General features: G+C 39.4%; 1 long non-coding RNA gene and 2 other non-coding genes across 4 annotated transcripts; 1 reads left to right on the top strand and 2 right to left on the bottom strand.

The window, feature by feature from the left end:
- Positions 1-5076: 5076 nt before the first annotated feature.
- On the bottom strand, positions 5077-5214 carry LOC114815811. The gene has a single exon (XR_003763612.1). It is a non-coding gene; the product is annotated as a small nucleolar RNA SNORA7 (small nucleolar RNA).
- A 44066-nt stretch (positions 5215-49280) lies between these two features.
- Positions 49281-143850, top strand: LOC103171443. 2 transcript variants are annotated; one of them, XR_005660655.1, is made up of 6 exons: positions 49281-49359; positions 68383-68433; positions 99430-99564; positions 105431-105549; positions 106209-106246; positions 142011-143850. It is a non-coding gene; the product is annotated as an uncharacterized LOC103171443 (long non-coding RNA). The 2 variants fall into 2 exon arrangements; XR_005660656.1 differs by lacking the exon at positions 106209-106246.
- Positions 82423-82562, bottom strand: LOC114815805. The gene has a single exon (XR_003763607.1). It is a non-coding gene; the product is annotated as a small nucleolar RNA SNORA7 (small nucleolar RNA).
- Positions 143851-144179: the final 329 nt, after the last annotated feature.

Genomic DNA, 144179 nt, shown 5'->3' with positions numbered 1-144179 from the left:
ATAGGCATTTATGTAAATAAATAGAATTATAGATAAATGCCTATATACACAAGTGCTGTGGGGTGGGGAGGGGTAGAGCAAAAGGAGTGAGTCGAGGCGGGGTGGGGGAACTGAGGAAAAGGGGGGCCTACTCTTGGAAGTCCTCCTGGAGTAGGTGAGCCTTCAGTAGGGATCATAGATGATTATAACCATACCAGTATTCTCACAGAATCAAAGAAAATGTGCAATAAGGCAGACAGTGAATACCGGTTAAATTCAATTTTCTCGTCCTAAGGTATTCGAGTCAGATTTCATTGCTCTAATCCTCAAGGAATAAGCTAGAAATTGAATGTGCACAGTGAGGCAAGCTGGCTTTAAAATTAGGATGCTTTGACTCACAATCCCCCAAATTGGCACGTCCCTTGGAAATGGTGTTCAAAGAATTCACAGTAGGAATGGGAAAACCAGTTTGTGCCGTTCTGGAAGAATGAATAACGGTACCTCTTGTCGGAGAGTTCATATGTACCACGTATTCTTGAGGTTTTGAAAACTTATAAATGTTTTAAAGCAAGTTCCAAGTCTTTGCCAGTGTCTATGCTAAAAAGCATTAGTGTCTTAAATTGTATAGCATTTCTGGAAAATAAGTAATTAATATGACACATATGAACCAGTCCATTTCAGCAGACGAGGAAACATTCTGCTATGCTATTGACCTTTTCTGGTTTCTCCTCTTCTCCTTCTCTACTACTTATGGGTCTTCCCCTGTGGCTCAATCCTCCATCCCAGTCTTGGTTTTTCAATTTACCCACACCCCCACTGATTTCTCATCTGCTTACAGATTTTGAATGGACACCTGTATTTGGATGTTTCTCAGGACAATAGCTCCTTCCTTGCCCTCTACCTCCACCCCAGGCCAGCATTGTTGGCTGTCTTTAAGGCATCTGCTTTTGGATACTTGTCACATGAAACAACTGGTTAAAACTGAGCTTATTATCATCGTCCTTAACTACTTTCAAACTTCCCTATTGCCATAAATGACCACAATTTTGTGCACCATGCTTTTAAACTTGTAAGCATGGCATCAACACTAACTTCTCTCCATAGCCAACCAGTCACTAAATGCTGTGGTTTGTTTCTCCCTTAATATTAGATTTCTCAATCTCTGATCTCCTCCGCCCTCTCTAATCTCAGTGTCATAGTGAGATACACAAGGGCAAAAGGGCACAGTTACACTCAATCCTACCCGACTTCCTTGGGTCCTCTGATGACTGGAAGAGTTGATGGCAGATGACCCTATTTATCTTTAGTCTCCTGTTCACTTTCTGCCAGCTCAGCATGGCTGCCACTGAGATTTTTTGAAGGGTGGAATAGCAATTTCTTAGCCAAGCAAGCCAACCGTAAAACAATTTAATGAGAAAAGTGCACCATGAATGTTAATGGTATTTAACACATTATTTCCCAGTCAATCGGGGATATTTACTGAGTGCTTACTATGTGCAGACTACTGTACTAAGTGGTTGAGAGACTATAATGTAAGAGAGTTAGCAGACATGACACCTGCCCACAGACGAGTTTACCGTCTAGAGCAAACACTATGTTAAACCTTGGGAAAGGTACAAGACAATCCATTGAGGCCCAGCTGTGTCACACAAAGGGGTAAAAGTCTAAGCAGGAGAGAAGACTGGTGTTTTATTGCTATTTTGCAGATGAGGAAACAGGCAAAGAGATCTAAGCGACTTGACCAAAACACCACGGCAGGGAGAACTATGCTTTTTCAAATGCCTCCCTTGGTTAGAACTATCAACAGAGCACACAGACCATGAGCAATAAATATATAATGGAGACTCCACTCCATATGTACTCTGGCCTGGGTATCTCTTCTTGGCCTAGAGATCATTTTGAAGACAATGGAACTTTCTCTTGCCCATATTTAGTCTAACTGGATAAGAACATGGCCAAGTCGAAAGAGCACAGGCCTGAGAGTCAAAGGACCTGGGTTCTAATCCCTGATCTGCCAACTGTCTGCTGTGTTACCCTGGGCAAGTCATTTAACTTCTTTGTGCCTCATTTTCTCAACTGTAAAATGGAGATTCAATACCTGTTCTCCCTCCTACTTAAACTCTGAGCCCCATATGGGACAGGGACTGTGTCTAACCTGATAAACTTTTAACTGTCCCATTGCTTCGAAGAGTGCTTGACTCATAGTGAGTCCTTAACAAACACCATAATAAATAAGTGAATTCTTTTATCTTAGAACAATGTGGTATACAAAGCATATGAGAAATATTCCCTGGTAATGACTTACTGGAATCATTATTCTTTCACATTCCAACTCCACGAGAGACTCTTTTACCTGGGATGGAATTTGGGCCTTTGCTCTGTGTTGGAAAATGCGTAAAATGAATTATCTATCTTAACTTTTTGGTAGTTCCTGAGAATGGGCATGCTTTCCTTGGACTCTGTTGTGGCAGCTACTATTATTTTAACATTTCACTGGCAGTGCTTTCAAAGAAGGAGACCCATATTATTTCAGTATCTTCCTTTGTTCTCTCCACTGGGAGCCTGATCTTTCTGTCTTTCTAATGGTAATAATAATAATGATGATGGTATTTCTTAGTGCTTACTCTGTGCCAAACACTGGCCTAAGCACTAGGGTAGATAGGTAATCATGTTGTCGCACATGGGGCTCACAGTCTTAATCTCCATTTTACAGATGAAGTAACTGAGGCACAGAAAAGTTAAATGACTTGCCCAAAGTCACACAGCAGACAAGTGGCGAAACCAGGATTTGATCCCACATCCTCTGACTCCCAAGCCTGTGCTCTTGCCACTAGGCCACACTGCTTCTCATCTCCCTTCCAATTCAGTGGCACTTGCTTTCATGAGAACTGCAAGTAATGATAATAATAACAATACTAATAATATTTGTCAAGCGCTTACTATGTGCCAAGCCTGTGAATTTATCATAAGCAGATTGCTCACTATAGTCCCTGTCCCACAGTCTAAGGAGGGGAAAAATAGTATTTCATATGAGGCAACAGGGAATTTAAATGACGTGCCCAAAGCCATGTCATTTCTCAAAAAACACATTATTTTAAAGGAATATCCTGACATTCTAAATATTGAGAATCTTCAAAATCTGTCATTAAACTTAATATTTAAGCAGAGAGCATGGTTGTCAGTCAGTGTCCCTAAACTCTTGCAGATAAGTAGCAGAGTTCTTAAGAAGGTGGCCCCAAGGCCAGAGATCACCTGATTCCTAAAGCAGCTCTCTTTCTGCCGAACCAATTTTTGTTTCAAAAATTATCCATGACATAGAGTTAAGCAGTCTTGACCAAGAGATCAATGAAAGATCAGGAAATAAGGTCATTCCCAAATCCAAGTTATGTTTTGCTCATCTCTGATTTCCTGAAGTATAATTCCTTTTCATACATGGCCGAAGACTTGGCTATACCATGAGATCAATTCTATTCCTGTGGGAACAGGAATAGAGAACTGGTGAAGAGAAGTGGTGAGAACTGGTTTTTTTTTAGCATAGGACAGAGCCTAATTTATAATTTGAGAAGTCATTTACATTTTTGTGACTAACGAAACAATTTAGTGCTAGATCTGATTGTTTGACAAATGATCTTTTGCCCCAAAGAAATTTAAAAAATGCAACTTGTAGGTAGAGGGTTAATACTTTAATATTTACACTTATATTATTAGACAATCCACACAATGGCCCCATGAGGTAAGACTCTTAGTCAAGCATGATTGCAGTCCATGAAAAAGGGTGTGCTGAGCAAAACTCAAGAGGAAAACAACTAGCTCACTGTTTGGGATGATTTTCAAACATGACCTTATTTTATTGGATTGTTTCAAAATTGTGTTATTTACTTAAAATGTAACTGAAAATATGTTCATATTAAATTCAAAGCAGCAGAATAAAGTGCTTTTTGTAGAAAATTGGGAATATTTAGTCAGTCATCTCTCTGTAAGTGCTCAGTAAGTCACATCGATGGATTGATTCTAAAGATATATTTATACTGCAGTATTCTATAAGAAGCTAAAGAAATGTCTTGGATAAAAATGAGCCAAATCTGCATGTTTGTCCAAAGTGCAAACATTCACATCCTCATTTTCTGTAAACTGAAAAGAAGATTTGCCATTATTGTGTTTGGGTCCTGGGTCTAGGAGATCATATAAGCAAGTTTTGAGGGCAGGGATGGGGAGGGGGGTTCTATGAGAATGTATCACAGGCATGGGTTCTAAGGTTCATGGTAGCATGAAGTCCTTTACTCTACGACTACGCCCAGATGATTTGTTCTCTCATTTCATGTCTTCCTGTCGGCCTCACCCCTCCGCCCCGGCTCTCAGCCATTGACTTCCATCTACACTATCATCTTCACATTTCTGTAAAGAGAAGATTATTCCCAGCTCATTAGGGTTCCCTCACAGTCTGCAACCCCAAACTCATTCTTGCCTTTGCCCCTGTACTTTCTGCATTAATAATGGATTCCCCTCTGGCTTTTGACTCTTAAGTTTAGTCACTACCAATTTGAACTGCCCTGCTCCCTTACCAACCCAAGGTGCCAACAGGAAATGGTGGGATCAGAGTAGAAAGAGGCCACCTCTGTTCCACTCCCTTAGTGCCCTCTCTGTAGAGGTAAGGGCCTCTGTTAGGCACATTGTCCCTCATTCTCACCTCATCTACCTTCCACTCCTTAAGTCATTCCTCTTGCCTGGAGCATCCCCCACTTAATATCTAACAACCATAACTTTCCCATTTTACGAGCCTTACTAAAATCATATTTCTTTAAGTAAGCCTTCCTAGACTAACTCTCATTTACTCACACTATTTTCCCTTCATACCTTGTCTTCTATGCACTAGTGTTGTCTTATGCTGGTAAGTCATCTCCGACCCATAGCAACACCATGGACACATCTCTCTCAGAACGCCCCACTTCTATCTAAAGTCATTCTGGTAGTTTATCCATAGAGTTTTTTGGGGAAAAAATACAGAGGTGGTTTAGCATTGCCTACTTCCACGCAGTAAACTTGTCTCCACCCTCAATTCTCTCCCATGCCATTGCTGCCCAACACAGGTGGGTTTTGATTTGTAGCAGATTGCCTTCCATTCACTAGCCACTGCCCAAGCTCAGAATGGAATGCGTAGGCCTCTGCTTGACTCTTCCTCCCACAGTCGAGACTGGTAGAGTACTGGAAGCTCTCCAGAAGTGACCATGAGAGGGACCTGAGTCATTATCCACTAAATATTTAAGTATTTATCCTATTCTCCCCCCACAGAATTTATGTACATTTCCTTATACTCTCTTTTGCCCCCTATACAAGTCATTTCTTTTAATATGTCTGGCTCTCTAGATTGTAAGATCTTTGAGGGTAGGGATCATGTCTACTTACTCTATTGATCTACTGATCTGCTATGTCTCAATTTTTCTCATATATAAAATGGATAGTAAATATATGTTCTCCCTCCTGCTTAGACTCTGAGCCTTGTATGGGACAGTAAGTCTCTCTGATCTGATTACCCTGTATCTATCTCAGTGCTTGTAGGGTCTAAAAACGCAGGCACTCAATATATACAATCAATTTATTGGATAAGTAGTTTAATGTCTGGTTTATATAAAGCATTAATGGAAAATATAAGTAAAATTGAATTTAAAATATTAAAAAGATCTATGCTCACATGCTTACATTTCATACTGGATAGCAACATTGTATGGAAGCAATGCAGTCCAACACCACCTAATGTGGAAAGGTTTAGAAATGAGTACATTTTTCTAAAAATAGTTCATCATAGAAAAAAGCACCTAAAATGACCCTAGTCAGAAAATGTAGCCATTTCCTCCTTAATGAGGAGTCTTGGGATTTGTCTTAGTCATTCTCCCTTAGAAAAGGAAAAATACACCTTCTATCTGAATTAGATCTTTCACTTTTCAGCATGGTATATTCTATGCAAAACCACTGTAAAATCTGCAAATAAATCATTATTATCAGAATTTACTTGTAAGTATTATGAAAATGAAAAATGGGCCTTTGAGATTCATTCTCATTCAAACTGATGGGGGTTTAAACAGGGCTAGAATATTAACCACTTTAGGATCTTCGATTGAAGCTAAAGGTTGTATCACACCAGCAAAAAGGATGGTGAAGCAATCAGTTTTTGGGAAAGAACAGGAGGTTTCTCAGATCACCTGAGAAATTTTTGAAACATTTGACATCACTTCCCCAGGAAGACATGGACCTTGAGAAGAGTGATGGTATTTTATTGACAACATCGAACAACAGTGTGTTTCTTCTTGTACATAATTTCCCAACATTAATGAATGAATAAGTGAATGAAGCATTGTTACACACAACATGCTACAAAACAGAAAACACGATGGATCATAAAAAGAGGAGAGAGTACGGGAAGTCAGGATGCATAAAGGAAGCAATTTTCTTCTACACTGTTTTCTACAGATCCAATCAAATACCTGTATAATTTTAATGCTTTCAGTTTTAATCTCTAGTAACATTTTAAACCTAGTGGAGAATTGTATTGCTCATCCATCTCCTTTATTACATATTGATTTCTATAGATTGCCCTCATTCTAATATAGGATTGATCCAGGGCTCAGGAAGATACCACTTATATCTCTAATTAAATAATACTGGGCAGCAACAGGAACATAGGTCATCAGTAATATTTTTTTTTAATCATGCCTCGATTTGAATAATGGAGTGCAAAATAATTTTGTTGAGCTGTCTCGTTCCACCTTGCGAAATCCTCTAGGTTCCTGAGCAAACGTAGTCCTTTTTTTTTTTTTTTGTGGGCTGTAAATAGCAGGGAGGAATGCAGGGGCATAGCAAGGATCCCTCTGTGGTTTTGTTTGCTAAGGAAGGGATGAGGCAAAGAGAATGTCTCTGCTCATACCTCATCACCACCCACTGAGGGACAGGGACCATGTCTAATTCCCCTCTTGTGTAGTCTTTCTTAGTGCCTACTTCAGTGCTCTGCACACGGTTTTCACCACTTCTACTGCACATAAACCGACAGTACTGTCATTCTAACCCAGCGTTGTCCAGCCCAAATGGAGCATGTAGCTAAGGTAGGTCAAATGGCAAGGTTATCATTGGTGTCCAAACTGTGACTTTGCTGCACACTTGAAACATTCCGAAACCACTTGAAATATTGTGTTAGACACAAGTGGGGATAGGGATCAGAAGCTTCAACCGACTATAAGAAGGGAGCCCTGAGTGTGCTTGCCCAGATACAGAGAGTAATAGAATTAGGTGAAAGAGTAAAAAAATGCACCTTGTAGCCATTGAATCCAGGGCGGTTCCTTAATTTTCTTCAGATTAGTTCTGCTGTATTGCTTCAAAAAAGTTCACACTTATTGGAGATGGAATTTTTTTCCATAATGCATACTAGTTTGAAAGTAAATTATTCTGTTGCCATCAGGTTTTGCATTTAGGAGGGAACAATGAGGAATTTGAAAGCTGGTGTGTTCATTTCAGTTCAAAGACTTTTTTTATGAATTGTGACTTAAAAAGGAAATGTTTGTTACTTTACCGAGAGCATATTGTGCTTTTTTTTTCCAATATTGATTTGAAAACTGCATTTTGCTTCTATAACCCATAAAACTGCCACCTCCCAAACAGAGATTTTTCTGGAGAGCAAAATTATTTCCCAGAATTTTCTTTGTTGCACACCCCAATTTTTAAATGTATAGCTAGAAATACTGATGTAATCCGTATGCCAGATTTCTGGTATATAGGCAAAGCTGGCCCGTTTCCATACTCCCAAAGCTTAGAATGTAATATATACCTACCCTGCCCTTTGTATTTATAAAGAATCCAGGCGTGTGTGGCAGAAAAGGAAGATCCAAACTAGCCTCCTAACTCCATCTGCTTCTTGACTCTGCCCCCTCTATCTCCTCATGCATGCTGTTTACCTGGCTTGGTATCTCCTCTCTCTGCAAATCTGACACACCACAGCCCTGCCACCCTTCAAAATTAAATAATGGTACTTACTGTGTGCAAAACACTTTACTAAGCACTGGATATGTACATAGGTGCTGTGGGACTGAGGGTGGGGTGAATAGTAAGTGCTTAAAGGGCACAAATAATAATAATATTGATAGTATTTGTTAAGTGCTTATTATGTGCCAAGCACCGGTCTAAGTGGGAGAGATACAAGGTAATCAGCATGTCCCACATAGAGCTCACAGTCTTAATTCCTATTTTACAGATGAGGTGACTGAAGTACAGAGAAGTTAAGTGACTTGCCAGAAGTCACATGGCTGACAAGTAATGGAGGCTGAGATTAGAACCCACAACCTCTGACTCCTAAGTCATGCTCTTTCCATTGAGCCACGTTGCTTCTCAATCCAACTGCAAGGGCAATACAGAGTAGGGGAAGTGATGCTGCCTTGCCGTTCAACATCGAGTATATCCCCTCACGCTGATGGAACTACTCTGGTAGTCAGAGTTGGGGTCCATGTCTCACCACCTTAGAGAAGGTTGGACAGGACTACAGCTCTGTAGACCTTCAGTTTCATCTAGAGTTCAGTACCATATTGTCCCCATTTTCTCTCAAAGATTTTAACATACACTCATTGTGCTCCCTTTTGGATTCAATTTTCTATTTCATTGTCTGTCATTTCATTGTTCATAAGTATACTGCCTAGGAAACAGAATTCTATGACTGTGTTTATCTTGGTCTTGCCAATAATTGCTGCTAGGATTGATCTCATAAGTCATTAAGCTGGGAAAACAATGTGCGTCTTGACATGGGCCATGCAAAGTTGAAAAGGTTTACTGCTGTGTGTAAGGATAAGGGGAGGAATCCACTTTCTCTGTAAATCCCTACCTGGAAGGAACTTGCTTCCACCCACCATGAAAAATATCTAAGATTCATCTACTGTCTTCTACATAGGTTTTGGTCTCCTTATCATTCAGAACCTGAAAGAACAGAAAATTATGTTTCCTCTCCTCTGGGAAAGCTAAGCTCTTTCAGGGGCACATACACTCCTTGAGGCCACTCTTCAGGAAGCTGGATTACCTTCAAATTAGGAAGGATCTAAGCCTGTTTCTGAACCTAGCAGGGAAGGTTTGTCTTAATAGAATGCAGGTCCTTTGCTCACCAAAAAACTTTTCCTATACTGAATATTTAGATCTTGCAGACATATTAATTTATCTTGATTCAGGTGTGCCTATTCCTACCTCAATTTGGGATTCTTCCCTCTATTTCTGCACACCCTGAAACTAAGAGCATAGGCTTAGGAGTCAGAGGTCATGGGTTCGAATCCTGGCTCTGCCACTTGTCCACTCTGTGACTGTGGGCAACTCACTTAACTTATCTGTGCCTCAGTTACCTCATCTGTAAAATGGGGATTAAGACTGTGAGCCTCACTTGGAACAACCTGATTGCCCTGTATCTACCCCAGCACTTAGAACAGTGCTCTGCACATAGTAAGCACTTAAACACTAACAGTATTATTATTATTTTTTTGAAAGTCTCCCTTTCCACCCTCTAATATTGAGAATTCATATTTCTTTCCTGTTCCTCCTTTATGCGACTCCCTCCTCTCTACGTCAGAAATCTTCCCTTCTTTCTTTTCTCCTTTCCCTCCTGGGGCAGGAATCTCCCTTCTCCCAGTGGCCAAGGCAAACCCTTCCCTTACTCCTCCATAAATATCCCTTCTTCTTATGAAAATCTCTCCTCTCATTTCCTCCTTCTGTTGATGTCCCCTAGGAAATAATTTTCCACATGAGAACATCTGTGTTTTTTGTTGGGAAGGCATGCATTGTCTCTGGTTGAATGTGTCAGTGAATATGTAGAGAGGAGTGTGAATGTCATTGTGAGTCAGTGCAGAGGGTGTTGTATGTGGCAGTGGTGTATGAACTCTTGCCCTTAACCACAAAAAAACTCAGTCTCTTTGCTAGTTCCTTATAAATTAATTGATCCAAAACTGTATGGGCTTCCATAAGAAACAGTCCTTAAGTGAGAAATGTGACTGGTAGTAATTCTTTGAAGACATTGTCAGTTTGGAACACGATCCCCAGAGAAGTAGCTGAGCAATTTCGAGGTGGTCCTCTTTAGAGGTAAAATGGTAAGTTACACATCTTGGTTTTTGTGTACCTTAAAATATACCCAGGCACTCTTCGTGTCTGCATTTAGCCCGCATCCCCCTCAGAGACAGCTTCAAGATGCCTTTTTTTACTGAAAGCAGGGTGGGGGACAAGGAAAATTTATTGAGAGAAACTTAGGGAAAAAGATTAGATACTGCAAGGCACTACAGCATTAAGTTAAATCTTCAAGATAATGATTTCATTTAGGAGGCCTTTTAGACTCGTCACTTTTAACATACACTCATTGTGCTTGGATTTAAAATTAGAATATAAGCCTCTTGAGGCAATTTGAAAGACAGAGTTAGGGCATATTTTAAAGTGATAGGTCTAAATTCAGTAAAAGTCCCATTTTTCAGAATCTGAACCTTATTTAGAGGGCTAAACTCTCCCTCTCCCTTCTAAATCACCTACGCACTTGAATCTGTGACCTTTAGACACTTGATATTCACTCCACCCTCAACCCCACAACACATATACATATCTTTACATTACATAGTATGAGTCATTTATTTTTATTAATGTCTGCCTCCCCCTCTAGACAGTATGCTTGCTGTGGGCAGGGAATGTGTTTGCCGTCTCTGTTGCACTGTACTCATCTAAGTGCTTAGTGCCGTATTCTGTACATAGTAAGCACTCAAGAAATACCATTGATTGAATTAAAAACAGACACGTTCTTATTCAGTTCTTTGGCAGTTAGTTTGAAGGCACAAATTCTATATAAACCCTCCATTGCCCTCTTCCCCACCCCTAGCTGCCCCCACTCTTGAGATGGTCTCTGAACTGTGCATGCTAGCCACCAAAACTTAGATTGTAAAACCTAAATCCTACCAGTTTTGGTTGTGTCTCCTAACTGAGTTTAAGCTGATGTCAGGGCACTTGCAGGACGTGGTCTTGATTTGACACAATCCCATTAGCAGTGGACAGAGACAACTTCAAAGTAGTTGTCGGGTCTGCTTTCTCTGTACCCCTGAGAGGTACCCCTGAGAGGTTGAATCCAATTCCCCTCTCTTGATTACTGTTCTCTCTTTTGGTACCTACCATTTGACTGAAACAGGACAGGCTTTCTCGGCCTGAATTGGACCCACCTCCCAAAACCTCCCCTTCTCATACTAGGACTGCTAATTTGGTCCAGGCTGATACTGGTGGTATATCACACTCATCACCGGTCAAATATAGTGCCTATATCAATCTTTATCTCCCTGTAGAGACTGTAAAGGATTGTGGGATGTCCCTAGTGACTTGCATAAATCTCAGTATCCTTCAACAGTCTGATCAGCAGTAATCTGTCCTGATAACACACTTGAATTTTCATTGGCATAACACTCAATGAGAATAAAAGACCAGCAAAAACATTTGTAAAAACATATAAGACTAGATGAGTAGGCTTTTATGCCCTTGAGGTAGACGAGGCCACCATAAGCGTGAATAATGATGCACCTTTTCCTGCAATGAATATGATGAAATCTACGTGGTTAAGGTGGCAAAGAGGATTTTCTTGTGCAATACTAAAGTGCTTAGTTAAGCACACATGCTGAGTTGGAAAAATAAACCTTAAACCTTATTCATATTTTAAAAATAGTATTTGGGTGGTGACTAGCATCCTGTGTCAATTTATGGGCAAGCTACAAGAAAAACCAACTCAATAGCCTGCAAATCACTAGTTCTTACAGACCAGTCTGCCAGAGCCTGAATTTCCTAAAGAATCAAAGCACTAACCCTAAATAAATAAGCCAAACAAGGGTGCAGTAATAACAAACTATGTTATGGTTGGAACAATTCCAAACTTCATAAAAAATCTCTCAATATGCAGAGAACCTTATGTAGTATTCATTTTGCATATGGACCATATCTATCCAACTCTAGTAGGAAAGCCGCAGCTTAGTCAATGACCCAGATAATTCAGGCAAGATTTATTCAGAAGACTCCCTGGGGACTGAGCCGAGTTTGGGGGTAAATCAGAACCTGTAGGCTTGTCGATTAGACTGTAAGCCCATGAAATGGCAGGGACTGTCTCTATCTGTTGCCGACTTGTTCATCCCAAGCGCTTAGTACAGTGCTCTGCACATAGTAAGCGCTCAATAAATACTATTGAATGAAAGGGCAGACAGCAGCAGGATCATAAAGCAGAGGCAAAATGGTGAATGGAGGATGCTGTGTTTAGATCAGAAAATAATCCCTCTGCTATCCCAGAATAGGTTTACCCTGAAAGGTACTTCTGAGTTTCCAAGACAAGTTCATATGTGACTGATGGCTGGTTGTATATAACGATAACAATAGTAATAGTGGTAATAATAACTGTGGTATCTATTAAGTGCTTATGACTTGTCAAACACTCAACTATGCACTGGTAGATACAAGATGATTAGATTAGACACAGTCCCTGCCCGATGAGGGGGTTAATAATCTAAGGGAGAGGGAGAACATGAATTTAATCCATTTTTTACAAATGCAGAAACTAAGGCAAAGAAAAATTGTAGCTTGCCCAAGGTCACACCTCAGACGGTGGCAGATCCAGGATTAAAACCCAGGTTCCCCGACTCCTCGTCCTGTAATGTCTCCACTAGGGTAGGCGGCTTCTCAAGAAAAATAGTTTTATAGTATCTGTTTTTTATCAAAGAAAGTGAAATCAGTTTCCCATTATTCCCAGCAGACCCTGCCCCCCTAACACCTGTAAAATGGGTATATGAGAAAGAGTTCTGGGGGAGAGGTCTGAGTACCCCCAAAATGCTGTCCATCAGTTAGGCAGATGGACTGACATTGGGGTTCCTGGAATGAAGTGAAAAGAGTATGGGCCTGAAGTCAGAGCACCTGATTTCTAATCTCAGCTGCTATTTGCTTATTATGTGACCTTGATCAAATCAGTTAACTTCTCTGTGCCTCAATTTCCTCATCTGTAAAATGGAGATCAAATTCCTCTTCTTCCCTGAGAGACTGTGAGTTCCATATAGTAATAATTCTACTACTAATGATAATTGTTGTATTTGTTGAGAGCTTACCGTGTACCAGGCAGGGATTGTGTCTGTCCTGATTATCTGATATATTAATGCAGTGCTTAGCACATAGTAAATGCTTAACAAACCATTATCATTATTAATATTATTTATTATTTAGAATAGTGTAGGAGTTTCTGGCTGGACAGTAGTGAGTGAAGAGGACTGTTATGGAAAATGGGGAGAGTTGGTGGACAGCCTTGAGGCCAATTATGAGCTTTTACTCAATGCAGAAGGAAATGGGAAGGTGCTGGAGGGTTTCTGTGGGCAGGGAGCTTTGAAAAATATGCTTCAATAAGATGATCTTTATAGTAGAGTGAATTGTAGATGGGAGTGGGGAGAGGCTGGAGGCAAGGAGACTAATGAGGAGATTGATATGTAGTCCATCTGTGTTATGAGATCTTGGGCCAAGGTGGTAGCCGTTTGGGTGGAGAAAAATCCATAAACATGGGAAATGCTGCATAGTGAGAACTTACTGGATTTAGTAGTAGCTTGAATGTGAAAGTTGAAAGATAATGAGAAGTCAAGGATAACCCTGAGATTTAAGGCTCCTGGCACTGGGAGGATGGTAGGGTCATTGACCGAGAGGGAAAAGTGGGAAGAGAGAATTTAATAGAGAAGAGTAGTTCGGATTTGGACATGTTACATGTGAGGTGTCTATGAGACAACCAAGTGGAAATATCCTGCAAGCAAGAAGAAATACAGAGAATTTTAAGTTAGAGAATGTAGATGATAAATGTAGTTATGTTTCACAGGCAAATTGTTTCATCAGGTAGAGCTTCTCCATTTTGGCTCTTGCTTACCTGGGATTGAATAAAAACTGCTGATGTCAGGATCTTGCATAACCTCCATTCCTAAATGGTTATTGTAGCCCACTGCAAAACAAATATCAAAATTAGAAGTCATAAAAATAACGGCCTCTGAATTTTCCATAAAAGGAAATGTCCCTTGGTTTCTTCAAGATAGTGTCTCCAGAGTAATATAACGATATCTAACCAGGAAATACTGAAATAGTAGGTGTTTTTGTCTCTAGCTGGATAAACATTAAATTGAGAAACTGCAGTGCTTTTGCTAATGACAGCAAGAAGGTTCAATTAAAAGAAAAATACATTGACTGAGGGGAAGAATGAAAAACAAAATATCTTGGTCAATGTTGAAAGATTTACTGTTTTTCCAAACCGTGAAAATTTAAATTCACTTAAAGGAATTTTTTTTGCCTGAATTATCTGAATGCCTCAATTCTTCATTTTGGCAGTTTATATTTGGCCAAAGTTTATAGTTTAAGTATAGTTGGCTAAGTTTAAAGGGTTTTCAAATATAATTCCATAAGTCTTTTAAATAAATGTTCTTAGAAGGGATGCAAAATCAGTTTATAAGAAAAGAAATTGGAGAATCAAAAGAAATTGGAGAATAAAGTTTGAGACTTGCCCAAAAACTTTGTGGTTAATTACTGAATGAAATATGCAAGAAATCAATCTTGCATTCTGCTTTTAATTACTTGTGACGATGATCCTCCCATGTAATGAGGGCTGCCACTGGACTCGTTAGATGAAAATGGGTATACCAGAATGCTTCTTTTTCTGGATATGAGCAAGTCTCAGTGGGGTTCATCCCAAAATTCATTATTTGATTCTTTCTGATTTCTCTTCATAGGGCTTTACTCAGAGATTCACTTGGTCTCTATCTTTTATTTATTTTTTTTGATGTCTGACATGTGCTCCTAGAAGAATTTTAAGGTCACCAACATTGATGGTAACTCAAGGTAAATTACTGGCTTAGAAATCTTGGCCAAAGACTTTTCCCTGCTTAGTGCGTAAAAGCATTTTTAGTCTTAATAAAACCAGAAACTGAAACCTCACCACCTCTGACCAAGGAAGCACTGGGAGATATATTCTGATTAACTCAATCACTATTCAGCTGTACGGCACTCAAAAACCTTCCCTGAATTTGCCTCTCATCATTTCTATCTGCTGAGCCCAGAATCGGCATGATGATCTCACCATCAATATGTGTAATATTTTAATATTTTAATATACACACACACACCTGTCTTTCATTGTCAAAGATGATACCAATGGTAAGTTCTTACACTTGCTGGAGAATATAGCTTAAAAGAATGGTTACACATCAGTGCTCCCTCCTCTATTGCTTACAAAGAAGGAGAGATCATTTTGCAGTGGTGGGTTTCTCACAAATTGGGCTGTCTTCTAGATCCTCTGTCCTTACATCCTGACTTTGATAAAGTATCTGCTCTCACTGAGCAACACCTCCCCCAAATTCTGTTCATGTGTACTGCAGGGGTCTTCCAGTAAAGTGCTATGTCACACTGTTTGAGATGGGATGGCATTAAAGAAAAGTAGCATGAGTGATTTATTTTGATTCATTCTCTGCCATCAGGCTGCCAGTGTGATCGACATGCCCTGTAACTGACTTTGCCTGGTTCTTAATCTTCTCCAAAGCCTTGGTGGTTTGCTTTGTTTACTGTTGTCATTGGCAATTGATTTATGCTGTCAAATGGACATTTCTGTATAGATTTACATAACTTTGAAGACTGTAAATTTATGATTCAAAATATAAACATAATAATAATTTTATGTTTAATATTTTATGTTTATGTATACATATTTATCTCTCTGCATACTTCTTAGAGAAAATTCACAAATTGACTAAGAGTGAAAAGCGATTAACTGAGCAATGAGGAACTGGGTTGAAGACTACTTACCAGAAAATCTCTGCAGTCTGTTTTCTCCATTTTCCCCTTCCTCTTGCTTCCTTCATCAATGACCTGAAGTCTATATCTCTACATCTGTCTCTTTCCCTCTGTATCCCTCACCTCCAAAGCTCCATGAGGAATCTAGAGCTTTAGTCAAAAGTTTCGGGTCATTGAATTTTGCCAAGTGCTTTAAATATGGTTCATCTCAAAAGAGAATTTTGAGGTGAGGGGAGTTGAGATAAAAATTTCAAGAAGAGAATGGAGCAGCAGTATATAGTATAGAATGGAGGAGGGAGTGGTTAATATTACTAATATGATATTCAAACATTATACTTCTATCTAGATGGGATGTGAGGAAATATTAAATTATTATTGTTATGGCATTTGTCCTTACTTTGTACAAAGCACTGTCCTAAGCACTGGGATAGATAGAAGTTAATCAGTTCAGACACAATCCCTGTCCAGTGTGAGGCTCACAGTCTGCACAGGCTCACAAGGAAAACAAGTATTGCAACCTTAAATCTATCTCAGCGCTTAGAACAGTGCTTGGCACATAGTAAGCACTTAACAAATACCAGTATTATTATTATTATCCCTATTTTATAGATGAGGGAAATGAGGCATAAAGAAGTTAAGTGACTTTCCCAAGGTCACACAGTGGGCAGGTGAAAGTCTCTACCATCTCTACGCAGATGACACGCAGATCTACATCTCCGCCCCTGTCCTCTCCCCATCCCTTCAGGCTTGCATCTTCTCCTGCCTCCAGGATGTCTCCACCTGGATGTTGGCCCGCCACCTAAAACTCAACATGAGCAAGACTGAGCTCCTCATCTTCCCTCCCAAACCCGGTCCTCTCCCAGACTTCCCTATCACCGTGGATGGCATGACCATCCTTCCCGTCTCTCAGGCCCTCAATCTTGGTGTCATTCTTGACTCGTCTCTCTCGTTCACCCCACACATCCTATCCGTTACCAAGACCTGCCGGTTTCACCTTTACAATATAGCCAAGATCCGCCCTTTCCTCTCCACCCAAACGGCTACCTTACTGCTACGGGCTCTCGTTATATCCCGGCTAGACTACTGTGTCAGCCTTCTCTCTGACCTCCCTTCCTCCTCTCTCGCCCCGCTCCAGTCTATTCTTCACTCCGCTGCCCGGCTCATCTTCCTGCAGAAACGATCTGGGCATGTCACTCCCCTTCTTAAACAACTCCAGTGGTTGCCTATCGACCTCCACTCCAAACAAAAACTCCTCACTCTAGGCTTCGAGGTTCTACATCACCTTGCCCCTCCTACCTCTCCTCCCTTCTCTCTTTCTACCGCCCACCCCGCACTCTCCGCTCCTCTGCCGCCCACCTCCTCACCTTCCCTCGGTCTCACCTATGCCACCGTCGACCCCTGGGCCACGTCCTCCCACGGTCCTGGAACGCCCTCCCTCCTCACCTCCGCCAAACTGATTCTCTTCCCCTCTTCAAAACCCTACTTAAAACTCACCTCCTCCAAGAGGCCTTCTCAGACTGAGCTCCTCTTCTCCCTCTAATCCCTCTACCACCCCCCCTTCACCTCTCCGCAGTTTAACCCTCTTTTCCCCCCATTTCCCTCTGCTCCTCCCCCTCTCCCTTCCCATCCCCTCAGCACTGTACTCGTCCGCTCAACTGTATATATTTTCATTACCCTATTTATTTAGTTAATGAAATGTACATCGCCTTGATTCTATTTAGTTGCCATTGTTTTTACAAGATGTTCTTCCCCTTGACTCTATTTATTGCCATTGTTCTTGTCTGTCCGTCTCCCCCGATTAGACTGTAAGCCCGTCAAACGGCAGGGACTGTCTCTATCTGTTGCCAACTTGTTCATTCCAAGCGCTTAGTACAGTGCTCTGCACATAGTAAGAGCTCAATAAATACTATTGAATGAATGAATGAATGAACCCAATTTCTTTGATTCTTAGGCCCATGCTCTTTCCTATAGGCCATGCTGCTCCTAGTAGTTAGTGGCAGGGGGTTTGGTGGATTGAATGTACCAGTATCAAAAGAGATTGGGAGGAGAATGAAGGTTAAAACTGAGTAGAGCCCATTTAACCTGGCTGTAAGGAAGTCAGATATTGCCTTTTAATGGAGTGAGGGGATTGAAAACCTGATTAAAGCAGGTCAAGAAGTGAGTTCATGAAAAGGAAATGAAGGAACCAAATGTATGCACCCCACTTCGAGAGTTTGGATAGGAATGGGACGAGGGTAGTGGGGTGATAGGCGCAGAGGGTACTGTGGTTTTCAGGAGGGAACTAAAGATTTGCAAACTTTGTTGGGAGTAGTGGGCATGGAAGGCAGGGAGGTGGAGGACTAGAAGAGTTACCTAGTGAGAAAGTGAGTTGAGTTATAGGACAGTGAATTTTAAATGAAAGGTCAGGCTACAATCTGAGTTTCTGCCAGCTGCAGAGCAGAGGAAATGGATTGTGCTGGTGATCAAGAGCTGGTGATTGATGTCAAAGAATCGGTGGGCAAAGGGAGCTGACACTTGTGGAGGGGATTGAGTTGTGGAAGAAGGAAAAGGAGGAGGAAGAATCCATAAGTCCTCTATAATGTAAACTTCTCTTAGGCAGGGAGCGGGTCCCACAACTCTGTTGCACTGTACTCTCCCAAGTGCTCATTACAGTGTCCTGCAATAGTAAGCACTCAACAAATGTCATTGATTGTTGGGGGGTATGGTTCAGACTGACCAATAAAGTAATTCAGCTAACTAAACTGCCACAGTCTTGACAGCATTCTAAACTTTGCTACGACTCTTTATCTCTTCTGCCTCTTTTTGTTTAATGGTATTTGTCAAATGCTTACTATGTGTCAAGCACTGTTCTAAGCAACGGGGAAGGTGCAAGTTAATCAGACTAGATAGAGTCTGTGTCCATATAGGGGCTCACAGTGAAATAGAAAGGAACAGATATTGAATCCTCATTTTACAGTTGAAGAAACTGGGGCACAGAAAAGTTGAGACTTGCCTAAATCATACAACACGCAAGTGAAAGCTGGGATTAGATCTCAGGTTCTCGGGCACCCAGGCCTGTGCTCTCTCTACTAGGCCGTACTGCTTCTACAGGGAATAAGGGGAGCTGCCAATTTATCTCAATGTGGTAAGGAGGACCTGCTTTGCCCACAACCCAGAGCTTAGTGTTTCTGGTCTTCAGGGTTGCTGGAATGAGCTGCAATCTCTGGTCAATATTAGTGGTATTCTTGACAGAGAGGAGAAAGTTTCGAGGAAGAGTAGGTTCAGGAAGGAAGACTTTAAGTTTTTAGGGAAATCCTTTTATCCCAGTGCGATTTGAACCAGTAAAAAAAAGAAATACCGCTTCTTGGACACAACAAGCTTCCAGAATGAAAGCTTTGTTCTCTCCTCTCTAAGCATCTTGATCTTTAAGAATGTCTTACAGCTGAAATATCCATGCCATTCCTTTAATAGGAGGTTCCTTTAAAAGCAGCTCAATTTCATGCAATGATACTACTTTTCTGAAAGATAGCAAGAGCCATTGCAAACTAAAATACTTCCAAAAATTTGTAAGGCTCAAAGGATTAAAAAGAAAAGCAGGTCCAAGCTCACTGCTTAGAAAATAAAAGGCAAGAAAAGAAAAGATAAGATATCAGATTTGAAAGCCTGCCCAAACTCAGCCCTTCTAAATCCTGGGAATCTGGATTGGAGTCCTGGAAGGAGGGAGTATACAGCCATAACAAGATTAGGCTGCATCATTTTAACTGCACTATTTTCACACTCCATCTCTGAGAAAGCAGTTTAGGGTAGTGGATGAAACATATACCCACAGCTGGTGCTGATAGATTGGTCCCTTGGTGATGATCTGAGCAACTCTTCTAAAGAAAGAAGCAGATTGAGAATTTAGAATTTGGATTGAACTGAATCTTTTTCATCTTTTGGAACATTCTTGGCGATATCACTTTTCTGAAATATAGAGGCACTTGATGATATAATATACTGGCATTCGAAATATGTTGCCTGCTACTGAGATTTATAACAGAAAGTAATAACTCTATGAATGATAGAATGATAAAAGGCCAGTTAATGTAATAGATGAGTTATGTTGTATTTTACGTTCAAATAATTTGTGACTTTAGTTCATCATCGATGGTATTTATGGGGTGTTTGCTGTGTGCGAGCACTGTACTAAAGTGCTTGAGAGAGAACAATACAACAGAGATGGTAGATGTGGATCCATTGAAATCTTGAAGTTATAGTCTTTGGGGGCTCTGAACTTCATTTTAAGCACATGGTTAAGAGATGTTTTATCCTCTCTAAGAAGTAGTTTTCACCACTATCTCGTGTGCTATAGAAAACAATGTCTGCTCTCAGTTATTTATATTAAACATTAAATCCATTTTATTTGGACCCCACGAAATAAGGTCATATATCTAAGGATTTTCATTCATTCATTCAGTAGTATTTATTGAGCACTTACTATGTGCAGAGCACTGTACTAAGCGCTTGGAATGTACGAATTGGCAACAGATATAGTCTCTGCCCATTGACGGGCTTACAGTCTAATCGAGGGAGACAGACAAAAACAGTAGCAATAAATAGAGTCAAAGGGATGTACATCTCATCAAAATAATAGCAATAAATAGAATCAAGGGCATATACATCTCATTAATAAAATAAATAGGGTAATAAAAATATATGTGTCTTCATTGACTTCATAAGCAGTTTTTCCTACAAGTGACATCCAGTCGACTACAAGTTTAGTAGTTTAATAGTTCTGAGGCACCTAAAGGCCACTAGTTTCAAGATGAGGCATAATGAATCCAACGCTAACACTACAATCCCATCTCTCTCTGCCCTCTTGTAATAAGTTATCCAGGATCAATTTCTAGGTTTAGCTAGCTCCAGGCCATAGACACAATTCTCTGTTGCCATAGGATAGCCTGTTAATGGTCAACACTTCCACTGATAGCTTCCATAACATAGAACCATCTTGTAGCATTTTTCTGAGGACAAAAGTTTTAAAGGTCAACACTTCCATTGATAGCTTCCAAAACACAGAACCATCTTATAGCATTTTTTCTGAGGACAAAAGTCCAAAACTGGTTACTTAGTAGTCCCTCTGTTTTGCAGGGGATTGGTTACAGAAATTTTCACAAATGAGGTGATGTCTCGATTGCCATCTGTCTGGCGGTGGCTCTTCACACTAGGCTTTTCAGTGGGGCTGCAAAGAAGGGAACTAAAGACAAGGGGCTGCAGCTGCTGGAGAACCAGGACTCAATAAGCACCCTCCCCCGCCCCTCAAAACAGTCAATAAATCATATTTATTAGGCGCTTACTGTGTGTAGAGCATTGTACTAAGCACTTGGGAGAGTACAATATGACTATAACTGATACCTTCCACAGCCACAACAAGCTTACACTCTAGAGTGGGGAAAAGACACAAACTATGGATATATACATTAGTGCTGTGGGGCTGGGCCGGGGCAGGGGGGAGGTGTATAAGGGGAGCAAGTCATGGAATTGCAGAAAGAGGTTGAAGGAAACAAAAAAAGGGCTTAGTCAGGGAAGGCCTGTTGGGGGAGATGTTTCTTCAATAAGGCTTTGAAGGAGGGGAGAGTAATTGTCTGTAGGTTATGAGGAGGGAGGGCATTTCAGACCAGAGGCAGGATGTGGGTAAAGAGGTTGGCAGTGAGATAGATGACATCAAGGAATAGTGAGAAGGTTAGTGTTAGGGGAATCAAGTGTGTGGGCTGGGTTGCAGTGGAGAGTAGTGAGGTGAAGTAGCAGGGGTCAAGGTGATTGAATGCTTTAAAGACTGTGTGAGCAGTTTCTGTTGTGATCAAAGATACAGAAAACTGTGAATAGGAAAAACTGTGGCCAAAAAAAATCCATGAATACCAAGAGACTCTGCATTTAATAAATCAGTAATGATGTGAAGAAACTCTGGCACTGAATGAATACTACTTCTACTGTGTCTCCTTAATCAAAAAAATGTATTAATAATAATAATGTCGGTATTTGTTAAGCACTTACTATGTGCCGAGCACTGTTCTAAGCGCTGGGGTAGACATAGGGGAATCAGGTTGTCCCACGTGGGGCTCACAGTCTTAATCCCCATTTTACAGATGAGGGAACTGAGGCACAGAGAAGTTAAGTGACTTGCCCACAGTCACACAGCCGACAATATGCTATATTATATACTATACTAATTACTATACTATACTAATTACTGAGAGAGTCTAGGAGACATTTACAGATAGAAGAAAAAGAAAATGAAAAGGCAAGTAATTCAACATGCATCTGTATACTAGAGTATGCAAATTAAGGTGTACGAAAGTGCTATAAGTGGCTGTGGGAGCAGAAGTGCTGAGGTGATAATTGGGAGGATATGATTTGAGGAGTAGAAATAATAATTGGGAAAGTCACTTGGAGGATGTGAAATTTCAGAAGGGATATGAAGAGGAGAACTGGAATCCGGTGGATTTGAAGAGGGAGGAAGTTATAAGTTGGAAAAAGGGGTTAGGAAAGGGTCATATTAGGAGAGTTGAGTATGAGGCCCAGTATTGTTACCTAGGGAGGAGTAATAACCATAACATGGGTTGTGTTGGGAAAAGAAAATGGGTAAGGAGAAGAGAGAGAGCTGGTATCATACCCTAAAATCAAGGATCAGGAGTTTCTGTTTGATGCAGAGAAGAATGGTTGCCCATTAGAGCTATTTGAAGTGTATGCAGAACACCATTTTGGAAGAATGATTCAGATTGTAAAGAACTATCTGAAAAGGGGAGATTCTGGAGGCAGGAAGACCAGTGAAGAGGACAAATCAGTTGTCCAGTGCCTGAGTCAGACTAGTAGTTGTTTGGGTGGAGAGGAATGGGCGGTTCCTGGAAATATTGTGGAGGAAAAATTGGCATAATGAGTGATATACTGAATGTTAGAGTTGAAAAAGAGTTTTCTCCTTGTTCGCAGAGCCTTTTCAGCAGTGATGGGATTCACTGTAAATAGTACACTTTGACACCTAACCACTAATGCTCTGCATATGCGTAGCCAAATGCTGAGAGCACATAGAAGCCAGCAGAATAAAAACAGAAAAAAAACCCACAGGTGAACAGATAGGGTAGAGGTAAGAGTAATAATAAGAAACAGAGCACACAGCAGAGAGAACTGCAAAGAACTAAGATTGGAAATAGCAATAACACTTTTAAGTGATTACTTTGTGCCAAGCACTGTGCTAGGCACTTGGGTAGACAGAATGTAGATCAGACACAAACCCTGTCCCATATGGGACTCACACTCTAAGTGGGAGGGAAAGGTTGAAAGTTAAGTGACTTGCTCAAAATCACACAGCAGAGAAGTGGCAGAACTGGAATTAGAACACCAGACTTCTGACTTCTGGGTCTGTGTTCTTTCCATTAGGCCCCGTTGCTTCCCTTGGGAAGGGCAACCTTTGCCCAGGGCATGTGCAGAGAAATGCTCTGGGAGGGAGTTGGCATAAAGCAATATGAGGTTTGGGCAGTTTTTTAATGGTGGTTCCTTGGGGAGATGGGGAGTTAGTAGTAGAGAATCACAAAACAGGGCAGGAAAAATGAAAAAACAGACTGTGGCAGAGTAGAATTCGAGTGGGAACCAGAATCAATCTGCCAATAGTGACAGCCAGAGGTCTGGCATATTAGCCCCATGCAGGGAGATGGGGTGACTAGGCTTAACTAAGAAATTGGGTGTGGACGGCCTTTGTTTAGGGCCAAGAAGAAAAAATGGGGGAGTCAATGTGGCTTAGAAAGGACGAAGAGGCTGAGATGGGTTGGGATTGATAGGAATCTCAAGGAAGGCGTTTTTTGGCTGATGGTTATACTGAGGGGTCATGGAGGTGGGAGAATAGAGTTTTAAAGAGTTTGCAATCTTTAGACAGAGCAGTATGACCTAGTGGCAAGAGCACGGGATTGGGAGTCAAGGATGTGGGTCCTAATTCTGGCTCTGCCACTTGTCTGCTGTGTGACCTTGGGCAAGTCGCTTAACTTCTCTGTGACTCAGTTTCCTCATCTGTAAAATGGGGATTAAGACTGTGAGCCCCACTTGGGACAACCTGATTACCTTGTATCTACCCCAGCTTTTACAACTGTGGTTAGCACAAAGTAAACGCTTAACAATTACCATAATAATTATTATTATTACGGATGGGGAGAAGAAAAGGTGCTGATCTGCGACTTCCAAGCCCCTTAGCAGAAATTCTCAGACAGGGACAGAGAGCTAATGACTTGAGATAAGGACACTTGAATTAAGACAAGAGAGAGACAGACTTAAGATTCAGTTGGTAAACAGATAACAGTTGGTAAACACGATCCCCTGTAGTAGACATTATCCTCGCCCTCTTCTCCCACTCCCTTCTGTGTCACCCTGCCTTGCTCCCTTTATTCATCCCTCCTCCCAGCCCCACAGCACTTATGTACATATCCTTAATTTATTTATATTAATATCTGCCTCCCCCTCTAGACTGTGAGTTCATTATGGACAGGGAATGTACCTGTTTATTGGCATATTGTACTTTCCCAAGCACTTAATACAATGTTCTGCATACAGTAAATGCTCAATAAATACGCTTGACTGACTGATAGACTGACTCAAGGTGATTCAAGAGAAAGAGAAAAGATACTGACCCATATAGAAATTGGGTGAGAAAGAGTCATGGAAATCAAAATATAAAAGATTATGAGAAAATAATAGAGATTGAAAGACCCAGAAAATGTATTTGAAAATACCACAAATATTTCCTAGGTTTTTGCTGGTTGTAGTTACTTTTGTTTATATAACAAGTATATTTTGGACTTGTCTAAAACAATTTCATCGTTGAAGAGATTAACTCTGAAATTTCTAGACTAGTAATGTTTTACTTTTCATATAAGTGAACACTTTTCATATAGTCTCTCCATGGATATTCGTTTGGGGAATATTCCATACAGGAAAACTCCATTTTATTTTAATAGAAGGGATATGATGTAAGAAAAAATGAGAGCGGAGTCTTAGAATGGTTGAACTACAAATTGAACTACATTACTTCAGAGAAAAGTACATAAAATGAGAAAATTACAATTTACAATCTCATGAAGGAATTAAAGAAAACTTTAGAATGACTCCTGTCTTTTCACCCGGTTATTTTTTCTTTGTGAAGTAATGTTGACATTGCAAATCTGTAACTCTCTCAACAAGTGCTGAAATTGGTGAATTCTATTCAATTTTTAAAGTCTTTCAAAAAACTCAGCATTGAGATTGCCATACTGTAATAAACATACTATTTAGAGATGCCCTTAGACAACTTCCTCCAAATGTAGTTATCTAAAGCAAAAAATGTTTGGGGGTGCTAAAGAACAGTAGAGAAATATATCTGTCACAAAGGATGAAAGTAATGAAGGTTTGTTTATTTGAAAAAATATATCTTTAGGGTAAATTAATTGCTAACTTGAAATGCAGATCGATAACTAATTTGTTCTGAGACTTAGCTTTTTTATGGAATTTGTTAAGTGCTTGCTTTTTCTAAGAAGGAAAAAGCCCTACCAATTGCATTTAGTGCTTGTTAGTATGCAACAAAGGCAGATGCTAGAGAAGAATTTTCAAGTGGAAAATACATATTTTGGCAAGTAACATCTCCTAGCAACATTTAACTATTTGGCCAAAAGTTCTGTTTCCAGGTGGAATCCAGCTGAAGGGTAGACCTAGCCTAAAATATAATTACTTATAAATTATAAAATAAAAATAGTCAGTGTTCTTGGTGGCAGCTGCCAATCAGATAGGCCCCAACCAATCAAGACAGACACCCCACCCCACCATCCACCCCCAAATTGGAATGATCCAGTGCTTTTCAATTTTTGCATATGCTGATCTGTGTCAAAGCCTCTTCTATTAGGTTGGAAAGATTGATCCTGGCACTAGTGGCCTAAAAAAGCATGTGGGTTCTGGCATTTTATTTCTTAAACTTTCAAACAGATCTGCCCTGTTCCTGTAAGACTGAACTCCTCATCTTCCCTCCTCTCTCCTCCACCTAATTTTTTCCATTACAGTTGGAGACACCACCAGTACCCGCTGTCTCAGAAGCCCACCACTTTGGCATTATCCTTGAGTCCAACCACTCTTTCCACCTCCTTGTTCAGTCTGTCGCCAGAATCTGTTGTTTTGCTTCCACAGCATTTCCAGGATCTTCCTCTTCCTCTCCAAGTAAACAACCACCCTGCTGGTCTAAGCATTAGTCATACTCCTGCTGAACTATCAGCCTCTCAATGATCTCCTTACCTCTAGTTTCTCCCCTTTCCAGTCCATACTTCTTCCCCGAACCTTTTCCTCAAACACTGTCTGTAAGTTTTCCCCACTCCTTAAATACTTGAAAGGTTGCCCATTCCTCTCCACATCAAGCAGAAACACCAGGCCATTGGCTTTAAAAGTCACTCAGTTGGCTCTCTCCCTTTTACATATCTACTCTCTTCTTCCAGTACACACTAGCTTGCACATTAAGAAGCTAACCTACTCTCCGTTTCTTGTTCTAGTCTCTCCTGCTGCCAATATCTTATTCACATCCTTTCGCCTGATTGGAACTCCCACACCCTCATATCCTCCAGCTCTCCCCATTTTCAAAGCCCTTCTGAAATTACATCTACCCCAGGTGGCCTTACCTGATTAATTTCTAATGTCCCGATTTCATATCCCCTAACTGCCTCTTCAACCCTTCAATCAATCAATTAATGGTATTTATTGAGTGCTTACTCTTTGCAGAGTACTGGGCTGTTTGTTAAGTATAGAAGAGTAGTCCCTCAAAGAGCTTACAATTCAGCTCCCACTCAACCTAAGCACTTAAGCAGCATGGAGTAGTAGAGAGAACATGGGCCTGGGATTCAGAAGGTCATGGGTTCTAATCGCCACTTTGCCATTTGTGTGCTGTGTGACCTTGGGCCAGTCACTTAACTTCTCTATGTCTCAGTTGCCTTATCTGTAAAATGGGGATTGAGATTGTGAGCCTTTAGGACAGGGACTGTGTCCAACACAATTAGCTTGTATCCACCGCCAAAGTATAGGACCTGCTATTACAGTAAGTGCTTAACAAATATCATTATTATTATTATTTATTAAGTTCTGTCAACCTCTCCATAGCATTTTGTGCATATTCCATTCTTTAAGCACTAACTCATATCCATGTCTTCCTTTTCTTTATTCTTTCTATCTATAATTTATTTCTGGGTCTGCATTCTCTGCCAGATTGTAAGCAGGTATCATATTTGCTTTTATCATACTCTCCCAAGAGCTTAGAAACAATGCCTTGACAATCAGTCATATTTATTGAACACTTACTGTGTGCAGAGCATTGTCGTAAGCACTTGGTTAGACTCCAGTATAACAAAATATAATGAATACTATTCATTTGAGTGTAAAATGCTATAAGGTATTTTCCTGGATAATTCAGGTATAAAAACCATAATACTGAAGAAAAAAAATGCACTTGGAAAATGTGGGGATCTAGAATGACCCAGGCTGCCAGCCTACATTGCTCAAATAATATACTAATGTCCAGTTCTCTTCATTTGGCCCAGATATATACTTGTTTGTCAATCCCACTTGTACTGCTGTCAAGAGGGCAGGTGACCTGGAAATACATATTTTTTTAAAAAAACAGACTATAACTACTCAGAAATATATGGACAGGATCACTATTTAGATCTTAGTTGGAATCACAGTTACACAGATAACACATTTGGCATTCCACAACAGAAAAATGCCTAGTTTAAAACACCCATGAAACCAAAATTTTCCTATCAGTCAACAAGCAGAAAGCTCACAACTCAGATTTAAGTTAATCAAAGAGCTGTACATGTCGGAATTACTACTAATAATAATGATGGTATTTAAGTGCTTACTGTGTGTCAGTGTTCTAAGTGCTGGGATAGATACAAGTTAATTAGGTTGGACACAGTCCTTGTCCCACATGGGGCTCACAGTCTTGATCCCCATTTTACAGATGAGGTAACAGGCACAGAGAAGTTAAGTGACTTGCCTGAGGTCACACAGTAGGCAACTGGCAGAAACAGAATTAAAACCATGACCTTCTGACTCCAAGGCCCCTGTTCTACACAGAGTCCCTGTAGTTCACACAGCTACCAACATTCACAGGATGCATACAGTTGTGGGGTGCTTTCCCATCATAATTTTGATTGGGAAGGAAAAGTAGAATATTCTTTTTAACTGTAGTTTCCCCATATTAAAAGAAAGAGAAAAGAAAAAACCTTTATTATGTAGAAATACCCACAGATATATTTGTGTTCTGAGGATAAAATTGCAATCTTCACTGGTTCACTCTCGTCATCTCTTCCTCTTTTATTTTGTGTCACTCATTCCACTGGAAATCATTTTCATTTATTTTTGCAAACCTTTTAATATTTTAGGATTAAGGAAGGGATTTGGCTCCTTGTGACGAGGCAAACCTCTGTTTAAACCAGAGGTGCAGTTGATAACATCATGGCTGTTAAGAGGAGTCATGCAGACTTTTCCAAAAAGAATGGCTGCTAAGGACTCAAGTTATTAAAAATAACAAAATGAGCCAAGTGGTAGAATATCAATTAGATCTTCTTTCTATGTTCTGTCTTCCACTAACTGGTTCGTAATATTCTCAATTCCAATGGGTTAGAATCTTGCAGGCTGAGATTTTCCAGCCCAAGGAACTTCAGTCACTATTTAGTAACATTAACAATAATTATGGTATTTAAGTGCTTACGATGTGCCAGACACTGTACTAAGCACTGGGGTGAATATAAGCAAATTGGGTTGGACACAGTCCCTGTCCCTCATGGAGATCACAGTCTCAATCCACATTTTACAGATGAGGTAAATGAACCCCAGGGAAGTAAAGTGACTTGCCCAAGATCACACAGCAGACAAGTGGCGGAGCAGGGAGTAGAACCCATTACCTTCCAACTCTCAGGCCTGTGCTGTATCCACTATACCAATGCTGCTTGGAAGGAACTTTTGAGTTAGCAGTTTGACAGCTATTCAGATGATTCATGCCCCCAACATGATTTCACCCCATTTAAATCCATTTAAATCGGTTCTACCAGAAAGCATGTTTTCACTAGGTTATTTGGTTAGAGCGCAAGGGAATTAGGAAACGTTTGCTCACAATTTGAGCCCGTTTGTAAATGAGTTGGAAGGGATGGTGTGGGTCAAGGATTGGATGTAGAAAACTCAAGAACAAAAGCAGAGAATAAATCTGTATATCTAAGAATGCTACTGTTGACCTGAAAGGGGAAGTGGTATAGTGAAGAGGCCGCATGCCAGACTCTTATAAATCTGAGTTCTGCTACCTTCTTCTATCTGTTGCCGAATTGTACATTCCAAGTGCTTAGTACAGTGTTCTGCACATAGTAAGCGCTCAATAAATACTATTGAATGAATGAATGAATGTTACCTTAGGCAAGTCATTTAGCTATTCTGTACCTCAATTTCCTCATCTGAAAAAGGGAGATAATCCCTGCCTTTTTCCTTGCCTTGCAGAATTATTGTAGGAGCAAAAATGAGGTAAGCAATTGAAAGGAGTTTTTGGAATAAAAAGGCTCTGCAAATACCATTTTCATTTTCATTGTTGCTATTAATAATAATAATAATAATAATAATGTTGGTATTTGTTAAGCGCTTACTATGTGCAGACCACTGTTCTAAGCACTGGGGTAGATATAGGGTAATCAGGTTGTCCCAAATGAGGCTCACAGTCTTAATCCCCATTTTACAGATGAGGTAACTGAGGCACAGAGAAATTAAGTGACCTGCCCACAGTCACACAGCTGACAAGTGGCAGAGCCGGAATTCGAACCCATGACCTCTGACTCCCAAGCCTGTGCTCTCTCCACTGAGCCACGCTATTATTGTTAAGGGACCTTGGGCAACTCTCTTAATTTCTCTGTATCCCCGTTTCCTCCTGCATAAATGTCAGGATTTAATAACTGTCCTCCCTCCTTCTAAAACTGAGTCCCGTATGTGACTGATTGCACTGTATTTATCACAGTGCTTAGCGTGTAGTAGGTGATTTACAAATACTGCGACATTATCACAATAATTAATATGACCTGAAGTTTTTAAGCTACAATTATTTAGATCACTTGTTAGTGTAAGCTCAGCTATGCAGAACAGTGACCACTTGGCCAAAGTCAACCACCACTCATCACTTACATTAGGGAGAACTGATTTGAAACTTTCCATTGCCTTTCCCTGCCACAGTTGAGTAAGAAGAAAATGTCTTTGGGCCTGATGGTTCAGTATGGTTGCAGTAAGAGGACAAACCTGTCAGTTCTTGGCTGGGGTCAGCACTATCATTGCATGACACTTGGAAAGATCTGGACTAACAGAAATGTAATACACTGGTAAATTAACATGCAAAGGCACTGTATGTTCTTGGTTGCTCTTGGAACAATATAGAATGTATAGGCTCACTTGGACTGTAGTCACTTTTCTTGGCTGCAAATAAAAAAGAGAAATAGTCACACACTGTACAGCATTTTATTACAGCGAAAGAAAGCTCTTTTAAAGGAAATGAAAAACCAGGGAAGCTGGCAGAGACATTGGGCAAATATTTACTGGTTTTTCAGGATAGATATTCTTTCAAAATGAATTCCAAGCAAAAGTTACCTAACTGAAACAAAACAGGAAACTGAACATAACAAGCTTCTCTTTTGCTGTTAAAAATAATTCAGGATTAAGGGGCTTGCCCTTTAAAATAATGTTTGTTTCTTTAGTAATCAGCTCTGAAGTGATTTATAATTACACTTCTTCCACCACTTTTTGTTTCTGACTGTTTAACAGCTATTGTATATGTTGATTATACTAAGGGAAAATAATTCTTATGGAATGAAAACCTGTCCCTCACTTTTAAATTCATGTTCCTGAGATATTCCAAAGTCAGGAAACAGCTTAGTAGTTATCCAACCTATCCAAACCATTGCTGAGAAATTCAGTGCTTAGGGATAGTCCCATGGTGGGAAACGTGGCCCTCATTTAAACTTCTACTTAGAGACATAAAGCATAATGGCACAAGTGGGTGGCATGATGAGGTATGTGATAACAGCCTTTTTCTTTGTTTAAAAATGAAATGGGTTACTGATGGTAAATATCAAATCCATAAACATATTCTGTATAAACTTTAACACTGCTTTTGTCTATGTGGGAGAGAACTTGAGGGTTGTGAGGTTCTCTGGATAATTACATTACTATAAATCACGGTTTGGGGAGGAGCTTTGTTCTTTCAAAGGCATGTGCCTCAATTTTCCATTACATTTTCCTTATGAAATATAAGACTTTAGAATTGGTGGTGAAATTGGTTCTATGATAATGACCAGTACAAATTCTGTTTTCAAGTGAAGAATTTTAGCCTTGGGGAAATAAATCAATGATATTTATTCAGTGTTACTCTGTGCATAGCACTGTACTAAAACCTAGAGACCTAGATCTGGAGACCTAGACTTGAGTAGTAGCCTGGTGTAGTGGATAGAACCAGTGTGGCTCAGTGGAAAGAGCATGGGCTTTGGAGTCAGGGCTCATGAGTTCGAATCCCAGCTCTGCCACTTGTCGGCTGTGTGACTGTGGGCAAGTCACTTAACTTCTCTGTGCCTCAGTTCCCTCATCTGTAGAATGGGGATTAAGACTTTGAGCCCCACGTGGGACAACCTGATTCCCCTGTGTCTACCCCAGCGCTTAGAACAGTGCTCGGCACATAGTAAGCGCTTAACAAATACCAACATTATTATTATTATTAACCCAGGCCTGGGAATCAGAAGGTCAAAGGTTCTCATCCCAGCTCTGCCGCTTATCTGCTGTGTGACCTTGGGCAAGTCACTTAACTTCTCCGTACCTCAATTACCTCATCTGTAAGATTGTGAGCCCCACGTGGGACAGGTATTGTGTCCGACCTGACTTGCTTGTGTTCTGGAACACTGTAAGCGCTTAACAAATACTGTAATAATAATAATAATAATGATAATCCTTGCTCCGTCATTTACCCTGGGAAAGTTCACTTGATCTCTCTGGGCCTAGATCCCTCATCTGTAAAATGGGGAAAAAATACCTGTTCTCCCTCCCCATTAGATAGTAAGGCCTGGGTGGGACAAAAATTGTATCTGCTCTGATTCTCTAGTATCTACCCTAGCACTTACTACAGATCCGAAGTTACATACCCTGAAAAATAGAAAACTCCACTATCACTGGCAATTTCTGGACTCCACAATGGGTGATATTCATTCACTCACTCATTGAATCATATTTATTGAGCGCTTACTGTTTGCAGAGCACTGTACTAATCGCCTGGAATTTACAATTGGGCAACAGATAGAGACAATTCTGCCCAACAACAGGCTCACAGTCTAAATGGTCCTCACCCCACTTCCTCGCTGTTTATACATCCCCTCTAGCTTGTTGTAGGAAGGGAATGTGTCTACCAAGTCTGTTAATATTGTACTCTCCCAAGAACTTAGTAGAGTGCTCTGCACACAGTAAATGCTCAATAAGTACAATTGATTTATTGATTGCCTGCTATGGTTGCTCCAGAGAGGAGGATCCGTGTATGTATGTGTATGTCTGTCTACTATATGCAAGCACAAAGGTGGATATTGGAGGCAATATATAACTATCCTGGAAACAAGTTAGAAAGTGAGAGTCATCTCTTTAATATGACTATATTGGTTTGAGTATAAGTATCACTTTATAAAACCTGTCCAAACTGGTTAAAGTAACTAAATTTTATCTCCAATCCCAGATTTGGAAGTTAATTACATCAGGTTCATGATTGGGAGGGAAGATCTCCAGGGGTGTACAAGCCACAGGTGTGAATTGTCTGTAGTTTTGATTGGATTATGGACACCCGAGCACCCATATCTGATGATCTTTCACCCAGTTGAAAGGGTTGATTTATGACTTGCAAATGAGCCAAGACCTCTGATTGGATCCTGCAGACAGGATCCAATTCATTGTAACATCTGACATCCACCAAAAAATTAATCTCCAATTGCTATGTGTCATAACAGCTGGTGGGAAGAATTTTCACACCAGCAATTTTCATTTCTTATAGAACCACTCCCATTAGCACTACAATGCTGTGTTCTAGCTCCTTGTGATGGGGCCGGATGTGGGGGAAGGGTTGGGAAAGGGTTATCCCCATTAGTCTTAATGATGGTAGTTGTTAAGCGCTTACTATGTGCAGAGCACTGTTCTAAGCGCTGGGGTAGACACAGGGGAATCAGGTTGTCCCACGTGGGGCTCACAGACTTCATCCCCATTTTACAGATGAGGTAACTGAGGCACAGAGAAGTGAAGCGACTTGCCCACAGTCACACAGCTGGCAAGTGGCAGAGCCGGGATTTGAACTCATGACCTCTGACTCCAAAGCCCGGGCTCTTTCCACTGAGCCACGCTGCTTCTCTAGTCTTGCTACACTGTGTCTTAGCCCCTCAGGGAAATTGCCTCCATAACCCCCAGTCCTCGTGACCCCCACCTCTCTGGAGAACAGGGAGGAGATGGGGAGAAGGAGACAGATGTAGGAGAGATAGATGCGGTGCTCAAGGAGTGCCCCACCTTCTTCCCTGGCTCTGCTTCCCCCTCAGTAGACCAGCAACTGTTGTGTAAACCATTTTGATGATGGAAGAAATGGCAAAATAAGAAGGCTGATTATTTGGTTGTCTTGAAGGACTTCACCTGATAAACTGGTCATAGTTCAAAATGACATGGGGATAATGATAATAATTGCGTTATTTGTTAAGCACTTACTATGTGCCAGGCACTGTACAAAGCACTGGGATGGACACAAGTAAATCGGGTTGGACACAGTCCCTGTCCCACATGGGGCTCACTGTCTCAATCCCCATTTTACAGATAAGGTAACTGAGGCCCAGGGAAGTGAAGTGACTTACCCAAGGTCACGTAGCAGAGAAGTGGCAGAGCCAGGATTAGAAACCATGACCTTCTAACTCCCAAGCCCTTGCTCTATCCACTATGCCATGATGCCCTTCTATGGGGTTGGGGCAGACATCTAAGTAGTCAAGAGTTCTCTTACCTAAAAATCAAAGTAGAAAATTCACACTGTTTTATTTTCGTCCTTGAATTAAAGATGGGGCAAATCCTAAATCTCAATTTGTTGAATGCGCTCTCCATTCCTTTTAGATAATTTATGAGGAAATGTGGAGTAATTAATTCATGTTGATCACTCCTCCTGGTAATCACAGATTACCTCACGTATAATTCACTTCAGTGACATTTACTGCTTTAACATCTACCTTTCTCATTGTTGACCATAGTTTATCTCTATGGAAGAGCCATGTTTAGGGATCTGGTGCCATCAAATATATGCTTTTCCTGGCAGACTAAATTATTCATAAGTTACAATAACATATGGAGACATTAAGGTTAAGTAGTTTTAAATCCAGTTTAGGATTCCCAATGTAAGGTCTATTTATGTACATATTCAACACTGAGTTCATGGGTTTCTCCATACAGAGAATCTCTTCTGGGATTTTCCTCCCTGATACAATGCTCTCCCTTCTGCTGGACTGAAATAAAGGTCTCTCCTGGAACTGAGCATGCCTCGAGCAGGAATCCCTTCAGGAGCTAATGAAGCAAGCCATGAAAACCTCTAGTCAAAGTAATAATAATGATAGCAAATACAATAATAATAATGAGTTTGATATGTGCCAACCATTGTAATAACCACTGAGGTAGATACAAGTTAGGCCAGTCTCCTCTTGGAGATTAATAACAATTTTCTGTGAAATAACAAAACGGAAGCTATCTAAATGGAAATCACATCTGTTCCATATGAAGTTGCAAACAAAAGACTAAAAAATTGCTCTAAATAAAAATGAAGAATAAAATACCAGCTAAAGAGGTGCCGGTGTTGATAAAATATTCACCAGGAAATAAGAGTGCTACCAAAGTGTGCCTTCTTTGATTATGGAGGACATCAACAAAACCCTCAAATTCGTTTCCTTTCTAAGTTGAAGAGTTGTGTGTTTTTTCCAAATACCTGAAATTTGTATTTCATAAACAAAAATAAAGTTAAGAGTAATTGGATGCTAGAATGGAATTTGAGTCGGGGTGCAGGGGCGGGGGGAATAAACCACTCAGAACCTTGCTCCTTCCTCTTGATTCTCCTCAAATAAGGTGGAGCCCCTTAAATAAGAGACAGCCCTAAACCTATCAGGAGTTGCACAATCTAATCAATTGAACAATAAATCAATTATATTCATTATACACTTACTGTATATATAGCACCGTATTAAATGCTTGGGAGAGTTCAGTATAACAAAGTGGGTAGACATATTCCCTGCCCAGAGTGAGTTTACAGTCTAGAGACAGAGAAAGGCATTAATATAAATAAATTACAGATATGTACATAAGTGCAATGGAGCTGAGGGAAGTATGAATAAAGAGTGCAAAACCAAGTACAAGAGTGATGCAGAAGGGAGTTGAAGAAGAGGAAATGAGAGCTTATTTGGGGAAAGCTTTGAGAAGGAGATGTGTTTTCAGTAAGGCTCTGAAGGTGCGGAGAGTGAACTTCTGTGGGATATGATGAGGGAAGTTGTTCCAGGCCAGAGGCAGAACATGGTTGAGAGGTCAGAGGTAAGACAGAAGAGATTGACCTGCAGTGAGTAGGTTGGTGTTAGAGGAGTATAATGTCTGGACTGGGTTGTAGTAGGAGGATAATGAGGTGAGGTATGAGGAGGCAAAATGATTGAGTGCCTTAAAGACAATAGTAAGGAGTTTCTGTTTGATGAGGAGGTGTTTGGGCAACCACTGAGATTTTTGGGGAGTGGGAAAACATGGAAGGAACATTTTTATAGAAAAATATCCTGAACAGCCAAATGAAGTGTGGATTGGAGTGGGGAGAGGCAGAAGGCAAGGAGGTCAGCAGGGAGGCTGATGCAGTAATCAAGGCAAGAAAGGATAAGGACTTGGATTAACATGGTAGTAATTTAGATGGAGAGGTATGGGAAGATTTTAACAATATTTAAAGGTTGAACTGATGATTTAGTGAGCTGGATTTAGGTCACTAGTAATTTAGGATTTAGCGATTTATTGAATATGTGGGTTGAATGAGAGGGATGAGTCGTGGTTAATGTCAAGGTTACAGGCTGTGAGACAGGGAGGATCGTGGTGCTCTTTATAGTGACAGGAAAGTGAAGGGGAGGGAAGTTTTTGGGTGGGAAAAATGAGAAGTTCTGTTTTGGACTTATTAAGATTGAGGTATCAGCAGGACATCCAAATATAGATGTCTTGAAGGCAGGAGAAAATATAACAGCAGAGAAGGAGAGAAATCAAGACTGGAGATGTATATTGGTGAGTAATCTGCATAGAGATGTTGGTTGAAGCCTTGGGAGCAAGTGAGATTCGTATCCAGTGCCCTCGGCAGAATTTAGAAAGACAAAAAATTTCTGACTGTGGTGGCCCCCCCTTCATCCAGCCCAGCTTCCTTGATCTTTGGTGCTTTTTTTTTTTTTTGAAATGGTATTTGTTTAGCACTTCCTCTGTGCCAGTAGTATTCATTCATTCATTCATTCAATAGTATTTATTGAGCGCTTACTATGTGCAGAGCACTGTACTAAGCGCTTGGAATGAACAAGTCGGCAACAGATAGAGACAGTCCCTGCCGTTTGACGGGCTTACAGTCTAATCGGGGGAGACGGACAGACAAGAACAATGTCAATAAATAGAGTCGAGGGGAAGAACATCTTGTAAAAACAATGGCAACTAAATAGAATCAAGGCGATGTACATTCCATTAACAAAATAAATAGGGTAATGAAAATATATACAGTTGAGTGGACGAGTACAGTGCTGAGGGGTTGGGAAGGGAGAGGGGGAGGAGCAGAGGGAAATGGGGGGAAAAGAGGGTTAAGCTGCGGAGAGGTGAGGGGGGGTGGTAGAGGGAGTAGAGGGAGAAGAGGAGCTCAGTCTGGGAAGGCCTCTTGGAGGAGGTGAGTTTTAAGTAGGGTTTTGAAGAGGGGAAGAGAATCAGTTTGGCGGAGGTGAGGAGGGAGGGCGTTCCAGGACCGCGGGAGGACGTGGCCCAGGGGTTGACGGCGGGATAGGCGAGACCAAGGGACGGCGAGGAGGTAGGTGGCAGAGGAGCGGAGCGTGCGCGGTGGGCGGTAGAAAGAGAGAAGGGAGGAGAGGTAGGAGGGGCAAGGTGATGTAGAGCCTTGAAGCCTAGAGTGAGGAGTTTTTGTTTGGAGCGGAGGTTGATAGGCAACCATTGGAGTTGGAGTACATTCAAGATAATCAGATTGGACACAGTTCATGTCCACATGGGCTTCATATTCTTAATTCTTATTTTATAGATGAGTTAACTGAGGCATAGAGAAGCTAAGTGACTCTTCCAAAGTCAACCATCAGACAGACGGTTAAGCCAGGATTAGAACCCAGGTCCTCGGGCTCCCAGGCCTGTGCTCTTTCCACTAGGCCAGACTACTTCTTGATTATTCTTCATTATTACAGTGTTTTCAGACTCAGTGACAGCATTAATAATAAAATAATAATTATGGCATTTGTAAAGCGCTTACCTTGAGCAAAGCACTGTTCTAAGAGCTGGAGGGGATGCAAGGTGATCAGGTTGTCCCATAATCAGGTTGTCCCATATGGGATTCACACACTTAATCCCCATTTTACAGATGAGGAAACTGAGGCCCAGAGAAGATAAGTGACTTGCCCAAAGTCACACAGCTGACAAGCAGCGGAGCTGGGATTAGAACCCATGACCTCTGACCCCCAAGCCCATGCTCTTTCCACTGAGCCATACTACTTCACTACATTACAGCATGCTCTTCCAGGCAGTCGATGGTACAGTGTTGCAGAATCAAAGATATTATTTCCAGAAGCATTCACCATGATCAAATTGATGTGCATTGAAACATGCTGCTATTTACGTAGAAAAACAAGAAAGGCTCAGGAATCTGGGCTCCTACTTGGTTATGTGGTGAATCATCACTAAATTAACCTTCTGAAGCCACATGGATTTTCCTTGACTTTGGTCTCTTCCTCCTCTGCCCAAGCTTTGGATACCATTAGGAGAGTCAGGTTCACCATTAAGAGTTAAAGTTTCAGTGCAGGCAAGAAGTGCTAGGATAGATAGCTGCAGTTACAGCAGCAAAAGCCGACCCGTAGCTAGGGTGACCTCCATTTAACTGATTCCATTAACTCCGAGTGGATGGCTTTTCTTTTGTATGGAGAGTGTACTAGAAATGGTGATGACTCCAGAGGATATATATTACCTTATATTATTATTATTTATAATAATATTATAATATATTATATTATAATAGAAGACTAGAGTGACCTTGGCCAAGGGTCTTCCATTTGAAGATATTGTGAAATTATTAAATGCCACTTGGAAAAATTGTTTAGTTATGATATTTTGCATTTTGTGTAAATCCATGCATAAGGCATATTCTCTTTTAAAAGCAGTAAGAACCTATTAGGAGGGTAGATTTAATAATGATGACATTTGTTAAGCGCTTACTATGTGCAAAGCACTGTTCTAAGTGCTGGGGGGAATACAGGGTGATCAGGTTGTCCCAGGTGGGACTCACAGTCTTAATCCTCATTTTACAGATGAGGTAATTGAGGCACAGAGAAGTTGAATGACTTGCCCCAAATCACACATTGACAAGTGGTGGAGCCGGGATTAGAACCCATGACCTCTGACTCCCAAGCCCATGCTCTTTCCACTGAGCCACACTGCTTCAATTTGGAAACATTCAACTCATTTGGTCATTATATTTTCTCTGAGTGATAGGTTTTTAGTCCATTCTCAGCCCATGTGCTGAACATATGTCAAAAATCCCCTGGGAAAACTGGACACAAGAGAGCGTAACACATAATTTAAGAATTGGTGTGAGTGTACACACAACAATTAAGTTCTCAAATCAGATGTATGAGGAGGTCTGTTACAAGGACAGAGTGTACTTTAGTGGACAATTTAGTTCCATTTTACAATATAATTAGCATTAATCAGAATTCTATAAACTATAACATTCCCTGCTTGCAGCCAAAGGGTAGTCAAGTAATGAGAACGCTTTATCTACTTTTAAAGTCTTCCAAGAGTAACCAAAGGGCAATGACAACATGAACCTTCGGTTCTCTTATACTCCAGAAACTGTATAAACAGGCACACAGCTGTTTATTCCAACACTGCAGTGCCTTCTATCCAGGCCGGCACAACTTATCGAACGAACGTGCCCTAATTTGTCAGTAGAGTTCTATTCTATTATGTGGTGCAAAGATTCATGATGGGAGATTTGACTTAATAAATACCCCAACCAATCAACCAAGACTCTCATTGTGGGCAGGGAATGAGTCTGTTTATGGCTGCCTTGTACTGGCCCAAGTGGTGAGTATAGTGCTTTGCACACAGTAAGCACTCAGTAAACATGATTTCAATTTTCTTCTCCTGTAATAAAGTAGTAGTCTGAAAAATGAAGATCAGGAATCTTGGGTACTCTCTGCTTTGTCTGTGACTTGGGCACATTTGAATTTCCCTTCCTATAACATGTAAATACTATAGTCTATTATACTTACATAGTTTGGGGAAGTATTATGCTTTACTGAAGGAGAAGCATCACCTTCAAACGCAAGCTATTTTTGCAGACATCCAAAAGTACGGACTATCTGATAACTACTTGCAAGCGCATCTGGGTGTCTGGGGCCACAATTAACCAGCTGTACTCCATCTTGGGGAACGGTGTCATTTTTCTTTTTTTCTTTTTTTCCAAACAGAGGTCAGAATGCATATACTTCTTGACCTCATGATATCTCTTTTAGCAGATGAATTTTTTGGAATGTTTTTTGTCAGTTGAGTCATTGATAAAACTGTTTCCTTCATGACTAATGTATCTCTGTGTTCAGTACATACTCCCAAAACATGTGTTTCTGGCCCAGATTCCATGCCATCCATCTTCCTTACATTAATTCTTTGAGCCAGGGGCCAATGACAAAGCCAGAGCTAGAGATGGGATATGATGTGATGACTGGCAGCCTAATCTATGAGGTAGTGAGGCACAATAGAGAAACATATAAGGAGGGACAGCGGTGAAGATATGAGAAGAAAAAAGGTTATTTAAAGGGAGTGGTATTTATAATGGAAATATGAAGGAGAAGCATGTCTGGAGATCCTGTTTCTGGAATAGATTCCTCATTCCATAGGAATCTGTCCCATAAATATAAATATACAACTTCCTTCATATTCAGAGATGGTGGTATGGCATCCATGTGTGAGGCTATGAGAAAGTCTCTTCCGCAATGAAGTCTCAAAGATATATGTAAGGTCTACTGCGGCTTAGACACCTTTGGTGCAGGGACTCTTGTTCTCTTGGAGTCTCTGAAGTGTTTTGCACAGGGTTCTGCACATGGTTGCTCAATACGAGGAGAGGAGAACATCTTTTCTATCTGCTCTACCACTGGGGGGTTCAGAGTTCCTTATTAGCAGACACTAAAGGTATTGCCATTTTGCAGTGCTTCTTCCTTTTTAAATAAGGGCTTACAACAGGCTCTGCACTCAATCATTTCAACAGAAGTGGGGATGGGTTCCACTAAGCCCACCCACATGCCCAGCTGGTAGTATCCTTGAAAACGTGGAATATTTTGCAATTCTGGAATGGAACTATTGTTTCATGAGAAACACTGTGGTCTACTGGGTAGAGCATGGGCTTAGGAGTCAGAGGACCTGGGATCTAATCCAGACTTCACCTTTTGTCTGCAGGGGCAAGGTACTTCACTTCTGTGTGCCCCTCTTTCCTCATCGCAAAATAGGGGTTAACACCTGTTCTCTCACTTTCTTAAACAGCCCTATGTGGCAGAGGGATTCTGCTTGATCTGATCCTATTGGTGTCTGGCCCAGCACCTAGCCCAGTATATGACTCGTAGCACTTGACAAATACCTCAATTATTATTAGTTGGTAGCTTAGCCCCATTCTGCAGTTAAAAAAAAACTGAGGCACATAGAGCTTAAGTGACTAATTCAAGTGTTGTTGCCATAATGCAAAGAGCCTTGTTCTGTAAACGCATTGGAAGATAAGGAAGATAGAAGAAAAATCAGAAGAACAGAGACTATTAAATGGCTTTGTTCCTACCACACACATCCTCCCCCCCAACGCTCCCACACACCTAAACACACTATCTCTATTGCTTTTTTGAAAAAAATCACATCTGTGTATTTAAGTGCTTACTATGTGCGAAATACTGGGGTAGATCAGGTCCAAATGGGGCTCACATTCTTAAGTAGGAGAAAAACAGGTACTGAATCCCCACTTTGCAGATGAGGGATCTGAAGCACAGAGAAATTAAGTTACTTGCTCAAAGTTACACTACAAGAACATGGCAGGGCCTAATTAAAACCCAGGTTCCCTGACTTCCAGACCTATGCGCTTTCAACTAAACCATACTGCTTTACTTCTCTGCAGTCCCCCGGAACAAACTCTCAGCTTTGCAAAACTCCCATTTAAGAAGGAACCAGATTAAGATTTCTTATTGCTTTTCTGGGCTCAGCTCTTTTAGACTTTTTTTTGGCACCTTGGCTAATCTTTCTTGCTGCTTGTAGACCTCATTATGGGACCATTTCTTACTCTCCCAAGCACTTCATAAGGTGCTCTACACAGAGTAAGCACTCAATAAATACCACTGATTGATTAATTTATAGATCATAGTCATCACTCAGCAATGGAAGGAATAGTTCAGAGAGAAAATTCTAAAATAAAAAGAGGGAACATGGATGAAAGAAAAATATTGAGGGAATAAACCATGAGATGCCATCAGCAAAGTCACTTTTTGTGGGTAGTCCTCATTTCAGTCAATTAATCAATTAATTGTATTTATCGAGGTCTTACTGTATGCAGAGCACTATACTAAGCAGTTGGGTGATAATAATATAACACAGTTGCCATGTTCCCTGCCCATAATGAGGTTTCAATCTATAGGGGGATACAGACATTAATATAATTGAATAAAATACTTATATGCTCTTAAATAACTACTAGTGAACACCATTATCTATGTCTATATTTTTTGCAAAACGTCAATAAGGTGACTTTGTGTGTGTGTGTGTGTGTGTGTGTGTAGTGGGAGGGGGAACAAAGCCCTTTTACTAGTCTTAGTCTCCGTTCTTCTGATTTTTTTTTTATCTTCCAATGTGTTTGCCGATCAGGGCTTTTTGTCTTGTGGCAACTCAACGCTTTAGAAGCAGGTACAGACAAATAAAATATGCATCTGGTCCGACTGGGATGATTTCTATCTGCACAGGAGAAATCCAGGACACAATAACAAAAGAAAACCTATTCAGGAAATATTTTGATACCATTCTAATGTAGACCAGCCCCCAAATAGCCTCTCAATGAAAGCGTCTCTGAAATCTACTGGTTGTGACATTTAGATATTGACCTAAGCCTTCCTTTGTAAGGAACAAAAGATATTCAGTCCGATATGCTTTGACCACAGACATCTGGACCAGCTGTCAGCCAGAAGTCTTTATATCTTCAAGGACATATTTGATCTCTTTTCATATTTGATGCAGATTAAAAAAATCACAGAAAACTGGCATATTTCCAAAAGTGGTGCTTCCCTACATATCACACCTCATAAAACATCTTGGGGATGCTTAACACTTAGATATGATGCTGGTTCTTAATATTGAGTGGTCTTGCTGATTCTGTTGCCTCTGAGGGTGATCCCAATAAAAAAAAAATCACCTTTGAGGCTTTTGGTCATTGTGTTACCTTCTGCTCACAGCTGGAGTCTGCCACCTAAGGGAAAAGCACAGGTAGATGATCACGCTGTTGAAGCTCGTCTGCGGATTTCAATCTTTCCAAATAGGCAGGCCCAGGATGAATTTTGTCCCTTTGGGTTAATAGCCAGAGAGGGTACAGAGATGTGTTATTCAACTGCCATTCAAGTGATTCAAATCCCGGGAAAGCTCTCTCATGACTCCTTACGCGGGGCGCAGAAGAAGTGTTTTAAGTGGTAAATCAAGTAACATTGGCATTTATTGAGCATCCAGTGGGTGTGATATACAGTACTAAGTACTGATAAGATATCCCGGGAACAAATTAAACTGGATGTTCAAAATAGACCTATACCTAACTTGATATTTTGTCATCAAACTTCAATATTAACGAGCTCAAGTTTCTTAGAACAAGGTGAGTGGTAAATGTTAAATCAAGGACTCCCATTCTCTCAGCCCTTCCATTCGTATGTCCTCTAAGGCACAGAACACAGCCCATATGTAGTCAGACAGGGGTACAGGACATTGCAAAGTGCATGTGTGATCGTCCACATTACCTAGCTACAGGAAGAACCAGGAATATTATCCAGGTGTCCTGATTCCCAGAGCAGTGTTGTTTCTTCTGGAAACACAGTCCCGGCTCCCAAGAAGCAGGAGTAAACATATCTCTCCTTGAGCATGCTGGAAAAAAGTAACAGTACCACTTAATGGGCAGCACTGCTTTCCCTAGAAGACCCTGAGACCCTTTTACAGTCTTTGTAAATACTGAGGCTCGCCTTTTTCTAGGAAAATTGAGCTCGTTAAAATTGAGGTTTGATGACCAAATATCAAGTTATGTATAGGCCTTTACTGAAAATCCAATGTAATTTGTTCTTGGGGTATCTTATTAGTACTTAGTACTGCACATCACACCCACTGGATGCTCAGAAAATACCAAAGTTACTTTATGCTACATGCTACTATATGCTTCCTTGTTTTGGATTTGAACTACTGGGAGAAAAATTACAAAACATTTTAATGGCTAAATTTGTGTCCAGTTACTTTCCTGTCCCTAGATGGAATTGTCTTTAGTTTGTTCCTTGTCCTGATCAACTCGAGTATCTTGGGCCAAAAGAGAGCTACCTACACCCAGCGTGTGTCAGCCTCAATTTTGCAATAGATGTGCTTGCCACCAGCTTCCTTGAGTAAACATGGAATGGGCTCCTAGAACAAAGGAGACTGTTGGCCACAACTGCGTCAAGAAATTGCCTCATTCAGAACCTGTACTTATTTAGATCCCACAGGACATGTGTGAGGTTAGAAATGGAAACGCGTCATTCAGTTGCTGTATGCTTCGCAGATGCTTAGCATTTGGATCGAAGATAAGTTGCCAAGTTTTCCAAAACAGAACGAAGAAAAATCAGCTCTTCATCTTTGGGTTCCTTTCTCTTTTTTTGCTCTCCTATTAAGGTTTTATGTTCTCAGATGATGCGGAAACTCTTTTGTAATTTATCTGATCATACCCAAAACCTTTATGAAATTATGAAATCATATTTTTTGACAATGATAAAAATAATAGCAGAAACAGTACAGGTTTGGGAATCAGGAGAACTGAGTTCTAATTTCAGACCCATAATGTTTCTACTGTGTGACCTTGGGCAAGTCAGCTTAACTATGACTTAGTTTCTTCTTCTGCATAAGAGGATGATTCCTGTTTTCCTGCCCACTTAGACTGTGAGTCCTATGAGTGAACAGAGATGGTGTTTGTTCTACTTATAATATACCTACCCTAGTTTCGCACAGAATAAGCATTTAAAAAATGATTTATTTTTTACAATATAAAGTCACCTTTGGAAGGATTTTTCTCATTTGAGAAAATTTCACACATTGCTATTTTCCAGTGCTATTTTCCCTACAAAAAATATCTAAAGCTGTTGTCTTTCATCACTGCAACAGATTGACGAATGAAGCTTCCTCATTAGTGTTGGTTCCAAAAATCAAAGGTAATGGGCACAGCCAAGCAGATATTTCAGAATCCTTCTGCCACCACTTTTCCCTCTAGACTGTAAGCTCATTATGAATAGGGAATGTGTCCAACTCTGTTTTGTACTCTCCCAAGTGCTTAGTATAGTGCTCTGTACACAGTAAGAACCTAATCTGAGTGATTGATCACTTAACTTTTCCTTACCTATGTACTTGCTCTCCTGCCTTTCCTGTGTCGTTTGCTAATGACATTTATGGAGAAATACTCAGTATATTAATGGATCAGAGCAGTGAAATTTGCTACTCAAGAGTTATATATACAACCCCTTTCCCCGTGAATAATTTAAAACTAACCCTGTCCTCTCTGAGGTAACCAAATTAAGCCCCTATACCTTCACAGAGTTCTAAATATTTGGTAGCTCTCTTGGATCCTGCACCTACTTCTCTATTTCTTCCTATAATTTATTTAGTTTTTTCCACAGCTTCAATGCTGGTGGATCCCACTGAGATCCTCACTACTTAATAATAATAATAATGTTGGTATTTGTTAAGCGCTTACTATGTGCCGAGCACTGTTTTAAGCGCTGGGGTAGACACAAGGGAGTCAGGTTGTCCCACGTGGGGCTCACAGTCTTAATCCCCATTTTACAGATGAGGTAACTGAGGCACCGAGAAGTTAAGTGACTTGCCCAAAGTCACACAGCTGACAAATGGCTGATCAGGGATTTGAACCCATGACCTCTGACTCCAAAGCCCGTGCTCTTTCCACTAAGCCACGCTGCTTCTCTACTTCCATGTTGCTGCTTCCATGTCCCAAGATCTCCACCTTCTAGGCCTGCAAAATGAGGAGCCAGGACTTGACCATAATGGGGAGAGCAGGCAGGGGAGGCAGATGAAGAAGTGGGATATGGGGGAGAAACTCAGACTGTCTCCCCTTCTCCCTCCACACCCTTCTTGTCCTCTACCCCCATCACCTTCTCTCCCTTATCCCTGTATGTCTCCAGTCTGATAATGGGCCCTGACTTTGAGCCATAGGCAATGCAGGAGCAGCGGGATGTAACCCCAGCGTGGTCCCAAAGGAACCCATTAGCACTGGAGCTGCTGAAAAAAATCAGTAGGTCAGAAGACAAGACGTAGAATAAAGAGGCAGATGGGGCCTGGGAAGATGGCAGAATAAGTCTGGGGGGCAGGACCTGAGGCCAGAAGAGCAGTGAAATCTGTGGGAACTCAGAAGTGGGGGTGCTTGGCTAGAGACAAGGAAATGGAATGATTTCCCAGGAAAATTAGCAAAAGAAATACCTGAGTTGCAGTCCTTTTAAGAAGAAGTGAATGTGCTTAGTTGACTTCCCACTGATGAAAGTACTTGATGCCCACTTATGAATGTACCCCTGCAGAAATCCTGGGATCTACTGAAGATGTCATCATCATCATCAAATAATTGAGCCCACTGAGTATAGAATAATGGGGATCTTCAAATTTAGACTAAACTCAGTCTTGAATGTCGTGGTAGCCCACTAGATTGCAACCCTCTTGTGGGCAGGGTTCATGTCTAGAAGCAGCATGGCTCAGTGGAAAGAGCCCGGGCTTTGGAGTCGGAGGTCATGAGTTCGAATCCCAGCTCTGCCACTTGTCAGCTGTGTGACTGTGGGCAAGTCACTTTACTTCTCTGTGCCTCAGTGACCTCATCTGTAAAATGGGGATTAAGACTGTGAGCCCCACGTAGGACAACCCGATTCCCCTGTGTCTACCCCAGTGCTTAGAACAGTGCTCTGCACATAGTAAGCGCTTACCAAATACCAACATTATTAACTCTATCGTACTATGTGCTGTGTATAATGTTCTGACATGGGAAGTGCTCAGTAAGAAGCATTGATTGGTAGATTAGATAGATTAGGTAGATTAGATTCGACCTGTAATACTATTTATGTGAACAAGTGAGGTCAAGAGAAAGGAGGAGGAGGAAGAACAGAAAGGAGCAACATTACCTTTAGGAGCCAACACTGGAAGGAAAGCATTACAAATTATTTCAGATGTTCACAAGGCAGTAATTACAGCCCTGGTCCACAACAAAGCAAACTGGGTGAAATGTGTTCCCTTTGGGAAATAAGATATTCACCATAACTACGCCAAATAGTCTGTCTGGAAGCAGTAACATACCTCAACTCATCATTTTCCTTCCTGTGGAAAATATGTTGTGAAAGATTGATAAAAAGGATTAAGGTCCACCATTAAAACCCCCTTAAAGTGAAAGACAAAAACAAGCCACAAACTGTTATTTCTACCTTATATATCCATGTAAGAAGAAAAATTTTAGTGAGATATTTTTAGAATTTTTTTAAATGTAGGATATTGTAAAATGTAAAAACTTTGATACATTTATCATTTAGAAAAGTTTCCAAGTATCATCTTGGCCAAGAGGAGTGAGGGTTGGGATTGAATGATGCATGTTCATGTAGTGGGATGTTTCTGTTTTTGTTTTTTTTAACTTTCACGGCCTCAGCTACCTCATCTGTAAAATGAGGATTAAAACTGTGAGCCCCATGTGGGACGTGGACTGTATCCAACCTGATGGTCTAGTATCTATACAGTGTTTGGCACCTTGTAATCGCTTAACAAATACCATGAAAAATTAAATCAAATAAATAATATTTGTATTAAGCACGTACTGTGGGCCAAGCAGTGTACTAAGAACTGAGATAGATACAAGATAATCAAGTCCAAGATGAGACTCACAGTCTAAGTAGGAGGGAAAACAGATTTTGAGTCCCCCTTTCACAGATGAGGAAACTGAGGCACCAAGAAGTTGGTGATTTGCTCAAGGTCACACAGCAGGTGTGGGCTGGGGCTGGGATTAGAACCTAGGTCCTCTGATTTCTAGGCCCGGACTCTTTCCGCTAGGCCATGCTGCTAACTTGATGTCCCGTGATCTATAGTGTCTGAATTGGGTTCTGCGTTCCCTTGCTCCTTTAGTGATCTGCAGTGTCATTCAGTTAAGGAAAGTATGAAGATAAGTGATTCTATCTTTTATTTTTCCAGTATCGAAGTTTCCTGACAATATGAAAACCTGCAGTAAATTAAATTATTTTTAATCTGTATCAGTGGTTCTAATTTGCTCTCAATATGTTGGTGTTAGTATAATTAATGACTTCATAGGGTATGCAAAGACTTTAAAAGGCCATTTTATCTATGTCCCTGCCTCAGCAAAGAACTACACTAGATAATCACAGATCCAAGTCTATACTACTTTAGGAGATTCTTCTATATCCCTTCACAATTCGGTCTAGCTTTATAGTTATTCTAAAAATTTCTTCAGTTGCAAATTTTTCTCTTGTTCTGCCCTTGGTGAAAGTGAAGAACAGCTGGTCGCCATATTCCTTGCAACAATCATTCATATTCTTAAAGACTGTTATTAAAATTTCCACTGTCCTTCTTTACCAAAATGAGTAATCCCTAATCTTTTAACATTTTTTTAAAGGGATTGGGACATGCCGTCATTTACTATTAATTCAGGCTTCTGACTCCAATGCAATTAAGAAATGGAGACCCATTCACAGGAAATGAATAATCCTACTATCAAGAAACAACTTGGGAAATAAATTTTACTGTGATATTAGATAACTAAGCATTATGGACTAATTCCTTCTACTGTTTGGAAAACTGCTTCTCAAAGCAGTTTTCAACAAACAATTAAAGTCAAAGTCAGTAAAGCAAAAATATGGTGGACTCAGATTTTTTACAGACATTATCCCTTTCCACTGAATGTAAGTGACTGCTGTGACAAAGAATGGTAGGTAAAAAAGGTGAAACAAAAAGAAAGGAAGAAAGATAAAATAGCAAAGCATAGATGATTTGGAAAGATAGTATGTTCTGATGTGATCTTGTCAACTTTCCCATTTGAATTGATGAATTATTGTGGAATTTATTAAGTGCTTGCTAAGTGTCAGGCACCATGATAAAGACTGGAGTAGCTATAAGATAATCAAATCAGCCACAAAGATAATGGAGAAGACAACATTTTAGAAGACAGTGACATTAGAAGCAGGATGGTCTAGCAGAAAGAACACGAGCCTGGAAGTCAAAAGACCTGCGTTCTAGTTCCGCTGTGCTACTGTCTGCTGAGTAACTTTGGGCAAGTCACTTAACTTCTCTGTGCCTCAGTTACCTCATCTGTAAAATGGGGATTAAAAGTGTGAGCCCCATAAGGGACAACCTGCTGACCTTGCATTTCAACCATAAAATAGAGATTATTAAGACTGTGAGCCCTATGTGGGACAGGGACACTGTCCAACTCAATTATCTTGTATCATCCCCAGAGCATAGTACACTGCCTGGCATACAGTAAGCACTTTATAAATTCCATAAAAAAATCACAGTCTATGATGCATAGAACTGGGAATCGATGTCTGAGTTTGGCATTCACAGTTGGTTAGCTGTAGGACTAAGAAAAATAGTTTCCACTTATCCAAATGAAAGTGGATTTTTAAAAATTTGGGTGAATTTCAAAATTACACTTGCTGAGTATGGTAGACAACATCTTCAATATCTTGAATTGTGTCAAAAAGAGTTATTGAAAGGTACTGGATATATTTTAAGTAACAATCTACAAAATGCATCCATGTCCTCTTTGAGAGTTAAAAAGTAGTGATTCACAGGCACTAGGAGAATTATTAATGGGGAAAGTCTATTCAGCATAATGCCAGTTTTTGGAATAGTAATACTCCTGAAATATTCTCTTAGTTTACACCATTTGACTTGTTTCCTTTCCCTTCTAGGCAAAGTGGACAACCCTTATCTGATGTCAGAAAGCCACATCCAAAACCTCTTGAAAGTTTCTTGATGTGAGGAGGGAAGGTAAGCAAGGGGAATGTGGCTACTTGAAGACATAGTGTGCGCAGAGACTGTCCTAAATTCTTGAGCAAGTACAGTATAGTTAATAGATATGAACTCTGCCCACAGTCTGGGAATACCACATGACCCTTCCTGAATTTACTGTGAACACTCCAGTGTCCATGTCAGGTGTTGACCGAGAGCTCAGTTGCATATTCTGGACTAACCTAGCAGCTATTTCAGTATTTTCCAAAACACCTTCCCATTCTCTTTGGATCAGTGATGTGTCCGCCATTCAGCCACGAGCAGCGAGAGCATTAATTTCATATTAGCACTTACCAAATCTATGTTGGCTGAAGCATTAGCTACAAATTAGAAGAAACTTTCTTAGAATAAATGGTTCTTATATAAATCTTTTATCTTGAAAAAGTGTTGTCTGAGGTCAGGTTTTACAAAGATTTCTATTCACCTATTCAGTCTCTTTGTTTCTGTAATAAACTGGAGCACATTAACACTCATTGTTTTAAAATGCTCTAGATTTTGCTGACTTCCTAACACTCATTAAAATGACCTTATGGGTACCAGTTGCACTTCTGCAAACTAGATAATTTACATTATTCTCTCTTTACTATTTCTATGCCTGAATATTTGCTGCTAACTTTTCCTTTAATTCTAAAGTTTTTAAGGCTACATTTGATCCCATTTTATGAACACTTAGAACAATGTTTAGCACATAGCAAGGGCTTACCAAATACCATCATCATCATCTGTATAGAACTGCCTTTCGTATATTTTCCTTTGTGCAAATAAATGAAAACTGTCTGCTAATTTGGAGATGACACTGGAATCTGCAGAAATATTTTCACCAGTTATTCTTAGTTGCCATTCTCCAAGTGTTTTCTTTCCCTATATCCTCTCAGCCAAAACCAGAAACAGAATCAGCAACAATTAGATTCTGGAATGAGGTCTGTTTATCAACATGGAGGCAATATGTATTGCAATGCAGTTTTGCTGGTTAGGATTTGTCTAGGGCAATAGATAATACTGGAAGCCCCATCTGTTGCTGCTTTATGGCATAAACTTGGGCAGATACTGGTGAGGTGTTGTAATTAATCGAGCAGTAGTATTTTTGGACCACGTACTCTGTGCAGAGAACCTAAGTGTTTGAGGAAGTGCACTAGTTAGAAGTGCTTTAAATCTACCAGAGGAGTTTCAATCAAGGAGCTTTCAACATATCAGAGGAGTTTACAACCTAAAACGATGTGGTGTGATAGTGGACTGTGGGAAACAACAGTCATGCAATAGCCTGGTAGAGAGCATTCAGAAGTGGTGATGCCCTCTTTGATCAGGCCTGACCAAGTCCAAGACAAAAACAGTAGCAAGAATGTCAAGCAGCAGACACATTAGCACTGCAAAGGACAATATTTTAGTGGAGGTTGATGGAGCTCATCATCAGTTTTGCCACATTCAAAGCCTGTAAGCTCACTGTAGACAGGGAATATGTCTGTTTATTCATTCATTCGTATTGAGCGTTTACTGTTTGCAGAGCACTGCATTAAGTGCTTGGAATGTACAGTTCGGCAACAGATAGAGACAATCCCTGCCCAACAACGAGCTCACAGTCTATTATTATATTGTACTCTACCAAGCATTTGTACAGTGCTCTGCACACAGTAAGTGCTCAATATGTACAATTGACTGAGTGATTGAAAACTCTCTTCTCCCCAGAAATTTAGTCACCCTCTTTAAAATAATAATGATGGATTTATGAATGTTTTTTCCAAAAGACCAGCTGCAAAAATTCTATTTACCCACCAGTTCATATTGGCCCCACCATTGTTTACTAGTGGAATCATTATTCCTGCGCCTGCAGGTCAACTATGGGAATGAGTTCATTGAAAGCCATCGTAGAGAAGATTAATGGCACAATATGGTGAGGTTTCTCTGGCTTCTGTCCCACTTATTAAGAAGCCTGATAGATATGAATAACACAGGCCCATCATATGTAAAAAAAAAAGTTTTTCTTTAATGCTATTTTGTCAAAATACAAGTGACTCTAGAAAAATTAAAGTATCTCTAATGTTAAAAAGGAACTTTTTCTTAACCAATGAAAAAACTACTCACTTACTTTTTCTTTAGAGGCTGTGACTAAGGATAAAGTGGTCAAAATCCCAAGGAAACTCAGAGAAATATGGGGAGCACTGCAAGTTAATAGATTGAAGTATAACATGAGACTCCGTGTGGTTTTTGCAGAGTCCTTGTAATCAACTGATCCTCCCCAGAGCAGCACACAGGAAGCAAGAGAGAGAGGTCATTCAGGTGATTTGAAATGGCAGGTGGTGTGAGGTGTGTCAATGGAAAATGTAGTTAGTTACTCAACTGTCACTGTGGTAGCTAAAATGATATAGTCAATAGGGAGTCTGGGTATTAAAACTTGTGGTTGGAAAACTGTGGTTGGCCAGGAGAAGCTATAATTCTCTTAAGACCCACTGTCTGATTTTCATCAAAACATTGATTCCACTAGCATGCTCTTATTTCTTTTAGGGCCTAGACTCATGAACTGATGATTGCTTTCATGTTTGGTTTATATGATTCTAATGTCTTGTGGGACAGGTCCTACAAATACAACTCCCTGATACTCATCTGGACATATGAACTTTCCTGGGTTTATTCTCTTCTTAACTTGAATGATCTTGATCTGAAAATCCGGCAGTACCATCTGTCTTCTGTTGCTCAGTCTTGCAAAATCTGTTTGTTTCACCGCTTATTTCAAGATCTCTGCCTTACCTTTATTGTAACATCCTAAAGTTTTATCATTTTGAAGTGGCCTTTTGAAAAGCAAATGATGAATTGATGAAAAGTAAATCAGCTCATTAGCTGAATTTCTGAAACAAATCAGAAATTTTCTGGAAACAAAAGTGATATGTTTATCAGGAAATAATAATGATTATTATGACATTTGTTAAGCACTTTCTATGTGCAGGACACTACTAAATGCTGGGGTGGATACAAGCAGATCAGATTGGACACACTCCCCATCGCACGTGGGGCTCATAGTCTCAATCCCCATTTTACAGATGAGGTAACAGGCACAGAGAAGTAAAGTGACTTTTGCAAGGTCACACAGAAGACAAGTGGCAAAGTCAGATTGAACCCATGACCTTCAGACTCCCAGGCTCATGCTCTATCCACCAAGACATGGTGCTTCTCTGCTTCTCTTAGTTGGTGTCACTTTGTCTAATTGGTATGGAGTAGGTGAATAGTAGTTTCACCATATGACCTCCACTTAATTTATTAGGTATTTATTGCAGGGAATGTGTCTGTTATATTGTTATATTGCACTCTCCCGGGCTCTTTCTACAGTGCTCTGCACACAGTAACAGCTCAATAAATACGACTGACCGTCTGATTGGTGTCAGATACTGTGCAAAGCAACGATAACCGAGCCCTCTTCAAACCTGCGTTTTAAGGCAAATGATGCTGATGCCTGGTATTGTTTAAGGATATGCTACCTAAGGGTAGAACCCCTTTGTAAATGTCACTGAGAAAACCTGGATTAAACTCACTGCCCGGTGTCACTATAAATGAAAGGGAGAGAATAGTCAATGAATCATAGTCTCAGGGGTCATTTTGTCAATCCTCCTGCCTTCAGCAAGGCTACAACTAAACCATCCCAGGTGCACCATCCTCTTTTTAAAGACCTCCATGAAGGTGAGTCCACAGCCTGCTTTGGTAACTCATTCCAGGTCTAACACCCTTTCCTGTTCTTTCTTCCATCAATCTGAATTGTTAATGCAATTCAAGCTTATTGCCTTTTTTTTTTATCAGCCCTTAACTGACATGGGTGTTATGAAACTAAGTGATCACTGTAAAGCCTTTGACATAAATGCTGAATAGCAATAATAAACTTCATCCATCACTGGAGGCCACAGTGAGTGACTCACATTCAGATTGCCTATTATTTTGACCAGGGAGAAACACATATGTGAACCAGACTTGACTTCAGTGATGAGTCCTAACAGAGGATCATATGCTGTAAATGAAGGACACTGTACATAACCAGTCAGACTTGTCTCAGAGATCTGAGTCAAAGGTTGCTCAGAGCAATGGATTCCCATGACCTGGGAAATTCCCTGGAGCCTGGCTAGAACTTAATGATAATGTGGACAATTTAACACAACTTTATGGGTATTTCAAAAATTTAACTCCTTGTTCAACTAGCCACTTGTTGGTCACTAAAGAGAAAAACAGTGGTGGAAATGGGGAAGCTGGAAGCATAGATTAGACTGTAAGCCCGTCAATGGACAGGGATTGTCTCTATCTGTTGCCGAATTGTACATTCCAAGCACTTAGTACAGTGCTCTGCACATAGTAAGCGCTCGATAAATACTATTGAATGAATGAATGAATGAATAGCAAGGAAGGGGAGTAAGGGTGGAGAAGGAAGATGGCCCTTGGACCCACCAGCCAGTCTTCAGTTTGCCAGTTGTGGGAGAATACTTAAGCAAAAAGGGTGGGATGGCATGGGATGCGTGCTCCCCTCTCCTCATGTGCTGGGGATGGTAAAGATATATTCCCCCCTCCAACGTCTTACCATTCCTGAATATTTAAGTCACCAGGACCCAGGGAAAATACAGCTGTTAGACATGGCTAACCCTGGGCATGTAAAAAATTGGTGACTGCCCACAGATGTGTTCAATTCTAAGACAATAGTTTGGCTAGCAATGGCACCCACATGCAAAAACTAACACATGCACACACACAAACCCAACCACCCCTTAAAGAAAGCATCACAGGAGAAGTCACGTAGGGAAAAAAATAGCTAGTCGGGTATGGGAAGAGGAGAACAAAGGGACAAGTGCGGCAGAGAGAAATGAAGGGAAATGATTGAAAAAACTGCTGGAGATTCAGAACAAAGACTATTGTTCTGAAGAAAACATAATGGACACATTTATCATAAAATCTAGCACCATACAACCCTCATCCAAATCACTTTTTCCCAGGCTAGGCTGTCTCTCTAACTCACTGAAACAAAGATACAATAGTTTGACAATTTTCACAGCCATTGACAATTCTACAGCATTTTTATTTTAATTGGTCAGGCAGTCTCCAAATGTATAGGTCTGGCCTTTGAGCTTCCTGTCATCTCTTTCTTCATGGCTACAGCACAATGTAATGGGTCTCCTACTAATCATTTGGTTTGGGTTTGTGGGACATGCCTGTTTGCCTTTAACCCACTTCTTTTGATTCTCCCTCCCCCTTTTTTTTCTTTAGTCACCAGACCATGCTTCCCCTGTTGTTTAAATTGCTTCACAATCTGGTCATTAATCGGGAAAGGTTTGGCTCGCCATATGTTTCGCATAAAGTTCCCAGCTGCCTCTGGTGCTATACTATGGGCTGCTTGAAAGTTGAAGACAAGGTGCATGCACTTTGCCTAGGGAAAAAAAAAGACTTGGTCTCAGCTGTCTTACATACACAGTAGCCCAAGTTTGTGTGCTTTTGAACTCCGCAGTACCTGGCTGTGGTCATATTTAAAACTCTTCTGCCTGTAACTTTCACAAGGACAAGTCTTCGTGGTAAAAGTATGGGCCAAGGAGTCAGTAGACCTGAATTCTAATCCCAACTCTGTCGATTTGCTTGCTGTGTGTCCATGAGCAAGCCACTTAACTTCTCTGTGCCTCAGTTCTCTGGTCCCCTCATTCATTCATTCAGTCGTATTTATTGAGCACTTACTGGGTGCAGAGCACTGTACTAAGCTCTTGGAATGTACAATTCGGCAACAGATAGATACAATCCCTGCTTCCACTTAGGCTGAATCCAATGCAGGACCAACGACAGTGTAGAACTTAATTAACTTGTATCTATCCCATTGCTTAGAATAACAGTGTTTGACACATAGTAGGTGCTTAACAAATACCATATTAAAAAGCATCCTGTGAGGATGAAATGCCTTTATGCTTGCATCAGGATGTTAAAACACAGCATACCTGAATCTGATAGGCCAGGATTGAGGAGGGAGAAATCTACCAGGAGATTTCTAATTAAGGCTAATAAAGGCTAATTCAGAAATGCATTTTTAAATATATAAAGGAATTGAAAAGTATTTTGAAATGGTGAATGAAGTAGTAGCTCATTGGTCAACAGGCAAAGAAGTTAGTTGCCCCACAGATAGTTTTCAAGGGTAAGATCATCATCTTTCTGGGACCAGATGCCCTAATGTAGTGGGGCAATCTGAAATTTTGAAGCTTGTTCTGATTCCTAGTTACAGTTTTCCAAAATGTAATCAGGTCCCAAAATCCTAAACTAAAGAAAAAGTCTCAGATAATGGGAGAGCCATGTAGGGAAGAGATGCTTGCCTTGTCTGCTTGCCTGGTCATACTTACAGGAAAGTGGAGATTTGGAGGCACCTAACACCGCATGGATGGATAGGACAGCTGGAGAACATCTGCTACAGACCCTGGAAAGAAGATGATGGCTCTTAAAGTCTCAGTTCATCGGTTGGGAGCTTGCTAGGTATCGTCACCTAAGCAGTCTGGCGGTTCCCATGAAAGTCCAAATAGGGTCAGCTCATTTCGATATGCTCACTACCACTACATATCAGGCAGAAGTGAAGCACAGTCGTCTTAGGTAGAAATGGCAATGTGAGGGGGAACAAAGAGGAAGCAGGTAGGTGTTTACCTCCACCTGCCTCTTCCTTTTCTTTCTCTCTCATTTCTCTTTCCTTTTTCTTTTTTCTTTCTCTTACTCTACGTCCTTTTCCTTTCTCCCTTTTCTGTCCTTCTCAATCAATCAGTAGTATAACTGAGCACTTACTGTGTACAGAACACTGTACTAAGTGCTAGAAGAGTAAAATACGATGAGTTGGCATACATGGCTCTACCCACAAGGACCTTAGTCTCCTCTTCCACCTCTTCCACTGTATTTCTGGCTCTCCCAATGTCCACTAAGACGATCAGGTTTCTAGTCACCTGATCCCAAGGGAGCTTGAGATTGGTGTCCACTAAGGACTGAATATGTGAAAATGGGCTTGTTAAAGCAGAAGATTTCAGTGGGATCATAAGAATGTTTTATCTTTAGTGGGCTCAACTGCTGGATTAGGGCATCAAGGGATCCTGCGATGGCTCCTCAAGAAAATGCAGAAAGCCATCTCTCCCAGATGGTTGATCATTCCCCTTCAGGAAGGCAGGGTGCTGGATCAGATGATCTCCACCAATCCCTCCAGGCTTTTAGTTTATATCACTAAGGCCCAGGACCTCACTTTATGGTGCAAAGGAAGGTATAAAGTTTGACTGTTTAATAGTTAGCCTAGTTTGGTGGGGAATGATAAACACTGCCAGATGCACATAAGTAAAATGTCCACCATTCTTCCTCAGTATCCCTTTAAACCCTACAAATGGTTGTAAATAGTTATGGGTTGTGGGTCAGCTGTTTGATAGATGGTTTAATAATCCTGGCAATTGAGTTGACCATGAACAATATAAAATATTTTTCACAAAATCTTGTTTGGGGCAGAGCTACACATGTTACATATAGTTGTCTGACATGAAAACACTGCAATCCGGGGAAACCAAAAATTGAAAAAGTCTGGCATAGTACAGGAAATATAAGTCATTAAATTTTTGAATCTCGAGATGCTATTATGGATTGAAGCACAAAGAAACCTGTCTTACTCTTTCTGTAGTTACAGTAATTATACATCAATCACACCCATTTCTCACTTCAGAATTGGTTTCCGGGGGTTTTGCCCTCTCTTATTCCCATGATGTAATCAACAGGGATGTATTCTACACAGTCTTCTATTTTTCATTTTACATTTTTGATATTCACAGTACTCCAGTTGCAGGTTCTTGTCACATAAAACTAGTCAACAATTAGAATTAAAGCCAGGCAAACAATTAGAGTAACCTACAGTGTTCAAGTGGTAAGCTACAAACCATAAAGTTTTAAGAGAAACAGCATCTTCCCAAGTGAAGCCGAATTTCAGGGTTCTCATAGTTCAGTGAATTGCACTGTGAATTTTTTACTTGACAGTATGCTGGTTTTTCTTGAATCAGAGAGAGCCAAGTTATAGGCTTCCTGCTCCTGTTTTTTTCACTCTCCAAGTAGCTAGCAACCTTGTTAGGAATGAATCAACTGGGTTTTGTTGACATGGCGATTAATTTCAACCTCAGTGATTCGTAGGTCATATAAGATAGGGTCATAGAAGAGCCCTATCTACACACCCTAATCTATCCTCTTCATTCACACTTATAATATTTGGCTTAAAATGGCAGGTTGTGAACCAGCAACATCAACAGCATGGCTTCCGAGTTTGTGCTGATCACTGAACCAGGCACTACAGAGAATGGAAAAAGAAGAAAAAGCCAGCAGCAGCAATATACGATGAGACCTATCGTGCTGAAAACACAGTACTGGGAACTTGGAAAGTCAAAAACACATTTTCCTGTACTCAAGGAGTTTGTAGTCTAAAAAGAGAAATGAGAACAGCAACTGCCTTCTGTGCAGTAAGTAAAAGAAAAACCACAAATACCATCAATTTGCTCCCTGTCTGAAGAAGTTCACAATCTAATGGATGCAAGGTACAAGACAACGGAACATGAAATTTGATTTTTTTGTGTGATCACCTTGGTATGGGAATTAAAAGTTCAGGTAAAAATAGAAGGTTTAAAGAAATATATATAACTTTGAAGTAGTGTGGCTCACTGGAAAGGCACGGGCTTGGGAGTCAGAGGTCATGGGTTCTAATTCTGGCTCCGCTGCTTGTCAGCTGTGTGACTTTGGGCAAGTCACTTAACTTCTCTAAGCCTCAGTTACCTCCTCTGTAAAATGGGGATTAAGACTGTGAGCCCCACACGGGACCACCTGATCACCTTGTATCCCTCTCAGTGCTTAGAACAGTGCTTCTCACATAGTAAGCGTTTAACAAATGCCATCATTATTATTATTATTATTATTATTATTATTGAAGCATTATATAGATGCTTAGCAGTACTAAGTGAAGTATCATTGTCGGTCCTGATTGTTCTACCCACCGTAAAATTACATAAGATTTAGCAGAATATAGAAAATGTGATGACCATATTCTTCTTACTAATCTGGACAATACGGTTACCTAAACATTTCAAAACTTTTAAAATCTTAAAACTAAACTCTGTTATCAGTGGAATGGTCTCCGATTTTGAAGGGCATCCTGTTACCCTCATTAGTGGCCTAAGTGGAAGGGAATTGACTGGAAGGAGAAGTAAGAAGTCTTGATGAAAGGAAGTGTGTGCAGAGGACACATTGTACTTCCTCAACTTCATCTAGGAAAAGAAGCAAATTAAAAAATCTATCTGGCTAAGCAACTTGGAGGACTTCACAGTAAGGCACCCTCCAAATTCTTTCTCCAAATTCTAGAGAAGCAGCATGGCTCACTGGAAAGAACACGGGCTTGGGAGTCAGAGGTCATGGGTTCCAATTCTGGCTCCGCTTCTTTTTCAGCTGTGTGACTTTGGGCAAATCACTTAACTTCTCTGAGCCTCAGTTACCTCTTCTGAAAATGGGGATTAAGACTTTGTGACCCTCATGAGGGACAACCTGATTACCCTGTATCTACCCCAGCGCTTAAAACAGTGCTGTGCATATAATCAGCGCTTAACAAATATCAACATTCTTTCCAAGAAAGGGGGAATCCCAAATACTGAGAGACTTACTAATTACTGGGTACCATAGACCAAGGCCTTACTTAACAATGCTGTTTGTTATATCCACCCCCCCCCCCCCATCTCCTTAGAGCATAAACAGGTTGGCTTAGTGGAAAGAGAATTGAGAGTCAGAGAACCTGTGTTTTAGTCCCAGCTCCTGCCACATGCCTGCTGTGTGTCCTTGAGCAATAGAACAAGTAACTTAACTTCTCTGTGCCTTAGTTCTCTCATTTGTTCTGTCTCCTATTTAGACTGAGAGCCCCCGGTGGGACCTGATTATCTGAATCTACCTCAGTGCTCAGCAAAGTACTTGGCAGATAGGAAACACTTAACAAATATCATCATTATTATGATTATGATTATCATTAATCTACTAGAGTAAGTTACCTGAGGGAAGCTAGTTCAATAGTAGTGGTTTTAGATACCAATATATATAATTCATAAAAGGTGTACTTAATTTTGCTAATCAATCAGAAGAACTTGTTGAGCAACTGCTGTGTGTGCAGAGCACTGTAATAAGCTATGGTATTGTGCTAAATTAGCATAATTTGCTGATGAATTAAAAGTGACAAGAGTAGTGAGGTCAAGACAACTTTTTAAAGTGAAAGCTAGAATTCTTATTTAAGTAACACATCTCTGTTTAGACAGGGTTATCATTTTAGAAAAAAAAATTAACCTAAAGTTCAGAAGGAATGAAGCACCAGGCCAAAATTTGTGTGTGAGCTATACCAAAGGAATAACTTTGCCCAAGTAATTGTGGAAGACTAACCTCGACTTATACATTTGTTCAGTTTAGGCCAATGGGAGACTGTGTGGGATTCCTGTGATTCCATGAACATTTCAAATCTTAAGTCAAAGAATTGGTCATCTCTCTAGATTTTCAGGTTTTTGACCCAAACAGTTTCCAATATTTTGGTGTCAGTTACTTAATTATGATAACTGTTTGTGCCAAACACTGTATTAAGCACTGGCTTAGACACGGTCTGTTGTTGGGTAGGGATTGTCTCCATCTGTTGCCAAATTGTACTTTCCAAGCGCTTAGTACAGTCCTCTGCACACAGTAAGCGCTCAATAAATATGATTGAATGAATATGATGTAAATGGTTTGGACACGGTCTCTCTCCCAAATGAGGCTAAAACAGTCTAAGCGTGAAGCAGGACAATTTAATCCCTATTTTACGGATGATGGAACTGAGGCACAGAGAAGTTAGGTGATTTTAAGTTAAATGTTATAAAATCAATAAATTATATCACTTTGAATATACCCAAAGTCTGTCTCAGAACTGCAAAAACAAACACTCCTCAGGTGAACATAGTAACAAAAGAGAGACCAGAAAAGCAGATCCTCCGAAATAGGTTTTCTATTCAGACATAGCACAATACCTATGCAATGTGTTCCTCAAAATCGTGGGTGTATCACCAATGACTATCACAGAGTAAGTTTTCTCACCCACTTATACATTCCCGTTTCTGTTTCCCATGAACTTAAGAAGGCAGGAATTTAGGACAGAGCTGAAGAGCATAATTTTTCATGCTGCACATATGGAAGGCAAATGCTGAAGTTTGGTTGTACTAAAATCATTGTGCAGCTGACACTGTTTGGTCAGTGTGTGGGTGGGCTCTGGTAGGCTGTTGAAAAGAGAGAAATGTTGTTTAGACAAATCTACAACTATTGGCAGAACACAAAATGTGTTTCCTTATATCACAGTCGGCAACCGCAAGACTAAGATAACTGCAAAGACTGCCAGACAAGAAGTGTTTACATCAAGCTTCTACAGGCTTTGGGGAATTTAGCTTAATGGAATTAAATGATTTTTAATAGAAAGTTTGGACCTAGAAGCATGATTGTGTATTTTCTACCTTAAACCAAACTTTTTTACTTGAAATTGGCTGGGAATACTTTGTTCAATTCATTAGGGAATCTACCATTTCTGAATTCACTTATCTTTGTGTCTTCATAATTGAACCTGTGCTTTTTGGGCATTCCATATTTATTTCATGCTCAGGCCCCCAGCATTTACCTACATATCCATAGTTTTATGTATATTAATATTTATTTCCCCATCAAATACTGTAAGGTTCATTCAGTCTTACTTATTGAGTGCTTAATGTGTACAAAGCACTGTACTAAGTGCTAGGGAGATTGCTGTAGTCAGGGAATGGCCTAACATTCCTGTTTTGCTGTCCCAAGAGTTTAGTACACTGCTCTGCACCCAGTAAGTACTCAGTAATACCACTGATTGATTACTTGATCTTTGCATTCACCCTGGTCCTAGAAAAGGGATATATACATGGTAGAGGTTCAGTAAATACTGGGACCTCTATGGATTCACAGATCTTGTTACATCAGTTGAGGGGCATTCTGTGATATCACTTCATTTTTAAGGGATTTTTTTGTAATTTTATGGTATTTGTTAAGCACTTACTCTATGCCAGGCACTGTACCGTGCACTGGGATAGACACAAGGCAATCACATTGGACACAGTCCCTGCCCCACATAGGGCTCATGGTCTTAGTCCCCACTGTACAGATGAGGTAACTGAGGCAAGAGAAATTAAGAGATTTGTTCAAGGTCACACAGCAAAGTGGCAGAGGTGGGATTAGAACCCAGTTTTTCTGACTTCCAGGCCTGTGCCCTTTCCACTGGGCCTTACTAATTTAGTTTTCATGCTGAGAACATTTCCCCTGATTTTTGCAGTTTCTTACCATTTGAGGAAGATTTAAGGGAGACTAAGATTTCTGCCATATATAGGTGGAGAATGAGATTTTTATCGACTATAAACTCCTTGTGAGCAGGAATCACGTCTTTCCCCAGTGCTTAATAAAGTGCTCTGCATCCAATAAATACCCAATAAATATCAGTGATTATGGTTTGGGGATACATATGTGTGAGAGCGTCATGTGGTGTGGCTTTTTGTATGCATATACTTATCTCAATGCCTTTGTGTCCTCTAAGTCAGTGTACTTGTGCTGAAACTGGCTCCAGGTTTTTGGACTATTCATAAACATGGCATCATGATTATGGAGTCTGACACGGAGAGAGTCTTGGGGTTCCTTATTTGCCCCTTGAATCTCCAGAAGAACATGTCTCCCTGGGTGACGTATGTGAGTCTTTATGTTGCTCTGAATCCGAGGCTTTCTATCAGTTATGGTTTACATGAGACTATGACCATATGTGCATTTGTCTCTGAGATGACATTCAGTTATGTCTTTGTGACATCTATCCTTCATTTTCACTTGCCATACCAGCCAGTCCCAGGCACACATAGACTAATAGTACAGGGAAGATATTTATAAAGAGATCTACCCACTTAAAATAAATACAAGACTAATGTCGAGAATGCTCTTTTGGCTCGTCTCCTTATCAATAGGTTCCTGGAAGCTTTGACTCAGTATTTAGTCCCTTAGGACAGAAATAGTAGGATCAAAGTAATGTAAATCCAACAATAATATCCTTGATACTATTTGGGGACACTATGTATAATGAGGCTTGTTACCATTAGCAAACCCTTCCTGGAGGGCCTGTGAGCCCATTGCTGGGTAGGGATTGTCTCTATTTGTTGCTGAATTGTACTTTCCAAGTCCTCGGTACAGTGGTCTGCACACAGTAAGCGCTGAGTGAATACAATTGAATGAATGAATGAATGATCGTTCTAGTCTTTGCTGTGTTTTTTCAGTTGAAATAATAATTTACCCAAGTTAACCAAATAGATGAGTAGTTTAAAAATATACTTTCCATTTGTTTGCCTACTTCAGGTAAGAAAATACCTCTTTCTATGAAATGCTGCCCAGCCATTTTGGCAAAGATTAGTTACGTGAATTTTCTGTGGTTAAGGCATTTGAAAATGGAATGTATGTATGTTTCTCTGTGTGTGCGGGTTTGTTCTTAGTTCTCTTTTTTGTTTCTAACCTTAATATTGCTTGGATATGCTAAATTAATAGAAAATCATTTGTTATTCTAAAAATCTGTTCACTAGTTAATGACTGGAATATGCCATCTATTCCTTGATAGTAACTTAGGAATAATTATTCCTATTCTCTCTATATATATTACAAAGTATATGTGTTTCACAAAGAATATTATTCAAAAAGTATATTTCACTGAATATATTATTCACAAAATAAATTTCACAAAGTATATTATGTTCAATAATTAAATATTTATGACTTCACATAAGGTGTACTGATTGGGACTGCATTATGGAGTTAGGATGCATGTTAAAAATGACCCATGATCTCTGATCTCACATTGTTTTTATTTACATAGATAATAAATACTATTTGTGTGTATGTTATATATGCAAATACATATTGTTTCAATGATTTGGCCTTCCTTTATAGCAATAATTCAGCAACAGCTAGCTATAGGTCAGTGGGTGGGAAGTATAGCAGTAAGGAGTTATGGGAAACCAGAAAAAACACAGATAGGGAAATATGGAATTTCTGTGAAATTAAGAAACATCCTGTCTAAAATAAGACCGTGATGTCGAAGATGGTCTCATCAGTGGTTCCAGCAAACACTGCCTCCTTCTTAAAAGTAATTGATCTAGGGACTTGAGGTAATGATACAATTTGAGTTTGGAATAATATCAGTGGCATAAATAAATACTATAAAATGTTTTTGAAGGCAAGTGAAAAGCTGGGAATGTGGAGGCTCTAGAAAAATATGAGAACAGTGGGAAAATTCAAGGGGTCATATGGTTTGAAAGTCAGGAAATGCTTATCAGAATTGTTCTGTCAAAAATAGCTAATGGACTCTTTAGCAATATGGTTATAGTTAGTCTCCACTGAAAATTTCTCAGATTGGCCAGTTCTCACTGATCCTTATCCAAGAGACTAATAATGTTGAACATTCATAAACAAAGGTTTGTGATGATGGAGTCTGTGATATTTTATGTTTATTATGTGTAAGAAGTTTGACTTTTCTGTCTGTTTTAATGCTTGTCTCTTCTTGTAGACGCTAAGATCCTCGTGAGCAGGGTTCATGTCTACAAACTCTTTCACTCTTTAGCTTATACTTTCACATGCTCTTAGTGCAATGCTCTACACACAATAAAAGCTCAGGAAATATCTAGACTGATTGATTGTCACATAAATTATTATTGATTTTAACTTTTAAAGTTGTAGCATTTGGTATACGGTTGGGATTTTCACATGAACAAGAAAAATGTCATATTCAGTCAGTTCTGTGATGCGACAGTTGCATTCTTGGCAATTCCTGTAGTAAGAAAATGTGTATTTTAGGACTCATCTCATATCTGCCCCCATGGGTATTTGCACAGTCATTTTTTCCAGCAATATGCCTCATCCTATCTGGGTAGAACCCATTGTCAAAAGAATGTTCTATAATTTTGCAGTCGTGTTCTATTCCAAGTCCAACAGGAAAATATGTTATGACAGTACCTTGTTTTCTTCAGGACTACTTCAGAAACCATTTTGAATTAGTTATATTTCATCTACATGCATTTATATCTTCCCATTCATTAGTGGACTTTTAATTTGAGGGGCAAGGATTTTATATCTTATTTTGCCCTTGTTCAATAACCTAGGAGGACACTTCAAATCTCTATTAGTTCTATTTTTCAGAAAAAAATAATTAACCTGCACTCAAGAAGTGCTCTTGTCCAGAGTACTCAGAGAGTAGAGTACTTTATATATATTTTCTCTTTGATAATTAATTTTTCAAAATACAGTCATTAGTTATTTAGAACATACTGATCTTTGTGCTTCATGACGCAGATACTCAAAGGGTTTATGCATATTTTGTGGCTTGTGTAAATATGGGAAATTCATACTGGTCAGGTATTATTTAGCAAGACTAACTTCTCTGGACATATTGCTAGAGTCAAGACCTTAGCAAATATTATATTCATTCTAAAAAAATAATTCATATATATTCAATTACTGGGAAGCACTTGACTGGTTTATCTTCCTTTGCCATGGCAAAAATAAAAACTGCAGTGTGTTTTGTTGCATTGTTGATTGCTGGTGGTTTTGCACTATCATTTCCCTTAAATCTGCCAAGGAATGTTGACTTCACAGGAACAGGTAACAGTCGGCTGTCTTTGTGGCCATCAGTGTGATGTGTGGGGTTTTTTTGTTTGTTTTTTTTTCATAACATATTGAAAGACTGAAAAATGGGGAAGTGCTCCAAGATCAGTGAATCAAAATAGAAAGTTTAAAGTATTAATCTTCATATATATAGATGAATCAGTAGGACCATAATGTGTAATGCAGCAATCTAAGACATTTTTTATATTTGAGTGTAATTGTTTAAATAGATTTGAAACAATACCTCTTGGAAAAAATAAGGTAAGATCTGTGCAACTTTTTTTAGCCTTTGTGATATTTTCCAAATGGAAAGAAAAGGGAAACAAAATCTCTTGAATGAATCTGCAATAACTGAATGAGTTGTCATGTTTCTCTCTGAAGGTACTATGTTGACATGGATCAGTACGAATAAGGAAAATCTTGAAGATAATGTTTTGAATAAAAAGTGGAAGGGAAGATAAATACGAATTATTCAGTGTCTAATTTAGTATTCTTTGATGTGTGATATATTCAAAAGCCCTTTGTGCTTAAAATATGCTTTTTAATTTATAGAGTATATATGTGCCTTACTGTGCAGGGTTAAAAATATTAGACTAAATATGCCCAAATATACTTTATAAGTAACCTATTGGGTGTTTTTTTTCTTCATTTCAGAAACTTTCAGTGTATCATAGTTTCTTTGAGGGCATGTTAAAAAACACACCACATGGCATTCTTTACATTTAACCTTTAATTGTCTTTTTATGCTTTCATCATTGAAAATACCTTCTAACAGTCTGTGCAATATTTAGGAGTTTTAATTGTTATTGGAAATGAGGAGGTATTGGTGTTTCTAGATAGGAAATAGGCACCACTCATAATTATTTCAAAATTTAGTCAATTTAGTCAACAACTATTCTGGGTAATTCAAGACAAATAAATTGATTTTTTCAACTGCTGGCTTCTTAATGCAGAATCTTCAGTGAAACTGAGTCAGTTGTTGATAGGAAAAATAACACCGTAATTGGGGAAAACCTAGAGGGATGGGTCTTTCGGTGTGATTTCACCAGATTGGGACACTACATTCCCTGGAATAATGCTCTTTAATTTGGGAAAATAGGGGCATGCTGTCTTTTTAAAGACATGTAGGAAACAGGATTAGAATTTAGTCAGTAACAACATGGGGCAGTGAATGGAATGATGTAAAGCAAGTCTGATTTGACTATGTCCTTTCGTTGCTGTCAAAAACCTATAATGGGTTTTGTTTGGGCAGACATTGATCTATACTGCAGAGGACTTTATAGAATTTTCATTCCCAGAATGACAAGAATGAACAACTACAAGACCACCACGATTATTTTGTCAGTGATTATTTCCCTCTTCTTAGAGCATTTAATGCAGCTGGTTCACCTGTGAGATGTAAAGAGAATTTACTGTTGCCCTGATTAATTTGATTTTTAACTAAGAGCTGGAATAGATCATTCCGAATATAATCCATTTTAGTCTGGATTTTTGCAGGATAAATCATTGATGTTAAAGTTCATCAGTGAATTTCACTTTTAAGGATAATATTTTCAAGACCATTCTATTTGAAACAGTGGTACCCAGAAATGATACATAAAGCAACTGCTATTGACAAATTGTAGCTACAGTTAAAATAGTTGCCAAAGATAATACTGTACTAAGTTAAGTTTAAATAATTGGGTCATTATTAATTTGGAAAATTTATAAAAACTTTTCAGATGATCAAACAAATAGCTAATATTATTCACTTAGTATTAACCCAAAAACTAATATGTAAGCATTCTGATTTATTTTGAGTTACCTTGCCTTACTTTATATTGACAATTATTATAAAGCAGGTAAAGGAATATTTAATTTTCTATATATTTATAATCTGGAACACATCAATGATGTGAAGTCAACAAATGTAGTGAACTCCATACAGTCAATTCTTATATTATTAGGAAAAAAATGTTATTAAAGTGTGGACAAGCTTTCTCAAATTACAACTGCTGATGGAAGAATCCAGGTTTGTGGACATTTAGGGAAGGCTTTCACTAGCAGAGATCCTATCAATGGAAAAAATATGAATAAATTAATTAATTATAGTAAGTTTTTAGGAAAAGGAAAAAACTCCCAGATAATTATAGAGATAATTCTGTGACTCTTAAATATAGCAACCAAAAATATACATACTACAGAATATGGACAGAGTCTAGACCCAAGAATCCATTATAGAATGAATCATCTGTGGCCTATATACCTGAAATCAGAAAAAGTGGATATTTGCTACGTCATGCCTCTCTTATACTTGAGGAACACGCATTGCTTTTTGGAAAGGAGAAAATTACATACAGTCAGTTCTGCCTGGCTCTGCCCCTAGTTTGCTGTATGACCTTGAGCAAGTCTCTTTTCTTGCCCAAGGTCACACAGCAGACAAGAGGCAGAGCCCGGGCTTGGGAGTCAGAGGACATGGGTTCTAATTCCGGCTCTGCCACTTATTAGCAGTGTGACTTTGGGGAAGTCACTTAACTCCTCTATGTCTGTTACCTCATCTGTAAAATGAGGATTAAGACTGTGAGCCCCACGTGGGATATCCTGATTACCTTGTATCTACCCCAGCACTTAGAACAGTGCTTGGCATATAGTAAGTATTTAACCAAATACCATCATTGTTATTATTATTATTTTTATTATTTCCCTGTGCCTCAGTTACCTCAATGGGGATTGAGACTGTTAGCACCACATGGGACAGAGACTGTGTCCAACCCAATTCCCTTGTATCTACCCCAGTGCTTAGTACAGTGACTGGCACACAGTAAGCACTTCATGAATACCATAATTGTCATTATTATTATTATTAATGTGTGTTTTCACTATAGGTTCTTGACAGAAAGTGATGGCAGAATGAGGAAATAATCTTCCAAAAATGTATATATGTCTGGAAAGGACATGATGTGGCTTTGGAAGATATGGATTTAATAACAATAATAATGATAATGATATTTATTAAGCACTCATTATGTTCCAAGCACTGCACTAAGTGCTGGGGAGATACAGGATAATATTTCAACACAGTCCTGTACCACACAGTGCTCTAAGTGTGGCCTTGGAGTGATTGCATAAATGCGAGTTTTCCTTATGCAGGGCTTATTGAAGATGCATCACTTGAATTATAGGAGAACTGCCTTTACTATACTTTGCTAAGGCATTTATACTAAGCCATCATAGTCACTTCCAATGTTACACGTTCTCATAAGATAAATGAAAGTTATAATGCATTTTCATTGATGCAGCAAATAAAAATATGCTTCTTGATTTTTATTTTAGTATGTAGAAATGGAGAATGGCTGGTTATTATTGAAGGAATCCCTGAATGTGGTAAGTAACATTTTTATTTACTTATTAATGTCTCATTTTAAACACTTGGCTCTCCGTGTGAGTAATGGTGATGAGTAATGAGTTCAGAGGACTGTATACAGGTATGTGTAATATTGATTTGTGGATGACAGTTGCTTTCACAATGGGCATGTGTATATTTTCTTCTTACTGCACTGGGAGATTGATTACTTACAAGACTGATACTGTTGTTCCCACTTGGAATCTTGACCTTTTGAAGCCTCCCTCTAGGACTGTCACTCCATTTCCCAGTGATAACACCCCAACCTGATATGTTTTTTGCTGCTGATTTGTGGATGTCCACTGCTAAGCAACGTTCTGTGGGGATTTGCTTCACTGTGCCTTTAAGGTGTTTTTTATCTGCCTTCGCTCTTCAAGTTCATACTACTGTAATTAGAGTCCTGCTTGGATATCTTGCCACTATCTATCCCCTCATTTATCCTAAGTGAAGGTGTATAGTGATGAGTGTTGCTTCAGTGTTGATGGTTTTGACTGCATTCCTGAATTCTATTATTACAATCAGTGTGTTTATTGAGTGCTTACTGTACTCAAAATTACTGTTCTTAATGCATGGGAGAGTTGGTAGGCATGTTCCTGCTTCTAGGAGCTGTAAAGTCTATCAGGAGAGACAGACATTAAAATAAATTACAGCTGAGGGAAGCACTAATCAATTAGAACTAGAGGAAGCAGCAGAGCATAAAAAAAGTCACCTAAGTTCTGTGTGGGGTGAGTATCCAGGTGTTTGAGGGATGGATCTAAGTGCATTGACAATATTGTTTGAATATTACTAAGGGTAGCAATGTTGGAACTGCAATTGAAATCTCAAATGAAACCTTTTATAGGTATTAATTTGAAAGCCATAAAGGAAGCTGGACACTTCAGTCATTCTCCTTACGTTCAGTTTGGTCAGAATCATTATGCCAAGTTGGTGTCTCACTAACTGCTAGCGGTCTGAAAGATGTATGGCCTTCTTGATTTAGTTTTTCCCAGCCACTTGAGGTACTGAACAGTCTGCTACCTATCAGAAATCAGTGACTACATTCAGTGTTCATCCTTAATTGTGTATAAGGTTTGCCAGCTGCCGAGTTATATATAACCTCTGTCTTCTTCAGACTTGATGGTTCTATTTTTCTCCTATGGTATTTGTTGTGTGTTTACTATGTGCCAGGCGCTTTGCTAAATTCTAGGGTAGAAACAAGCAAATCAGGTTGGAGACAGTCCGTATCCCACATTGGGTTCACCGTCTTAATCCCCATTTTACAGATGAGGTAACTGAGGCACAAAGACGTTAAATGACTTAACCAAAGTCAAAGAGCAGACATGTAGTGGTTCTGGGATTAGAACCCATTCCACATCTGATTCCCAGGCCTATGCTCTATCCATTAGGCAACACTGCTTCTCTCTGTGTGTATAAAATATGTGGGGAAAGAAAGAGAGCTTTAACTGAACATATTATCAGGTGATGGTATTGACTTGGAGATTCTATCCACAGTAGTGTGTTTAAAATTACACTGCATGACTGACACTTCACTCCCAATCTGTACTTGTACAGATTAGCCTTTGCCATGGTGATGTGTTGTTTGCCAATCTGCCTCTTTGTGAATGAGCTTCCTGATGTCTTTGCTAAAGGAAAGTTATCTCCCTTTCTCATTGTCACATGCCAGGCGAGTCAGTCTGTTGCAGTTGTTTCTGAGTAGTCAGCTTCTATCTGTCCCACGGTATAGGTATAGACATATGTTCAGGATAAAAAGAACTGCATGTAATTATTGGTACTTTAGCCCAAATGAGTCAATAGCAGCTCAAATCTGAGTAAAAGTGCTGCTGATTGCTCCATTAATATCAGGAATCTGGAGGGGAATATAATCTCCACTGTTGGGTGTCTGCTGCTGTCTTCTGGATAGGAGACACTTGAATTTAGTTTTTCTTCTTTCCATGCACTAAATTAAAATCACTCTGTTTGGTTGAAGATTCTGACTTTGACTTTTGTGACTATCCAATCAATCACGTTAATTGAGTATTAACTGGTGTGGCGTATTAATTGAGTATTAACTGTACTAAGTCCTTGGGAGAGTAAGTATAACAGATTTGATAGACATGTTTCCTGCCCTCAGTGAGTTTACAGTCCAGAAGGGGAGACAGATATTAAAATATATTATAGATGTGTACGTAACCACTGTAGGGCTGGGGGTGGGGTAAATAAAGGGTACTAATAATATTAATAATTATGATATTTGTTAAACACTATGTGCCAAGCGCTGTTCTAAGCACTCGGGTAATAATAATAATAGTAATAATAATGGTGGTATTTGTTAAGCGCTTACTATGTGCCGAGCACTGTTCTAAGCGCTGGGGTAGACAAAGGGGAATCAGGTTGTCCCACGTGGGGCTCACAGTCTTCATCCCCATTTTACAGATGAGGGAACTGAGGCACAGAGAAGTTAAGTGACTTGCCCACAGTCACACAGCCGACAAGTGGCAGAGCTGGGATTCGAACTCATTAGCCCTGACTCCAAAGCCTGTGCTCTTTCCACTGAGCCACGCTGCTTCTCCAAGGTAATCAGGTTGTCCCACTTGGAGATCATAGTCTAAATTCCCATTTTGCAGATTAGGGAACTGAGGCACAGAGAAGTTAAGTGACTTACCCAAGGACACACAGCAGACAAGTGTGGGTTCTAATCCCGGTTCCATCTAAGTCAATCCAAGTGTAAGGGTGATGCAAAAGGGAGAGTCTTGGGGAAATGAGGGCTTAGTCAGGGAAGCTCTTTTGGAGAAGATGGGATTTTAATAAGGCTTTGAAGATGGGGAAAGCGATGGTCTGTTGTATGTACGAAAGAGTAAGGAGCTGTAGTCCAGAGGCAGGACATGGGCGAGGGATCAGTGGTGAGATGGATGAGACCAAGGTACAGTGAGTAGGTTGGCGTTAGAGGAATAAAGTGAGTGTGCTGCATTGTAATAGGAAATAAGTGAGGTACAATAGGAGGGGGTAAGGTGACTGAGTGCTTTAAAGTCAATGGTAAAGAGTTTCTGTTCGATGTGCAGATGCATGGGAACCTACTGGACATTCTTGAGGAGTGGGGAAACCTGAACTGATTATTTATGTAGGAGAATAATCCAGGGATCAAAGTGAAGCAGGTACTGGACTGGGGAGAGATAGGAGGCAGGGAGGTCAGCAAGGATGCTGATGTAGTAATCAAGGCAAGTTAGGATAAGTGCTTGGATCAATGTGATAACAGTTTAGATGGAAGGTAAAGTGTGGATTTTAATGATGTCATGAAAGTAAAACTCACAGGATTTGGTGACCCATTGAATATGTGGGTTGAATGTGAGAGATGAGTCGAGGAAAATGCCAATATTATTGGCCTGTTAGATAGAGAGAATGGTGGTACTCTCTACAGTAGTGGAAAAGTCAGGGGAGGACTCCATTTAAGTGGGAAGATGACTTCTGTGATGAACATGTTAGCTTTGAGTTGTTGGTGGGTCCTCCAAGTAGAGCTGTCCTGAAGGCAGGAGGAATTACTAGGAGAAACATTAGGATTGGAGATGTAGATTTGAAAACATCTGCATATAAATGATAGTTGAAGCCATGGGAACTAATGAATTCTCCAAAGGAGTAGATATTAATAGAGAATATAGGGGATCCAGAACTGAGTCTTCAGGGACTCCCACAGCTAGAGAGTGAAAGGCAAAGGAGAAGCCTGCGAAAGAATCTGAGAATAGGCAGCCAGAGAAATAGCAGGAGAACCAGGAGAGAACAGTGTTATTGAAGCAAAGGTGAGAAAATGTTTTCAGGAGAAGGGGGTGGTCAACAGTGTTGAAGTCAGCTGAGAGATTGAGGAGGATTAGTGTGGAGTAGAGGCCATTGGATTTGTCAAGAAGGATATCATCGGTTACCTTTCAGAGGGCAGTTTACATGGAGTGAAGCCAGAAGTGAGAATGCTGATTCTGCTTCAGTGCTAGTGACAAGAACTGAGAACATTACATCCTGTGTTAGGATTGATAGTTCCATCCTGACAGGAACTGATGCCTTGCAGTACACCCAGCACACACCACTTGTGGGTGTTAGGAGCTAACTTGTACTCATCATCTTCTGTTTTCCAGTCTGACAATTCTGAACCACCCACTCCATCCACTCTTCATCACTCTACATAAGGCCAGGTTTCTGAACCATCATTTCTGTCAAATTTAACATCTTGTTGGGGGTCAAGATATGTTCCCATTATGCACTTTTAAGTGTCAAATTTATAAATGAATTGCTCTGAGTCGAACTATACATTTATTTCATAATCAGTTGCGACTAGAGTTGGGAGTTCACAACTACCAACAACGTCTCCTAATAGGATTTATTTGTTTAGAAGCTCCCTTTTATCACCAGTCATTGAATAAAGACAATTAGCTCTCTTTGCTGAAAATATTTTACAATTAATCATATATATTTAATCTGAAGAGGTTTCAGGAACCTTATCTATAGTCCATCAGCAATGATAGCCTCTTGGTTATAACTCACCATATGTACATATGTTTCATTTTGGTTTTGTAGTCTGTATGTGATGTTGCGCTTTTCACATCATCATCAACCAATAATATACAGATTCCTTCTATGCTTGGTCACTGCCAAAAGGAACTTAGGAAAGGACTTTGGGTGATTTTGAAAGCAGGAATTGCAGGATAAATAAGATTATGGTCTCATGTGTCCAGTTTCAAAGGGCAAAATTTCTACATAGTATATTGGGGGTTTTTCTAAGAGACATATCTAATCAAATTCTCTCAGTGGAGTGTTTCACAACTGGCAGATCAAGATGAAACAAAAGTGACATTCAATCTTGCTTCTAGCAAGTCTTCTGATTGTGTTCTACATAGTAGCTTCATTAATTAACAGGGATACATGGTCTATATCACACAACAGGCTACAGGGTGGTATACAGAAAATGAAGGGCAAAGTTTGGTGTCAATTTATGGGAATGTAAGCAGAAAGCCTAGAGAACTGCTCTGGACTGCAGAGCTTGCTCAAGGAACCCTATTATGGCAGTCCCAAATCACTGACCCCTTGGGCAAGACTTTTACCCAAACCAAAAGAGAGGGAACATTTAGTCCTTTCTGACAGGAAAGACAAGCCTATGACACCTTTAAATTGTTTAATCTGCTGGACAGATCATTGGAATAACAGGATCTCTCAAGGAATAATGATGGTTGAGGTCCTGAATCATCCCGGGCTGAGAGATCATGGTAATGGTTTCTTTAATAATGGATGGCGAAGCAGTGTGGCTTAGTGGAAGACCCAGGAGCCAGATGAGCTGGGTTCTAATTACTGCTCAACCACCTGCTTGCTGTTTGACTATGGGCAAGTCACTTAACTTCTCTGTGTCTCTGTTTTCTCATCTATAAAATGGGGAGTCAATACCCCTGAGACTGTGAGCCCCATGCCAAACAAGGATCTGATATGATTGTCCTGTTTCAAACCTCAGTTATCACAGTGCTTGGAATATAGGAAGCATTTAAAACACACCACAATTATTCATTATGTATTGACTTTGGATTACACATAAAAGAAATACAAACACAGATATACATCACACCAGATATCCTGTGTGGCATAATGCTAATTGCTACTTTAGGGAAATATATGCCAGGTTTGCCCAAACCTAGGGTGTTTCTGAAATCAACCAATGATATTTATTGCAGAGTTACTGCATGCAGAACACCATTCTAAGTGCTTGAGAGAGTAGTTGACATGATTCCTGCCCTCAAGGAATTTATTATCTGTTTATTGTTGCATTGCACTCCCCCAAGCATTTAGTACAGTGTACTCTGCACCCAGGAAGCACTCCATAAATATGACTGAATGAATGATTAGTGCTCCAGAACTGTTGCTTCCCCTTTCAGACCCTCTGTGATCATGGGTATTGCATCCAAACCATGGGATATGTTGACAGATGCTTCATCAGTGCAAGGGATCAAATAAAAATGCCATACCAAAGTCAGCCATGCCAGATCTTTAACAGACAGGGGACAGGCCAGCTGAAAATGGGAGGACTGGTCCTTGGATGATTGGCTGTCATTATGTAGATAAGGCCATAGAAAGGTTATCAATACCTATGAAAGATGAGACTTTGAGGCAAGAATATTTCAGCTCTACTATTCCAGTCATCGAGAGTACTGACCAATGGGACCAGAGAATCGTGTCTGTAAAATGAAATCTGATGAACCATTACATAAAAGGCAAAATTTCTAATTACAAAAACTGTATTTATCTCTTGTCACAACTCTGTAAAAGGCCATTTTAACTACCATTAAAGATTCCAAGCCCCCCCACCCCAAGAGGACATCAAAGCTTTCATAACCTAGCGTATTCAAGGACCTTAGCTTTAATGCCGAATACAGTTATGAGGCAATGAAGAACTATAAAATTGGATACATTAAAAATACACTCAGATACCGGTTCAGTACTTCTACAGAACAAGAAGTTATACTTTTTATTAAAATACTAAAATAAGTTATTATAACGTATTTTACGAAAATGAAAAAGCAGATGGGTCTATAGCTTTACTGTAAAACTTAAACTTAAAATCTTAAACTAGAAGATCTGCTACTATTTGGAGAGAAGCAACATTGCCCACTGAAAACAGCCCTGGCAATCAGGGGACCTGGGTTCTAATCCTAGCTCTTCCACTTCCCTGTGTGTGATCCCTGTGGGGTCTCAGTAATGTCACTTAAATTTTCTGAGCCTCAGTTTCCTCTTTATTAAAAAGGGAACTAATAATAATACAGGAGCAGTGTCTGACCTGAGCACTGTATGTTAGCAGAGTGTTTAGCACATGCTCCTCCCCCTCCCCCCTTCCCCTTCCCTCAGCACTGTCCTCATTTGTGTATATTATTTATTACCCTATTTATTCTGTTAATGAGATGTACATCCCCTTGATTCTATTTATCGTGATAATGTTGTCTTGTTTTTGTTTTGTTCTGTTTTGCTTTGCTGTCTGTCTCCCCTGATTAGACTGTGAGCCCATCACAGGGCAGGGATTGTTTCTATCTGTTGCCAAATTGTACGTTCCAAGTGTTTAGTACAGTGCTCTGCACATAGTAAGCACTCAATAAATACTATTGAATGAATGAATAGTAAGCACTTAGCTATTCAATTATTATTATTGGTTTTCAATGAAATATTTCCAAGCTGAAGGACTGTCCCAGCAGCTGCCAAGATAGATGTGTGTGAAATAGGCACAATAAGGAACTGCAGAGGGAACAAATGTACAACTGTGACCATGGTAAGAAGCTCCAGGATAAAGAGTCCAAGAAGCTCTTTGTTCCATAATGTCCTGGGTTACATTGCTCTGCCTTCAGGAGCCAAAAGAGGAGAATAAAGTCCAGGATTTTCCCTATGTCTAATTCTCTCTATGCCTCAGCCTCAGCCTCATGGCTGAACATGAGTTTTGAACAGCTCAGAAAACATTTTCCAATGTCCAAAATAGGTAAACAGGGCAACAGCGTGAAGAAAAAAAGTGATTGGTTCTGATCATGTCTTTATTTTCTAGTCATAGAAAGAAGAATTGATAGTTTTAGTTTCAATTCAGCTCAGCAAATGCAAGGTTGGGCTTGGGTGGACAAAGCAGGAGATCTATGTTTCTGTGACTTTTGGTTGTCATCTATTACCCGAGTGGCGGTCATCCATGTTTCCTTTCCAGCCTTACCATATTACCAGGCTGCCTCTGTTCTGGGAGAACCCTAAGACTACCAGGGAGTAAAGTTGGTCTGAGGAATGGGGAAATATGAAACGTCTAACTGGTATCAAGTGATAATTTTAGGATGTTTTTGGCAAAAGTATGGCGGGATCTGGGGTAATTGCTCTTAATGTAAAATTGTGTGTACAGAACAAACTGTACAGCACTATACTGAGTGCTTTGGGAGACTACATCAGAATTAGCAAACGTGTTCTGTGCTGATAATGAGACTTCCTCATAGAGAATCAATCAATGATATTTACTGTTTATCATATTCACAGCAAACTAGGTGCTTGTGAGAGTTCAGTAGAACAGAATTGATAGATATGTTCCCTGCCCCAAGGAGCTTATGGTCTAATGAATGTTTCCTAAATGGGAATTCCTAGTAGAAATTCAGTTGGGAATAATTCCACTTTACAATGCAGACTGGTTATAAGGTCAATAACAGTCAATTGATAGGACTGATGAAATCATTATTTCTTTATCTCTGCTTATGTTCACTGTCCACCCAGCCAGAGTGCCTTTGCTGAGCCCCATGTATCACACTTATCTTAATTCACTGGACCTTCCGGAGCAGGGGGTTCTCTTTCAAGTTGCCATGAGGGATGAAAATTCCTTGACAAAGAGTGTTTTAATGGTGTTTGTTAAGCACTTACTATTTGCAAACACTGTACTAGGTATTTGGGTGCTTGCAGACACTCTACTAAACATACTTTGTGTGGAGCACTGTACTAGGTACTTGAGTGCACACAGGTACTATATTAAACCCTGGTATAGATATGAGATACTCAGGTTTGGACAGAGTCCATGTTCCACATGGGGCCCACAAGTTTAATCCACATTTTACATAGGAGGTAACAGGCACAGAGGGCTAAGTGACTTTCTCAAGCTCACATAGCAGACAAGTGGTGGAGAGCTTGGATTAAAACATATTTTCTTCAGACTCCAGTAGGCCATGCTGGTTTTTCAGGCAGAGTTACCCTAGGCCTTTCTGCCTCATGTGGGGATTGGGCTACAAAGGAGCTAACCTGGGTAGCTTCAGGTGAAAAAGCATCTGCCTCATTAGCAATAGTTATTGGCCTCATCTGTGGCCAAGTTCTAATTATAGGGGGACTAACAATGTGGGCATAAATTGGAATGATCAGGCCCAGTGGTGCAGGGAATCCAGGATGGGGACTGGGGAGATTCCTAGCCTAGCTCTAATCAGGTAAATCAGTAAACAGCTTAGATGATATATTATGCTTCGTGGGTTAGTGGGGCATAAATTGGTTCTTCGCAGTCATTCAATCAAAAATATTTAATGAGCTCTTACTGTGTGCTGAGTACTGTATGAAGTGCTTGGGAGAGTACAGTAGACATTATCTCCCTGCCCTTTATACACTAACTGCTCTAAGATTCATTTCATTTGGCTTATCTGCAAATTTTTTTTTAAGCTGCCAACATCTGGACTGAGGGATTGGCAAACAGCAAAACAAAACAAAAAATTTTTTAGAGACAAAAAATAAAGGGAAGCATTAGTGTTCTTTGAGGGCAACCCAAGTTGAGTCCCTGAATTGAGGAAGTGAAGGAATCACTCTTGGGAAAGTTTAATCATGATTACCTAACTTGAATATTCACTATGAAGCAGAGATAAAGATATGTGTTTTTAGTTCCTTGACATTCTTTAGTTCAGTAGAATAAGGACATACATCATTGTGCTTGAATAAGAATACCCTATAAAGAATGACATCTTCCCCTAAATGACATTTATATTTTAAACATTTATCCCAGAGAACAAGTGTTTTGTTTTTGCTAATATAATGTGATTATAATGTTTTCCAAAAGACCATAGAAACAGCAAAGGTATTTCAGTAAATGTGAGTTAGAAATATTTTCAAGGAAAGTATCAAATACTGCCTGAAACTTCAATAGCAAAATGAATAGGAGAAAGGTGCTAATGAACCAGTTGATTCAATACAGAAGAAAAAAACACATTAGCCCAGAATATTGGACAGTTGAGGCCAAGTGTATTTTAGAGGTCTGAATTATCCAAATAATTTGCTAGTGTTCACCTGCCATCAATTACCTGTGAATTTCTGCCAAGTTGTTTCATTGTATTGGAATTATCTAGCTAACTCTAGAGAATTACCTCAAATTCTCCATTTGGTAAGGTACACCTGACCTTTACATTTACATTTTCCTTACTCTGCAGATATGTGAAGCTGTCTGTAAAAAGAGTATGGGAATAGGTAAAAAAAAAATCACTGTCAGTTATTATTGAACAGTAGCTTTGCCTAGAATGCATCCAAGCAAGGAAAGTGTATATCAGCACCACTCAAACAATATTCAACCCAGGTTGACAGAGTCAAATGAAAGTAGATAAATGCAGGATACCCAAGTCTTTAGACTTAGCCCCATATGTAGGAACTGTGCCCAACCATAACTGTCTTGTATCAAGCCCAGTGTTTAATACAGTGCTTTGCACATTGTTAACACTTACAAATATCATTATTATTATTATTATTTTTGGGATGCTAAGAAAAAAGGACAGAAATAGCATTCTAAAGAATACAGTAAGGCATCTTCTTAACAAATGTAACACTGATTGAGTACCTTGGCTGCCTCATCCCTAATTTCCTTTTCTCCTGTCTTCTTTCTCTCCTCAATCAATCATTTTTATTGAGCACTTACTAAGAGCACTGGACTAAGCATTTGGGAGAGTACAATATTTATTGGTAGACATGTTCCCCTCCTCTCAACCCTTTTCCCCATATCCTTCATTTTCTTTTCCATCCCTAAATAAAATCATACATAGGTGGTGGTCTGAAAAGTGGCCACCCACCTGGCTTGAATCAAGAGTAGTGCTTAAACTTTAATATAAGAATTTTAATCAACAATATAATGTCAGTTAAAAAGAAACTCTAAAATATCAGACTAAAGTGATTAATCTGAACTATTAGCAATGGTTAGCAATGGTGTAGTGGTGTAATGGCATAGAAGCAGCATGGCATAGTGGATGGAGCAAGAGCCTGGGAGTCAGAATCCCGGCTTCACCACCTGTCTCCTGTGTGGCCTTGGGCAAGTCACTTAACTTCTCTGGACCTCAGTTACCTCATCTTTTAATTGGGGATTCAGACTGTGTGCCCTGTGCAGGACAGGGACTGTGTCCAACCTGATTTGCTTGTATTCACCCTAGCACTTAGCACTGGCACATAGTAAGCACTTAAAAATACCACAGTTATTATTATTAGCAAGATTTACTCACATATTAAAAAAAATCACTTTGAGATTAGTCGTCAGGTGGTCTTCATTTAGCTATTCTTCATCATCATCATCAATGATATATATTGAGCACTTACCAATACAGAGCTGTACTAAACACTTAGTAGAGTACTAAACCCAGAGTTGGTAGACATATTCCCTGCCCACAACAAACTTATAGTCTAGAAATGGAGAAAGACATTAATGTAAATAAATTATTTATAATATATGTTTATAAATATGTATATAAATGATGTGTAATAGTTTAGTCGCCAAGTCTGTGACTTTCAGCACTGTGTATAAATGAGGGCATTTTTGGTATTTCCATATTTATCATTAGAGTAGGATGGAGGCAATGAGTAGTGTAAACACTCATCATTCCAGAGCAAATTTTCAACCTAAATTGACCTCCAGTGGATGGTAGCAGCTCACAAGGTCAAACTGAAATCGTTCCCACTGCCTAAGAGTGTTATATTTGATCTGACTGCATAATATCTCAGGGATTAGTATTTTGCAACCTGCTATCCTAATAGTTTTTGCTTTATTATTATTATTGAGCTTTGAATTTAATATTGTGTGATGACTGGACTTCTATGGCTAGGCTATTAATTTGGAAAACTCACCCATGAAGGTCTGCCGTGGAGTTTCACTTATCATTTTTTGCTGTATTCAGTGATGAATAATAATAATAATATTGGTATTTGTTAAGCGCTTACTATATGTCAAGCACTGTTCTAAGTGCAGGCGTAAATACAGGGTAGTCACCTTGTCCCACGTGGGGCTCCCAGTCTTCATCCCCATTTTACAGATAAGGGAACTGAGGCCCAGAGAAGTTATGTGACTTGCCCAAGGTCACACACTTGACAAGCTATGGAACTGGGATTAGAACCCATGACCTTTGACTCCCAAGATCAGGCTCTTTCCACTGAGCCACACTGCATGAAATCCTTGCACTTCAACCTGGTGGTTTATCTGTTGTTAGCCATTGAACATATGAATGGTTCTTTTCCTGCATCATTATCATCTATCCCACTATCAGTTCTTTAGTTCCGTGAACTCTGAGCAGAGGGAAAGACGCCAATTGGAACTGTGACAGCTGGTGGAGATTTCTTCAGCACTTACCCATAATGTTTCTCATTTGTTTTTTTGTGCCGCTCTCGAAAGCTTCATCAGAAGTTTAATGGAAAAGAAATCGGATATAAAGGTTATATATCTAGTCGGAGTGGAGTTCGTTTAGTAGTGATGTTGCTGCAATGACTGCACTTAACACTTAGATTTGATCGAAGAAACTCCACGGAGATAATTAAAATCGCCTGGTTTATTTGCTAAATCATATAAATGGAGAGGAAAATGGTGTTGCTTTTCATTTGCTGGCTATCATATATGCTTCTTGTTTTTGGTAGGTGCCATGTTGAGAATTCTGTATATCAAGTGCGGGGAAATGATAGTAGTTAAGTCCATACCAGAACTCTGGAAAGGTTTCTAAATTCTATTACATTCTGGATACGAGAAAAGCTGGCAAGTTGATTTGAAAGAGAAAGCCATTTTAAATCACCTAACTCCCTCAAAACTACCTAGTGAGAGAACAGAGTCCATTATGTCTACAAAAAAAAATAGACTCATATCATCTTTGGCAGACTAGGGGGCAGGGAACCAGGGGTACTGAGTTCTAAACATGACTCCTTGAACACGCCTGCTAAATGACGTTGCGCAAGTTACTTAAGTTCTCTATACCTCAGTTTCTTCATCTGATCAAAGGGGATTTGATACCTGTTCTCCACCCAACATGGACTGTGAGCCCCCTTTGGAACACGGACTGGGTCCTATCTGCCTACACTGTAGCTACCCTAGTGCTTGGCACAGTGCTTGGCACGTATGATGCTCTTAGCAACCTAACCAATTATTATATCACATTCTGCAGTAGGTAGGTAATTGTAATGTGACCAGGAAGGTCCCCAAATATAAGTACCTAAACCTTCACCTATCCTACTTAGACTGTGATCCCTGTGAGGGAGAGGGACTGTGTCCAAACTAACTAACTCGTACCTATCCTAGCTCTTAGAACGGAGTTTGAAACATAAAAGGTGGTTAACATTAACAAACAGTATTTAAAAAGTCCCATAGGGCTCCAAAAAGCCCCTCTTCAGTCCATTGGGTAGGTTTTCAGCAGCCCAGTATGGTAAGGGTACAAAAAAAAAATTCCTTCATCCTCCAACATCAATTATGATGGTTACCACCTCAGTCACAGCAACTGCTCGCAACTAGAGGACTGTTCCCCAAAATGTTTCTCTTTAGCCACCTAGTGAGAAGCCTATAGGAGACTGAACGAGTCCTAAAATCTAAAGGAAACATTATTTTTTTTTGTGCAATCCCACCAAACAGTACATGAGACAGAAATATCAATCTGAAATAAAAATTGAATGTCCGGAAAAAAAATCACAATAATGAACTTGGTGGGATTATGCAACATATAAACTACTAAATGTCTTCTGTAGTAACATAGCAGAATTGCACATGTCAGTTCTTGACGAGCTAATAATAAGCCCATCCAGAAACAATAAATAAGAAAGCTTCAAGGGGACTGAAGGGAGCTAGCCTCGGAGATTTGGGAAAGAGTATCAAAGGCATTGTGAAAGGCCCTCATTTGTCAAGAGGAAGGATTATACTCCATGCTCTCCACGGCCCCCATACTAGATCTCTAATCTGCTCTCCTCCTTTTCCTGTCATATGAATTTCCCTAAACTGGCTGTTTCTGACCACCTCTCTCACCCCGCTTCACCACTGATGGGACTCTTATTTTATGCCATCGAGTCATCTCTGATCCATAGCGACACCATGGAAACATCTCTCCCAGAACACCCCGACTCCATCTGTAATCATTCTGGTAGTATAACCATAGAGTTTTCTTGGTAAAAATATGGAATTGGTTTACCATTGCCTCCTTCTGTGCAGTAAACTAGAGCCTCCACCCTCGACTCTCTCCCATGTCCCTGCCACGCAAAAAAGGGGAGTTTTGACTTGTAGCAGTTTGCCTTTCACTCGCTAGTCACTGCCCAAGCTAGGAATGGAATGGGTATGCCTCTGCTTGACTCTCCCTCATGTTAAGTCGAGACTGGTAGAGTACTGGAAACTCTCCAGGTGCGACCCTAAGAGGGGGATGGGACTCTAGACCTTTTCAAATCCTATTGTGTCCTCTAACAATGCGCTCAATAGATGTTTGATGATGATGAGCCCAGAATAGTGTAACTAAATAGAAGAATCTGGACCATAAGTCATCAGTAAAAAGCTAGGTTAAATGCGAGTAGTCCTTATAATGAAAGTGAAAATTGTAATAAGAAATGTAACATAATGAAAACTGATTTCTGTAAGAGGATATGCTTTTCTTTCAAAGAGATCTTTTTGATTTGTGTGTGTGTGTATACATATTCATGTACAATTCCGATGATTATTTTAAACAACATATAATGGTGATAGTTAAGATAACAGCGCTGGAAGTACTTCCCTCTGTGTATTACTGAATACATTGCAGAGCATAGTAAAAAATAATTTAGCTAACATAATATGTATCAATTTATCATCAGGAGAGGAGAGAAAATAGAATTAGCCAGAGTCCCCAAATGGAGAATCATTGGAATATTAGTCCAGGGGTATTCTGTTTGTTTCTCACCATCTTGTTTTCAATCTATTTAAGGATTCAGAAGCAGGCCATCCCCACTCTTGAATATACTTCTTCTCCTGCTTTCTCTTTATTGCGCAAAAGACTCATTAGTAACTTCTAGAAGGATGGTGAGGAAAGAAAGAGGAGATGAAATTCCAAGAGTATTTCAATTTGCATGGGTTACGAACTTGTACCAAAGATTGGAAGGAAGGATAGAATATTGCAAGAAATGTCAAAAATTGGGGATTAGTTTGTGATTTCTTTTAGCATACTCTCACCTCCCATTGCTAAATGGAGTTGGCAGAGTGTTATTTTATATTATTTTTATACATACTTATTTTATAGTATACATATAATTTTATACATACACATATTTTATAGTGTAATTAAAATTCATATCAAAAAGTTTTATAATTAGCTATTGAAAAGTGACCCCGGGTGGTAAGCAATGTGGAAATATATTAACTGCTTAATTAATATGTCATTATATTTAATGTGAACCCTCACCACTGATATAGCCTTAGAACTGGTAAAACCTTGAAGGTGGAAAGTGTGACATCTAAAGAGCTGCATAACCTAGTGAATAGAGCACAGGCCTGGGAGTCAGAAGGTCATGGGTTCTAATCCCGGCCCCACCACTTGTCGGCTGTGTGACCTTGGGCAAGTCACTTCACTACTCTATGCTTCAGTTACTCCATCTATAATATGGGAGTTGAGACAGTAAGCCCCACATGGGATAGGGACTGTATCCAACCTGATTTGCTTGTATCCACCCCAGTGCTTAGTACAGTGCTAGTGCTTGACACATAGTTAGCACTTACTGAATACCAGAATTGTTATTATTATTATTAATAAGAACATTTCATTTGACAGATTGGTTTTACAAATTAGGCCACAGTATGTTGTTTAAATCTAAGATATCTTAATGTAGTAATAACAAAAAATATGGAAGCACACAGATTTTGGAAAATTCTTTACATTCTGGATTAAAAATAGCCAAACTAGGCTCTTTGGCTTTAATAAAAATAAATTGTTCTGAGGTTTTCAGTGTGGAACATTTTGATTAGGATAATCCCCAAACATCAAAGATCAAAAATGTTACAGGTAGTATTTTCTGCCATGATAAAATGGAAAATTTTCAGGGATGACCGAATATATAATAATGATCCAAACAATGTTTTGTCAACATTCACACTTTCCATAATTTTCCCAATGTAAACCCAATATTTTGAATTTTTTTTCAAATTGTATCGCCAAATAGGAATGTCTATTCAGATGAATAAATCCACTTTTGAATGCTTTTATTAAAAAAAAAATAACCTGGTTCACTAGCAGTAAAGCGTTTCCTTATGGTAGCCTTGCTCCTCTCTGAAGAAAAGATAATGGAGAGAGAATGATGGGGGAGATTTCTGCTATTGATCTATCCAGCCACAGGGTGTCATGCTAGGAGCACAGTTTGTTCTGCTTGGGTGTTTTACTATGGTAGCCCTCACCAAAGACAATATTGACTATGAAAACGAGCAGAGGAATTCTTTGAACCAGCAGTCATTGACATTTTGATGACATTATATACTATTTGTGTAAATGAGTAATATGAAAGTCAATTTTCCTTTTATCACAAAAGACTGGCAAGAATCCCCAAATCAATTACTGTAATAAGTGTCCGGGAGAGGACACTACAATAGAGATGGTGGACATGTACCCTGCCCATAAGGAACTTACAGTCTAGACGGGGGAGAGAGACATTCATATGAATGAATAAATAATGGATATGCACATAAGTGCTCACGGGAAGGAGGTAGGATGACTATCAAGTGCCTAAAGGATAATTAAATTTTACACAATTTTTCCAGCATGGATGGTTCCTACTGCATTTAACCTCCCCCGTCCTGCCTCTCCCTTCCCCAGTCCAAACTTCACTCTACTCCCCAAATCATTTTTCTGAAAAGTGGTTCAGTCCTTATTTCCTCAGTCCACAAAAATATCCAACGGTTGCCCATCCACCTCTGCATCAAAAAGAAACTCCTTACCATTGGCATTAAAGCACACTTAGCTCTGTCCTTCCTACCATACATCACTGATCTCATACTCCACTCCTCTATCACCAACCTACTCTCTGTACCTCTTTCTTATTTATCCCAATGCCAACCTCTTGCCTATGTCCTTCCTTGGGGCTGGAACTCCCTCCTCTTCATATCTGATAGTCCACCATTCTCCCCATTTTCAGAAACCTCCTAAAATCACCTTTCCTCCAAGGGGCCTTCCCTGACTAAGCCCTTGTTTCCTCTGTTTGCCCTCCCCACTGTGTTGACATAAACTTGGCTGTGCATCCCTTAAATACTTTGATACTCTCCCCAGCCCCACAGTGCTTCATATCCTTACACTCAACTAGTTCCCCTATCTGGAATTTATTTCAATATGTGTCTCTCCCTATAAATTAAAGTTCCTTGTCGGCACAGATCGTATCTACCAACTCTATTGTATTATGCTTCACCAAGTGCTTGGGAAGTACTGAATAAATATTTATTAATTGATTGCTGAAAAATATGAGGAAAGACCACTATGTGCAATTCAGTTCTGGGCAGGGAATGTATCTACCAACTCTGTTACACTGTACTCTCCCAAACACTTAGTACCATGCTCTACACACAGGAAGCACTCAATAAATATGATTGATTAGAAAAAATAGCAAGAAAGTGGAAAAGACCTGACAGCACTCCAAGTGTCAAAGTGATTCTTCTCTTAGACATTCCCTTAAAAACTTTAATTTTTCTTTTGATGAGCAGCCCTTGCTAGGTGCTCTTAGGGCATAGAGATAATGACAGACTGTAAGCCCGTCAAACGGCAGGGACTGTCTCTATCTGTTGCCGACTTGTTCATTCCAAGCGCTTAGTACAGTGCTCTGCACATAGTAAGCGCTCAATAAATACTACTGAATGAATCTGCTGCTGATCAATTCTGTTGTTGACTGATTATCTTGAATCGACTCCAGTGCTTAGTACAGTACTTGGCACAGTTTGTTCTTAACAAATACCATTGTCGTTATGATAGTTCTAATTCATCATTATTATTATCAGTTAAACCTGGCCCAAGACAGTTGGTTCCACACAAAAACTGATAATGAATTGAGTTTTCATTTGTCGAGTGGTAGGTAAAACCTTATCCATTGAGGCTGTTGTATTAGGCTGCTTTTCAAGATGATTATGTCCAGGAAGGAAAAAATGGAATTGATAGAGAAAGAAGCTCTAAATTGTAGTAGACATGGAAACATTTGTTGAGTATCCACTTGCACTACACGCTTGGAACGTATAGAGTAATAAAGTGTAGATCACCTGCCCACAAGGCGCTTGCTTGTCTCTCTATTTGGAGAGACAAATGACAGAAGAGATCTTACTGAACTCTTCCCATGCTGGCACACCACTTCTTGGCCTTCTCCCCTCTAAATTAGAAGCTAGAGAAGACTACAGCCAACATGCACCCTTCATTCCCCTAATGCTAACCTTCTCACAGTACCTCGAGCTCACCTATCTCGCTGCCGATCTGTCACCCATATCCTACCTCTGGTCTGGGAACGCTCTCCCTCCTCATATCAAACAGATTACTGCTCTCCCTGACTTCAAAACTTTTTTGAAGGCACATCTCCTTCAAGAAGCCTTCCCTGACTAAGCCCTCCTCTCCTCTTCTCCCATTCCTTTCTGCACTGCTTTTACTTGCTCCTTCATTCATCCTCCCTCCTATCCCCACAGCACATATACCTCCATATGTATCTGTAGTTTATTCATTTATCCGTCTTCCCCTCTAGACTGTGAGCTCGTTGTGGGCTGGAATGTGTCTGTTTATTGTTACATTGTACTCTCCCAAGCACTTAATGCAGTGCTTTGCACACAGTTAGTGCTCAGTAGATATGATTGAATTCAGGGACCTGGCCCCCACACCTATTTTCATCCCCATACCAATTTCTGGATTGAAGTGTCAGAACTATCTGGAGCATGCAGCTGGTCTTGGGCTTGTCTATCCTTGTAATGAACGGATAGGCTTGGTTCTCCGCTGAAAGTGGCGGATGCCAGCGTACCTACTGCCACTGCCATTCAAGTCGAGAGGCGGTACTTAGAAGTGGATCCGTTAGATAAATTCTTAATAAATTGGCGCCTAAAAATACCACAACCGAATAGTCCCTGCGATTATAGTTCTGTGCTAAATTAATTTTTCAGACAAAGAAGGAACAGTCTATCAATAGTATTTATTGAGTGCCTCCTGTATTCTACTAAGTGCTTGGGAAAGTAATTGAGAATTAGAATACATGATCTCTGCCCCCTAAGATCTTAAAATATAGCTGTCAGTCTTTTCAAAGGGTACCTAGCGTGAGTCATGACCTATTTGAGTTTCTGTCCCTCCATTGGTGAAGTAAGATTTATAATAATTGCTGTAGGTTGAAGAGAAATGTCATTATGAAGTTTAGTGCCTTGAGCAATGGTTGAGGAATTCCAAAATTAGGAGAGTGACTGAAATCTCCTGTTGTGTAAATTACAACTACACAATCACTGACCAACGTAAGGGAGTACTGATCGAAGCAGAAAAGATTGCGGCATAAAAAATAATGCTTGTTAAGAGCTGCAAATGAGTAACTAAAAACTAACCCTTAAGTACATAGGGGTAGGATTATGTATATAGGAGATTGGGAGAATATAGGGAAACTCTAGTGAGCCATGTTCATTGATAACTAATATTGATGAACATGAGAGTTCAGCAAAGTGATGGGTGGGAGGAGTCTGCTTTAGGAGGGAGTGGGCTTTTAGATCAATAGTAATTCCTGGGACTTGTAGCCCCTGAGGGTATTGCAGGTGCAGTGAGTACTTCATGCTTCCAAAGAGCATTACCTATGTCCTGCCCATGAATGTTTCTGTTGCTACGCTTCTGGAATCACAAAGATTCCATTTATTTTGGAAGAGGGCCATTCCCAGGCCTGTGGTAGTTTTGCCCATCCTGAGATTTATTTTTTTTAATGTAGGAGTGCCCATCTTAATCTGTCATGCTTTTCCTATTCTTTTGAACAAATAGTTGGCCAATACAGTAAGTCTGAATGCATTTCAGAAATAGAAAATGACCCCTGTTTCATATCTCCCAGTTGTAATTCAACAGCAATTTGGCCATCCAAGAATACAGTTCTGAAGATATGATCTCTTGATTTTGTATAACCTTTATTCATGTGTAAAAGACTCTTTGAAGTCTTACTCAAGTGTACTGTGTGGCTAGAATTGGTTGCACAAGTACAGAAGAATTCACATGCCACTCTTTGCTCTGATGTTTGAGGGATATAATAAAATGTAGTTGTTTGAAGAGGCTTGTGTACAGGCCTCTTTGAATTCAAGGTCAAGAGGAAAGGGGAAAAGTATTCAAAAATTCAAGCATAGTGATAAACCAGAAAACCCTGTTTCTCTGAAGGACTTTCATTCAGATTGTCTCAACTCAAAAAGCTGTTTCCAGCATTTTACATAATTCTTTCTTTTCTCTTTGTGCCCTTTTTATAGAAAGTTGTTGCAGAAACTGTTGTAGGGAAAACATTTTAAATGTGACTTAACTATACTGTTTTGTTCCTAATAAAATAGAAAAATGACATGTTGCAAAGAGCCATAATTGCTGGGAGGTTCAGAAGATATATTTGAAAAGGTCTAGTGGATTACTGCTTAAAATGATCCAGGGGCAGTGTTTGCATTTAATACTAGGTTGGGTACATTTTCAAGTACAGTACAGTTGGTTACCAAGGGTAACAAGTCTCACTTAACCAACAGATGCCGTGTTTATAATGTTACATGCTAAGGAATCTATGAAAACATATCTGCTCTCTAGAACGTTAAGAGCCTTTTTAAATAAGACTAATGTTTGCAAAGGTGCTTTACTTGATACCACTGGAAATTGAACTCTGAAAATTTAACCTTAATTCAGACCCAGTAAGTAAGGGCATTTCAAGGGGGGTGAGGCGGCGAGAAGCAGTAGGGTCTTGACCAATATGCCAAAGTTCTGAGGGTGACAGGAAACCTGAGGTCTATTCTGAGCTCTGCCACTGCCCTGTGGTATGACCTCAGGCAAGTGAGGCACTTAAACTTTCTGAGCCTCAGTTTCCTCATATGTAAATTAGGGATGATAATGGTGCCTGTTTCTCCCATCACAGGAATGTTGTGAGGTGAGAGCACTTTGAGTGAATCAAAGTACTATTCGAATGCAAGGTATCATTATCATTAGTCACTTAACTTCTCTGTGCCTCAGTTACCTCATCTGTAAGGTGGGGATTAAGACTGTGAGCTCACGTGGGACAATCTGATTACCTTGTATCTACCCCAGCGCTTAGAACAGTGCTCTGCACATAGTAAGTGCTTAAGAAATACCAACATTATTATTATATTATTCGAGGGTGACATCCTGAAATGATCTGTCTATAAAAGCTTAAACACCTCCTTGAGAATGTTGATATCAGTAAAATGTTCAGTTACTCATGCAGTGATCCTGGCTCTTTTACATGTCCAAAGAAAACATACGGAGACCGCCAGCTCATTTGGTAGCGTTCTTAAATATCTTAAAATGGTCTGGCATTACTCTCTTCTAACATATAATGCCCAGAACAGAGTAAAGAATTCTTGCACATTTATGTTATTTCTTGTCCCCAAATTATGGAGACAGCAGAGGCTGTTAAATGTGGTCTGGTGAATGCTGATTGCTCTATTTGCATGGCTGCCATAAACCCATTAATTTCATATGGAGGCTGGAGGAAAAGAATGGGAGAATCCAAGCTAGAACTCTAATTCTGTAATTATACCAATTGTTATTGTGGTTTTAGAAAATTCACTTAACTTCTCTTGTCTATCTTTTTCCATCTTTAACTAGTTTCCTTTTGACAAAGGTGAACAGGATTTGACTTTCAAAGTCCAGTTTTTTACAGTTTTTTTCAAAGTCATTTTAAATTAAAATGCCATGAGATTTGAATACACATTCTCACTCTTATCACATTTAGTGTCATGTCAAATATAGGGTTCTAATTCCAGCTCCTCCACTTCCCTGCTCTTTGACCATGAACTAGTCTGGTAATTTTTGTGTGCATCAGTTTCCTCATCTGTAGACTGTAAGTTCATTATGGGCAGGGAACATGTCTGCTAATTCTGTTGTATCGAACTCTCCCAAGCACTTAGTACAGTGCTCTGCACTTTATAAGTGCTCAGTAAATATCACTGATTGATCTGTAATATGGGGATTGAGTATCCATTCTCTCTTCCACTTTTACTGTGATCCCCATGCGGAACAGTCAGTCAGTCGTATTTATTGAAGCAGTGTCGGTCAATGCAAAGAGCATGGGCTTGGGAATCAGAGGTCATGAGTTTTAATCCCGGCTCCACCATTTGTCTGCTGTGTGACCTTCGGCAAGTCACTTAACTTCTCTGTGCTTTAGTTACCTCATCTGTAAAATGGGGATTAGGACTGTGAGCTCCAAGTGGGACAACATGATTACCTTGAATCTACCTCAGTGCTTAGAACAGTGCTTGGCACATACTAAGTGCTTAACAAATACCATCATTATTATTATTATTGTCTTTATTACTGTGCGCAGACCACTTTACTTAGCACTGGGGAGAATATGTGTATGACCTGATTATCTTATATCTGCCCTAATGCAAAGTGCAGTGCTATTATACAGTAAGCACTTGATAATTATCACAAGTATTATTGTTATTAAACCCACAGGGGAAATTTAGATTTTAACAAGTGGATTCAAAGAGGATATATAATGTTTTTCTGCACTAGTAAATATATATTTCAGTGTTGTGGTCGGAAATCTCGTTGGCAAAGTTATGCAAAGGCACAGCTACATTACTCAGCCACTCCTGACTTTTAAGGGGTCTCAGTGCATCTGAGGCAGGACCCCATTTCTGGATTTAGAGAATCCTTCAGCTGAGCAAACCCCAAGATCTACGCCTATTTTTCCTGACTGGAAATATTTTTAGCAGTCTCATGGCCACTGAGATAACATATTCACAATGAGCCACGTACTCATGGATGAGAACGGGAAGTTCGCTTGTTTGTTCTCACTTGAGCCCTCCAATCCCATGCTGAGGATGAGATGGGGACATATAAGGAGATAGTAGTCTTGTAACCATTTCCAATGACAGTTCCATCTAGTGTTCCTACTGCTACAGGCTGTTGTTATATCCCGGTTAGACTACTGTGTCAGCCTTCTCTCTGATCTCCCTTCCTCCTCTCTCGCCCCGTTCCAGTCTATTCTTCACTCCGCTGCCCGGCTCATCTTCGTGCAGAAACGATCTGGGCATGTCACTCCCCTTCTTAAACACCTCCAGTGGTTGCCTATCAACCTCCGCTCCAAACAAAAACTCCTCACTCTAGGCTTCAAGGCTCTCCATCACCTTGCCCCTTCCTACCTCTCCTCCCTTTTCTCTTTCTACTGCCCGCCCCGCACGCTCCGCTCCTCTGCCGCCCACCTCCTCGCCGTCCCTTGGTCTCACCTATCCCGCCGTCGACCCCTGGGCCACGTCCTCCCGCGGTCCTGGAATGTCCTCCCTCCTCACCTAAGACAATCTAATTCTCTTCCCCTCTTCAAATCCCTACTTAAAACTCACCTCCTCCAAGAGGCCTTCCCAGACTGAGCTCCCCTCTTTTTTCCCTCTGCTCCCTCTAACCCCCCTTCACCTCTCCACAGCTAAACCCTCTTTTCCCCCCTTCCCTCTCCTCCTCCCCCTCTCCCATCCCACCCCCTCAGCACTGTACTCATCCGCTCCCTCAGCACTGTACTCGTCCGCTCGACTGTATGTATCTTTACCACCCTATTTATTTTGTTTATTTTGTTTAATGAGATGTACATCACCCTGATTCTATCTAGTTGCCATTGTTTTTACGAGATGTTCTTCCCCTTGACTCTATTGCCATTGTTCTTGTCTGCCTGTCTCCCCCGATTAGACTGTAAGCCCGTCAAACAGCAGGGACTGTATCTGTCGCCGACTTGTTCATTCCAAGCGCTTAGTACAGTGCTCTGCACATAGTAAGCCCTCAATAAATACTATTGAATGAATGAATGAATACTGGCATTTTCCTGGATCACCATCCGTCTTTCAATTCCCATGTTCAGTTAGTCGCCAAAGCCCTTGTTGGTTCCTTCTCTATAATATCTCCAGAATTTTCTCAGCCCTCTCCATCCAAATTGTCACCACACTCGTCCAAGCACTTATCACACCAACAATCAATCAATCAATGGCTTTGCTTTAATGCTTATTGTGTGCAGAGCACTCTACTAAGCACTTGGGAGATTATTACACAACAGAGTTGGTAAATATGTACCTTGCCCACAGGGACCTTCCAATCTAGAGACTGTACACATCTCAACTCAACTACTTCTTCAGACACCTCACAGATCTCCCTGCCTCCAGTTTCTCTCTACTTCAGTCCATACTTCACTCACGGATCATTTCTATGAAATATCGATTTGCTTATGTCTCCCCACTCACTGTCCATTCCTTTCCTCATCAAGCCTAAACTCCTGACTAGTGGTTTTTTGGTTCTCAATCAGCTATTTTCCCCATTACACCTCAGCTTGCATGCTTTGCTACTAACAAGCCAGTGCACACTGCACCTTGTACTTATCACTTTCTGGTGACTTCTTACTTACACCCTCCCTCTACCTGGGAAGCTGTGTGACTTAGTGGAAAGTTCACAGTCCTGAAGTCAGAGGAAATAGGTTCTAATTCCGGCTCCATCACTTGTCTGCTGTGTGACATTAGGTAAGTCATTTAAACTTTTCTGAGCCTCAGTTCCCTCATCTGCAAAATAGGGATTCAATACCTGTTCTTCCTCCTACTTAGAGAGCTTCACGTGGGACCAGATAATCCTGTATCTATCCCAGTGTTTAGTATAGTATTTCATGCAGAGTAAGCACTGAAGAAATATGATTATCATTAATAATAATAATAATTCCCTCCCCCTTTATATCAAATGGACCACTGCTGTCCCCATCTTCAAAGTCCTTCTGAAGTCAAATCTCCTCCATGAGGCCGTCATTGGTTAATTTCTCATCTCTCAACCCTATTTTCTTTAAGCTGCCATTTTAGCACCGCTGCATCACTTACCCTACATCCACCTTGAGGTACTCGTGTACATATCTGCTTAGTACAGTGCTCTGTACATACTTCACCCCAAGTTAGTAGTATTGACTAATTGGGATATAAAAATAGCATAAATATATATGCTATTTTTATATCCCAATTATTATTATTTAAATACATATATATATATACATATATATATGTATTTAAATATATACACACAGGACACCCAAGCTCATTTGTATATTAATTTACATTTTGTGTGCATATGAATATATAAAATATACATCAGATGTGTCAATGTGTATCAGTGTGTATCAGATCATATTTGCGTTTGTAATGAGCATCTTAGTATAGCAGAGGATATTTATAAGTTTTGCATTTGAAAGGTAACCGTGTTTTAAGCAAGAGTATTTAAAGGGAGTGCTGATTTCGAATGAGAGACATTGTTTCTTCTAGGTTCCTTGTAAAAATATATGTACACATATATTACTTTTTAATCCATTTCTTCTCTGAAAAAAAAAATATTTTTTTTTTCAGAGAGGCATTAAAAGGATTTCCAGAACTTGATTATTATTCTGTCTATCAGAGTAAATTAGGTCTAAGATAGAATAAAAACTGAATTTGGTCATGAGAAAACTTCCCTACTAATTCAGATTGAAAATAAAGTGTCACAGTCCTGGCAAGAAATTCAGAGCCTAAGTGTTTTCTGTTTCATTTTTTTTTCTGTAACCAGTGCATGAACTTTGGAATTGAATGGTTTGTATTATAAACCTAAACTCTGAAGTAAAGAAGCTCGAGCTTTAATGAACCCACTCAATGGGTGGTCAACAATATTGCTATTGTACATACTCTGCTCTTGCTGTGCCTGCAGTTACTGTAAATTTTAAAGTTGGGAATTAGTGCTTCTGTGACACAAGATATTAATGAAGTTCACTGACGTGCTGTTAGGGTCAGCAGTTAGAAAGTGGTTTAGATTGTCTGACAGGGATCAGGTCATTGAAACTATCAGAATGGGAAATGTTGAGAATTTGTTGGGAAAGGCTTGCTTCTAAATAATTGTCTCACTGTAGATTAGATCACTCCCAAATCAGTGTGGGCGAAAAAGTCCCAAATTCCATTTGAGTTCTACACATCTGGGCAATATATCCATCCTCAGGATTTTATTAGCCAATTAATGGTCAGACTTTAATAAAACAGGCTTCCAAAATGCCTGAAATATCAAATTGCAAATTCATCTATTGATAAGAAGAGAAATGGCTACATGTTCCCTTTCAGATAAACATTCTAAAATGTATTAGCACCCCTTGAATTAGTTTCTAGGAACACTTCTATCTATTGCTTACTCCACTCCATTTTAGATGCCCAGTACACACCTATTCAGAAGAAATTCATGGCAGGCACACAGTTCTGAATGACCTGCTTCTCTAACTGATATTTAAATATCCAGTAAGAATATTTACTCTTTTAGCCTCTGCCAGGTCAGACACGACTATAAGGCCGATTTCTCACAGGTTGCAAGGAAACACTCTGTATCAATAGTTATACACTTCTAATTCAGATAAAAATAATATTTCTGAGGTTTTGGAAGCAGAGTTTGTAAAACTCCCAAGCTTTGAAGAATCTGAAACCAAAGGTTTTACCACCTAATATAAGAAGAGCTCAGACTCAGTGTATGACACCAGAGGTGAATAGGTAATAATAATTCCACTAATTCTGTATCCCCATAATGGCCAGCTCTAAGAGCCTTATACCTAGAACATTTTATTTTTGTTGAAAACTAACACCTTGGTACACCATCAAATGATGCAGCTTTTCCTCTTCCCTCGGGGACTGGTGAGAATGAAGGCAAAAGGACTGTTAAAGTCCCATAGTATTTCAAGATGCTTCAAACTAAGCTTGTATTGATCATGCTCCCACCTGGCATGGAATTCCAAGAATTCAAAGTAAATAAAAACAGCTGGGCATCAAACTTTATCTCGTGGCTTGGCCAGAACAGTCTCAATTTTGATGTTTTCCTAATTTTCTATTTAGACAGTCCTTGGCCTTTTAACACAATTGGCTCCTGAAGACAAGTAAGGCAAAATGCTGTAGGTTGGAAAACATTTTGCCTTAGGAAAAAGGTTAAAATAAATCAATGAATCAGTGATATTGATTCAGCACTTACTCTGTGCAGAGCATTGAATTAGGTGCTTGGAAAGGTACAGTACAAAAGAGTTGTTAATAATAATAACTGTGGTATTTGTTACTTATTATGTACCAAGCACTGCATTAGATACGAGATAATCAGGTTGGACATAGTCCCTGTCCCACTTGGGTTCACAATCTAAGTAGGAGTTGGAAGAGGTATTGAATCCCCATTTTACACATGAGGAAATGGAGGTACAGAGAAGATAAATGATTTACCAACATTATGCAGCAGGCAAGGGGTGTTCCTGGGATTAGAACACAAGTCATCTGATTCCTAGGACCATGTTCTTTCCACTAGACCACACAGGTTCCCTTCCATATTATGAAAGAATAGACCTGTCATATTAGGATTCACTTTTGGAACTGGGATTCCACGCTTTTCCCAAACAACTACATAAGCAGGCCTTAAAGTCGTCACACCCGGTTGAACGTGTGGATTTAAACCTCAGTTGGTGAATCTACTTTCAAATCGTTTTCAAATATATCTGATTAAAACATCATTTGTTAGTGAACATCTTCATTCAGAGCCTCACAGCTTTGCACAAGATTTTCAAACTTTTTTTTCTGGGCCTTGGGAAAATTGCACATTTTGGCTCTTCCTTTTGAATGCTCTCCTGTAAATCAGGGATTGCTACGCTAATCCAGGAAAAAAGGCAAGCTCTTACTCAGGATTCTCTTAAAAATATTCACATTGCTACATGTTATGTTCTTATTCTTCCTCTTCTTCCCAATTGTGTATTATTATAGTATCAGCTTTTTTGTGGTAGTGAATGCTTGTTTTGCTTTTGTGTACTCTCCATGGTACTTAGTAGAGTGGTGTGCTTTCGGTAGGTAATCAGTATGTACCATTGATAGTAGCTATTTCGTATTTGTAGTCCTCAGTTCCTGAGAAGCAGCATATCCTACTGGATAGAGGATGGGCCTGGGAATCAGAAGGTTCTAATCCTGGCTCCACCACTTGTTTGCTCTGTGACTTTGGGCAAGTCACTTAACTTCTCTGTGCCTCAGTTACCTCATATATAAAATGGGGTTAAAGACTCCGAGCCCCCATGGGACACGGACTGTGTCCAACCTGATTACTGTATATCTGCCCCAGTACTTAGGACAGTGCTTGGCATATAGTAAGCGCTTACCAAATACCATTAAAAAAAACCCACCCATTTCATTTTTCTGTATATAACTGTTCTTGACAAGATGTCTGGATATTCCATGTCCTCTTTTTTGCACCTTTTCTGTGTCACCTATGCACCATTGGCCATTTGATATTTGCCTCATCCCTGATCCTACAACACTAATGTACACAAATTTATATTATTAAAAATTGCTTATTTATATTTTTGTCTGTCTCCCTATCTAGACTGTAAGCTTATTTTGGCCAGGGAATGTCTTGGCTAATTCTGTTGTATTGTACTAGCCCAAGTTCTTAGTACAGTGCTCTGCCTATAGTTAAGTGCTCAATAAATACGATTGAGTAAATTTCTACTGACGACTGTAATGTCCTTGAGAGCCTGGATCATGCCTACTAACTTTATTGTATTCTCCCAAATGCTTGCAATATTCTGAGCAGCAAGAAATACTGTTGTGTGAAAAACAAACCTTTTTGCAATGAAAATTTTCATCCAAGAACTGTAACTGTGAAGCTTTCGGAAAGAAATAAAACAAGTACCATTAAAAGAAAAAGGTCCCGTCTATTAAAAGAGTTCACCCAAGTAGAGGAATTGCTATAATTGAATGTGTAAATTATATGAAACCATGGTAATTTATGGTGAAGAAAGAAAATCCTCTTCAAGGTAAAGAAGAGAAATGAATTTAGCCTCTCATTTAGAAATAAATCACTTCTATTCTCAGGAGACAGTAAATTGATTCTTCTGGACCAGTTAGGATTGTGTTCTTTAGGCAGACTAATAACCTCTTGGAACAGTTTTAAAATTTCAGCACGAATGAATTTGCTCTTTTTAAATTCTGTTTTTATTTGCAGCCACCCTTTGCGTGAGATTTCAAAAAGATACTGTCAGAAATTACGTAGAATACTTCAACATGCCAACTCATTTTTTTGTAACTAAAGACACAATCAAATTTTAAAAGATTTAGATTTAGGATTTTGGAGAAGCAGCATGGCTTAGTGGCAACGGCCCAGGCTTAGAAGTCAGAGGGTATGGGTTCTAATCCCAGCTGTGCCATCTGTCTGCTGTGTTACCTTGGGTAAGCCACTTAACGTCTCTGTGCCTCAATTACCTCATCTGTAAAATGGGAATTTAGACTGTGAGCCCCACGTGGGACAACCTGATTACTTTGTATCTACCCCAGTACTTAGGACAGTGCTTGGCACATAGTAAGTGCTTAACAAATACCATAGTTATTAAACTATTATTAGGATAGGAAATAGGAACTGATGGAAAACTGACTTACATTGGCATTGTCACTTCTGCAGGAATTTCAGCCACTGGAGAGAAATACATATTTTGTTGTGAAGAACACATGCAGCCTGTGATCGTTATCCCAATTCAAAAATGATGTCAGCCTGAAATCTGCTCCCTTGCCACTGCTGCAGTCTTTAAAATCTCACATTACTGTGCAGCATTGTGATTTAGAAACCCATAAAAAATAATTTTGTAAAGATCCAAAAATAACAGTGGAGAGCCAAAACTGCAGCCATGAAATTGATGAAAACTTTGCTGGCAACCACAATGAAATGTGATGGCTCTAGAAACTGAGTCCCCTGTGTTTTTGTTTCAGATCTCTGAAGCTGCCTGACCCAAAGTGCCCTGCCTTTCCTTTTTTGCAATGTCATTTAACATGCATTAGTTGCCTTGTGTCAGAGCACCTAAACATGTTTTCCCCTATCATTGTAGTTTTCTTTTCCACCCGACTGCTGCTGTTGAGTTGGGGTGACCTATTGCCAAAATGAGGCAATCCTGGATTCCAAAAGTGTACTGACTTGAGCTTTGTAAAATAACTCCTGCCATCACTGTCAAACTAGAGCCAGCTATGGACAAGTGGCCATACAGTATGGAAGAGTATGATGCAGCAAAGTCGGGGAACATGTTCTCTGCCACAAGGAGCTTACAGTTTAAAGAGGATCTCACTGTCTAGAGGTTCAGTTGACAGCATTTGTACATTGGGATAATGAAGGTCACACACCAGGCCTAGGACCTCTTAATGAAGTTGCCAAGGGTGTTAAAATTACATCTAGGGTGGAACTTGGGTCCCCAGGGAATCTGACTTATTACGGTAGCAATACTCTAACCCCACAACCGCCCCCGCCCCCAACTCCTCATATTCAGGAGATTGGCCCATATTATTTTTTTATATAGTGTTATGTTCCAACAATGTTCATAAAACAGATACCAAGAATAGGACAGAAACATATTTTTCCCAGTCTGCTTATAAGAAGCCAAGTCCTTATAAGCAGAATTCATTTGAGCATCCCATATTGACTCATCTATCACGTAGCCTGGCCTAGTGGACAGAGCATGAGTCTGGTAGTCAGAAGGACCTGGGTTCTAATTCCAGATATGCTTCCTGTCTGCTGTTATGACTTGGGGCAAGTCACTTCACTTCCCTGGGCCTCAGTCGTACCTCATCTCTCCCCCTTTTAGATTGTGAGCCCATTGTTGGGCAGGGATTGTCTCTACCTGTTGCCGCATTGTATATTCCAAGCACTTAGTACAGTGTTCTGCACAGAGTCAGCACTAAATAGATATGACTGAGTGAATAAATAGGGAATTAAGACTGTGAGCACCCATGTGGGACATGGACTGTGTCCAATCTGATTAGCTGTATCTACTCCAGTGCTTAGTACAATGCCTGGCACATAGTAAATGCTTAGTAAATACCATTTTTTTGAAAGTTATATTGTGGCCCAGGAATATTCCTGATCTGGGCATCATTTGCTGCAGAGGTTGCCTTATTGAAACCATAACTAGTGGTAATCATTGAGCTTCCATTCTGAAATCTATTGCATGATGGCCCAAGGGAGCTGCAAGGGTCAAATAAGATGAGGTTCTTACCTTCAAGAATCCTATTGCTTACTCTGTAATGACAATTTTTGTTTGTGTGTTTAACCTCCTAATTTTAGTGAAACCCCTGTGGAGAACCAAATTTGACTCGACTCACTGCAGACGTTTGGTATATGGATGGGTTACCTGTTCCTGCAAACCAGGCTACCAGCTGGCAGCTGTTGAGAATGGTGTAGATACATGTGTTGATACAGGTAAAAAAAAAAAATGTAAAGATGATGCTTTCAGAAAACAAAAACAATTCCATTGCAAGAATAGTGAAGGTGAAAGATTCCTTTTTGATCACATAATCCATCAGTTCAGTTAGTCTTCAGGGCTAGGCTATTTGTTTCTGTTATCTTGAGAACATTGCTGCATTAATATCCCACTGTTTACATACATTTTTAAATTCACTTTTGACCATTTTTTGATTAAATTGTATGCTTCAGAGGCATCAGGTCTATTCAGAAGTTTTCAGGTCTATTCAGAAGTTTCCAGTTCTCTGTAAAAATGTTCATCCATCACCAAAAGAATCGTTTCTCCACAAATAATTTTTCTTCTTAGATTGACCAACATTTGTTTTACAAACCAAAATTAGCCTCTATTTTATAAAAGGAATCATGTATCTGAATCAGGGCTGAGATTAGGGAATGTTTTTAAGATACTAAAATGCAAATGCATCGTACTCAAATGAAATTACTTTAAAAATGAAACTTTGAAGAAGAAAAAAGTAAACTTGATTCAGTGGATCACCTTCGAAGAATTAAGTGCTTCTTCAATGTCAGATTAAATTGTATCTCCATTCCTGTTGTGATGATGTATTTCCATGCAACCATTTTCACTAGAGATATTTTAAAAGTAGATCTTTTACCATGAAAATCAACGAAATTAAGACTCAAATGTAGTTGAATAAACCACCCTATGTTAGGTTTTGAAAAATTAGTTCTGGGAGTGGATATTTTTCAGGATTACTGAAATAAGTAGAGGTGCTTTTTCAAGCTGTCTCTGATCTTCTGAAGACTTTTTTCTAACCAGCAGCAAGCAGCCAGGCTTCACTGGATTTCCCTAAGAATGAAAAAAGAAGAGATCTTGTATATCCCACAGGCTTCTGACACTAATTCACATATTTTGCAAGATTCCCCATTGCTAGGAGTTCATGTAATTCCTGAAGTGGGAATTTTCAAAGGCCCTTCCCTTTATCAGTACTGGCACGCCATCTCTACAACAGGAACACAATCTTCTCTATAAATACAATCCTGCTACCTTAAAAATATCATGGAAGAGAATTATCGGAAGTGATTATTTTAATCTATAGAAATTACAAATTTCTGAAGTTTATTCTAGAAAAGATTTGTCAGAGCTAATTTTCATAAAGATATTCAGGTTATGCATACTGGTGCTTTTCAAGTGCAGAATAAGGCATGCACACCATGTAGGGATTAGTGCAAATTGATTTGAAGGAAACAACTCCCTTGTATGATAAATGGCTCAAAGGAAAAATATGATCTATCTTGGCATTAAGAAGACACTGCCAGGAAACATATTCAGCAGTTTACTTTCTAAGTAGGAAATACTCATTAGTTTCAAACAGTACATTGTTGCAGAAGCATGTTGAAGCAGTCACTTTTCTCCAAGGCAGCTGAGCTGTTAACTTTCAATGATCTACGCAAAAGATTCATTTGCGGTGTTTCATTTGCTGTATTTCCTTTCAGCTTTGCCTCGGCTAGTTGCTCACTCATTGTATTGGGATTTACTTTAGCTTACCCTTGTTTTAATCGGGAGAATTGTAGCCAGAACAAAGAAACCTCATAACTTTTGCAATCATAGAGAAGCCCCAAATTAAGAGAAACATTGAAATTGCACGTTGGTAATGCTACATTTTTATGTTCTCTGTGCTGAATTAATGAAGTCACATTTAGTATAAGCAGCCAATCTCATAATTATCGTTATAATAATTATTATCATTGTTATTATTACATGTAGCAAGTGTTTCCTATGTGTCTGAGCACTGTATTACATGCTGGGATAGATACCCGATAATCAGATCAGGCACAGTCCCTGTCCCACATAGGCAGGGAGAACAGGTATTATAGCTCCATTTTACAGATGTGGAAACAGAGAGGTTGAATGACCCACCCAAGATCACATAGCAACATATAGTAGTAGAATTAGGGTCCACCATTCTCAATGGGAGACTCCATCATCACCATTATCATATTAGTACCATTAATAGAATGGAATGAAATCACTTTTAAAAAGGATTCTGGCTGGCTCGCTACAAAGTAACCTGATCTGTTGTTTGGAAGAGATGTGCTACAAAATGGGGCGAAAATGTAAAGAAGTGAGTGTAACCTAGACCCAAAGATGTATCTGCTACAAGAGCAAGCAGTTAAATAGCCCTTTAAACTGTAAGCTTGCCTTCTAGACTGTAAGCTTATTATAGATTGGGAATGAGTCTTCTAATTCTATTGCACTGCACTCTCCTAAGCCCCTAGTACTGTGCTCTGCACATAGAAAATGCTTAATAGTTATCATTGATCGATTGGTAGGGGATATCTAAAAGGCATATCCATTGATAAAATCACTCCGAATAATTAGTTCCTTGTAAAGGAAAGAAAATTCAAATTCCACAAGTTAAAAAAAAAATCCTCCAGGTTATGTTATTGTAGAATTATCACACCCTCCCTTGAAGTGCTAGAAAAACAGAATTATGCATCATACTTTGTAACACCTGAAGGCAGTGATTACAGTAAAAACCACACCCCATGGTATGCTTTCCTGAAGCTGTTTTATGAATACTTTAAACTTTGGAGAGAGTTCATTCAATCATTCATTCACTCAGTAGTATTTTTTGAGGGCTTACTGTTTGCAGAGAACAATACTAAGCACTTGGGAGAGTACAATCCATCAGTAGTCACATTCCCCCTGCCCACAATGGGCTTACAGTCTAGAATGGGGGAGGCAGATGTCAATACAAATAAAATAACAGATATACTAATAATGTTGGTATTTGTTAAGCGCTTACTATGTGCCGAGCACTGGGGTAGACGTAGGGGAATCAGGTTGTCCCACGTGGGGCTCACAGTCTTAATCCCCATTTTACAGATGAGGGAACTGAGGCACAGAGAAGTTAAGTGACTTGCCCACAGTCACACAGCCAAGTGGCAGAGCTGGGATTCGAACTCATGAGCCCTGACTCCAAAGCCCATGCTCTTTCCACTGAGCCACAGATATGTACATAAGTTCTGTGGACTGAGATGGGGGAAGAGCAAAGGGAGCAAACCAGGGTGACGCGGAAGGGAGTGACAGATGAGAAAAGTAGGCTTTAGTCAGGGAAGGCCTCTTGGATTAGATATGCCTTCAATAAAATAAATTATGTCTATGTACAGAAGTGCTGTGAGTCTTAGGGTCAGAAGATGAGTAAGATTATTTGTCTTACCCCTATTCCACTCTATTCAGCACTTTCAAATAGGATTCCATGCCTGCAGATGCACTCAGATTTAATGGCTCAGTGTGCCAATATTGGAGAGGAGGCATTTTTGTCTTCTAACCTCAATATTCATGCCCTTGGAAAATTGATGAGCTTTTTCTCCCTTCAGCAAGAAGGAGGTATGATAGCATGAGGGACAATTCTCAGTTTAGCAGCGGGCATGAAGATGACAAGATTGGATCAGAGGAACACTGGATTTAGGTTAATTAGAACTAAATGACATTTCAGTGACTTGTACTGTTCAAATCAAATTTAGAATTAGCTAGTAGGAAATCAGTATTTCCTGTATTTGATCCGTATTTTGCCTTCTTTCGCCTGAATCCTTAATCACATGAAACAAAATTTACACATCTTCCAGTACATAAGACATTGAAGAATTCCTGGGAAGTGATAACTTGATTTTGCAACTTCCAGCTTTATCAGAAGAAAGTCCAAAGGACAAAAAAAAGACTTCACACAATATCAGAAGTTTCTCTACTGAAGAAGTAAATCTGAAATCTCAATATCTTCTGAGCATATAGTTTTTACAAATAGATTTGAATTGGTTTCTGTATTAGTGAGCTCCAGTATGGCACATCAGAATATAAAGTAGGAATGGATGCACCTGTAGCAGTAGTATGGTTCCTAGGATTATTGGTCTTAATTGTAGGTGACCCTCAAAACAGAATAATAACAACGTGAAGTACTTTATTTTCAGAGATCGATTTCATTAATCAGAAATGAGTCCGAATGGAAGACCTTCTACATTGAGGAAATTTTCTGGAAAGTGAAATTCCAGTTGCATTCACCCAGACTAATGATTTTTATTTTCTGTGAAGTAGGAGATTGTGGCCACATCTCATTTGCCATCTCTAAAATGGCATCCACTGAGGCAGTTTCAGAGGCAGTTTGGTGACAACTATGGAGATCACTTTCTGGACTAATGGTTTACCCAAAACAAGGGAATCTAATTGTAGTTGGTTCTCTTTGACCCTGAACTTTACCCCACTGTGTAACTTGCTAATGCTTTTGTTCAGCTGAGAAATGATTGAAATCCAAAAGGAAAATATTTTAATAAATAGGATTGTGACTATAACATTTTAAAAGATGAATATAACCCTTTTAAACTAAGGTTCTTGTAATAAATTTTATCCAAAAGGGTAAAACTGTTTGGGTAATGATTTCATTAAATAATTTGATTTCCCGGCCAAATATTTATTATACAGTAAAAAAGGTAAGAAAATCACCAGTTCATTGTCTTTCCCATAATAAACTGCATTTTATGAATGAAGTAGCTTTTTTCAAGTTGTTTAAAATAACTTTTCTAACTAACTAACAACTATTCTAATAACAACATTGAGATGCATTGTGGCCTAGTGGAAAAAGTACTGGTCTGGAAGTCAGAGAACCTAGGTTCTACTCCTAACTCTGCCACTTATCTGTTCTGTGATCTTAGCAAAGTCACTTAACTTCTCTGTGCTTCAGTTCACCTCATCTGGGACATGAACTGTATCCAATCTGATTAACTTGCTTTAATGTGGGTTCTTCTCCCGATTTGCTCAATATCTGTCTTTCAAAACTAAGTACTTAGATCCCGGATCAAGTACAAATAAGATTTCTAAATGCAAATATAATACCAAAAAATTGAAGAAGTAATGTTCCCCATAGCGAGGTTTCAGCGAGCACCAATTACCCCAGTGCTTAGCACAGGTGTGGCACATAGTAAGCACTTAACTAATACCATGACAAAATTAAAAAGAAGAATTCCCATACAAAAGAATACCATTTCCAGGTTGTTTGAAAATATATATTTCTTAAGGTGTGAAGTCCTGTGATTCTGGTTTGAAAAAAAAAGACTATTGAATATATCATTATGCCCTAAAGATTGCAATTAGTACCTAACCACCATTCACCCAATAAAGCAATCCTTTAATTGAAAATGATAATTTGCCAAACAATAAAAAAATGAAATTATGAGGATTCAATTAAGGGAGAAAATTAGAAAACATTCAAAGGCTCTGTGAGGTATATGACATTCGATTAGAGAAGTATGGACTAATTTTGAACAACATTCTTTAGGTGATGAAAGTACACTTAAAACTGCCAGTTTTATTCTGCCTGATGGTCATGTGGACACTTCAGGGCCCTATTTTGTCCTTTAGTGACCTGAAAATGTGAACAGGCCATGCCCAACACTATCAGAGAAACCTCGCTGTGGGGAACATTACTTCTTAAATTTTTTGGTATTATATTTGCATTTAGAAATCTCATTTGAACCTGAGCTGGGATCTAGGTACTTAGTTTTAAAAGACAGAGATTGAGCAAATTGGAAGAACCCACATAAAAGTAAAACACTTTAGGAAATGAGTTGGAATAAACACATCATAAATGTTTTATAATAAGCTTAATGCTTCAACCGCATTATTAAAGACTTCTCTATCTTTAATGCAGATTCTTTTTTTTTAAGAATATTCCACTGGTTAGCATCAGTGCAGAAGGCTCAATGAAATATGAACTAAAAACAAAACCCATTAGCTCTTTTGAATTGTCTGCAATGTATTTCTACATGAATGGTGTATTGTTCATGTTCATCTTTGTTTTATATTTCTAAGAAATCATTCAAGATGGAGGATACTGCAGTCTTAAACCCTGTCCTGTGGGATATGAATGCAGAGACATTGAACACTATCGGTTCGATTGCATCAAAGGAAATTTTGTTGTACCAAACTGGGTAAGATCCGCATATTTGTCTTTATTGATAGTTTTGTGGTCCCTGGTATCCCCAGTTTACCATAAATATAGCTAGACTTTCCTTTCAAAGTGTGGCCCAGAATATCCTACTAAGAAAGTAAATGGCCAAGAAGACTTTCAGATGGTAAAATGAGGTCTTGAATTTCTTACTCACCTCCATTTCCCTCGCACCTACTCTTGTTTTCCATTCAATTACTTTTTGAGTTGCTTTGTTAAATCAAATCCACTCTTAAGTTCTCTTAAGTTGTCTTAAAACCACTTACGTTACAGGTTGAAGAGACTTCAGGACAATCCAAACATTTTTACCTTTATCCGAACATTTTATCCAAACATTATTACCTCCACTTGATGGTAATAATAATAATAGTAATAATAATAATGATCATAATAACAATATTAATGGTAATAATATTTGTTAAACACTTTTATATACCAGGCAGAGAGTAGATTTAAAATAAGCAGATCAGATAGAGTCCTTGCTCCATCTGGATCTCACAGTCCAAGGGGGAGGGAGAAGATCTATCTTACCCCCATTTTCAAATAGGTAAACCAAGGCATAGAGAAGTTAAGAGTGGTTGCCCAAGAACACAGCAGGCAATGTCAGAGCCAAATCTAAAACCTTCGTTTCTTGATTCCTAGGCCCAGACACTTCCTAGTAGGATGCACATCTTTCAAAGGTGATTTGGCATTCCATTTTGTAAAGGTTTGGTTGCTTTAAACTTCTTCAATAGCCTTTGTGTATTATGCTTGCTGCTCTCCTGTTTTAATAAGTCCTCTGTTTACAGCATTATCCCATCTCTCTCTCTCTCATGTGACCAATACCATTGTGACCAAAGCCCATTGCAGCTTATGTGGACATATTCAAAAACAAGCCCAAGTTAGCCTGGAATCAAATTAATCAATCATATTTTTTGAACTTTTCCACATGCATAGCACTGGGCCAAGCATTTGGGAGAGTACAATAAAACACCTTCCCTGTCCACAATGACCTTACAGTCTAGATGGCTGGAGTACATATTGGTTAGGATCACAAATAACCCACAGGTTCTCAAGTGGACAGGTATGGACCCCAAGGATTTGGTATAGGTCACCTAGAAGGGTCATCAACTACCATCCCTATTTGATCAAAGATGAAGAATCTTGAAATGGGAGGAAGGCCTTAGAACTTAAAATTCACTGAACAGTACCCAAAATGTCAACATGAATGCTGATAATTCATCCATATTTTTCAAATGTTTGTGGACAATCTGCAACTTTATATTATTTTTCGAGTCAATTGACTAAGTAAGGGTCAGCTAAAAAATATTTTACTTAGAAATTGGATATGTCATTTATCCAGTGCTGGCAAGCTCTACCATTTTGGCAACTCAAAACAATATAAGAATTTGCCAAAGGTTCTTAGAAACAAAAGAATTTTCCTTACTAGATTAAGCACTTGAAAATTCCTTTGTTGCAAGTTCTTTCCTGAGTTTCCTTTGAAACTACCCAGAATCCATTTGGCTCTGAACAGCTTATTCCTCATCCAGAAGAATTATAGGTCTGTAGACAGCTGGCTTTCCTATAAGAGCCAAAGAAGAAAGATTATCTTTAGTATCCCCTGGGGTTATACCCTAAAATCAACTATATTTTTGAGGTCTCCTCATCTAGCAAATGCAAAAAAACCTCTTGAAATATCCATATTCAAAATCTGTGTTTATCAGAGGTCAAAATATAGAGGTATTTCAACACCCTTTGAATCATTAAATTTTAGTAATGTAATGTGCAGTTGACTGATTGAATTGGCAATTGATTAAAAAAGGATTTAGCCTTTTAAATGTTTGCTCATGGTTTGTGGATTGAGAAGCATTGTGACCCAGGAGCAAGACCAGAGGCCTGGAAATCAGAGGACCAGAATTCTAATCCCAGCTACACCACTTGTTTGTTATTTTGTTTGTTTTATGGTACTTGTTAAGTGCTTAGTAAGTGTCAGGCACTGTACTAAGCTCTAGGGTAGATTCAAGATAATCAGGGGTTTTTTGTTGTTTATGTTTTTATGGTATTTCTTAAGTGCTTACTATGTTGTGTTGGGCGCTGTACTAAGTGCTGAGGTAGATACAAACAAATTGGGTTGGACACAGTCCCTGTCCTTCAAGGGGCTCGCAGTCTTAATCCCCATTTTACAGATAACATAATTGAGGCACAGAGAAGTTAAATGGCTTGCCCAAGGTCACACAGCAGAGAAGTGGTGTAGTGGGATTAGAACAAGGGTCTTTCTGACTCACAGGCCCATGCTCAGTTCCCCTCCTACATAAGGCTAATAATGTTAATCACCATTTTCCAGATGAGGTCACCTTGCACAAGTCAATTTAATTTCTCAGTGGCTGTTTCTTTAGCTATAAACTGGGAATTCAATGCCTGGTCTCCTTCCTACTCAGAATCTGAACCCCATGTGGGATGGGGGCTGTGGCTGACCTGATTAATTTGGCACATCTTAGCAATTAACAAATACCACACCTATTGTTATCGTTTATTATTGCTACTACTACTAATGATACTAACTGGAATACGAGTGGCTCAGTGGAAAGAGTACGGGCTTGGGAGTCAGCAGTCACGGGTTCGAATTCTGACTCTGCCACTTGTCAGCTGTGTGACTGTGGGCAAGTCACTTAACTTCTCTGTCCCTCAGTTACCTCATCTGTAAAATGGGGATGAAGACTGTGAGCCTCATAAGGGACAACCTGATTACCCTCTATCTACCCCAGAGCTTAGAACAGTGCTCTGCACATAGTAAGCACTTAAATACCAACATTATTATTATTATTAGAATTAATATTATAAATACATTTATTAATATCATTAATGCCAATAATAATAACGATAATCATTCAGTGTTCCTTTATAAGCATGAAATTTACAGGGCCCCAGCAGAGCTTCACTTAACTCTGTCCAGGCCAGGACCTGCTTCAGATATTTGGTCATTCTGAGGCAGGGATGAATAGCCTCCTCCTCACATTCTGTACAACATTATTATGGTAGGCTGCACTACATAATGACATCATACAGAAATTAGTTCACCCTCACGGAGCTTTAGCCTTTCTCATGGAAAATCCTTGCCTCACCACCCACCTTCATCTCTGGAGCCAGTGAAAAATTTCTATCAAAAGTATACTTGCCTTGGGCAGGTTTAGCCTACTCTTCACATTATCTGGATAGATACCAGCTAAGAATTTTAGATAGAATCAGCAATCCTTGACTTCCAAGAACACCTACCCTGATGATGCAAATGGTGGGAATTGCTAATGAAGAAAAATTAGGGCAGTTCTATCTGATCGTGGAGAGTGTAAGATTTATAAACTGTCAAACCAAGTATGCTGGAAGCTGTGCTAATGTGCTCTCCTGAGGTGCCGAATCTTGCATTGCTTTCAGGGACTGCCCCACTTAGATTTAGAACAGTTTCCAAACTTTTGAAAATGCAAACTTTGTTTCTTTTTTTTTTTACATAAGCTTCACCACCCCCCATTTGGGGAACTTGTGACATGGAGCATTGCTATGCTGAAGTTATGAGATAAGGGTGGTGCAAAACAAGGATCCAGGACTCGTTGACTTGAAAGAGAAAAAAAAATGTTTTTGAGTACGGTAAAAAGAATATCTGGGAATGGAATGAAAAACAGAAAGCTGAAAGTTTAGGAAAGTCCATTGATTTTTTTCAGGCACCTTTTTTTGTCTGTCAGATGTTACTGGAAAAAATGCTGCTCCTTATATTTTTTTCAATATTACCAAGAGAGTGATTACATGTTGAAAATATGCAGAAGTCAAATGTTCTAGTTCTGCTTTAATTTCTTTTCCTTTTATAGGCTTTAAATTGTATTCGCTGCCCAGAAAACCTATGTGTTTAGGGACAGGAATTTATTTACAATCTTAAACTTTATAACTAATCTTGGATGAATTCTCTAAATTAACTTTTGGCACCAAAATTATAATATCTGGAGTCAGCACGTGATAACTTTTTCTTTCATTCAGGAGTTCTGGAAGGGGTTAAGAATTGAAACACCAAATACAGCCATGAAAATGGGACAGTAGGATAGCAGAAGAATTCTAAATTGGGTGACCCAGGTTAGAATCCCAACAACATTACTGATCTATTTATTGTGTGATCATATATAAGTTACTCAACTTCCCTGGGCCTCAGTTTTTTCATCTGTAAACTGAGGATGTCTTTCGCCCCTTTTAGACTGAAAGCTCCTTGTAAACAGAAAGAAAGTCTACCAAATCTGTTATACCGTACTCTCTCAAGTGCTTTTTGCAGAGGGTGGGGTTATGGTTTTTATTAAGCACTTACTAGATACCAGGCACTGTACTGAGTTCTGGGGTAGATATAAGCTACTCAGTTTGGACACAGACAAAATCCCACCTGGGGCTCAAAGTCTTGATCCCTATTTTACAGAAAAGGTAAGTGAGGCACAGAGAAGTTAAGTGACTTGCCCAAGGTCACAGAGCAGACAAGTGTTGGAGTCAGGATTAGAACCCAAGACTTTCTGACCCCCAAGCCCAGGCTCTATCCACCAGGCTAAGCTGCTTCTCCCACCAGGCCACACTGCTTCTCATGCAGTGCTTTGCTCAATAAATATGATTGACTGGGGGTAAAATAACCTGACTGAGTCCACTGGAGGACAAGGACTCTGTGCAATCTCACAACTTTGTATCCAACCCAGCATATTTCATAATAAGTGATTAATAAATGCCATAAATGCCATTCAGCAACAACAGCAAAACCAGGAATACATAGTTGCTGCTAGGAAATAGTCTTTGAGTTCCTCTCATCCAAATCAGCACAACCTTCCAAACCTTTTAAAAGTTTGGAGGCTTTGTTCCTGTTTTTCCCATTCCAGGGGAAATTTTCCTTTCAGTCAGGCAATCATATTTACTGAGCACTTCCTATGTGCAGAGCACTGTAATATGCGCTTGAAAGAGTGCAATATGACAATAAATGGACATATTCCCTGCCTACAGCAAGTTTACAGTCTAGAGGGGGAATTGATACTTGGGGATTTGATTAATTAGGATCAGGGCAACTTTATCAATAATTATATGAAGCTAATTCATCCAATAGTCTTGTGGGTGCTATACAAGGAAATATAGAAAAGGAAGATAAATATAATATCTGAGTTTTCAGGTACTCAAGATGTCTATGGATTGCAAAATTAGAAAAGAATACAACCTTTTACATCTGCATTACGATAATAGGGGAATATAGTATTAACTGACAAGAAAACATCTTCAAAACAAAGGGGTATGGGAATTCTAAATACTCTACTGTTCATATGTATCTGAGATAGCATCATGAGGTATAAGTAATACACAAGTTGATCAGTCTCATTTTATATATTGATCCCAACTCCAAGATAGATAACTTAAAAATCAAACAACTGAGCAATGCTTACTTCTTTAGCTAAGAAGTTCACCCAACTTTCAAATTTATGTTCTACCCAAAAGGACAGGTAAAATTACAAGACCTAGGACTAGCACAGATGCCAGCTCTGACTTCTTAAGCAATTCCCTTATATCATCTATACGTATTTCTTAGTGTCAGTGACAAAATGGAGACACAATCAGCAAGAGGCTTGAATGAAATCAGTCCACTTGCTTTAAATCCATTTTTACCTTAATGCAACTTTCTTGAATGGGACATATCCATAGACTTAGAGTAGTCTAACAACCTATCAATCAACTGTATTTATTGAGCCGCTACTGTGTGCAGAGCAGTGTAATAGAAACTTGGGAGAGTACAATATTACAAAGTCAGTAGAAACGTTTCCGGCCCACAGTGAGCTTACGGTCTAGAGCGGGAGATAGACATTAATACATATAAATAAATTATGGTTATGTACTTAAGTGCTGTGAGGCAAGGGAGGAATGAATAAATGGTGCAAATCTAAGTGCAAGGGTGATACAAAAGGGCATGGGAGAACAGGAAATGAGGGCTTAGTCAGGGAAGGCCTCTTGGAGGAGATAAGCTTTTTATAGAGAAGCAGCAAGGTTTAATGGAAAGTGCACGGGTTTGGGAGTCAGAGGTCATAGGTTCTAATCCTGTCTCCGTCACTGTCAGCTGTGTGATTTTGGGCAAGTCACTTAACTTCTCTATGTCTCAATTACCTCATCTGCAAAATGGGGATTAAGATTGTGAGTCCCAAGTGGAACAAGCTGATTACCTTGTATCTTCCCAGTGCTTAGAACAGTGCTTGGCACATAGTAAGCGCTTAAAAAATACCATCGTCATAAGGTTTTGAAGGTGGGGTGAGTGATCATATCACTAATGATTGGTAAAATATTCAATCAGTAGTTTCATTTCAAACTGAAATAGGATGACCCAAAGCTGGACTGAGAGCCAAAATGCCTTAAAAACCCCTACCTCAAACAATGTGGCATGGCAGCTGAATTTTGCAAAATGACTTCAGCAGACTGACTCTCAGGTGTGCTGCATTCAAGAAAGAACTCTTTTCCATCAGAAACTTCAAGGGCATTTTGAGACTAAGTGGAAGAAAGTGCATCAATAATGCATCATTCTTCTCATTCACTTTGCACTCATGGGAAATTATCATTGTGAATGACACCATCTTTGAATATGAAGGACACCTAATGGGCAATTGAACCAAGGTGTTCCCTTGGACTATTTGCCCCAGGTTTGAGGTTTGGAGGGGAGTTGTAGGCATTAATAATCCTTAATCAGTCTCCTATAACTGTCAAGAAAGTATTTCAACACCACCTTTATTATTAAGAATTCTCTTTCATAAAGTCTGTTATTGTCTGTGTATTTTGAATGGTTAATGATGTAGATTTATGTAAGGTCAAATGCATGGCTACGCTGATGTATTTAGGTAAGCATTAAGCATATAATCAGATGGCTGAATGACAATGACCATGTAGGGGTAAAAAAGTTTTAATGTCAAACTGAAAATTCAGGTGAGCATGAAAACCTCAGACAGAATGAAATTAAATGAACTGGTTCTTTGTACATTGACAACAAATATTATGAAGAAGGAGAAGTATACTAATAAATTAGATTAGTATAGACTGTGTTATATTGTGGGGATGCTCATCTGTTTCTAAGGGTGCTGAAACTGTTGAGAATATAAAAAGATATGACATTAGAACAGCAGAATATGTGCCATGAAATAATATATTGACCATTGTTTCCATGGCAATGATTTGTAAGAGAGATTGAAAGAATTGGAATGAATAAATTTACATGACAGTTTTCTTCTGGCAGCATAATCAGGCCTCTCCTATCAAAAAATCAGTCAGAGGTTTACAATCTAATAAAGATGCAGGCAGTCCCAGTTAGAACACATACAATGGGAAATAAAGGGAAAACATAAATATAATTGGAAACCCCAAAGGTAAGCAAACACCACATGAATAAATCAGTAGACGTTTACATTTTAAGGGTGCCTAATTGGAGAATCTGGTCAAGGGTGGGGATTAGTGATGGAATGCTTTCTGTTGATGTACTTTAGAATAGAGCAAAGGAAAATGTAGACAAGACCAATGCATCACAAGAGTAAGAAATGAAAGGGGAGAGGGCAAGAGAGAGAAGCTAATGAAAGAGGTGGGGACCTAGAGAAGAATAGACAAGCAAGAATGATGAAAATCAGATTCAGGACAATGATTCTGTTAACTAGTGCTGCATGGGCAAACTGTAAGGTGTCTAGGGGAAGAAGCCATAAACAATTTGGCTGAGGAGAGTGGCAAATGAAATAATTTAGAATCGTGATTTCATTGGGAAGGTACCCGTATCTATTTCTGTATCTTTGTCCAAGTCATTAACGGAGGCTTTGACAATTCACAAAATATCACTGCACCCTAATCAATACACCGTAATTAAACTGCCTCTGAAAATTACAGGAGCAATATTTCACGTAATGATCATAAGCGAAACAACTAAGGCCAGGTAATGAACCATCATATAGCCCCTCAACTTCCCACAGGGCCATAGATGACATGAATGTTTGCAATTAACTTTGCGGACACTTATATTGAAAATGGCATCTTTAGATATTCCTTGTGCTTCCATTTAAGACCGGTAGCAAATGCTGACAGTTAATAATTCCCCTTATGAATTATTGACCCTTATATACTCAGTATACTCAGGTCTAGACTCAGATCTCTCAATTCACATAAATATCCCTGAATTGTTTATGCCTTTTATATTTATGGGACACATGCAAATCCTCTACTTAGTATTTCAAAGGTTAATACAACCCTAAGAATAAGCATGTGTCCAGGTCCTTAGTATTTAAAGGGAACTTACATGGAGCTAAGTAAAATCATACATTGACCTTAACAAATTCAGGATACAACCTAAAATCAATGCAAGCAATTCTAGCTGTATTAAGTGGGGTTTTTTTTAATTCTATTTATTACAGACCTATCATCCTTGGGGTTCAGAAAGGATTTTCTGTGTGTACACTCTCCCTCTAGACTGTTAGCTCTTTGTGGACAAGGAACTTGATTCCCAAACTCTGTTAATAATAATAACAATGTTGGTATTTGTTAAGCGCTTACTATGTGCAGAGCACTGTTCTAAGCACTGGGGTAGACACAGGGGAATAAGGTTGTCCCACGTGGGGCTCACAGTCTTAATCCCCATTTTACAGATGAGGTAACTGAGGCACAGAGAAGTGAAGTGACTTGCCCACAGTCACACAGCTGACAAGTGGCAGAGCCGGGATTCGAACCCATGACCTCTGACTCCAAAGCCCGGGCTCTTTTATGGTACTCTTCCAAGCACTTAATACAATACTTTGCACTCAGTAAATATCATTTTTTTTGTGAGATTTTTAACAGTGAACATGGATGGGTTCAATGATATACAGAAATGCTGTGGGGTTGGGAGGGTGATGAATAAAGGGAGCAAGTCAGGGTGGCACAGAGGGAAGTGGGAGAAGAGGAAAAGTGGGCTTAATCGGGGAAGGCCGTTTGGAAGACGTGCCTTCGATAAGGCTTTGAAGGGGGAGAGTAATTGTCAGATTTGAGAAGGGAGATGTTCCAGGTCTCACAGCCCTATGGAAGTTGGACACTACAGCTATCCCATATACTTTCAGTTTGGTCTTCATTTTTTTGTTGTTGTCATTTCCATGTAGATGCCACACAATGCATTAGTTTCCCAAAGGACCCAGTTCTCCTTAATCAGTTTTCTATTTCCCTGTCCTTGAGTCATTGAATAATGTCTTACACACAGCAACTACTTCAGAAGATATCCTGGACCTAATTTTCTTCTTTCTCCTCATTGAGCTCTTGCTCCCACTCTGAAACATGCTCCCTGTTGACATCCTACAAACTACTCTTTTCCTGATCTTCAGAGAATCACATCTCCAGAAGGACTTCCTTGATTACTCTTTCATTTGCTCACCCTAATTACCCACTCTTCTTCTACTTCTTCTGCCAGTTGCTTACAGTGTGACCCTGGGTAAGTCATTTAACTTCTCCGTGCCTCTCAATTCTCTCATCTGCAAAATGGGGATTCAGTACCTGTTCTCCCTCCTACTTAGACTGTAAGCCCATGGGCCTTATTATCACAGATCTAACCCAGTACATAATCCAGTGCTTCGCACATAGTAAGCACTTAACAAATACCATTTTTAAAAAATTCATGCAACAACATCAAGACCCCTACCGTGAATTTATTAATCTTACAAAAATATTTGATACTATACGAAGTAGCTCCGAAGCTTAATGGACTGTGTCAAGGAGTTCACTAAAATTAGATTATCCCAACAATCATATGCCAGATTTCCCCTGCCCCTCCTCCTAAATCAGTGCAGCATTATTCCTTCCCATGAAATGCTTTTTGTAAGTACCAGCTTTTCATCGGCCATTAAGTGGGTTCCCTTAGATAATAATGATATTCTTTAAGTGCTTATTAGGTGCCAGACGCCGTACTATGTGCTGGGATAGATAATCAGGTTGGACACATTCCTCATCCCACATAAGGTTCTCAGTCTTAATCCCCATTTTACTGATGAGGGAGCTGAGGCACAGAGAAGTTAAGTGACTTTCCCAAGGTCACACAGCGTTGGATGTGAATATGATCCAGTACCTTTCAGAATCAAAGAGAGAGTTCAAAATATTTGGATCTCATTTAGAAGACACAGATTCTAAGGCAGTTATGCCCATGTTCCTTTGTGGTTTTATTTTCTAGATTGACTTTTGATGGATAATGATTACCAATATAATCCCTGCATTCTCATGACTATTCAGATATGCACAGATATTTACACAAATAGGAACAAAACAGTGGCTCTCCATGATCCTTTTAATGCCATGCTGCTAGAAATTGGTAGCCAAGAATAAAAGCATCTTATATATATACAACACAAATAGGATTCCAACATGGCAAATTCCAAACAATATTTTTTTTTGTCATCATAACCTCACAAAGTGAACTTCAACCTTCAAGAGAGAAGAAAACATTGTTCTGCAGTCCCTTTAGAGTGATCTCAATTTAGTATTTAGCGCCCATCCGACAGAAAACATTGTGTTGCTGACAAAAGTGTTTTTGTGTTGCCATGAGAATGGTAGAATCGAAAAAATTTTAGGCTCCAGAAATATTTAGCCTTCACTGATTTTTGGTTACATTGATTTTAAATATTTCACTTTTCTGCTCTGAATAAGCATTCCTATAAGTTCCTTGTGCTCTTCATCTTCTGTTGTTCATCTTCTAATAGTAATAATAATTATTATGGCATTTATTAAGTGCTTACTAGGTGCCAAGCACTGTCCTAAGCACTGGGGTAGATACAAGGTAGTCAGGTAGTCCCATGTGGAGCTCACAGTCTTAATCCCCATTTCCCAGATGAGGTAACTGAGGCCTAGAGAAGTGAAGTGACTTCTAGTTGTCTGAGTTTAAAAAGGTTACTCAAGAGGCAGCATGGCCTAGTGGAAAGAGCACAGGTAGGTCTAGAAATTGAAAAAATCTTGAGTTCTAATTACACCACTGCCACTGGTCTGCTGTGTACCCTTGGGAAAAACCACTAAATTTGATCTGTGCCACAGTTTTCTTATCTGCAAAATGTGGATGATACCTGCTCTCCCTTTCTCTTCAGTTGGAAACAGTGTGGCTCAGTGGAAAGAGCCCGGGCTTGGGAGTCAGAGGTCATGGGTTTCAATCCTGGCTCCGCCGCTTGTCAGATGTGTGACTGTGGGCAAGTCACTTCACTTCTCTGTGCCTCAATGCCCTCATCTGTGAAATGGGGATGAAGACTGTGAGCTCAAGTGGGACAACCTGATTACCTGTATACATAGTAAGTGCTTAACAAATACCAACATTAAATTAAGCCCTAAGAGGTTAAGGACTCTTTATGATCTGATTATCTTCTACCAACCCCAGCGTTTAGCACAGAGTTAGTACTTAATGCATAGCATAATCACTGAGAAATGGTATTAATTGAAAAAACAAAATTTCCCAGGTCCTTATCCTTGGTAAAAGGATCTGACACTATAGAGGCAGTGTTAAGTAGATCAGCACTGTATTCATTATTTCCTCTTTTACTGAGCATGGATAGTGATTTGTTACAAGCAGCATGTTTTGCCCTTTCCCAAGGCCACTGACTCCCTTTCCAGCCTTGTCTTTGTCTTGCTCAAGGCATCGAGGCACAACAAGAGGGCTGTTGTTTCTCCTGTCTCTCGTTCCCAGTTCTCACCAGCTATGTCTGCCAACCTGTCCCTTAAAATAACCTGGCTTTTGAAAGTGATTAACCCCTCTACTACCAATTCTATTGGCAGTAGTTATTAATGTCTCTCTCCCACCTCTAGACTTTAAACTCAGTGTGGGCAGGGAACATATCTGTAATATTGTCGTGTACTCCCAAATGCTTAGTACACTGCTCTGCACACAGTAAGCTTTCAATAAGTATGATTGATTGATTGATTTGTTGCACAGCCCACCTACATTCATCAATATCAGTCACACTCATTGCTTATCTCCCCCTGTTCCCTGTGAGTCCCACTCTGATTTCCTTTATATCTTGAGTGTGGTGCTTTTTTCGTAGCTGTCTTAAAGAAATCAATGCTCTTCACAGTCCTTAGATTCATTCATTCAATCATATTTATCAAGCATTTACTGTGTGCAAAACACTAAGCACTTGGGAGAGTACAATATAACAACAAACAGACACACTCCTGCCCACAGTGAGGTCATGGCCTAGAGGGGGAGACAGACATTAATATAAGTAAATAGATGAATAAATAAATAAATAACAGAGATATGTATGGCTATATACATATGTGCTCTGGGAATGGAAGGGAGGATGAATGAAGGACCAAGTAAGAGCAGCACAGAAGGGAGTGGGAGAAGAAGAGAGGAGAGGGAGGGCTTAGTCAGGGAAGAAGGCTTCTTGGAGGAGTTGGACCTTCAATAAGGTTTCAAAGTGGGAGAGATCAGGGGAAATCTCCAGCCTCTGCCCTCCACTTCTGCCCCTCACATTCCCCAGTTCCTGTGACTGTCTCTGTATCACCACTCTTTCTTTCCCTTTTTGCTTGAAAGATGATGCCATCCTGTATTTCCACTTCCAGTGCCAGAGATAATCAATCCTATAAATGAAAAAACACACTTTGAGATTTTTTGATAATACAAAGAACTCAGGACCTTGCAAATACTAACTGAATAAAATTCAGCAAAATCTGATTGCAAGGTAATATTTGAAAGACTGAAAATCCCTCTACCCTTTATAATACCTGTTATGTATATGCTATTCCTGGCAATTTAAAATTTCCCCTCTATTTTACATCCTGAAACAACCCAGTAGACTATTTTGATAACTTTTCAATCAAATCAATCAATATTTACTGAACACCTACTGTTTGCACTGCATGTTCTAGTACTGGTAGAATGTAATGGTTTCATTCTAAAGGAAAAGAAAATGTTTATTAAAAATATTTCTATGTGTTTATGAAGCCATAGAGCTCATTTAAATGTGCAGGCTAAAAATTGGTCTCTTTCAATTTGCAAAATTCATTTCAGGTAATAAGTACTACTGGGCACAGATTCAAGAAACAACTACAGAATCACACTAATCTAAGAGCAACAGTTCAATTCCCTCTACCCCCTCCCCTCCACCAATATAGCCATGACCCAGTATTCTCCTTGGCAACACTCCAAAAGAACAGAGGAATGTTAAAAACCCTCTTGCAAATCAAGTGATCAATGACCCAGTGAAAAGCTCTACCCTGCCCTGTCCAGTGAAAATTTGGGCAGCCTTAGCCTTGTCCAGATGAAATCACAGGAGCGAGAAACGAAACAATCTCAACTGACACAAGGGAGGGTGATAGGCCATCAAAAAGGAATTCTCTAATAGGCCCAGGTACCAAAACATAAAGATCTTTGCCATTGAAATTCAAGCCTTCAATTACGTTCTAAGGGCATAGGTAACCAGGGCAATCTTCAAAGTCTGAAGAGTTGTGAATGTGAATCTCATAATAAATGTGTCTCTTAGTTACCTTCAGTCAACAGGATAAGATTGGCACAATGAAATGCTGAATGAATGCTGGCATATTATCTATCGAAAGTAGCTTGTTCGGGCAATAAAATCAAACTATTACTGGTGCCCTTGTACCACCCTTATTTTGCCCAAGAACCATTAGAAGAATGTGAAGTCTCCCCAGGTTAGAAAAACCATCTTCCCATGCTACCCCAATGACCTCATCAGGTGTGACTGATGGGTATTTATGAAGCATGAAGAAGATACAACTAAACCCAAAGAAAAGCATTGTGGTTTTCTTTACTTTGATGAACAACCTTCCTGCACATAGTTTGCTCAAAGTATTTATTTTGATCCTAGTTGTAAATATTTTTATATTTGTCCTACCGGAAGAGAATGTGTCACTCCATTCTGTTCTTCCCAAATGCCCAGTACAAGTTTTCTCTTGAAATACATACTATTGAAACAAACTGCAATATTTGCTTTTATCTCACACACTATTACCCTTTGATCCATAATCTTTGCTAAATTAATTAAACAACTTTCAGATCATTCATCCAATTTTGCTCTCAGCATCTGGTGAATTGGAGTCCGAATTCGCCTTCATTCGCCATTTATAAATGTCAGTGATTTTGAAGATTGTCTCAGTTCTGCATTTACTTGAATTCTGGAGACACGGATATAGACAATAAAATAAGAGAAATAGAAGGCGCCTATGTAACAATTAACATCTCCTATATTAAGTTGGCAAAGTCCTCAATGTAAGCCTTTGAAAAGCATTAAAAAACCTATTAGTTGCGGGCAATTTTTAAAAACTACATCTAAGAAAGCAGCATTCTGTCGACTATGAATAAGAATATGGAAAAAGATCTTTGAAAATAAACCTGTTCTAAGATTTTTGAACTATATTAATTGTTAGAGGTTGGGAATGTCCAGCTGTTCCTTTCACTGGTACCTTTGCAATTCAGAGAAGCAGCATTGCCTAGAGGGAAGAACATGGGCCTGGGAGTCAGAAGACCTGGATTTTAATCCCGGCTCTGCATGTACCTGTTGTGTGACCTTGCCCAAGTCACTTCACTTTTCTATGCCTCAGTTTCCTCATCTGCAAAATAGGAATTCTATATCAATTCTGTTCTCCCTCCTACTTATACCAAGGCCCATGTGGGATCTGATCCTCTTGCAACTACCCCAGTGCTTTTTTACAGTGCATAGTAATTGCTTAACAAACACAATTATTATCACTGTTATCATTACTATTATTGGAAATAATAATTCAGAGAATTTCAGTCCATAAATGTCTTAGCTAGATGTAAAGACCTCCCTTTTGCTGTTTGAAGATGAGACTTCTGAAGTTAAGATTTTACCACTGTGTATAAATATTGCTGAGGAGGTGAATGCAGGATGCCAAAGCCTTCATCATCTGTGAAGAAAGATTTTCTCTTGCTGACTTTTAGCATTATCAACAGCCTCTGGTGCCATTTGCATGTCTTCCTCTTGGTTTCATGATTTTCTTGAATCCTGAACTCAGAGAGAATTACACATTTCTAATAGCTAAATGTCAGACTCATCTGTTCGCTGCTGGTTCCCATCTCCTTAGGGGTATGTCGCATCATCTGAGGTCTTGGTTTATTGTATTTGAAAATATTTTTTTCTATCCTCCCTGTTTATAGCTCTTTCGCTTCCACTCAACTGTAAGGCAGTTATTTGGGTCTGTTTCAATCACACATTCACTTCACCTGTCCCACCCAGCAAAGATATCCTGCAACATGCATTGTTTTAATGCTGTTGGAGTTTCTGTTCTGGGACCACATTGCCTGAAGATCTGTTTTGCTACTTGATATTACATATGGAAACCCAGATGTGGCAACCAAGTTCAGAGAAGGTTGGATATTGATATGAGTATATAGACCTCCAATTTGAATTCATACTTCAATCAATTGTATTTATAGAGTGTTTTCTGTGTGAAGAGCACTTTACTATGTGCTTGATGCCACAGCTGCACCATGGATTTAATTTCAATTTTCCAAAGGTCATTATAGCTTCTTATAGCTTCTTAGCATAAATTGAATCCTACTTCCTCATACTTAGTCTGTGAGCTCCATGTGGCACAGGGACTGTGTCCAACCTGATTAACTTGTATTTGCCCCAGTGTTTAAAAACAGTGCTTGGTATAGCCAGCGCATAATGAGTACCATAATTTTAGAACATGGTAACTGCCATGGTCACAACTGTGAGTTCTGTGATAATTGATCTGAGCCATGAAAATTTTGAAATCCTACTGATTCTGTCATATTTAACCTTATTCTTGTATTTTATATTTCTGTTTTCTCCTTCCTAATTGTGTCTATCACCAATTCTCTCACCATCTTTTTCTTAAATCATGAGCCCCTGTGGGCCAACAAATATGTCTGAAACTTATTTGTGCACTTCTGTCCTAGTGCTTAGAATAGGGCTTGGCAGATAGTGACCACATATTAGTTATTACTTGAACTACTGATCTATATTAATAATACTATAATACTATACTATTACTATAATATAATATATAGTAATAATACTAATACTCCTTCAGGGGACTTAGAAGACTCTCCCAATGAATTTGAGTCATTGGAACTTCCAATTCCTCATCACACCTGCAAGCATAACTGTGCAGATTAAGCTGTACAAGACTGAACCCAGTACACAGTCCTGATTTACTCCTTGGCAATGGAATCAGGCAAGGGCCCTCCTCATCCTGATGGTGCCAACCATATTACAGCATAAATCTTAGAATCTTAATGCTTTTCTCATGGCAGCCAAATATACTTAGTGGTTGCCAGGAGCTAGGTTTTCTCTTAATGCCAAGTACTCATTTAAGGTTTCCAGATACCATGTAGATGTCTGAATGTTGCTCCCTAAACTTTTTCTGTGTCACAGGCATCAAAGATCATCAAACAATGGTATTTATTGACCACTTACTGTGTGCAGATGACTGTATTAAACACCTGAAATGTTTAAAGTGCCCCACTGTAAAGTTGCATGTGAATTATGGTATCAGTGGTCAGTGATGCTATTTTGTAGTAGCTGCAGACAATTCTACCTACAATTTTTCCAGAATTGGAAAGAAATGAGCTCCATCCTCTTTTTAAAAAAGTTATTATGTTGCCAATTCTGAAACCCTGTGGCATTTATTGGATGTTCCAGTTTTTGAGGAAAATCCTGTGTGGGTTTCTTAGGACAGCATCCATTCTCTGCTTGTGAATCTAAAGAATAACCACTAGATTTGATATATTTTCCAGGCATGGCACACCACTGCAGGGGTAACATTTTTTTTTTTTAATTTTGCAGGCAAGACCTTGGCTTCTCAAGTTTGCAACACCTCAAGTTTTGTCAGGGAAAGTGTTTTAAGGAAATAGTTATAGGGTTATGGGGTCCCATCCTTGTTTTTAAAGATGATAGAGTTATCTATATTGTTCCAGAGACTCTTGTTAGGTCCAAAAGGACTCATTGACACTCCCAGGAGTTTCACGAAAGACCTTGAGTAATTTTAATATGAGTATCAGTAGTATCAGAAATAACAGTATTCACTGAGTAGCGGGTATGTGCACACTACTAGGTTCTTGGGGAGGATATTGATGAATGTGTCATAGGTAAGAGTGAGAAAACAGATATAAATAGTAAAGATAAGTAAATAGTAAATACAGGTGAGTTGATGTGGCCTTTGGTTGGACACAGCCTAGAAGGTGGGGAGTTAAGAAGCTTTTTTAGCTCTTCATATGGTCTTGGGTGGAGTCTTGGACTTAGCTCAGCCTTGCTGTCCCAGTACTTGTCAGACATGATCTTTGATTGATAAGTCACTCCAAAGCTTAACTAAGTATCCATTTGTCATCAAACCAACCTAGCGGTTGTCTGCCAGAGACAACAGTGGGCCAGACACATGTAGAATCGGATGCTTCGTCCCATGCTTTGAAAGAGCAGCTCTGATATTGCAAAGTTTCCTTCAGGTGTCATCCATCACTAGGTTTTGTCATTCAGTCAACAGGGTGGTTTTAATAAGAAAAAATGTTTGGAATGTATTACACAAGGGTCATATCAACCCTTAGTGTCACATATAGTTTAAGGCCCTATTTTCTCTTCTCTCACTCCCTTTTGCATCACCCTTATTTGTGAATTTGCACCTACCCTCAGCCCCACAGCACTTATGTACATATCCATAATTTATTTATATTCATGTTTCTCTCCTCCTCTAGAGTGTAAGCCTGTTGTCGGCAGGGAACATGTCTGCCAACTCTGCTATATTGCACTCTCCCAATTATACAGTACTCTGCACAGAGTAAGTGCTCAATAAATATGAATGATTAAACACTGTGCTAGAGGCTGAAGTAGATATAATGCAATGAGATCAGACATTGTCCCTGTCCCACAGGGAGCTCATAATGTAAAGGGAAAGGAGACACCCATTTTACAAATAAGGAAACTGAGACACAAACAAATTGAGTGAATTGCTTAAGGTCACACAGCAGGCAAGTGGCAGAGCTGGGATTGAACCCAGGCCTCCTGCAACCGTTCCTTCCTGTGCTCTTTCCACTAGGCCACACTCATGCGAACAAATGCTGTTTATGATGTGCTCACAGAATGCAGATTTTTCTTTTCATTTTGAGTACTCTGTCTGTTACTTAAGAGAGAACAATCCTCTTTAAAAAAAAAAAAAGAATTTGTGTTTAACAATTTTTCTATCACAGAAACAAAGTGGACTTTATTTTTAGGACTTGCATTAAGAACTCTTGTCATTTGGACAAATGAAATTTTCCAAATTTATTTTCCAAAGGATTGATCACACTACCTATTCTGAAGATCATAGTAAATTTAAAAAATGAGAGAGGGCAGTATAATATTTCACCTAAAGGTTTTTTTGTCTTCAAAGGCAGAGAGCATCAGTTTTGAAATGGCAGCTGTCCAGAGGGATTTGCTTATGGTCATCATTTTGTTCTTCGTCTATGATGACAAAGCCATGGAATGTTTCTCATCAAAGGCAGGAAGTACATTATCCTCCTTTGATCTCTGAGAAAATAATCTTAGGAGGAAAGGTGAAAGGAGAAGCCTTAAGTCTTTGTTGATGGTTAGGGAGAACATTTGTGCTTGCCAACTAGACATTTTTGGGAAACATAACCAGAAGTGGAAAAATAAATCTCACAAAATGGGGGGGGGATTCTTTATTGATTCTATTCTTGGGGGCAGGGGGTTGTTTTGGTAGGTAAAACAGAGTAAAATCATTGAAATGACAGTGAATTCACTAGTAGTGTTTCTCCCTTTGTGTGGAAGACAACCTATTCCCTCACTTTTCTTCTTGGATTTTGGCTGTCAATCACCTAAGTGACCTTTGGAAGAAAAGCCTTTCAAAAAGCAGCATAGAGACAGTTTTCCGAGGAAGTAGCACATTATCCTCGAGACATATGCCAGATTTCTCACCATACATTCTGGCACGCCCCCCTATTGACTTGGCCACGTCTCTCTCAGTCTGATGCACCAAGGCCAATTGTAAGCACAGCGGGACATGGCAGTCCTACAGAACCAGTGTCCAAGGGAGAGGTACTCTCCTCCTATATGTAAAGCAGTGTAATTAATCCAGATTCAATGTATTTAAACAGTGGGGGAAACACAAACCGACAACAAAACTATCTGACGAGTGACAAGACAGAGCATAATGTCTCCTCTAGGAGCTGTGTATGGCTGTAGAAAGACTCCCTGAAAAAGGGTTCCAAGAGCCAGTTTTTCAAACTGAAGAAATCAATTATTAAATTCTATATCCCTTGCTCTCATTACTGTAATATCCAGTAGCGTCTATCACAATTGCCAGGATCAATCAGTGTTGGCTGGTGAGGAGTAAAGCCGGAAGAAATAGCTAAACTGTCCATTTTGAATTCCAAGAATTTCTCATGTAATTTTCTCAGGCCTTCATCTTACCTTACATACTTCTTCTTCAACATAATTCTTCTTAGGTACTCTGTTTTTTGTCAACTCCATTTCATTGGGCATTTAAGTTGATAGTATATTTGGGAGCAGATAAGCTACTTGGTCAATATTGAATGGAAGGATTCCAAACCAAAACTGTACTAAGAAGAAGAATGATTGTGTATATGCATATCTGTGCTTATCGCAATGAATTTCATCTATGTGCATGGGTGTGGCAAAGAAACCTAAATGTCCCATCAATACTGTCCCACCCCAAAATTATCCTTTGTTATGCTGTTGTATTTGCTCTTTGTTGTGCTTAGTAATGTTTTCAAATCTTCTACTTGTCGCTATTGTTTCTTAAGAAAATTCTTTACTGATTTCCACATCTAAGATGTTGCTTGTTTTACCCCTGCTGCCTCCCAGCAGTTTATTATTTAGCTATTGTGTTAAATATTGAGTCTGCTTCCCTGGGTCTTTAAAACATTTACTTTATACTCCCTGCTGATGGTCGCCTCATTTCACGACATCATATAGCAGCTGCTGGGGCTAGCCTGCTGTCATCCATTTTATTCACTTGTCCCATTCGCTGAAGCTCAGTTGTGAAGAATTTCTTTGATGCTGACTGACTGATTACAGTCTGTGGTTCTGCATGGATATTTGATGGTAGATTTGGTGTCAGCACCCTGTTTTCCTGAATTTAATATTAATATAAAGAGCCGTTTGGGATGAATGCTGTAAGATTGTAAACATCTTTGTGAGCATAAATGATGTCTTTTTCTTCTGTAATCTCTTCATACTGGACTTCGCATTAAAAGTTCTATATAGATACAGTTGATATATGGAACTTTTACCAAAGTTGTGTTCCCATTTCAAGATTGGCTGGGAGCAGGGAATGAGTCTACCGACTCTATTATTATATACTCTCACAGCATCTAGTACAGTGCTCTGCTCAGAGTAAGTGCTCAATAATTGCAATTTGATTGGTCTTCTGAACACCGATTTTCTGGGGACATGTCACTGTCACTGAGGATCCTCACTCCCAGCTTGCCCCTGCCTGCCCTTGACACAACCGCCAACACTTTGAACCTATTTTGTCCATTATTTACATTCTGTTTCAATGTTTCATCAGTCCTGACATCTGTCTCTCCAATCTCATCTCCCCACTTAAACTTTTAGATTGTGCACATGACTACCAGCTCTGTTATACTGTATTGTATAAGTGTTTAGTACAGTGCTCTGAACACAGTAAGTGGTTAAGGAATATGAATGATTGATTGACTCTGCTGCATGATGACAGGACCCATGTTTAATTCCTAGCTTTGTATTTTCTCCCATCTCTGAGTACAGTATTATGCACATGGGAAACAGCATGGTGTAGTGGATAGAGCACAGGCCTGGGAGTCAGGAGATCATGGGTTCTAATCCCGGTTCCACCACTTGTCTGTTGTGGGACCGTGGGCAAGTCACTTGACTTCTCAGTGTCTCAGTTACCTCATCTGTAAAAAATGGGGATTAAGTGTGTGAGCTCAATGTGGTACAGGGACTGTGTCCAATTTGATTAACGTGTACCGACTCCAGAGCTGAGAACAGTGCTTGGTACATAGTAAGTGCTTACCAAGTACAATAATAATAATTAATTAACTAGTTATGCAATCCCCCAAAGTCCCCAAAGTCTCAAGAACCTTAGATGGTTGCCCATCAACCTCCACATCAAAGAGAAGTTCCTTACTATCGATCGGCTTTAAAGCATTCAATTTCCTTGTCCTTCCTACCTCACCTTTCTACTCTCCTACAACAACCCAGCCCGCAAACTTTGCTCCTCCATTGCCAACTTACTCACTGTACCTCAGTCTCATCTAACTCTCTGCTGACCTCTCAGCCATGTCTTGCCTCTGGCCTAGAGCACCCTACCTCTTCATACCCAGTAGACAATTTACGCTATCACGCTTCAAAGCCTTATTAAAGACACATCTCCTATGGAACTCCTTTCTTTTTCCACTCCTTTCTGTATCTCCCTGATTTGCTCTTGCTCCCTTTATTCACCACCCCTCCCCAGTCCCATAGCACTTATGTAAATATTTATTTATTTATTTATTTATTTATGTAAATGGCTGTCTTCTCCTCTAGACTGTAAGCTTGTTGTGGTCATAGAATGTGTCTGTTTTCTTGTTATTCTGTAATCTCCCAAACGCTTAGTACAGTACTTTGCACTCAGAACATACAATTTATTAATAGGTACTGGAATTACTTCTACTGTGTAAGGTCATCAAAGACAGGAGCCATGTCTACTAACTCTATTGTATTTTCCCAGATGCTCAATAAAGTGTTGTGAACAGAGTAAGCAATCAGTAAATATACTGTTGATTGATGGATGGATTGCCTCCTAATAATAATAATAATGATGGTATTTGTTAAGTGCTTACTATGTGCCAAGCACTGTTCTAAGCACTGGGGGAGATACAGGTCTATCAGGTTGTCCCACGTGGGGCTCAGAGCCTTAATCCCCATTTTATAGGTGAGGTAACTGAGGCACAGAGAAGTTAAGCGACTTGCCCAAAGTCACACAGCTGACAAGTGGCAGGGGCTGGGATAAGAACCCATGACCTCTGACTCCCAAGCCCATGCTCTTTGTGTGGCCTAGTGGAAAGAGCATGGGCCTGGGTAATAATAATGATAATAATGATAATAATGATGGCATTTGTTAAGCACTTACTATGTGCCAAGCGCTGGATTTGGAGGACCTGGGCTCTAATCCTGGTTCCATCACTTGTCTGCTGTGTGACCATGGAAAGGTCACTAAACTTCTCTGTGCCTCAGTTAACTCATCTGTAAAACTGGGTTTAAGACTCTGATCCCCATGTGGGAAATAGACTGTGTCCAACTTTGTATCTACCCCAGAATTTAGGATCTTTGAGGCAGTCCATGCTGCTGCAAATGCCTGGTGTGACTATCTCTGCAATGTGCACTGTGAGTGATTCAGTAGACCGGAGTTCTAATCCTAATTCCACCTGCTGTGTTGTTTTATTTCCTTGTTTATCAGTTTCCTCATCTCCACCTGATATGAGACAAGCTATGTTTCAAATCTCATTATCTAATACCTACCATTCATTCAGTCAGTCATATTTATTGAGTGCCTACTGTGTGTAGAGCACTGCACTAAACTCTTGGGAGAGTACAATATAACAGAGTTGTTAGACATATTACCTGCCAACAATGAACTTATGGCCTAGACGGGGAGGCAGAAATTAATATAAATTACAGATATGTACATAAGTGCTGTGGAGCTGATGGAGCTGTGGAGGTGAATAAAAGGAGGAAATGCGAAGGTGATTCAGAAGGTAGTGGGAGAAGAGGAAATGAGTGCTTAGTCAAGGAAGGCCCCTTGGACAGAGTAATTGTCTGTTGGATATGAAGAGGGAGGGCATTCCAAGCCAGAAGCAGGATGTGGGCAAGACATCGGTGGAGAGATACACGAGATCTAGGTACAGGGAGTAGGTGGGAGTTAGAGTGAAGTGTGTGGGCTGGGTTGTAGTAGAAGAGCAGTGAGGCAAGAGAGTGGGGACAATGTGATTGAGATTTTTAAAAACTGTTTAATGTGGCATTAGATTGGCAACCACTGACTATACCAGTGCTTTTCACATAGTAAATGCTTAACTACCATTATTATTACAATAATTATGATCACCAGAGTAAGAAAATAGATCCGCAAACCCTTCTCACTATGATTGTCTGAAATGTCTTTCCTCAAACAAATGTGAAACGACTGGTGCGGAAGCACCTCATGAAACAAAAGGATTATTGAATTCAAGTAATTACCATTGTTGTATTTCTAGGCAGTGTCTCATAATCAGCGTTTACACTAAGGGACATTTTTTAAATGTTATTATTTTCTGAAGTTCTAATTTTCTGAGAAGGCTTCTCTTTTAAATGCTTTAGAGATAAGACTAGGCCATCTACATGATTTCTTTGGCAAAGGCCAATACCAGAAATCAATTTACTATGTCATTACCAAAGCCAAATTATCTGCTGTGAGGAGCAGGGGGCCTCAAAGGGATTTTCAGTGTATTAAAATCAAAGGAAATTATGAAAAATTGAGTTTAAAAAGACAAGGGGAAGAGGGCAAATACTGTAGAAAGGAGCCAGAAATTGAAGAAAAAAAGAAATGTATTTGAACAGATATTAGTGACAAAGAACAAGAGGAATATAATTAAGGAAAAAGGAAATATTGCAACACATGTGCGACTATATATAGTCATATGCATCTATACTATTTATGCATTTATATAATATACATGTATCAATGAAGTTACTATTATACCTGTAATTAAATACTCATAGCCTGGCTAGCCAACTTAACTATAACAGACTATGGTGTTATTTATATTATGGAAGAATTTAAACCACTTTCTAGGGCCATACAAAGGAAGATTCACTGAGAAATCTCATTCTAAAGAAATACTTTCCAGTACATATTCATCGTTTCAGTAAATAATTCAACAAAGTGCCCTTTATATCAGCTGAGGACATTCAAAATGGCATACTCTAATTCAAGGAAAAAATTGTCACAAAAGTTGAGGAAAACCTCCTAGGATAAGATTCATTTATTAAAGATATTTTCTGACTACACAATAAGGCTGTTCCTTGTCGGGAAAGGGTGGGTAGAGTCGGTAGGATGATTACATTATTAATGTTGATTTTCCTAAAATAGAAATTGCCACAACTAAAAATATCAGTCCACGAATCATCCAGACCTCAGATGTTTTTATTTAGTTTATAAAATTTGCAACCTTGTGTTCCTCCCTTGTGTTCATCTATCCTCAATGTTTCTTCTGTTTCTGCATTCCCTTAGTCATTCTTCCTTCCTTCCCTAACTCTCCCCATATTTCAATGGGGCAAGTTACTTCGACAGAAGCTCACATTCAAATTAAAGTAGAAACCATTTCTTGGTATATTTAGTTTATTAAACCCAGCCTAATAGTATTTTCCCTCCCCAGTCTCAAATTATTGTATTCAACCCCCTGAGCATTTTATTTTTTCTGGTATTTATATGGAAGAAATAGGATTTTCAGCTGGAGAACTGGAGCACAACCATCACAGTCTTTAACTGCCGCCTGCTTTAAAAGTTGATGTGACTGATGATGAGAGCTTCTCATGAGCCCACAAGCTCCCCACCCTCCCCCCCAAAAAACCTTAAAGACACAGTGAAATGTACATTCAAACAATGGGACATAGCAGTGGATTGTTAAGACCACTGCAGAAGGCAGACCGACCTGCAATGCAGCAGTAAGGAAAGGGGTTATCCTCATTTATTTATAAATTCAGTAATGTTTATGAAGCACTTGCTGTGTGCACTAAAATACTTCCATTGACAGCCACGGCTGTCAAACAGAGATAACCAATAGCATGAATAAACTATAAAAAGAGAAATCTAAATCTATGCAATGCCAATGCATATTTAGCTTCTACAGTTTCTTTTTAATCATTTTCTCTCTGTTCGACATTGCCAGTTGAAGGGTTTTTTTAACTTGAGATGCAGAAAATACCCTGTATGTCATTTAACAAATAATTACTATATTTAAAAAGCAAGTAAGGAAACACCACCCCCCAAGCAAGTGGCTTTCTGGGGTAAATAGAAACCACTACACAGAAGTCTCTTTGTTCAAATTACAATAGGTGTGCCCAGGTAGTGATAACTTAGACTGGTTTTATATTATGTAAAGATTTCTCAAAGCCCCTACAAATGACATTGACATTTGGGAACGTGCCATTGGGAGGTGCATCAGGAATTTAATGAACTAGGCTAAAACTAATTTTTAATAAAAATCACTAATAAGCATAATGGACACCTAATTGAGAAATTAACTGGAAGTCCAATCTTATTCCTTCTGACTAATTCTTTGTGTCCCCTCAGGCAAATCACTTAATCTCTCTTTTCTTCTCTATGTACCTCTGGCTTTAAAGTGGTAACGATGATAAGGTGCTATTTTTAAAAGACTATCAAAAGTATGTTTTTTTTTTTAAATATGTGTGCAGGTACTAATGTAGCCCTAAGCACTTTGAGACATGCAAAAGAAAAGGAAAAGCACTGCAATTCTGACTGTTCCATTGAATTGATTTAGGCAGAACACTAAAGGAAAGATAGAGCAGAGAGGACATGTACTTTATGTGGATTGAGGGCATTGCTTCTAGGCAATGGACTGCAAATCTAACTTCTCTAAATCAGTTTCTATAATTTCAGAACACAGATTACATATTCAATAGTATTTATTGAGTGCTTACTATGTGCAGAGCATGGTACTAAGCACTTGGAATGTACAATTCGGCAACAGAGACAATCCCTGCCCATTGATGGGATATTATAACTAGAAAGCCAAAATAGAAGAAGAAATCCTGGAGATTCAGAGTTAAATTATCAAAAGACTCTGTTTTGTGCATTCTCAATTTAATTGTTCTTAATAGATTTCAAAGATCATTAGAGAGCTGTATGAAAAGTCAAGTACAATAGAATAACATTTAACATTTTTAAGTATGACTGTTCTATGCTCAGAAAAAACCAATAGCAACTCTCTTCCTGATGAAAGTTATTTGTGGTATTAAAAATTTGGGATATGAAATCCTCCAACTGTGCATTAGGTAACCATAAGTCAACTAAATGCTCTTTAAAGATTATCTTCGTATGTTCAAAGTAGAGGGAAATGTAAAATGTTCTTTTCCATGGTGTCAGCGAGAAAAGTGGCTCAGGGGATCAATATATGGGGAATGAATGCTAAGGACTGACAAAACACAAAGAAAGGAAATTTTTATATGGAAAAATCAGTAAGGATATAGAAAAGAGGGATAAATAACTCTTCCAAAGATAATAACTTGAATATAAGACAATCATATAATTTTTACTGCATGAAGAGGTTTTTGAAGATTTTAGTAATATTAATGAAGAAAAAATATCTTCCATATTGTTTAGTTCTAATTCTATGTTAGAGGTATGTTAATCACTTTCAGATGAAAAATTATTCTAACCCTTATACAGAGCTCTGCACAAAATAAATGCTCAATAAAAACCATTCATCAATTGTTTGATAAAATGCTTTCTGTACTTCAAAATGATAAAGCAGTTTGAAAATAATCGAATAAATTAACCCCTTTTTTCAACTGATTTATATGCCAGTTGGAAAAAAAGTTTTCTTCAAAGTAAAAGAGAGTCAAACCAAGAGTTTTTACTTGCAAAGTGGAATTGATGAGCCCCCAACATCACCCTTTAGAAAATTCATATGTTTGTATAATTTTTATTCAATATTTTTTCAATGTAAATGTGTTTTTACAATTGGAAGCTGCAGCAGTGGTATTTTATCTCAGGAAAGGTGTTTAAATCTTGAAAAAACATTACCCCTAAGCATGAAATAATAATTGAAATCTCTTTCAGAGCAATTGGTTTTCATAGGTGTTAATTTTTCTTTTCGGGATTACATGAATGGTAAATCTACCTTTACTCAATACTTTTAGATCCTGTGAAATGTGTCTTTGCAGTTTTCCAGATAGGTATATTTCAGCTCCAACTCTCATCATGTCTTTTATCCTGACCATGCGAAGTGCTATATGCTTTGGGAACTTGCAAGTTTGCAGTAATAAGCAGAGAAGGAAATCAAGAGTAAGGGTAGTTCCTGTCATCAACCATTCACTGCTTTCATGCTCTGGATTCACCAGTAGGTTCATGCATCTGTCTATCATGAAGACAACCCTGACTTGTAAAGCACTATCTCTTCCCATTATATAATGGATCTATAATTATTGCATTAGGATACTTTGTTTTAAAAGTCAATAGTGGCAACTTATGATAAGCAGATGCTAACTATCAAATCAAATATAATAAGGACATGCCAAGTTTTCAATATCACTAGTCAAAAGGGAAGCCACTGTTGATAGTCATATATTCCTCTTGGAAAACCCGGACAAAGCCTGGGAAAAGAATAAGTAGTTTTCAAATGGATGTTACAAGTTTTTTGAAAACAAAAATTGCTCTTAGCTTTACCATTTTCTTAACTTTGCTCCACATTATTATTTCAAATTTGATACATTTTCAAAAATTGAATGCTAATATTGTTGCCTTATTATAATAATAATAATGATGGCACTTGTTAAGCGCTTACTATGTGCAAAGCACTGTTCTAAGCACTGAGGAGGATACAGGGTGATCAGGTTGTCCCATGTGGGGCTCACAGTCTTATTCCCCATTTTACAGATGAGGGAACTGAGGCACAGAGAAGTGAAGTGACTTACCCAAAGTCACATAGCTGACAAGTGGCAGAGCAGGGATTTGAACCCATGACCTCTGACTCCAAGCCTGTGCTCTCTCCACTGAGCCACACTGTTTCTCGAGTGCGAAGTGATGCTTTCACTTTTCATTCAATTCAATCATATTGATCACTAACTGTGCAAATCACTGTACTAAGCACTTGGGAGAGTACAATTCACTATTGATGCTACTCATATTTTTATTTATCCCCAATATATATTTTTTATGGGTCTGAACTTTTATATTTCCTTAGGTTTTGTAAAGGAAAAGGCACTGATTCGATCAATCAGTCAGTCATATTTATTGAGAGCTTAATTGTGAAGAGCACTTAGCATTTGGGAAACTACAGTACAACAGACTGGTGATGTACCCTGCCCACAACAAGCTTACAGTCTATGGTTAAAAATGATTCATATGATCATTGGGAAAGAAATTTACCCTTAAATATGAATAACACAAATAAACAAGCCATCTCTTTCCCATTCTGTTGTATAATTTGCTTAAATTTATTTTTACGGATTTGGGAAAACTCCCCATCCTTCGATTGTGGTACAGGAAGGACTATTAAATGGCTACAAAGGATATGAAAAGGCAAGTCATTTTCTGAAATGATCCTGTAGTCATTGCAGGGTTCTGATAAAATTCTACTTTCTATTGCTCATGAATTGTTTCCTAGCTGATGAGATTTTTGCTGCCATTATATCTTCCATATAAGAAAGGAAAGTGACCTTGCTGATGATCACTGTGAAACCTAATAGGTTGCAGTACAGGCATACAAAAATGCCAGGGGCGTTTTTCAATCTACAAGCAATTATGAGTATGTTAGATGCTCCCTGAATATTTATACTGGATGTTACTCTGCCTGCAAGCATTAACGAAGAATTGAGTCTCCTTCTTTCACATAAGGGAGAGTCAGTGAGCAATAGTAGCTGGTACACAATAGATTAAAAGTTCCTCCAGAGTAGGTGCTACTTGTCTTTTATTTTTAGTGTATGCTCTGAAGTGTGTAGTACAGTGCTCTGCAAAACAGTGGGCAGAGATTGGGAGTCAGGAGACACAGGTTCAGCGCTTAGAACAGTGCCTGGCACATAGTAAGTGCTTAAGAAATACCAGCATTATGATTAGTCCTGGCTCTACCACTCTCCTGCTTTATGCCTTTAGGCAAATAACTTCCCTCAGCCTCAGGTTCCTCATTTGTAAAATGGGTATAACAATATTAGATCTTCCTCCTCCTTAGACTATCAGTGAGCCCAAGGTGGTTTAGTATTGGGACACACTAGCATTTAGCAAGCTCCTAATAATCATTATTATTATTGAGAAGAAATAATACTCCCTACTATTCCCACTGTTCCAGATGAAATGCTCTGCCTGAGCCAGGGAACTGTGAAGGATGTGTGGTTTATGGTGAGTCTGGGCTGGGAGGGACAGTGTGTTTCTTATAGGAATTTAGTCCAGTTCCTGATGCACATTTCCTTCCCAGCTCCTAAAGTACTTCTTGGAGACTATGCGTACAAGACTCTTTTCTAAACTACCAAAAGCTCAGGAGATTCTCCAACAGAATTGAATATAAAGCCATTTGTTACATAGGTTAAGGGGAAGAGGGGAAGGGATTTATAAGGGAGGGCAAGGAGAAAAACCAACACTTCATATTACTATTATTTTTCTCCCTAGTTCAAAATGCTACGAAGACCACTAATGCCGTCATCCTTATTTCATTCTTGTAAGTTTGTAGGTAAAGAACCAAAGGAAGCTTACGTATTTGAACAATGACATTGCCCTCGTGCCTTACAAAAAGTACTTCAATTCCTGTGTATTTATTATGAAGGAAAAATGGAGGAAGTAGATATTTACATGGGGAGCAGGGGAGGGCTGTGGTTATGACTTCAGATTTGAATATTTTGAATTTTGTAAATTATCTACTATGCTTTCTAGTTCAGTGATAAATTGCTGAGTGGAAATCTAGGCCATGGAGTTTAACTTTTGATGCCAATTTCTGGGTAACCTAGAAAAAGGCAACTTCGTTCCTGAAGCAGAAAAGTGCTTCAGGTTTCTTGCCTGAAAAATGAAAGTGGTTGATAGAGAATTTATCCAAGAATGTAGAGATATGAGCTGAACTTTTATACTGAGAGAACAATGATTTTATTATGAAAACTTTTCTTATGCATTTCCCATTTTTCTCTATTCTATTGCAAAATTTAAATTAGATGGTTTCATTTAAAAACAAAAGAAAATGCAATTTTAAAAGTATTCCAAATTTATCATTATATAACACAATCTTTTCTACATTGGTATTCCATATGCATATTGCCATATGGAGAAATGCACTTAAAACCAATGTTCCGTATTTACAAAATGATTTTCACTTCTGGCCAGAGACCAAACGTGGCATATTCTGCTTCCACTGTAATGATTTTCAGTTACCAGTGAGTGAAAACAGGAGGTCTTAATGAAAGCTATTTTGTTACTTTAACTATAGACTTTCTACCTACCCTCTATGCAAAATAAATGTGTGTAAAGGGAAGAAAGTGAGACTCTTTCATGTGCTGGCTGTTGAGGTCATTCTACCCCTTAAATCAAATTTCACTGATTTGAAAAGTTTTGAGTTTGGCTAGGCCTTACTTTACTTGCAAGATATACTGCAGATGCATTTTGGCTGCTCTTTATGTGACCGATTCAAACGTGAAATTGCTGTTGAATATCATGAACCCTGATGAGGTGCTATCATAATTTTAAGATGGAAACAAAATAATGGCGGGCAGCTCACTTTGCTGACTCAAGTTGCTGTTCATAGCTACATGTAATGAATACAAGTAGATGAATATAAGTGGAATTTTAAAGTGAAATTTCATCTTATTGCTGGCACCACTAATAATAACCGATCCTTATCTGTCGAAGAAAAACCATTCCTCCTTAACTGGCCTGCCTCTGTCCAACTTGAACATACTGTTTGAAAATCATGAAAGGCCCTTTGTATCACAACCAAGGATAAATAGGACATTTACAGTCTCTATGATGTATCTGCTAACTTTTCTGCTAATGTGACTAGAAATTTAAAAAGGGAATGCTACATTTAAATTCCTGCCAATAGTCTGTATTGTTTTCTAGTTATTCCTTGATTAACCATCTCAATAAAACCCAAATTTAGAATACTCAGAATTTTTGCTCTACCTCAAGAAGACTTTTTCAACAATTTGTCTAATAAACACCATCATTCAAGGAGAAGGTGGATGTGATAGGCCGAAATCCAGACATCAGACTGACCTCCTCTTGTCGTAAATGCATCCTCATCTGCTTTAATGCTGTCCTCTCCTCTACATGAAAACAATACTTTTCCATCCATATTGACTCCCATACCCATTGCCTATGTCAGCTGTTCCAGATGTTTAACTCTTTCCTAAAACCTCCTGCCCTGTCCCCTTTCCCCTAATGACCTTCTCCTCATTTACAGCATTCCCTCCTGCTTTCAAGACATCTCTATCTGGATATAATAATAATGATGGTCTTTGTTAAGTGTTTACCATGTGCCACTCACTGTACTAAGCACTGAAGTGGATACAAGCAAATCAGGTTAGTCACAGGCCCTATCCCATATGGGGTTCGCAGTTTCAATCCCTATTTTACAGATGAGGTCACTGAGGCCCAGAGAAGTGAAGTGTCTTACCCAAGGACGCACAGCAGGCAAGTGGCAGATCCGGGATTAGAACCCAGGACTTTGTGAGTCTGCCTCCCCCATCCCAGAATGTGAGTCTGTTGTGGGCAGCGATTGTCTCTGTTGCAGAATTGTACTTTCCAAGCACTTAGTGCTGACATGGAACTCCCTCCCCATCCATATACAATAGATCACGGCTCTTCCCATCTTCAAAGCCTAATTAAAATCTCTTCTCCTCCAAGGGTCCTTCCCTGACTAAGCCTTCATTTCTCCTACCCCGTCTCTTCTGCGTCACCCTTGCACTTGGATTTAAACTCTTTATTCACCCCACCCTCAACCCCACAGAACTTATATGTATATCTGTAATTTATTTTAATGTTAATTCATTTTAATATCTGTCTTTCTCTCTAAACTGCAAGTTCCTCGTAGGCAAGGAATGTTGTATTATACTCTCCCAAGCACTTGGGAAGTGTTCTGCATACAGTAAATACTCTTTAAATATAACTTTATTTAAACACTTCTTATTGGGAAAGTTATGTAATATAGCAAATGCTTTAGAAGAAAAGCTGCCTGCCCTCAAGGAACTTTCATTCTGAAAACCATAAAGTAAACTCTCAGTTTGGATGAGGGCTTATTTCTGGTTTTTTTATTTATGTTTCTAAATTGGGTGAGGAGATAGACTGCCAAAAATAGACGAGAATCACTTGTGGAGAGAGATGTTTTTGCAAACTATCACTTGTATTTATTGAGCACTTACTGTGTGCAGAGCACTGTATGAAGCACTTTGGAGAATGGAATGTAACAATATCACAGACATATTCCCTGGCCACAAGCAGTTTACAAATGTGAGGAGATTATAAAAGAAAGAGGGAAAAGTCATGAAGTTCGAAAACAAGTAGTTGATATTGGCTGACTTGTTTATGAAGTTTACTTATGCTAGGACATAAAAAGGAGAGGAAATGGGGAAAAAAGACACACTGGTAAATAATAATATTAATAATTGTGGTATTTGTTAAGCATTTACTATGCACCAAGCACTGTCTAAGCACTGGGATACATACAAAATAATCAGGTCAAATACAAAGCTCACAGTCTAAGAAGGAGGGAAAACAGGTGAGGAAACCGAGGCACAGACATGTTAAATGACTTTTCCAAGGTCACACAGCAGGTAAGTGGTAGATCTGGGAAGATCTGGCATTATAACCAAGGTCTCCTGATTCCCAGTCCCATACCACACTACTTCTCTCCCCCAGGGCTATATATGTTTCCTGTTGAATCGAGTTACTGTAATATGGTATTGTTTGCAAGATTTCAAGATGTTCTAAATATATGAAAATCACACTCCACCCCAGTTTATGACACCTTTCCTCTGCACTATCCCAAATTGCTCATCTCCTATGCAACTGTGGAAAAATTTGGCTTAGAATAAGAAAAGTAATTTGTTAAACATTTTATTTATTCATGAATGCCCTTACCTTTCTATGGCACTTTCTTCTACTGTCCCATAAAATAAAACTATGGGCAGGCAGAGAGTAGCACAATCAATATCCTCTCTCAGGTTGTACAACTGTCTTGTCAGTGGATTCTGTAGGTTGTAAGTGGCTCTGATAAAACTGAAAAACCAGATGTGATATCCGTGAGCAAGTTAATATATTAATCTCTTTTCAAAGCACATAGGTACTAGAACATGTAATGGGAAAAGCTCTGCATTTCTCTAGGTTCACTGATGCTCATCTGATCCTGGAAAATATGGTCAACTGAAGATTAGGCTAATTATGATTGATTCTAGGGATTTGTTGGAGTAAATTAATTGATAAGATCATTCCCAGGAAGGAGAACTAAACCATATTATGGTTGAGTCAATCAAAGGCAACTAATGTAGGCTGAAAAAGCTCAATTACCTTAGATGGAATCTTTCACGTAATGGCACAAATTAAATATATAGGCATAAATATGTGTGTGTGTATACATATATATATGTATATGGAAATCAAGTTCCGAATAATAAATTCCCTGGAGGTAATATTTTTTCTTCAGCTGGAAAAAGTAGACAAGGTCAAGGGGAATTACTATTTCTTTGTCTGAATGATAGCATTTTTATTTATATTCTTGAACAGATGAATGTTAAAGCAGATCTTTTACTTTTTCCTAGTTATCCTCTCTTTTCTCTTACAGTAACTCCTTTAGTCCTATTTATAACAGACATTATTATTGATGTAGCTGGGGTAACCTCCCAAAGGTGGAAAGGGTTTTTTTTTTTGTTTTTTATAATGACTCTGATAAGCACCACCCTCAGTGATCAGACACTTGCTAGAATCTTATCTCAGTCTTGTGGGTGTGTGAACCTAGCTGGAATGCTTGGGAGAACAGACTGAGTCACAGATTTCTAGTACTCCTTCCCAGCAGGGCCAGAAATATACAGGGACACAGTTTCTCATGTATTTTTGGCCAAATTCTCAACACCCTTCTCACTCCCACAGTCCCCCTCCTGGGACCAAGTTCCTTTAAAGGAAGTTCAGTGGCTGTGGGGAGAATATGTCCGGATACCTTGTAGACTCTCAGCGGAATTTTGCTTGGGTTTTCCAGGGCTGTGGCCAATCTCCCACACCTCATTTTGGTATTATGTTCCTTGTCGATAGGACCTTGTTGATAGGGCCGGCACTGGGAAAAAGTGGGAGAGCTCTCTGGTAGAGTAACCCGTGCCCTCCAAGGTTGACTCCATATGAATGTGATGGATTTGTAGTTTGAGAATCCATTGGCCAGCCTTCATAATCATGTTGTCATCACAGACTGTAGATTTTTATTCAATTGTATCCAATCCCTCACCATCACCTACCATCCCAGTAATCTAGTCTATGTCACTCAACTAAGAAAGTTCACTGAGAACATGGATATCTGTGATACGCTTACTTTTTTATGGAATTTTTAAAGTGCTTACTATGTGCCAAGGCACTGTTAGACGTGCAAGGGGTAGATTCAAGATAACCAGGTCAGACACGGTCTGTGTCCCAGTTGTAATCCCCATTTTACAGATGAGGTAACTGAGGCACAGAGGTGTTAGTGACTTGTCCAAGGTCACATGGCAGACAAATGGTGGAGCAGGGCCTAGAACCCAGGTCCACCCCAGGCCTGTGTTCTCTCCACTAGGCCATTTGTGCCAAGCAGTATACTAAGCTCTGGGGTAGGTACATGGTCATCTGAAATTAGGAAACGCCTTATAAGTCAGGCAGCAAGTCTAAATGAAATCAACATGTTCCGCCTCTCCTTTCTTCTACTGCCTTTTTTATTGGGTTTAATGACACTCTATGTGGAGGACTTTGAGAGAATCTGCTCCAGGCAGATGTTTGCATTTTTTCAGCCTGATTTGGGGAGCCACAGAAGGAGAATTGAATGAGGTAATGTGAGCCTCTTGAATTGCCTAGTTTAGAGTCATTTCCTTTGTGTGCTCAACAAATACTTGTTGCCTGACTGCAAGACATCACATGACCCAATTATGCTGTAGCAGGTACTAATAAATTATACTTATTTAGTGCTTACTGTGTTCAGAGCACTGTTCTTTGTCCTTAGGAGAGTTCAACAGAAGAATTAGACATGATTTCTGATACAAAGATCTTTCACGCCACCTAATATGAGCCACAATCATACAAGTGGAACTTCTAATAAATGGAGGGACTGCTTACCTTCTCAAATTGAGTCGTATACCAAAATAAATGGCATTTTTAATGCCTTAATGCCTAGTACTATTCTCAACTCATCTTTCTCATTCAACCTCCATTCAGTCGATTAAGAAGTCTTGTCGATTCTACCTTTTCTACATCTCTAGAATCTGTCCTTTCCTCTCCATCCAAATTACTACCAGACTGATTCAAGTGTTCATCATTTCCTGCCTTAATCGCAGCTTCAGCATCCTTGTTAACCTCCCTGCAGCCTTCCCTTCCGCTCTTCTCCAAAAGGGCTTCCTGGACTAAGCTCTTTAGTTCCCCTATCCCCTCATCAACTATGAACTTGACTTTGAAACTTTGAGACACCAGCCCCAAAATACTTACGTAAATATTCTTATACTATACTGTTTCCCCTATCCCTAATCTATTTGTCTCTCTCTCCCTACAGAAAGAAGCAGCACGGTGTAGTGGATAGGGCATGGGCTTGGGCGTCAGCATATCCTGGGTTCCGATCCCGGCTCCGCCACTTGCCTATTGTGTGACCTTGGGCAAGCCACTTAACTTCTCTGTGCCTCAGTTACCTCATATGTAAACTGGGGAACGAGACTGTTAGACCCACCTGGGGCAGCAGAAACTGTGTCCAAAACCCGATTTGCTTGTCTCCACCCCAGCACTGTGTGCCTGGCACACAGTGAGCATTTAACAAATACCATTATTCTTATTGTTGTTATAAACTTTTCATGGGCAGGAATCCCATCTACCAAATCTGTTGCATTGTATTTTCCCCAGTGCTTAGCGTAGTGCACTTAAAATACCACTGCTGGAAAACCCAGTGGTTTCAACCAATAACGCGACAGACATGATCGAGAATGATTTGTACCTTAACTATTATATTCTCGATCCATTTTGAAGCTATCACAGTAAAAAAAAATCACAGATTTAGAGAGTACCAGGTCCACATCTTTCATCTTTACTTTGTTACTCAATTGCCCACAATTTGCTCTCTCCCATACATATCTGATGCCATTGCTATTGCCAAAGATGTGTTTGAGCTAAAGAGAAATGATTCTTCTTAGATTTGCCCCAGGTCATTGAGCTTTCAGGTTTTTTACTGTTACTACAAAGCCAAACCAGATAAATTTTGCTTGGGTCACAGTGATCCTATTTTGGCCTTACTCTGTGGATTTTTGGTGTTAATTGAATGCAAGATCGGTGACCACACAAGTTTTTCCTGTAAAGGTGGACCACTGAGCTTCAGAAGGGTAAATCATCATTTCAGGCAGACTTTCAAAATCCAAGCTGTTTGATTGCCTCCACCTTCCGAAATGTCCCCAGTTTCCCTCCTTTTCCCCCGTTCATGGCTTTTGTCATTTCCTCCCTCTTCTTTCTGTAAGTCACATGACAGTTGTTAGCTCTGCAACTCAATTTAAACTGTTTGTGTTTCCTTTCCAGTATGCTCCGATCAGCAGCATGAACCGCAAATAGAGCCCAGCAACTGGAGAGCAACAGATGCCTGAATACCACGTTTTCCATCTCACTTAGATATCCTTGACTCATACATCCTGTCTGAGCTAATGTTAGTTTTCTGATTGCAGTGTGTCTGGAGTCTCAACAAGGACCTAAGCAATCCCAAAAGTTTCAAGTAGTACTTGTGCTGATCTTGACCTTTCAGTCCTTGTTCAATAGAACAATTTCCTTCTGAGATTCAAACTCTAATTTCACAGACGGACACCCATTCTATGAATTAAAGGTCTACCTTCCCTTAACTAAACTACTGAGACCAGAGGAGCTTGTTTACATTTTAGGAAAGTGACTCAACCTACCATAGTGTGAAATTAGAATGTCTCCTAAAATTTCTTGTTCCATCTTCCAGCATTCCTAATGTTCCCACTCTCTCTCTCAGTTGAAGGCCAATCTACCTATCCTATTCTGTATAATCAATCAATCCATGGTATTTATTGAATGCTTACTGTGTGCAGAGCACTGTACTAAGCATTTGGGAGAGTACAACAGAGTTGGTAAAAAAACGCTCCCTACCAAAGCAGAACTTGGTGATACTGAGAACAAAATAGCATGTGGATTCAATCCTAAGGATGAGGGGCAGATAGAGGAAGTGCGATGAAATATATTAACCTTATTCTCTCTAGGATTAGCCTCTTATTGATAGCAAAAGATAATTTAGGAATGCAGATTAGGGATATATAATTATTTATATGCCCTCTAAATGCCCTTCTCATCTCATCCTCTATGTTCCCTTCAAAAGAGTTATATTACTAAACAAGAAAGAATGACTACAGAACTTAGTAAATGACTCCTAAGCAGCCTGAAAGAATAAATAAGGCTCCCTTTTCACCTAGTTTATTTAACTGTACTTCTGTTCTAAGATGCTACTGATGGTGATATCATATCCAGGTGTGAGTGAGGCTGTAATAACTTGAGTGAGAGACATTTCCCCACACTTTTTGCTTTGTTGATGATTAGTTATGTTCATTGTCTGCTCTGTTTTTTATTTTACCTCTTGCAACCATTATCAGCTGAAAGCCTCAGCAGTAAAAATGCCCTCCCACTCCTGATTTCTGCATAGGCTGGTATGTCTATTGCAGTTGCTTCCCAGCCATCAAGAGTTAGGCTCCATCATCTGAGATGGTGTCTCATTGAATTGTACAAGTTTCTTCTGCCCTCGTTGCTGAACATACATTCCCCATCCACACACACACACACATACACACTTCACCTCAAGGCGTCACAGCTCTTGGCGATTTTGCTGTCATCTCCTCATCTGATCCACCAAGCTGAGCTGTCTGCAACTGGAATTGCTTTGATTATCTTCCAGATTCCCAGTTGTTGTAATTCTTCAGAAGCAGATGGTAACGTGCACTGGGAAGGAAAGAACCAATTCAATATCTGATTCAATTTTATATATATTTAAGGTAATTCTTTTTCTCCTTAGGAGTCAATAACTTCAATCCATAGAGATTCAAGGGAAATCTGATAGAAAATGCATTTTAGTAGACTCAAGAAAACATTTTAGAGAAATGATGGAAAGTAATTTATAGTCATTGTTTGAAATTGTACTTCCATAATTGTACTTTCCAAGTGCTTAGTACATTGCTCTGCACATAGTGAGCACTTGATAATACTACTGAATGAATGAATCATCTAATGAACACATATGAAAATGATTTAAAGTGTTTGCACAAATTCTGGTTCAACCCTTTCAGGCATACAATAAATGTTATCCCCCTCCTGCAGCACAGCATAGTGGATAGAGCACAGGCCTGGAGTCAGAAAGTTACAGGTTCTAATCCTGCCCCTGCCACTTGTCTTCTGTGTGACCTTGGGCAAGTCACTTCATTTCTCTGGGCCTCAATTACTTAATCTGTAAAACAGGGATTGAAACTGTGAGCCCCCACATGGGATAGGGACTCCATTCAACTCAATTTGCTTTTACCCACCCCAGTGCTTAGTACATGCCTGGCACTTAACAAATACTATTATTAATTAATGAGCCTTGCCAGCTAGGCCCAATCCACAAAATAATTAACAATACTATGTACACCCAGGCTAAAATAAGACAGAAAAAAATAATTGGCTATTTTAATATCATCATCATCAATGATA

This window comes from Ornithorhynchus anatinus, chromosome 12, assembly GCF_004115215.2.
Source record: "Ornithorhynchus anatinus isolate Pmale09 chromosome 12, mOrnAna1.pri.v4, whole genome shotgun sequence".
Lineage (NCBI taxonomy): Eukaryota > Metazoa > Chordata > Mammalia > Monotremata > Ornithorhynchidae > Ornithorhynchus > Ornithorhynchus anatinus.
Note: the sequence above shows the minus strand (reverse complement) of the source record. Positions and strands in the feature narration are given on the sequence as shown.